General features: G+C 44.6%; 1 protein-coding gene across 8 annotated transcripts; it reads left to right on the top strand.

Moving 5' to 3' along the window:
* The first annotated feature begins 78588 nt into the window (after nucleotides 1-78588).
* Nucleotides 78589-124956, top strand: CEP43 (centrosomal protein 43). 8 transcript variants are annotated; one of them, XM_075596810.1, is made up of 21 exons: nucleotides 78625-78741; nucleotides 79726-79763; nucleotides 80966-81089; nucleotides 81933-81986; nucleotides 86529-86583; nucleotides 88710-88798; nucleotides 90990-91133; nucleotides 93456-93485; nucleotides 95411-95467; nucleotides 97609-97679; nucleotides 98331-98392; nucleotides 100253-100314; nucleotides 106187-106270; nucleotides 106563-106780; nucleotides 109723-109797; nucleotides 113336-113413; nucleotides 113615-113730; nucleotides 113866-113934; nucleotides 116384-116426; nucleotides 117737-117827; nucleotides 124402-124956. In XM_075596810.1, the coding sequence occupies exons 3-21, from the start codon at nucleotides 81006-81008 to the stop codon at nucleotides 124474-124476; spliced, it is 1557 nt and encodes a 518-aa protein (XP_075452925.1). In that variant the 5' UTR covers nucleotides 78625-78741; nucleotides 79726-79763; nucleotides 80966-81005; the 3' UTR covers nucleotides 124477-124956. The 8 variants fall into 8 exon arrangements, with proteins under 8 accessions (XP_075452927.1, XP_075452924.1, XP_075452928.1 ...); XM_075596812.1 differs by lacking the exon at nucleotides 79726-79763 and having other exon boundaries at nucleotides 78589-78741; nucleotides 109726-109797; XM_075596809.1 differs by lacking the exon at nucleotides 79726-79763 and having other exon boundaries at nucleotides 78589-78741.
* Nucleotides 124957-144179: the final 19223 nt, after the last annotated feature.

The following is a 144179-nucleotide window of genomic DNA, read 5'->3' as shown; positions in this document are numbered from 1 at the left end:
CCCCTTCTTCCTGTGTCATCATTTCCGGAGGAGCACGCTGACGCCAGCTACACCAGAGGAGGAAGCCGCTGCAGAATTCCCTGCACCAACAGGGACGGCTTTTTCGTGAGTACTCCTAACCTCCACGCGGTATTTCAGGGAGATTATTGAGGCAGTTAGTGCCGGGCTGTGATTTACTTGGGGGCGCCCCTTAGGGAGGTGTCCCCCTGTACCTCTATCCGGCTTACTATTACCCAACTCCCTGTTTTCAATACCGGAGGCTTATTGTTTCATTAATCATTGCTGGGTCTCTCTTCAATCAAGTTGCCATAAAGTGTGTGCACTACCTGTTAGCAGCCTCGGTATACTGGGTAATTCCATATTCTCTAGCAAGATATAAATGAAGGCCAGGGTATTGTATTGTATTGTATGTCTTTATTTATAGGGTCCGTCCAGCTTGTGGTTGGATGGCTCGGCCGGTTCAGACTGTCCTGTAGTGTACCCTGAACTGCCAAAAGAGGAGAGCGCACGTGCTGCTGACTGCATGCCGGCACAGGAAAGTATATGTTTCCTGCACCCCCACACTGTATCTGCGATTGGGGGGGGGGGAAACCCGTTATATATATATATATATATATATGTGTGTGTGTGTGTGTGTGTGTGTGTGTGTGTGTGTGTGTGTGTGTGTGTGTGTGTGTGTGTGTGTGTGTGTGTGTGTGTGTGTGTGTGTGTGTGTGTGTGTGTGTGTGTGTGTCTAAGAGAGAGTGAGTGAGTGTGTCTGAGAGAGAGTGAGTGAGTGTGTCTGAGAGAGAGTGAGTGAGTGTGTCTGAGAGAGAGTGTGTGTGTCTGAGAAAGTGAGTGTGTGTGTGTCTGAGAGAGAAAGAGAGAGAGTGTGTGTGTGCGTGTGTGTGTGCGTGCGTGTGTGCGTGCGTGTGTGTGTGTGTGTGTGTCTGAGAGCGAGTGAGTTAGTGTGTCTGAGAGAGAGTGAGTGAGTGTGTCTGAGAGAGAGTGAGTGAGTGTGTCTGAGAGAGTGTGTGTGTGTCAGAGAGAGAGAGAGTGTGTGTGTGTCTGAGAGAGACACACAGAGAATGAGAGAGACACACAGAGAATGAGAGAGTGCGACAGAGAGAGTGCAACAGAAAGAGTGCGACAGAGAGAGTGCAACAGAAAGAGTGCGACAGAGAGAGTGCGACAGAGAGAGTGCGACAGAGAGTGCGACAGAGAGAGTGCGACAGAGAGAGTGCGACAGAGAGAGTGCGACAGAGAGAGTGCGACACAGGGAGAGGACGACAGGGTGAGAGTGACACAGGGAGAGCGTGACACAGGGAGAGGAAGAGGGTAACAGGACAGGGTGAGAGTAACACAGGTAGAGGGAGAGGGTGACACAGGGTGAGGGTGACAGGGTGAGGGTGACAAAGGGAGAGAGTGACACAGGGAGAGAGTGACACAGGGAGAGAGTGACACAGGGAGAGAGTGACACAGGGAGAGAGTGACACAGGGAGAGAGTGACACAGGGAGAGAGTGACACAGGGAGAGAGTGACACAGGGAGAGAGTGACACAGGGAGAGAGTGACACAGGGAGAGGGTGACACAGGGAGAGGTTGACACACGGAGAGGGTGACACAGGTAGAGGGTGACACAGGGAGAGGGTGAGGGTGACACAGGGAGAGGGTGACACCGGGAGAGGATGAGGGTGACACAGGGAGAGGGTGACACACACACTCACTCACTCACAGACACACTCACACACCCTCTCTCTCACAAACACACACACACTCACTCTCACACACACTCACTCTCACTCTCACACTCACTCTCACACACTCACTCACACACACACACACACTCACTCACTCTCACACACTCTCACACACTCACTCTCACTCACTCACTCTCACACACACACTCTCTCACACACCCTCTCACACACCCTCTCACTCACACACACCCTCTCACTCACACACACTCACTCTCACACACACTCACTCTCACACACACTCACACACACTCACTCTCACACACTCATTGTCACACACTCTCACACACTCACTCTCATGCACATACACACTCACACACACACACACACACACACACACACACACACACACACACACACTCTCACACACCCTCTCACACACACCATCTCACTCACACACACCATCTCACTCACACACACCCTCTCACTCACACACCCTCTCTCACACACACACCCTCTCACTCACACACACCCTCTCACTCACACACACCCTCTCACTCACACACACCCTCTCACTCACACACACCCTCTCATTCACACACACCCTCTCTCACACACACACCCTCTCACTCACACACATCCTCTCACTCATAACCACCCTCTCACTCACACACACCCTCTCACTCACACACACCCTCTCACTCACACACCCTCTCACTCACACACACCCTCTCACTCACACACTACAAGAAACGGAGTCGGGAGTCCCACTCACCAGAGATATGTTGGTATCTGGGGCCTGCGGGCGACATCGAGGGCCTGTGGGCGAAATCGGGGGCCCGCGAGGGACATTGGGGCTATGTGGGGGCTGCGGGGGACATTGGGGCTATGTGGGGGACTTCGGGGGACATCGGGGGTATGTGGTGGCCTGCAGGGGATATCGGGGCTATGTGGGGGACTGCGGGGGAAATCGTGGGTATGTGAGGGATGGTGGGTATCTAGTGCATGCACTTAGCAATATCTATAAATGCAAGATATGACAATACAAAATATGCTAGTGCACCTTGGACTGTCACTGGAGCATTGTAACTAAGATCGTGATAATACACTCTAGCTACAATGTGAATAGGTAAGTAAATCAATGACCAAGGCAGTGTTATACAACCAGATATCCGTGTTAGTGTCGTCTTGGTTCCCCGTGCTGCAGTTCCACGCGAAACGGTCCGTCGGATTTTAGTGACGTCATCACGGCGTCGGCATATTTTGTATTGTCATATCTTGCATTTATAGATATTGCTAAGTGCATGCACTAGAGACTATATATAGGATATGATTGTTGCAGCAACTTACCTTTGATCCGATTTTGTGTGGTTGTTAAATAGAGTTGGTAATTTACCAATCTAAAATTGATACTCTTTCCAGCTCTATTCTATCCTGTGTCTTTACCAACAGGAGGGTGCAACATCTAGGGATGTAGCAAGAGGTTAAATTATACCTACTTGTTACTGTGTAACCTTGCCAGGATTGCTCCCCTAAGACACACTGGAGGAATATATACATTACAGTACAATGGAGAGTAAAGGCTGCTCACTTACCAGGGCATTCATTATCATAAAGTAGATTCTCAGTCCAATGGCTGTGTCAGGCTGCAATGTCGGAACACAGGTGGGCATGCTTATTTCATTACAACCCTCCCACTGTGTAGTAATACAGTATTTAAAGCAGAAATATAGATACAGATGTTGCAGGATCTCCCTCTGGGCTCCCCTTGTTGTGTTGCGTACCCAGGTTTCCCTTCATCCCCTTACCTGAACGCCACGGCTGCGACCCCTTTGCAGGGCACCGCCATCTTAGAAGCCATTGGGCATGCGCGAGATGCTGCGCATGCACAGGACAAGTACGCGGATGGCGGCCAATAGGAAGAGGCTCTGAGCTGGGACTACATATCCCAGGAGCCTCAGGGACCAGTCAGATGGTGTGTATCAGCCAAAAGGGCTGCAGCTTCCCCTGGAAGGGGAATAAATTATTTTTGCGCGCTGCAGCCACATTAGTCGGAGCTGGGAAAGCATAAGGATAGGGTGTGTATGTGCAGGGAGCCAGTGGCCCCTGCAGTAGACCCCAGCTAGGCCCCGACTCACCTCAATTTGTGGCTGCTATAAGGACAGGCCCTTAGATAGGGACACTGCCCCACTTAGCATCCATATTATCAGGGACACAGCAGAGGCTGCGCAGTAGTTGCGGCCTGTGGTATGGGACCAGACCATCACTCAAAGACACAGACTATCTTCATGGTGGGACCTTCCAACCGGATACCACCCCATGAGGAGGCGGACTCATCGTGGACGACGCCGTTGCTGGATCAGCGGATCCTGTCTATCTCTGTCGGCGCGCCCGGGTGCTGGAGCACCCGGTAGGTACCTCACCTTACACATGCACCAATTATACATCCACTATAGTGGCAGCGCTAACCACATATAAGGGTGAGGGGTTATAACCTTGTGGACATGAGTGGTTGGATACCCGAGGGCCCCGTCAGGAACTGTGGGGACTGTGAACAAGTGGGTGGGTGGTTATGGCTGTGTGAGGCTAGGCGGGTAGCTGTTCCCTATTAGTGTTCACTAGAAATGTTGATAATATAAGTGTGGTTCATGTATATGTCTGTTTTTGTGCTTATAGTAAAGTATTCTTGTTTCACCATATTATTGTGTATTGTTTGTATATGATCCTGCACAGGGTTTTCCCACATAGTTAGGAACCCAGCCAGGTGGAGGCGCTGTCAGCTATCGAATTAGGTACACCCGAGGCTCCCCACTACAGAGGTTCAGGCCTCCTGTGAGCCACAGGTAACGCACCACACACACCATAGTCACCTTATCTCCCAGGGGGTGGGGGAAGTGCGCTACACAGATATTCTCCATAAATCACAAAGCCGTTGTGTAAATAAATATATATATATATATATATACACACACACACACACAGTGATTTATGGAGAATTGGAGATGGAAGGAAAAAACATGCAAATGTAGACACGTATACAGTATACGACCTAGAGCACCGACTGTCAGATCAACCTCGATGGTCAAGTATCATACATAAGGGGCTGGCTACATAAGGGGCTGGCTTATGCATCAAACTATGTTGTATTAATTTGCACCTACATGCCATGTAGGAAAGTTGTTGTTTGTGTAATGGATTTTCTGGACCTTCCTGACCCACCCAATCTCACATTGGCCCCTGTGGTCTAACCAGTCCCCATTACATGGTCGTGTCTGATGGTGCACCTGTTGGCAACAGGACTCCTGAGTCTCCCGCATGATGGTGTATGGGGAATGTCAACCCAGACAGGCAGCTGAGGTAGTGTGCGTGAGTCCTACCTACATACAGTGCAGCGCCTCCACCTCATCAGGATCTCTGCGTCCGCAAGGAGATGGTTCTGATGAGGAACTCCTCTGTGGTGCCTTCCTCTGTGGAGTAACTTCACACTCACACATTGGGGTTCTTGTGAACAAGGGCATCTTTATTGGTGATATAGGCAGACTGTCCCTCGCAGCAAACAGCTTAGCCACTCATCTTCTTCAGTGCTCTCCTCTCAGAAGATCTGCCCTCCCAATGGAGTTGGATCACCTCTCCCCTCAGGGAGATCACCACCTGTGCCAGGTCCCTGGACACAGTGTAGGCCCTGCCAGCCTTACTGCTGCAGGTCTCACTACTTGCTGCAGAATCACTTAATTAACACACTTGACCTTGAACTTAAACATCAGCCATAACTGATCTACTAACTTTAGACAGTGCTGTGCCTTATATAAAACAGGTAATAGCTCCACCTCCTGTGTCACTAACAATGGACACAGGGTCTGTTACCACTCCCCTCAAGTACATATGACACCTCACCAGGGTGTGAGGGCAAACCTCCATGATTGATGCTGGCAAACCTGTATATTTACCAGGTTTACTGCCAGCATGAGAGAGAACTGTATACCATTTTTACTTCATGGCTACATTCTCACCCTGGGGAATCCCAACGCCCCATCTGGAACCTAAATTTGTCAGACCTTCTTCCAGGAAGCACTGCAAAACAAAACAACATTATATCTCACAAATTTACATCATACAGTTCTCATGATAACATATTAACAGCTACAATGCCTGCTGGCCAGCAGTTGGCACTGTTTCTGAAGCGGACCTATAACAGGGGACTTATCCCTGTTCACAAAGGTGCCTCTAATCCAGCAGTGTGGTGGTTAACTGCTGGTAGCAAATTAACTAGCACCACCTGCCTGATTACAGGTAGTAGAAAAAGCCTGCCTTTGAGACAGGAAGTACCTCCTCCCTAGCTCTGACTGAGAGCTGACCTTTGGAGAGACAGAGCAGAGGTTCTTGAGTCCCAGGAGAGACTGACCAAAAGAAACCCGATCTCTGGAGCTGACCGGTCTTGAGCTCTGCACAGCAGAGCTGAATTCAAGACACAGGGAAAACTACTACACCTGAAGCTGAACCAGGAAGTGAGATTTTCCCTCCAAGAAACAGATAAGACTTTTATTCTTAAGAGACTGCTTATATATGCTTATTTCATGTTATATGTTTTGGGGCTGCGAGAACTGCTTGACTAAGGGTGATGTGAATTATTGCATAGTGTTTCACTAGAAATACTCCCAAGTGAATGGAAGCTTTGTTCCCCACCCCTGTGTTTGGATAATTTTCCTGATGAAAAGGAACAGGCACAATAAAGCCTATTATAACTTCCCATTATAAAGCCTCCTAATTGTGTACCTCTGTGAACGTCCGTCCACATATGGTGTCCGAGGTGGGACAAGAGGTGTCCTTGTAGTTAAAAAGGACCGGAGAGTTTTATGTGAAATTTTTTGTTATGCTTTTTTGCCTACAAACAAGTCTGAGAAACTTAGAAAAAAAAAAAAAAAACCTCATGCAGCAGAGATCAGAATTAAAGGGACACACCACTGCACTGAAACTTGCACTGCATTGAAACTTACAAAAACACAGATGGACTCTTTACCCCAATCCCAAGAGGAGAGAGACTGCTGAAGCAGCTAAAACTTTATTTGCCTATCACAAAGCGTAATATGGTCATTGAAATAGGGGTTTTGCCTTCCAGCCATAGTCAGGGTTCAAGAAGTGAGTCAGCCCTTAAAAGGGATAGGTGTTTGTTGTTTTCAAAAGTTTCGCTGAAGCAGTGAATACAGATGGTGACCCACGAGTGGTACTGATTTTGCAGATAAAGGTTGCCACACCGCATAGGACTACCAGCTGTGAATGGAGTATATGCAGAAAAGTGTGAAAATTGATACAAGACTGTGCTGAAGCAGGGGAATTTTTAGCAAACAAATGCTGAGTATAAAATTGCCCTATAAAGGAAAAAGTTTTTTCAAAGCCAATTGCTGAGTGTTGAGTCACCCTGCCGGGAATGAAAGAAATAGTCCACTGCAAAGAATGCGTTTTTTTCTGCAAGTAAAAAAGTATGCCTATTATCTTGGGAGCAAAACAGACACCCAAAGAGAGAAGTGTGAATGCCATAACACCCAAAGATGAGACTGAAAATTAGTGAACTCAGGCAGAAAACCAAATTCTGTTGCTGAAGCGGAGGGATTGCACCCAGCAAGTAAATGGTGTATAGCAAATAGACTTTTTTTTACCTAGCCGCTGCACAACTTGTATACCTGATAAAAAAAATAAAAGAAAATGCATGCACAGTACTGCTGATATTGAAAAAAAAAAAAAATTATCCAAGAAAGAAAAGTCTACAGAGATGCCTGTGAGAGCGCCGACCTCTACAAGCAAAATATGCCCATCTGTAGGACTACCACAATTTGGGGTTCTAGCAAATACAGTGGCAACAGCTGCAATAGCGCCTCCTGAGGTCAGGAAGAAAATTACACCTGATAGCCTAAAAATGGAGGACAAGATGCAGCGTTCCTGTAATGAACCCTACCCCACGAAACAGTGGCCCTTCCAGTCCAATAAAGAGGAAGACATCTCTTACGGGGAACCCGAACCGAGTCACACCCACAAAACACCCCAAGAATGGTGGGGGTGCCTGAACTCGGCACGAACAGAAAAGACCGCTCCCTTTGATGACGAATATGGTCAGCAGGAGACAGAGCGGGAGCAGTGGATCACCGAATATTTCTGTCAGTTAAAGCAGCTGCAAGAAAAGCCTGGCGTATATAATGAAGCTGCTAAAACTTCAAATTAAGATGGAGACCCCAGTATCCCTGAAGAGACGGTGTCATCCAAATCAAAAAGGAAGAAAAAGAAAAAGAAAAGCAGTTCTTCACTTACCGTGGAAGGATCAGACACGTCCGCAGATCCTGTGAAACAAAAGGGGGACCGAGTTGCCCTGCAGCCTAGAGAAAATGGAGAATTCATCCCACGGTTAACCGAATATCCAGAGGGCCCAAGGCAGAAGTCGTGTACCCCAAAGAAGTGTCTGTCCGGTGCCAACAGTGAGGAACCCTCAACTAGTCATCCCAGGGAAGTGGAGCCGGAACCAGTGAGTGACGATCCCTTGACCAGCCCTGAAGACGCCCTGAAAATTGCCAGGCATGACTGTGATCTGCTATGTGAAGAATTAGGAAGAGAGAGAAAAAATAATGCTGAGCTACAGAAGAATGTGCTCGCAATGTACTCTACAGCCAGGACAGAATTGGACGATCTCAAGACTGAGCTAGATACTGCAAATGCTGTTATTTCCGCCATGGATGAAAAGCAGAGCCAATCTGATAAAATGGTGGCTACGCTAAAGCGGAAGTATGAGGAGGCATTGAAGCAGATGACAGTCTTCCAGCAAGAGGTTCACACTCTTCGCATAGAGCTGAATGCCTCACAACAGGAGGTCAACAGTGTCCAGATAGAGGTGGACGTAGCTCAGAAAGAGGTTCAGACACTCCACAGAGCACTGGATGCCTCACATCATGAGACCAAAAGCTGCCGCACAGACCTGGAAGTTTCCAGAAAGGAACTACACAGTCTCACGGATGAGCTGGACATTTCAAAGAAAACTATCCTACATCTTAACTTAGATCTCAAAGTCTCTCAGAAGGAGCTTCAGAACTAAAACCTGGAGATGGAAGTTTCACGCCAGGAGACAGCCCGCCTCCAAGCAGATGTGCAAAAATGGAAGGTGGACTGCAAGGAAGCCCTGAATAGTACAGAGACTGAAAAAAGAGAAAATTTAAGATGGAAAAAAGAAAATTCTGAGTTGACAGAATACGTCAAGGGAAAGAATGAAGAGCTGCAGGCTCTTAAAGAAATAAATAAACTTTTGAAAGAGGAAATGTTTGAAGCAGAGCACCGACTGCAGAACCAACTGCAAGGTCTGCGTACACACCTCCAGTATGCTGAGGAGAAGCAGCAAACGCTGCAGGAAGAAAAGCTGCAGGCTGCTAAAGAGGTACAAGTGCTGCAGGAACGTCTGAATACCCAGTACGTCCCCACAGAGCAGTATGAGGAGCTACAGGCCACGCTGCATGTCTTCAGAGCATCATTGGAGGCGGAGCTTCGATACCAGGTGACTCTGTATGAGAGGGAGCGTGAGAAGGCTCAGAAACTGGAGCAAGAGCTGGAGAGACAGAGAGACTGTTCCATTCCCTTGAGTCAGTACACCAAGGAGGAAACAGACGCAGCGGCAACCTTGACAACATAAATTATGGAGCTCCAGAATATGAAGGAGACTCTAATACAGCCACCTAAGAAAGCACTAGCCAAACCTACAGCTGCCCAACAGGCAACAAACAGAGGTAGGAGTGCAGAATCAAAGCCAGAAGAATCCTTAGCTGAGGAAGCTGAAAAAATAGGACGTTCTCTGGAAAAGGAGGTGGAGGTGCAACTCAGTCCCAAAGAAGCTGAACTGGCGACTCCGTGGTGTGGAGAAGAGCAGAAAACTCTAAGGGCTAGTCCTAACTGCTCTACAACTGTTGCCATACACTTTGTCTATAAAAAGAGGAGTGCCCGACACAACAGAAATCTCATGACCACGCACGCGATAAAAAGACTTTACGTGGAAAAAGTCCTCCTCGAGCGACTGAGGAGTGCTGATCTCAAGCACCTTCGGGAGGAGACAAAAATAAACTGAAGAAAGGGCTCCAATCCCAGCGGGACAGAGGGTTCTCTTCCTCCATCCACTCTCATTCAAGTCACAGAAAGATCTCGAATGAGATTGGAAGGATGGGCTTTGGCCGTGGTAAGCCCGAGCTTCCCACAAACAGGGGAGGTATGTAACAGGGGACTTATCCCTGTTCACAAAGGTGCCTCTAATCCAGCAGTGTGGTGGTTAACTGCTGGTAGCAAATTAACTAGCACCACCTGCCTGATTACAGGTAGTAGAAAAAGCCTGCCTTTGAGACAGGAAGTACCTCCTCCCTAGCTCTGACTGAGAGCTGACCTTTGGAGAGACAGAGCAGAGGTTCTTGAGTCCCAGGAGAGACTGACCAAAAGAAACCCGATCTCTGGAGCTGACCGGTCTTGAGCTCTGCACAGCAGAGCTGAATTCAAGACACAGGGAAAACTACTACACCTGAAGCTGAACCAGGAAGTGAGATTTTCCCTCCAAGAAACAGATAAGACTTTTATTCTTAAGAGACTGCTTTATCTGCTTATTTCATGTTACATGTTTTGGGGCTGTGAGAACTGCTTGACTAAGGGAGATGTGAATTATTGCATAATGTTTCACTAGAAATACTCCCAAGTGAATGGAAGCTTTGTTCCCCCCCCCTGTGTTTGGATAATTTTCCTGATGAAAAGGAAAAGGCACAATAAAGCCTATTATAATTTCACATTATAAAGCCTCCTAATTGTGTACCTCTGTGAACGTCCGTCCACAGGACCCCATAATCTTCTGTACCTAATAATAGTGCCTAGGGTCTGGAAAGAAAGGTGATGTAAATAAGCGCTAATAGGATATATGACACTGTACCCTACTATGAGGGTGAGCCCTAATGGTAGATAGGCAGCCTGGTGAATACTGATGGTACAATCAGATAAGACAGCATAAAAAAGAGAGAGGTACCGGCGCCTAATAAGTCCAAAAAATATATTGGAAACCTGGATGTCCAGTAGAAATAGTCCCAGTCCCAAGATGATCTAGAGTCACTAAATCTTTGGGTGCTCCGTTAGGACTTCATGCAGGGGAAGTGGAACATGAAACGAAAAAAGAGATATTTAGTGCAACACAGCTACACAAATTATACAGACATAGATTTGCTAACTGGCTGACACAAGGTGACAAGACAAACAGACACAACTAGACAAACAACACTAAAGCAAAGCTAATGATAAAAGTTAATTTATTATAACTAGAATGAGATAGTAGGACAAATAGCTGATGAGCCGCTCCGGTGGGTTAAAACCTAGATAACACTCACAGGACGGCAGATGTAGATTCGCATTAGAACAAGGTGAGCTGAAAATAATAAAATAATAAAATAATAATACCATTGGTATTAATCATATTATTTTATTATTTTCATCTGTTTTTATGTTATGTGTAATGTTGTGATAAGTTACTTATGTTTTATGTCAATGCAAAGCTGAATCAAATGACAGTGATTTACTATGCCAATTGGTATATCCGCATGATTGCCCTGATTGACAGACCAATCAGAGCCAAGTTGAGGATATTTATACCTGGCTTCACTGCCATCACTTGATTCCCCTGAGGAAGTGTGTTTAGACACACGAAACGCGTAGGGCTATTTTATTCTTATTTGGACATTTTGGCTGATTAGAAGTACAAGCAGTACAATCGCTGAGTGCCTTGGTTGAGCGACTTAGGGGCAAGGAGGTACGGATTGCCGTTTCCCTGCGGCTTCACTGGAGATTGCCAGTCCTTGACGTCACATCCGGCGACGTCCCTACCGGTTTCGGTACGACGGAGACGTCATTTCCGGTCATTGCAAGCAAGGAGAAACAGAAGGAGTGCACGGCATCCCGGGACACCCTGCGAACCCCCAACACGTGGCAACCAGCTCACCTTGGTCTAATGCGAATCTACATCTGCCGTCCTGTGAGTGTTATCTAGGTTTTAACCCACCGGAGCGGCTCATCAGCTATTTGTCCTACTATCTCATTCTAGTTATAATAAATTAACTTTTATCATTAGCTTTGCTTTCGTGTTGTTTGTCTAGTTGTGTCAGTTTGTCTTGTCACCTTGTGTCAGCCAGTTAGCAAATCTATGTCTGTATAATTTGTGTAGCTGTGTTGCACTAAATATCTCTTTTTTCGTTTCATGTTCCACTTCCCCTGCATGAAGTCCTAACGGAGCACCCAAAGATTTAGTGACTCTAGATCATCTTGGGACTGGGACTATTTCTACTGGACATCCAGGTTTCCAATATATTTTTTGGACTTATTAGGCGCCGGTACCTCTCTCTTTTTTTACAGTGCTTAGGGTCTGGCTTCTTTACCTCCCGCCCAGCATTATCCTTAACTGTCACGCTGTAGTCCCGGGGTAACCCATTCTCCGGACGGTACTCTACCTTATGCATGTATACATTGTGCCCAATGCTCCATACCTTCATTAGTTGAGAAATTCGCTCTTCCATCTTGTGAGCAGAGAATCCTCCACCCTTGGTCCGGATATACTCCTCTATGGTCTCCCTTAACCACCCATGCCTTTGGTCCTCTATCTCCTGCATTAGAGGTTCAGGGACAAAAGGGTACTCCAACCCGTGGGACTTCTTGTATCTTGTCACTATGGCCCTCTCAGCCCTGCTCGTCCTAATCAACCTGGCGTTGCCTGCTTTACCTGGCAGCACCCACGATAAGGGTTCAGAGGGTTCTACAGGGTCCCGTAACCTGCCTGATACCTTGGGGTCCACTACCCCCGAACTGATATCTTACCACCTCAGTCTCAATTCCTCCAGACGAGCCTCCTCCGTGAATTCCCCTGGTGCCCACCAGTAATCCACAACCCCTTCTCTCCTTAGGATAAACCTGGTGCGATCTAGCCATGCCTCATACCCTTCAACATTGGGTGCCCATCACCTGGTTTCCCTAACCTCCTCGGTTACCGCTACGGTGCCTTCACCTTCCTCTAACTCCCCGCCAGAGGATACCCCTAAGGTGCCAGATGACCTGGAATTGTACCCCAACTGGTAACCTTAACGCTGATAGAACTAGGGCAATCACTCGAACAGGACACCTGTCGCATATACCTTCCCCCACCCGACCCGTCTTCCCACGTAAAACATTCCCCATAGTCCAAGTTCTCCCCAGTCCTTTCATCTGAAGTGGCTTGGGACCCCCCAGACAACCCTTGGCTCGACGGGGACCCGTAGGAAAAAGTGTCAGGGGTCGGGGCTTTAACTATGGCCGGGGGTTGGGCATAGGAAAATACGGCAGGCATCCTCGGGGCTACGACCCGCATCTCTCCGCTACCTTGCCCGGTGCCATCAGACTGGCCCTCTGGTTATCCCGTTTTGCTGCTCCCAGGCTTCCGCAGGGCCTGCCAGCTCTTCCCGGATCCAGGCTACTCAGTCGCAAGGATGCCGCCATCTTCCATCCGGCTACGCTGTGCCCACCGTAAGTGATGTCATGGATCTCACGGGACTCGCCGCCGCCATCTTGCGTTGGGTTCCCAACCGGAACCTCTTCCTCCAGAACGACATCCGCCGCCGGAAGTGATGGTTCTGCTCTCCGCTCCGCTTGGGCCCGGACTAGGCCTTTCTCCGCCGTTGCCACCACCGGCGCCTGGGGAGGGCAAGGATGTCGCTTACCGCTCCGTCGGCGCGGGATGGTTCCTTCTCCGCCGTCCGCTCCGCCGGTCACCACGACCGTGGGACTCCGCCTCTCAGGTTGTTTCTGCACCGGTGACACGAGACTCCGCTCCGCCGCGACACAGGTAAGTGCCGGTTCTTTCGCAGCACCGCTGTAGTGGTCCGCCGGTAGGTGCGTCACCACCGGTGTCGGGGTCACTTGCTCCTCGTCCGAGGAGTCGAACTCCGACTCAGGGAGTGGCACTCCCATCGGGGACCGCTGATGAGGTTCTCGGTTTTCACCTCACTTACAGGCCCCTTTCTCCTCCGGCTCTGTCTTTATCATGAGGAGCGATCCCCATTCTCCGGGATCCACAGGTTCTCTCCCGGCCGCACGCAGGGCTTCAGCCGTCAGCATGGCTGTGTCCGCCCCGCCTCCACGGTCTGTTCGGGCACAAATGGTTGCACAGCCCATAAATAATGGATGCCGCATTGCGGGCATCTGGACGTGGTACTGACAGAACCACCGGGCAACCGACACTGCATGCACAAACATTTGACAGTCTCTTTCCCCCCAGCTCTGAGCACCAGAAGGCCTCCTGGAGCTGAATAGGGATGGGCAGAAATGTCCGAATCTTCTTCACTTTTGCAGGCCATGTTACTCACAGGAGACACTTTTTGCAGTGGTCTTCCGAGTAGATCAGTTCCTCGCAACTGAAGGGCAGGGGCTGGTTTGTTAACTCCTCCCTCCACCAGCTCCATCCTCATTTGACAAAGCTGGAAACCACTCCCCTGGTTGATATTAGAGGAGGGTCCCACAAGTTCACAGGGTGACCCAGCACTGGGGCTGAGCTTGTTACTGTCCATGAGGGCACGGCCACAGCTTTCGCGCTATACCTCCCATCAGGGTGGGGTTTTCCTTTTGGCGCCACTCCCGGCCAAGTTTCTGCAATCTTTTCATTTGTAGCATTTTCTGCATCCAGCCCACGCGGTCTCCCAGAGAAGCGGGAACCGCCATTTTGGTTTACATTGCCAATCACTTTAGCAACTGAGGTAGCTTTTTGTGTGTTGCTCGCCGTCTGGCAAGCAGATCCTTCATCTCCACCACACACCACTACAATGTCCTCCATACTGTCCTCCGGGGAAGTACCCCGCGGTCCTAGGCAGGACCAAAACGGCGTGGCCACCGCTTTCGCGCCACTCCACAGCAGGCTAGCCAAAGTCACTTCAGTAGCTTGCTCTTCCGTGGAACGCACACCACGTGCGCTCCCTCCATCGGTCTCCGTCCGCCATCTTGCACCTTCCGCGCCGCGCGGATCCTCCATTCTTGCAGTCGCCATTTGATTACTGTATTTGCTGTTATTGTACATGGAGGTCCTCTCTGCGGGGCAGCTGCCATACCGATACAATAAAGATTGCCCGATGCACCACCTAGTGTACCTAATGTAGGTCTGACTCGTGTTGCACTACCTCAGGCTAGGCTCACTCTCTCTGTGTATGCTGTGTCTCTCCTTTCTCTCCAGTATGTGCTGACTGTGGTAAGTGGTCTGGAATGGGCTAGAGTACTCTGGCTTCTCCATGCAGTACTAGGGCGTCTACCTACTGTTGGTCAGCCTAGCGCAGACCCTCTCCAGGATTTCTGACCTCGTTAACAGGCTATCCCTTCAGGCATCCTACCAACTAGCACTACCTCAAGGTGACTAGGACAGCTATAGCCCTGTCTCCAGACCCCTAACTCCTTCCAGGCTCCCAGGTCGTCCCTGCGGACTGACAACTCCATCAGTCCCCTGACTACCCCTAGGTTCCGTCCCAATACAGCACTGACTGGCAGCATGCACTCTCCTGTTTCCCAGTGTGCCTAGCAAAAAAAAAACAAAGAACACAGCGCACAACGCTCATAGTGCATTAAATGATATCTTTAGTAACCAAAATAAGGAGGTAAGTATTGTGCGTACATTTAAATAAAATTAAACAAGCATTTCAGGGTTATTGTTACCCAAACACCAACGGACGCCCGTGATGGTCTCGTGGCTCTCTCCTTCTCACTCCAACAACCTCGGTGTAGGGCCTGGACAATCTCCACTCCAATCGCCGGTATTTCAGCCTCTCGCCTTGGGGTAAGGCTAGTGCAGTCTCAGCAGTCCAGAATGACCTCCGCTTGTGTGCGCAATGCCCGTCACTGCATAGGTCTCGTTTGCAACGGAGCAGTGGAGCACACGCTGTTTGGCGTCCTGGTCGAGCACTTCCGGGTCTGTGACGTCATACAACCGCGAGAGTACGTCGCGAGTCTGCAGAACACCGGACCGGTTCTCTGGGAGTGCTGGGTTATAGAGGGTTCGCAAAGTTCTTAGTCCAACGCGTTTCGAAACCGCATGGGTCTCTTCATCAGGGAATAAAGACTAATCAGTCTATTGGCATTTAAATACCCCTCGTGCGTCACTAGTTGGTCCCTCCATTAAGGGTTTAAACCAATCGCAACGTAGCGGGGAGGAGTCAAAGAGCTCCATAGCAACTGAGAATGCATCCTAACAAAACAAACTAAAATCAACTTTATTTATACACATATTGACAAACAATTTATAAACGGTGGCTCTAAAATAAAGAAAAAAGAATTAGTACACACTTATATAAACAGATGCGTTTGAACATATGTGGTGATTTGAAAAACCACCAACCTAATGATATTTGAAAAGGAAGCACGAGCTAAAAAATCATTGGATAGCTTAAAACCATAAAATACAGTTAATAGAAAAATTTAAAAATTAAAATGAATATTTTGTAAAAAAAGCCAGCTCAAAATATGGATATTGTATGTAAATACATAACCTAGCTACATCACCCGTAAGAGATGGTCAGTAGAGGGACCATATATCTATATCCTCATTGAGGCTTCCCGGATATAATGTGCCCAATTTATATATCCAGAAAGTCTCTTGAAAGGATAAATCCTTAACCCTATCCCCGCCCCTTCTGCTCTTAGGGACATGTTTAATACCTTTAAAGCGCAGGGACATGGGGTCTTTATTATGGTGTAAGGCATAGTGCTTGGAGAGGCTATGGGTTAACAGACCATTCTTTATGTTTCGTATATGTTCTTGTATGCGTGTTTTTAATTGGCGCTTAGTGCGCCCTACATAGAACAAGCCACAGGGGCATTCAATTAAGTATACAATATGATCCGAATTACAATTGATAAAATCTGATATTTCATAAATTTCCTCAGTTTTAGGACAGGCAAAGGTTTTTCTATTAGAGTGTAAGTGTTTACACACTGAGCATTTTCCACATTTGAAGTTTCCACAAGGTTTTTTTAGTATTTAACCATCTATTTTCTCCCACAGGTACAGTTTTGATATTAATGTCACTGGGGGACAGAGCATTTTTTAGATTTTTTGCTCTTCTATATATGAACCTTGGGAACTTAGAAATGTGTGTCCCCAAAATTGGGTCATTTGACAGGATTGACCAGTGCTTTTTTACAATCTTCTCTATATATGAAGTCATCGAGTTAAAATTTGTAATAAAGGCAACATTACATTTTTCTTCACTTATAGTTTGTTTCTTTTGTTGTTTGATTTTTGGAACTAGCATTTGTTTTCTATCTATTTTTCTCACCCTATCAAGATCATCAGTAAGTTTTTTGAGGGGATAACCTCTTTCTAGGAATCTTGAGGTTAAGTCACCAGCCTGTTTTTCAAAGTCTGAGTCCAAACTACAGTTTTTTCTCAACCTGTAAAATTGGCCCCCAGGTATATTCTGAATCCAAGATTTTTTATGGTTACTTGAGGCCATCAGGAGGTTATTTGAATCCACATCCTTGAAATGGGTTTTACTTATAAGGTTCCCCTCATCAGACACCCTCAAGTTCAAATCCAAGAAGTTAATTTCCTTGACACTTTCCACATGGGTGAAGGTCAAGTTTCTATTGTTATTATTTATATACTTCAAAAAAAGACTTACAGATAATTGGTCCCCTTCCCACAGACATATAATGTCGTCTATAAAGCGACGCCAAATGATGATATTTCCTCTAAAGGGATTATTATTAAGGATGCAATTATGCTCCCATTCTCCCATGTACAGGTTTGCGAAACTGGGGGCAAATCTAGTGCCCATAGCAGTTCCGCAAACCTGTAGGAAAAATTCCTCCAGAAACATAAAATAATTATGCTTCAGAATGAAATGGATGGAATCCAGGATGAAGTTTTGGTCAAATCATGTAATTCAGCGTCGCCAGATAGAATTTTTTTTACGGATGCTAGGCCCTCTTGATGTGGTATATTAGTGTATAGGGCCTGCACGTCACATGTTAACCACCTGTACGAATCTTTCCACTCTATATTTTGTAGCAAGTTGAGCAATGACGTGGAATCCCTTAGATGGGAAGGGAGTTTTTCGACATAGGGCTGCAAAAAGTGGTCAACATACTGTGATAAGTTGGCTGTTAGACTATTTATTCCCGAAATTATCGGTCTGCCTGGGGGATTTGTTATTGATTTGTGGGTTTTGGGGAGGTGATAAAATATCGGGATTTTGGGGGAGCTGGTGAACAGAAATTCATACTCAGTCTTGGTGATAACACCAGAGTTTAATGCTTGATCTAATAAAGTTTTAAGTAAATTTAGAAAGTCCAAGGTTGGATCTTTTTTAAGCCTAGAGTATGAAGTGGTGTCATTCAGGAGTCGCAAAGCTTCTCCTTCATAGTCCTTTCGGTTCTGTAGAACGACACCACCTCCCTTATCCGCTTGTCTAATTATCAAATTATTATTCTCCTTTAAGAATTTTAATGCTAGCGTTTCTTTTTTAGTGAGTTTATGCTTTATGTCACTCGACTTCATGTTGTTACTCAATAGAGTGAAGTCATTATTCACCATGTTGAAAAAAGTCTCAACATGATGCCCTTTCGAGTGGGAGGGGTAAAATTTTGATTTCCCCTTAAAATGAGTGTGCCTCAAGCTTTGTATAGGTTCTATATTCTCACCTATAACAACCTCAGGTGGGACAATAGACACTCCTGTTTGATTTAGAACTTCATTACCTTCCATATCTAATTTAATAAAATGCCTTTTTAATGTGAGGTTTCGCATAAATTTTTGGAGGTCAGTGTATAATTGGAATGAGTTCGGTAAGCATGAGCGTGGAAAGGTCAAACCCCTGTCTAGAACCTTTTTTTTGATCAGTGGTTAAAATAACTGAGGATAAATTAAAAATTCCTAGAGAGGGAGATGTCACACATCTTTCTCGTAGCCTCTTTTCTTTAATTCTGGCCCCTCCTCTACTTCCTCTTCTGGTAGGGTTCTTTTCTTTTTCTCCCCTAACCGGGGTCTTTGGGAGGTTTCCACGCACTCCCCCTTCTTTTGTGGATCTAAAAGTCTTTTCCTGACTGAATCCAAAAAAGAAGACGGGGAGTGCTGGGCTGGTGATTGGGTTTTGGCACTAGGTGTGTAGGGCCTATTATCCCTGTGTGTATCAAATTCCCTCTGGCCATATCTAAAATTGGGAATATAATTCCTCCCTTTATAATTGGGATTCCTAAAATGCCCTTCATGTCTAGGCGGAGGGAAGTGTTCATCAAATCTAGGGGGACCTCTTCTCTCCCCATAGTATTGATTCTCCCATCCTCTATTGGCAGGGTGGAAATTGGGGTTTGGATATCTCTGTGTATTGTTTGCTCTATTCTGTAAATAGGAAGAATCCTTGCCTTCTCTATTTTGAGATTGAGTTTTGGAGGGTCTACCCCTCTCTATATCTTTCGCCCAATTTCTCTGTCTGTTATTGTCATAATCAGACTTATCCCTATAAAATTTTTCGTGCTTCTTCTTCAAAATTTCCCCCTCCGCATGCTCGAGCTTCATGCGGAGGTCATGCTCTAATTCTGAGCAATCATGTTCTATTACAAGTGGCTCAAGTAATTTAATCACATCTGTTACCTCTTTATCAATAATTTTTAATGACTTGGTTCTTTCATAGATAATTAGTTTCATGAGGGCCATGGAACAGTCATCCAAAATTCTGTTCCACTCCTTCATGAAATGTGCATCATCTTTACCGAAAGTGGGTAGTTTTTTAATACGTAGGCCTCTAGGGGCCCTATCACATTCTACATATTTTTGAATTGTTCTTTTTTCAAGATACAATTTATTTTCGGTCAAGAGTAATTGTTCTAAAACTTTAAAATGCTTCTCAACTGAACCCCTCGTTTCCTCAATCTCAGGGACCACTACATGGTTGTCAGAGAATAATAAATCAAAATTAACATCACGTTTCTGTCTGCAGTTTACCAAACTCCACACCATATTGGAGGAGAGGTGACAGGTAGAAATGAAAGTGTGCAGCACCAAGAGCAATAGAGTAGTGAAAAAGGTGAACAAAGTAAAAGTGCGCAACAACAATAAATAAGTGACGTGATAAATGTGATACAATGGAATAGGTGACCTTGTGTAAAATTGAAGTATATGGAGCGTCTGCAGCTGTGACACCAGGGAAGGCTCTAGTCCCCCCTATAAGCACACAAAAAAACAAAGAACACAGCGCACAACGCTCATAGTGCATTAAATGATATCTTTAGTAACCAAAATAAGGAGGTAAGTATTGTGCGTACACAGTGTCAAGGAAATTAACTTCTTGGATTTGAACTTGAGGGTGTCTGATGAGGGGAACCTTATAAGTAAAACCCATTTCAAGGATGTGGATTCAAATAACCTCCTGATGGCCTCAAGTAACCATAAAAAATCTTGGATTCAGAATATACCTGGGGGCCAATTTTACAGGTTGAGAAAAAACTGTAGTTTGGACTCAGACTTTGAAAAACAGGCTGGTGACTTAACCTCAAGATTCCTAGAAAGAGGTTATCCCCTCAAAAAACTTACTGATGATCTTGATAGGGTGAGAAAAATAGATAGAAAACAAATGCTAGTTCCAAAAATCAAACAACAAAAGAAACAAACTATAAGTGAAGAAAAATGTAATGTTGCCTTTATTACAAATTTTAACTCGATGACTTCATATATAGAGAAGATTGTAAAAAAGCACTGGTCAATCCTGTCAAATGACCCAATTTTGGGGACACACATTTCTAAGTTCCCAAGGTTCATATATAGAAGAGCAAAAAATCTAAAAAATGCTCTGTCCCCCAGTGACATTAATATCAAAACTGTACCTGTGGGAGAAAATAGATGGTTAAATACTAAAAAAACCTTGTGGAAACTTCAAATGTGGAAAATGCTCAGTGTGTAAACACTTACACTCTAATAGAAAAACCTTTGCCTGTCCTAAAACTGAGGAAATTTATGAAATATCAGATTTTATCAATTGTAATTCGGATCATATTGTATACTTAATTGAATGCCCCTGTGGCTTGTTCTATGTAGGGCGCACTAAGCGCCAATTAAAAACACGCATACAAGAACATATACGAAACATAAAGAATGGTCTGTTAACCCATAGCCTCTCCAAGCACTATGCCTTACACCATAATAAAGACCCCATGTCCCTGCGCTTTAAAGGTATTAAACATGTCCCTAAGAGCAGAAGGGGTGGGGATAGGGTTAAGGATTTATCCTTTCAAGAGACTTTCTGGATATATAAATTGGGCACATTATATCCGGGAGGCCTCAATGAGGATATAGATATATGGTCCCTCTACTGACCATCTCTTACGGGTGATGTAGCTAGGTTATGTATTTACATACAATATCCATATTTTGAGCTGGCTTTTTTTACAAAATATTCATTTTAATTTTTAAATTTTTCTATTAACTGTATTTTATGGTTTTAAGCTATCCAATGATTTTTTTAGCTCGTGCTTCCTTTTCAAATATCATTAGGTTGGTGGTTTTTCAAATCACCACATATGTTCAAACGCATCTGTTTATATAAGTGTGTACTAATTCTTTTTTCTTTATTTTAGAGCCACCGTTTATAAATTGTTTGTCAATATGTGTATAAATAAAGTTGATTTTAGTTTGTTTTGTTAGGATGCATTCTCAGTTGCTATGGAGCTCTTTGACTCCTCCCCGCTACGTTGCGATTGGTTTAAACCCTTAATGGAGGGACCAACTAGTGACGCACGAGGGGTATTTAAATGCCAATAGACTGATTAGTCTTTATTCCCTGATGAAGAGACCCATGCGGTTTCAAAACGCGTTGGACTAAGAACTTTGCGAACCCTCTATAACCCAGCACTCCCAGAGAACCGGTCCGGTGTTCTGCAGACTCGCGACGTACTCTCGCGGTTGTATGACGTCACAGACCCGGAAGTGCTCGACCAGGACGCCAAACAGCGTGTGCTCCGCTGCTCCATTGCAAACGAGACCTATGCAGTGACGGGCATTGCGCACACAAGCGGAGGTCATTCTGGACTGCTGAGACTGCACTAGCCTTACCCCAAGGCGAGAGGCTGAAATACCGGTGATTGGAGTGGAGATTGTCCAGGCCCTACACCGAGGTTGTTGGAGTGAGAAGGAGAGCGCCACGAGACCATCACGGGCGTCCGTTGGTGTTTGGGTAACAATAACCCTGAAATGCTTGTTTAATTTTATTTAAATGTACGCACAATACTTACCTCCTTATTTTGGTTACTAAAGATATCATTTAATGCACTATGAGCGTTGTGCGCTGTGTTCTTTGTTTTTTTGTGTGCTTATAGGGGGGACTAGAGCCTTCCCTGGTGTCACAGCTGCAGATGCTCCATATACTTCAATTTTACACAAGGTCACCTATTCCATTGTATCACATTTATCACGTCACTTATTTATTGTTGTTGCGCACTTTTACTTTGTGTGCCTAGCAAAAGCCTGTCCTGTTGACAGGTATCTCAGCAGCGCCTCCAAATGTAACGGATTTTCTGGACCTTCCTGACCCACCCAATCTCACATTGGCCCCTGTGGTCTAACCAGTCCCCATTACATGGTCGTATCTGATGGTGCACCTGTTGGCAACAGGACTCCTGAGTCTCCCGCATGATGGTGTATGGGGAATGTCAACCCAGACAGGCAGCTGAGGTAGTGTGCGTGAGTCCTACCTACATACAGTGCAGCGCCTCCACCTCATCAGGATCTCTGCGTCCGCAAGGAGATTGTTCTGATGAGGAACTCCTCTGTGGTGCCATCCTCTGTGGAGTAACTTCACACTCACACATTGGGGTTCTTGTGAACAAGGGCATCTTTATTGGTGGTATAGGCAGACTGCCCCTCGCAGCAAACAGCTTAGCCGCTCAATCTTCTTCAGTGCTCTCCTCTCAGAAGATCTGCCCTCCCAATGGAGTTGGATCACCTCTCCCCTCAGGGAGATCACCACCTGTGCCAGGTCCCTGGACACAGTGTAGGCCCTGCCAGCCTTACTGCTGCAGGTCTCACTACTTGCTGTAGAATCACTTAATTAACACACTTGACATTGAACTTAAACATCAGCCATAACTGATCTACTAACTTTAGACAGTGCTGTGTCTTATATAAAACAGGGAATAGCTCCACCTCCTGTGTCACTAACAATGGACACAGGGTCTGTTAACACTCCCCTCATGTACATATGACACCTCACCAGGGTGTGAGGGCAAACCTCCATGATTGATGCTGGCAACCCTGTATATTTACCAGGTTTACTGCCAGCATGAGAGAGAACTGTATACAGGCATACCCCGGTTTAAGGACACTCACTTTAAGTACACTCGCGAGTAAGTACATATCGCCCAATAGGCAAACGGCAGCTCACGCATGCATCTGTCAGCACGTCCTGAACAGCAATACCGGCTCCCTACCTGTACCGAAGCTGTGCGCAAGCGGGGAGACTATAGAGCATGTTACACATGTGTTATTTACATCAGTTATGCACGTATATGATGACTTACGTACAGTACATTTTCGCTTTACATACATGCTCCAGTCCCATTGCGTACGTTAATGCGAGGTATGCCTGTACCATTTTTACCACATGGCTACATTTGTTTTTCTATATTAAACCAAAATCATATAGGCACAGAGGTTAACACCACCCGACCATGTATATTATACAGCAGCCAGAAACTCCATTATGTCCCAACCTATAACAAATCCCCAAATTGCTCACTGTTGCAAGTGGTGGAAACTGGAAAGCAACACAAAGCACCTTTCTACACAGACACCAACAGAACATTAGTCATGTTTTAAATATATGAACTTAGCAGCAAAACAGCTCACAAAATGTGAGGTAGGATTTCTTAAATGCTTTTATTTTACCAGCAAGGCCAATTGCAAAGATCACATATTTTGGAAGCATCTGTACTAGGAGGGTATAAACTAAGAGTTATAGGTGTTTTAGGAATAGTATCAGTGTAATGCCTTCTAAACATGTTCTTGTGGATTTAGCCAGTGCCATTAAAGCAACCCCCAAACATTAAAAATTAAAGCCACCACAATGGACAGATTCCCATACAAAATGCCAACATATTACAGCCCCCAACAGTTTAGCTGTGCATGCCAACACATGAAAGGTATTATATGGCTAACTTTCTTGGGACATGACAGTCCTGACTTCATCCGCCTCTGAAATGTAAGCAGATAAGACTTTTGGAAAGCTGAACTGGAAACAGACAGGGGAGGGACTGGCGTGCATATCTATCCCAGCACATATCTCACTGCAGTGAAAGCGATTTGTCTTACAGTAGCAAGGCAGATGCAAGTAAGCCATGTTATTCTTGGCCTACATTAAAACTGCAGTTTACTGTGTGTGCGCGCGCTTGTGTGTGTGCGCGCGCTTGTGTGTGTGCGCGCGCTTGTGTATGTGCGCACGCTTGTGTGTGTGCGCACGCTTGTGTGTGTGTTTGATAAAGACTATGTAAGGATTAAAATCAATAAGACTGGAAATCACAAACTTTACTGGCCAGGATGGTAAAGCTCACAGCCTTAACGGCACAAAAGTAGGGGTTAAAGACAACTGGAAAATGTTAGGCTTTGCTGCAAACACGCTTTAAATATGGTTTCAGATGGTAGTACTCAGAGGGAGTTCAATTTATCACAACATTTACACACAGGATCAACTAGCTGCACTAGCAGATCAGTGAGGCTATGCGCAAGCGGACATAATACAGCAAGTATAAATGTGTCTGTGGTAGACAGCTTTCAGACTGCTATCTTAATGGTCTTTAGATATACAATGGGTTCTATACGTCTTTCTACTTTACCACCACCTCACATCAGGCTCTGAACCAGTCATCCAAATTAATGACTTAGCGCAAGAGTGTAAACTCAGACGCACAAATATATACATCTCTTGTTGAGAGAAAAAATATTTTTTAAAGTGCTCAGAGGGTTTGTATGTAGCCATGCTGTAAAATGGACTGCAGTTTTCTCTCCTGCTGGCAGTAAACCTGGTAAGTTACAGGGATGCCAGCAGTAATCATGGAGGTTTGCCCTCACACCCTGGTGAGGTGCCCTATGTGTGGATGGGAGTGGCTACATACTCTGAGTCCACCGTTAGTGACATCAGAGATGTGCCTGCCCCCTGAGGGATATAAGGCACAGCACTGCTCAAAGTTAGTGTGTTGGAGTAAGGAGCAAGTCTGCGTTGAGACTTGGGAATCAGTGGCACACTAGTGCTTTAACTAGTGGCCCTATGTTATGTTAAGTAACATCTAGCTGACCAAGCCATACTGTGTCCAGGGACCTGGCACAGGGGTGATCTCCCTGAGGGGAGAGAGGATCCCACTCTATTGGGAGGGCGTACTTTTGAAAGGATAACACAGCAAGATGTGTGGCTAGACAAACCACTGTAAGGGGCAGTTGGTCCGCACCGTAAGCTACAATAAAGACACCTTGATCAAAGACATTCTCATGTGTGAGTCTGGAGTTACAGACGATAGCACCACGGAGGAGTTCCTCATCAGAATCATCCCCATGCGGACGCAGGGATCCTGATGAGGTGGAGGCGCTGCACTGGATATAGGTAGGACTCACGCACACTACCTCAGCTGCCTGTCTAGATTGATAATCCCCAAACACCATCATGCGGGAGACTCAGGAGTCCTGTTGCCAACAGGTGCACCACCAGACACGACCATGTAATGGGGACTGGTTAGACCACAAGGCCCAATGTGAGATTGGGTGGGTCAGGCCAGGCCAGAAAATCCATTACATTTGGAGGCGCTGCTGAGATACCTGTCAACAGGACAGGATTTTGCTAAGCACACTGGGAAACAGGAGAGTGTATGCTGCCACTTTGTGCTGGTTGGGACAGACCTAGGGTTAGTCAGGGGTCTGATGGAGTATTGTCAGCTCGCAGGGACGACCTAGGGGCCTGAGAGGAGTTGGAGGTTTGGAGAGGGGCTATAGCTGTCCTAGTCACCTTGAAGTAGTGCTAGTGGTAGGATGCCTGAAGGGATAGCCTGTTAACGAGGTCAGGAATTCTGGAGAGGGTCTGCGCTAGGCTAGTCAACAGTAGGTAGACGCCCAAGTACTGCATGGAAGAGCCAGAGTACTCTAGTCCTTTCCAAACCACTTACCGAAGGGAGCACAGACTGGGAGGAAGGAGATACAGCAGACACGGAGAGAGTGAGCCTAGCCTGAGGTAGTGCAAACACGAGTCCAGCCTACATTAGGTACACAAGGTGGTGCATCAAGGTAATCTTTATTGTACCGGTGTGGCAGCTGCCCCACAGAGAGGAGCTCCACGTACAGTAACCGCAAATACAGCAACCAAATGGCGACCGCAAGAGTGGAGGATCCGCGCGGTGCGGAAGGTCCAAAACGGCGGACGGAGGCAGATGGAGGGAGCGCATGTGGTGTGCGTTCCGCTGAAGAGCAAGCTACTAATGTGACTTTGGCAAGCCTGTTGTGGAGTTGCGTGAAAGCTGTGGCCGCGCCGTTTTTCTCCTGTCTGGGACCTAGGGGTACTACCCCTGAGGACATTGAGGAGGACATTACAGTGATGTGTGGGGAACATGAGGAATTTGCATGTCAGTCGGCGTACAAACAGTCAAAAGCTACCTCAACCTTCAAAGAGACTGACAGTGCAAACCAAAATGGCGGCTCCCGCTTCCCTGGGAGACCGCGTGAATCAATTGCAGAAAATTCTGCAAATGCGGGACTTACAGAAAGTTGGCCAGGAGTGGCGGCATCAGGAAAACCCCATCCTGATGGGGGGTATGGTGCGAAAGCTGCAGCCGCGCCCTCATGGACAATGACTAACTCAACTTATCAACTTATGGGACCTCTCCCTAATTTCAACTAGGGCGAGTGGTTTCCAATTATGCCCAGTGGGAACGGATCCAGCTGAGCAAGGAGCTGGTGAACCGGCCGTACCCTTACTGAAAGTAGTTACTGTAATTAGTGCTGCCTGTGGAGAAAAAGACAAAGAGATTGAGAGAACTTGGCCGGGGATGGCGCCAAATAAGGAGTGGTGCTCCGGGGCTGGTGGCGCGAAACCAGAGGCCGCGCCCCCCAGGACTGTGAAAAGTTCAGCCCTCGTTCCAGGACATTCTATAAAATTGTGGGACCCTCCCCTAATCTCCACTAGTGGGGGTGGTTTCCAGCTTTGCCAGATGCGGGTGGAGTTAGCTAAGGGAGGAGTTGGCAACTCAGCCCCTGCTCATCAGTCACGCGGAGCTGTTACGCAGATCAGACCACTACTGCGAGTGCCTCCCACAGTGACAATGTCCTGTAAGCAGGAAGAAGGATCAATGGTGTCCACTCAACCTTACTCGGCACCAGGAGGCTTCTTGGTGATTCGAGTGGCGGGCACTGAGACGGTGGCATGTCTCTGCCTACAGTGCAGACTACCCGGTGGTGCCGTGGGTACAGCTGCACGCTGCCCGCAATGTGGCCTCCAATATATGTGGCCCATGCCCACCTTTGCGCCAGTCCAGGCCGTCGAGGTAGCGGGAGACGCGGCCATGCTATCAGCGGACCTCCCCGGCGTGCTCTGGAGGGATGCTGCGGATCCCAGAGAATGGGGATCGGGGCCGGTTGCCAAAACCGAGCCCGAGGAAAAAGACACTATCGGCCGTAGTACCGGCTGAGAGCTTAAGCGGAGGTCACCCAGTGGCGTGTTTCTAACCAAATCGGGATTGGATTCCTCTGATGAGGAACCCGTGGTGTCTTCTGCCGTGGTGACCCGGCAGCCAACGAACTCCTGTGGCGGTAACGGGAGGAAGGTACCACTTACCGGTGTCGTTCGTGAGAAGAGCCGAGTGTCACATGTGCCGCGGAAAACGAAGAGGCGGAGTCCTCCGGTCCCGGGGGCCGGCGGTTCCAGTGGCGAGGGCAGATCCACACCGACTCCATGGAGTGGTAAGAGCAGTCCTTGCTCCTACCAAGCTCCAAGGGTGGCATCGGCAGAGGAAGGGCGGTGCCAGGCCCAGGCGGTGCGACAGAGACAAGCTGAACTTCCGAATGTCGTGGTGGAGGAAGAGGTCCCGCTTGGGGGCCCAACCCAAGATGGCGGAGCATCCAGCACAGTCGAGGGCGTCACTTCCGGTGGCCGTGGCGGAGCAGATGGAGAGATGACCGCGCCTTGCCAATCGGGCAGTGCTTCCCGATCGCCCGGACCCAAGAAGAGCTGGCAGACCTTGAGGAAAGCTGAGAGCGGTGAGCCCCGAACAACGGAGAGCCCTTGCGGTGACTCCGGACAATGTAGCGGTGGAGAGCGGGTCGGAACCCCGTGGATACCGACTGTCCGCCCTTATGCCCAACCCCAGGCCCTAGTTAAAGCCCCAGCTCCGGTCACGTTTTCCCATGGGTCATCCTCAAGCTTGGAAATGTCAGGGGGGTCCCAAGGCACCTCCGAAGAACGGACTGGGGAGAGACTGGACTGTTTTACCTCCAATGATGGGTCAATGGGTGGGGGGTACTCTCGAGCAGTGTCCGTGTCCAGCGACTGCCCCAGCGTAGTCAGCGTTACCATTGCTACTAGGACCAAGAGGGTATGGTGGCCTAATTCCCGGTCTACCGGGACATCTGGGGTGTCCTCCTGGGGGGAACCGGAAGAAGGGGATTCAATAGAGTCCGCACAGGAAGAGATTAGGGAGACCCGGTGGTGGGCCCCCTTATTCGAGGGTTATGAGGCATGGCTAGACCGCACTAGGTTCCTGTTAGAAAGAGAGGGTGTAGTGGATTATTGGTGGGCTCGTGGGGAGTTCACTGAGGAGGAACGGGTGAAAGCGTTACAAGAACGGTGGTATCAGATCCGTCATGGGGTAATAGAACCCTTGGGTCCAACTAAGTTGGAGGATCCGGTGGAGCCGGATGAGCCCCTATCATGGGTGCTACCAGGGAAGGCAGGCAACACGAGGTTGATCCGGGCCAGTAGGGCGGAGAGGGCCATCATCACTAAATACAAAAACTCCCATGGGTTAGAATATCCCTATGTCCCTGAATCCCTCATGCAGGAGATAGAGGATAACAGGGATAGGTGGTTGCGGGAGACCATTGAACAGTATATGGTGAACCGAGGTGGCGCCATTATGGGGCGTAAAGCGGAGGAAAGGATTGCTCAACTCATGCGGGTGTGGAGCAAATTTATGAATTTGTGTATATTGGGCCAAGGGCCACCTGGTTACCACCTCGTGTAAATGGCAACTTTCATTGTCAAAGATGTAAGGCTTGCCAGTACATGACAGTTTCTAAAACATTCAGTAACCATGACAACAAGAAACACTTCAATATACGCAAATTCATAAATTGCAATACACCAGGAGTAATTTATATGGGAACATGTAAATGTGGAAAAAAGTACGTGGGCAAAACCCGCCGTCCACTAAAAATACGGATTCTGGAACATGTAGGATCTATCCGGAATAAATTGGATACCCCAGTGGCTAATCATGTAAATAAGTGTCAACCGGGAGACCTAAAAGCCATCACCTTTATGGGGATAGATCAATTCTCTCCAGGAATCAGACGTGGGGACTGGGACAATGAACTACTAAAGATCGAATCAAGGTGGATTTATACACTGGGAACATTGAGCCCATCTGGACTTAATGAGGGCTTTGTCTTCAGCCCCTTTATATAAACCCTATTATTCTTGAACTAGAAACGATCAGAACCCCCTGCCCACTAAGATCTATATTCATGGGTTTACTCCAATGTATTCGCTTCTGTACTATTTGCAGTATATAGATAGTCACATAGCAGCCTTCAACAACCTACATTCACAAAATCATAAAATCAAAAATCATTAAAAATGAACTACTAGCAAAAATGATACAAGGACAAAGTGTGCATTTCATTCATTTATTTATTATTCATGATTGATGGAATACAGTGTATCTGCAATAGGTATGGTCTATAATCATAGATATACCTCCATTACTAACAGTGACTAACCATCACTACCTACAATGAATATCAAATTCTACTACACTAAACCCCCAGCTAATGTGAGCAATTAAACAGCAATGCATTACATAGACAAACATTACTGTAGCCACAGTTATTCAGCCCATGATAGTTTTGCAACGAGTCTTACACTTTAGCAACAGTTTATGGGCATATTGAATCTGGCAACTAAGCGGTTACAAGTTGCAGACCACATACAGTGCACTCTTAGCAGTGGGATACTTTATCCGTCTTGCACCAGTAACGAAGGGGTTAAGTGTGAATACAGAAACTTTCACGTTGACTATATAAACCTACCTCCACACGCAGGGACCTCCCCCTACGTGCCCTGAAGAAGCGTTTTACACGTGAAATGCGCGCGTCGGCCACTCACCTCCTGCACACGCGGGAAGCTTTTTTATTCAAATGTAGCTGTACATGGATATTAATCCACGCTATTATACTAACAGCTTCCCTTGCTGTGTGTGTTGATTCTGGATCGCGCTTTACTATCCTATCGCGGGATCCTCCAGCCTTGAGGGGTCACTGAGTCACTCACTTCCTAGACAGGCATGTCCTCGAGCATATCAGCGCTGATATAACCAGGATCAGCGCTGATATAGGGGACTATGCGATTAGCAGTTAGACCGGCTCCATTCTATTTGGTAATTGATATATACCAGCTCTATACTGAGGGGGGGTGGGGTGTATATGGGCTTTATTGACCTAACCCCATTATTGACCTCCTTATACCCTACTCGTGTATCAGCTGTGATTACTGGCATTTCTTAATGTGCATCTATCTGTAACCTGCTGATCAGTTTCTCAGTGAGTCAAGCTGTTAATTACATATGAACAACAAGAAACAGAAAACACAAAAACATATACAATACAAACAATGATTCCCTGGCGCACTAACAGATATTGAACCTGACAGCAGAGTGAAGTCCCATGAATCAAGTAGATGATATTGGATGAGATCTACAGTCCACACTGTCCCATTCCTTTTAGATTGAAGACTTGTCTGGAAATAAAAACAAAACAACCATTGCGCAGTACCCTATGGTCAGTTCTCTACACCCCCACCGTTGCTATCTACTTACTTAAAAATAGATAGAAATGGGCCTCAAAAGGTTTCTTTGCTCTCCTCCCGGTTGGCTCCAACTTGTTGCTGCTGCTGGTGATGTGATCTTTACTTCCAGCGTCAGCACCGCCATACACCGTGTGGGAACAAGAATGGGCGCCAATAGTGTGATAACATAACATTTATTGATAAAAATAGCAGGGTAAAAAACATGCACTCACATGCTGTAATGCCCTATGTGCGTCCTACAACGTGCCGTCCGCTTACATGGGAGGATGCCGAGGGATTGCAGGAGGAGGCTGGATTCGGCGTGTGTCCCCGCTTCGTGGCCGCGACTCGGAGCGCCTATTCCCTCCTCAGATGACTTTCCCCGCCAATCAACCTCTTCTCCTCTCAATGGGTATGCACGCCGCAGCACGTCCTGGAGGCTCCACCCTATCAACCTCTTCTCCTCTCAATGGGTATGCACGCCGCAGCACGTCCTGGAGGCTCCACCCATCAACCTCTTCTCCTCTCAATGGGTATGCACGCCGCAGCACGTCCTGGAGGCTCCACCCTCCACATGTAAGCGGACGGCACGTTGTAGGACGCACATAGGGCATTACAGCATGTGAGTGCATGTTTTTTACCCTGCTATTTTTATCAATAAATGTTATGTTATCACACTATTGGCGCCCATTCTTGTTCCCACACGGTGTATGGCGGTGCTGACGCTGGAAGTAAAGATCACATCACCAGCAGCAGCAACAAGTTGGAGCCAACCGGGAGGAGAGCAAAGAAACCTTTTGAGGCCCATTTCTATCTATTTTTAAGTAAGTAGATAGCAACGGTGGGGGTGTAGAGAACTGACCATAGGGTACTGCGCAATGGTTGTTTTGTTTTTATTTCCAGACAAGTCTTCAATCTAAAAGGAATGGGACAGTGTGGACTGTAGATCTCATCCAATATCATCTACTTGATTCATGGGACTGCACTCTGCTGTCAGGTTCAATATCTGTTAGTGCGCCAGGGAATCATTGTTTGTATTGTATATGTTTTTGTGTTTTCTGTTTCTTGTTGTTCATGCTTTGTATACATGCCTTGTGGATAGGTTTGTTTATTCCTTAGGCAGCCATTCCCCATTCTACTAAAATAGCTTTTGAGGGATCACATACAGGGTTTCCCATATAGGGGATCTCTCTTTATTTGTAGAGCACCTATTTATTTCAATAGTATATAGGTTAGGGTTTATAGGTTTGAGCGCTGATTATATGTTTTTAGTTTAATTTTTTTCACCACATGTTAATTACATATAACAGCCTCGCTGGTCAGCGCTGACTTTAGCTGTGCCACTACCAACACTGTGGAGGTTGCTTCCATGCTACCCACCTTCTTTGCGCACTATACCACCTTGTTATTCTAAGGGTGAATTGCCTATGTGTGCAGGGTGTTTGTATTTGGCTCATAACACAGCGTTTTCCCGTTGGTTTCAGAATATAATGCACCGGCAGCTTTTGATTGACAGATACCACTGATACCATTACTGACAGAAAAAAAGGGTGTGCCTAAGTTGGTATTCACCACCTCTAGAACACTTCTGTATTAACACTGTTATATAAGGTGTTTCCACATTAAACATCGTTTGTAGTACAGGTGTTTTGGTGATTCTGTCCTATGCCTCAGTTATGCCAACAACCCTATATCTTACCTAGTATCTGCCTATTAGTCTGCACTTATTTCTAGTAGTGTGGGCTATACAGGTCTCCATTATAGACCTGGCCTTGACAGCACTGGTGAGTTTATGTAGCCACCAGTGCAACTTCAATCAGGGGCAGTTACCTCACAGGTCTTACCTATCGCACATTATGCCACAGTGTGCTTATGTATATACACTTAGTGTATCAATTTAGTGCGTATTATACGCCCTGATACACTCACATTGAGACTGTCCTTCAAGTGGGCTCTCATAGACTCCTTCCCTATACCTTTAGGTAGCTATAACCTATAGCGACTGATCCCGAGTATCTATTAGGGATCTGATTATTCAACATCTACCCACCTAACCATAGGTGGGTTATCAATGATACAGTCACGTGCTGTTGAATTATACCATTTAATCTTGTTTTAACACCCTATTTTTTATTCATAGTTATTAATAAAGTATTTTAAATTTACAATTATACATTTGTTGTGATTGAGTGCTGGAAGACTGGGTTCTTTTTTCTTTCATATGATACAAGCCATACTGTGTCCAGGGACCTGGCACAGGGGTGATCTCCCTGAGGGGAGAGGGGATCCCACTCTATTGGGAGGGCGTACCTTTGAAAGGATAACACAGCAAGATGTGTGGCTAGAGAAACCACTGTAAGGGGCAGTTGGTCCGCACCGTAAGCTACAATAAAGACACCTTGATCAAAGACATTCTCATGTGTGAGTCTGGAGTTACTCTACAGAGGATGGCACCACGGAGGAGTTCCTCATCAGAATCATCCCCATGCGGACACAGGGATCCTGATGAGGTGGAGGCGCTGCACTGGATATAGGTAGGACTCACGCACACTACCTCAGCTGCCTGTCTGGATTGACAATCCCCAAACACCATCATGCGGGAGACTCAGGAGTCCTGTTGCCAACAGGTGCACCACCAGACACGACCATGTAATGGGGACTGGTTAGACCACAAGGGCCAATGTGAGATTGGGTGGGTCAGGCCAGGCCAGAAAATCCGTTACATGTAAAAACAGATCAGTTCAACTCCAATCTCTGCTTAGTCACGGACCACAAAGCAAGCATGCTTCCCAGGTTATTAAAAACCCTAAAATTGCTGATAACCAAGCAAAATACATTTAACTACCGATGTAGCAGATGTTACCGCCTCAGTTAAAGCAACGCATTATTCAATAGTAGCATTATTAATAACCATGGATAGGGAGATGATGCCAGTGTTATTTAATGCATTATTTTGCGTTAAATGGAGTCATACCGTCTGCTACATCTGTATACCGTATGTTCAGTTGTACAGCTTAAACACCAATTATGTAATCTGTACATAAACGGTATACAAGAGATGTCAACAGAACATAACACAAAGGATGCAGAAATAACACATTTGGGATCTGTAATTTTCATGCCCGTACGACAGAAGGGACCTGGTGACTGCATATGCTGTAATGCAGGAGAGGGAATCTATGCGCATTTTCTTTTTGCACCCAGTAGACAATGCAGGTGTAATCCTACAATTCAGCATACCAGCACTGACTTTAGACTATGTTTTCCAAAAATGCATTGGGATAGCATCCTAGGACAACAAGGTGTCCTTGTAAAGATTCCTGCAATGACGTCCCTGAAAGCTATTCAAACTGGCAGCTGATATTTGATCTATTTTTAGATGTCGGTGCCATTCTTTCATAAAGAATTGGACCCAAAATGCTCCTTTATCCATGTGCTTTCTATTCGTACCAAATGTCAACAGCTGAATAAAATTATGATATCGGAAACAAGGAACTTTGGGCAATAAAAGCTGCATTCTCAGAGTGGAGACATTTACTTAAGGGGGTTAATCACCCATTTACTGCCTTTACGGATCATAGGAGATTAGAATTAATTCAATCTGCAAAGAGACTGTCTGCTCGAAAAGCCAGATGGGCTCTATTCTTCGCAATATCTCATACCTCCCCAGCTCAAAAAATGGGAAGGCTGATGCCTTGTTCTGGTTATTGCCTAATAGTTGTTCAGATAAAGAACAGGAAGAAACTATTCTGCCAAATAAAAATTTTCAGGGCATTACGTTTTCCACCGATCTTTTCACACAAATTAAGGGAGCCTACTCAAATCACTAATTTCTTAACAAACCTCCACCAGAAGTGGAATTATTTCTGTGTGATGGTCTAAGGAACTCTAAGGACCCTAAGGAAGTAAGATTAGAAGTGTTCCAATTAATGCAAGACTCCCGACCCGCTGGTCACCCAGGTGTCCTCAAGACACAGGAACTGTTGTCCCACTCTATTTGATGACCTAAATCTACACAAGATGTGAAAGACAGTGTCCTCTCCTGTGAGACCTGCTTTAGGACCAAGACTCCTCGAGCATCTCCTGTGGTTTTGCTACAGCCTCTTTCGATTCCTACTCATCCATGGGGGTCCATATCAATGGATTTTATTGTTGACCTACCCAGATAAGTGGACATAATACCATTCTTGTAGTAGTGAATCGACTTACATAAATGGCGTAATTCATTGCTGCATAGAATTCCCCTTCAACAGACCAGACAGCCAAGTTGATCTTGGAAGAGGTATTCCGGCTTCACGGGGCTCTAGATGAGATCATATCTTATAGAGGGGTGCAATTCACTTCAAGATTTTGGAGAACTTTCTGTTCTTTCTAGGAATCGTTTAAATGTATTGTCTGGCTATCATCCACAATCAAATGGTCAGTTCGAAAGGACCAACCAGACATTGAAACAATACTTACGCTGTTTTGTTTGCCATCTCCAGGATGACTGGATTGACTTTCTACCTCTAGCTGAGTTTTCGTATAACTCACATCATTCATTTTTTTATTTAATCTTACCTTTATTCCTCGTTTTCCATCTTCGGGTCACATTCCAGTAATTATGGAGAAACTTGAGATTCTGCGAGACGTCCAGGAGACCCTCAAAGAGACACTTCTTGAGGCTCAAATATGGTAGATAAAAGAAGCAGACCAACACTGTAGATGCTCCCCAGAGATTCATGTTGGGGATAAGGTCTGGCTTTCAACGAGAAGCTTACGATTTAAGATTCCAACCATTAAATTCAGACAGAGATACATTGGGCCATTACACATATCTGCACTGATAAATCCAGTGTCCTTTAGATTAGAACTCCCAGAGGCCATTAAAATACACCTGGTTTTTCACATTTCCCTGCTGAAGCTATTCCGGGAGAACCCATTTCCTGGAGGGAGCCTTCCTCCTCCTGACCCTGTCCTGGTGGATAATTGTAACACTCACGCTGCCCACAAACAAGACAAGACCCCGGCACTGAGGTGGGAAGGTACGTACAACACCACACACCCGCAGCAGCGGAGGCTTGCCTGGAAGGCGGATAGTCTAGCGTTGCCGGGTTTGGGTTGGAGAGTGTAGGAGATGCGGTATACTTGCCGGGTTCTTGGATTGGAGAGAGCAGGATAGTAGGGGTCCATAAGCCGTGGTTTGGGATTGTAGAGAGTAGAGTAGTCCGAGTCCGTATGCCATGTTCAAGGGTAGGAGAGATCGTCGTAGTCGAGGGTAAGCCAAAGTCCAAAATCCAGAAGGGTCCATTAACAAGCCGAGTCGGTACACAAGAGGTTAACTGCAAGACAAAACTTAGAGCAAAGTAAAACTGAAGTGAGCGTCACGAGGCTACATAGGATTATGCTGAGCAAAGAATGAGAGTAGTAACCAGGAAATACTTAAAGGAAGGACTAGCTAATGAAGACAGGGGGCGGAGCGTAGGATGCAGGGATAGGCTGCAGGAGACAAAGCAGGCATGAGAGTACTTGCCACGCAGCTGGGGATTGTTGCACTTCATCGTGTGTGCGTTTCACGCGAAAGAGATGCACGACGTGTGTGGGAGGCGAAGCCAGGTTCCGTGCGGCATCTAGAAGAGCTGCGGGTACGCGCGCGCTCTGTAAAGAGAGCGGGGGTGCGTGTATGGGCAAGAACAGTGGCCGCAGCGGCAGCAGCAGGTAAGGAGGGAACACGTCGCAAAGGACGTGTTCCCCTATTCCTTACAATAATGAAGAGGAATTTAGGAAAGAATGTTGAACTCCAGATTACACTGAGGGAGACTCCAGTACCGGGTCAACCGGGGGGTTGGGGGTATGGCCCAGAGTAGAGGTCCTGGGAATCAAAAAGTTTCATACATGCTCCACGACTGGTCAAGGATTTCCACCAGAGATTTCCGGACAAGCCTAGGAGAGATCGTCTGTAGAATGCTCATGAGGGGGGCGGGGAGTAATGTCAGGTTCTAGCCTGCAGTACCCATTAACATCCACCAGGACTGTTGCTGCTCTTGATTCTAGACTCTGAAACTTGACACCTTTGCACCTGTCCCATGTCTCCTGCCAGACCTATGTAAACCTTCCTTTCCTGTTCCTCCTTTGCCTGTTTATACAAGTTCCTCCAGCACCTGCTACTGCACCGACACACTTTATTCGAGCAAATACCCAGTATGTACCTGGCAGATACCTGGAATGCGCCGCTCCTCACCTCTGACAAGCCTCGTTGTGTTTGCCTTCCCAGCCTGGGTTCATGCCTGGCTGACGGGCGGCTGATCTGTTAAATGATAATGATTAGGATTTAATAGGCTGCAATGCTTCGCGTGTCTACCAGATGGCATAAATTCATGAATTGTAATGCAGTATATATATATAAACTGTGCAGTATTGCAGCCAGCGGGAATAAAATGCTTCAATCCCTGCTTGGAAAATACCTCAATGCACTCGGGCAGAAAACAGTCACAAACCTCAATACACCCGGGTATACCCGAATTCGTGGGACTAGCCGAGCTCGAATAAAGTGTGTCGCCAGTGTAGGTTCCTGGATTCACTGCTGCTGCTTTTGCTATTTACATTTCCCTGTTCCTCAGTCCCAGTCCTGTTGCTGTCTCCTCGCTGCTGACCTTTGCTTGTGACCCTGACCACGCTATCTGTCACCTGCCTCCAACCTCTGCTTGTGACACTGACCATGCTATCTGCCGCCTGCCTCCAACCTCTGCTTGTGACCCCGACCACGCTCCCTGCTGTTCCTGCGACTGGGATCCACTCCAGAAGTAGATCAACCCTTGTTATATATAGGTGTAAATATGAAATATTGAAAGTACCATGCGGAGGAGAAAGGTGAGTTGGGTAGAGTAGCTGTGTGTATTAACCCTGGTTGCATATTTAAGTCACGTGCCCACTTGTGTGCTGTTCATGACAGGTGGTATATGGGGATGGATTGAGGGGCGATATTTTTCATTTGAGGGACCTTTGTGAAGGTAAAAAGTGGGACAGCTTCAAGCTGTGTATTAACCCTTGTCCTGTATGCAAGTCACATGCTCACAGGTGTGCTGTACGTGGCAATCACTGTCTACCCATCTGTATCCAGTGTTACATGTACAAAGAAACAGTGAAATTATGAATTTCAACTAATTGGATTGGGACATGTGTATGCCGCATTGAGTAATTGGTACTCTCAGATTAAGATGTCGTACCATCATACAGCAGCGGCAGCTTTTATTCTTACAAATCACCGGCTTTTACCTGGCATGTTCCTGGAATGCCACGCTGTTCACCCAGAGCATGCCGCGCTCCCAGCCAGGCGCATACCCGGCAGACGCGTGGTTGATGTGTTAATTGATAATGGTTCAGGATTTACTAGGCTGCAATGCTTCGCGTGTCCGCCAGATGGCATAAATTCATGAATTGTAATGCAGTATATATATATATATATATACTGCATTACAATTCATGAATTTATGCCATCTGGCGGACACGCGAAGCATTGCAGCCTAGTAAATCCTGAACCATTATCAATTAACACATCAACCACGCGTCTGCCGGGTATGCGCCTGGCTGGGAGCGCGGCATGCTCTGGGTGAACAGCGTGGCATTCCAGGAACATGCCAGGTAAAAGCCGGTGATTTGTAAGAATAAAAGCTGCCGCTGCTGTATGATGGTACGACATCTTAATCTGAGAGTACCAATTACTCAATGCGGCATACACATGTCCCAATCCAATTAGTTGAAATTCATAATTTCACTGCATATATATATATACTGCACAACAACAACCCCTATAACCCCTAACATACAGTACTGTACACATACAGTACTGTATATGCACATCAATGATACTATAGGCCGGCGGGGGCGAGATGTGTTTGCAGCAGAGAGAGATCCGCTGCTCTCTGTTCGCAAACATCGGCACATTAAAAATTATTTAAAATACATTTTTATTCATAGTGTAGATGTGCAGGGGGTCTCTGGAGCTGAACCGCGTTGGTTTCAGGTCCGGGGACCCCCTGCTCCCCGAGATACAGCCCCCTTTATGAGGTGCCGGTATCCCTCTGCATTTAAAGGTCCCGATCACGTGACCGTGGCCTGTAAACCAAGCAGAGGGATACCGGCACCCCCTAAAGGGGCCTGTATCTCGGGAAGCAGGGGGTCCCCAGACCTAAAACCAAAACGTTTCTGCTCCGGAGACCCTCTGCACATGTACAGTATAAATAAAACACATATATAAATAAACACTCGTTCCTTACCTTAGCGGCTATGTGCTATGGTAACGAAGCAGCATTTCTGTATTTTAATAATATTGTACAGTGAGCAGGGGGTTCCCTGAGCCAGAAATTAATGCTCAGGGGACCCCCTGCTCCTGCACAATATTATTAAAAATACAGAAATGCTGCTTCATTACCATAGCTGATAACCGCTAAGGCAATGAAGGGGTTAACCCACCGTGCCCGCTTTATTGTGGGTAGCGGGGGTGGGTGAAGGGGGTATTTGGCCCTTGGTGTAAGTTTAGGACTTGCGGGGGGGTTGCAGGTGCACTTAACCCCTTCATGGCCGTAGCAGTTAATACCGCTACGGTCATGAAGGGGTTAACCCCTTCACCCACCCCCGCTACCCACAATAAAAAAAATTCACACACAGCAGCCGCCCAAAAAATAAATAAATAAATAAATCTAAATAAATAAATACATGAATATAAATAAATACATTTAAAATACATTTTTATTCATAGTGTAGATGTGCAGGGGGTCTCCGGAGCTGAACCGCGTTGGTTTCAGGTCCGGGGACACCCTGCTCCCCGAGATACAGCCCCCTTTATGAGGTGCCAGTATCCCTCTGCATTTAAAGGTCCCGATCACGTGACCGCGGCCTGTAAACCAAGCAGAGGGATACCGGCACCCCCTAAAGGGGCCTGTATCTCGGGGAGCAGGGGGTCCCCAGACATAAAACCAAAGCGGTTCAGCTCCGGAGACCCCCTGCACATCTACACTATGAATAAAAATGTATTTTAAATGTATTTATTTATATTCATGTATTTATTTATTTATTTAGATTTATTTATTAATTGTGCTGCTGCTGTGTGTGAATTTTTTTTATTGTGGGTAGTGGGGGTGGGTGAAGGGGGTATTAGCCCCAACGGTGGTTGTTTAGGGCTTGCGGGGGGTAGCGGGTGCACTTAACCCCTTCACGACCGTAGCGGTATTAACTGCTACGGTCGTGAAGGGGTTAAGTGCACCCGCAACCCCCCCGCAAGTCCTAAACTCACACCAAGTGCCAAACACCCCCTTCACCCACTCCCGCTACCCACAATAAAAAAAATCACGCACAGCAGCCCCACAATTAATAAATAAATCTAAATAAATAAATAAATACATGAATATAAATAAATATACACAGTATATATATAACAACAGTCCCTATACATATATATATATATATATATATGTATATGTATATGTATATATATATGTATATATATATATGTATGTATATATGTATATATATATATATATATACCACGACTATTAAGGTTATGGTGGGTAAAAAAAGTGACTAAAACCCTCCACAGTAAAGCATAAAGCAACTGTAAATATTCCTGTATATTCATTTGCATGTCTTAGACAGGTCTGCAACCCTGTCTTTCACCATTATCACCCAGCAAACAGCACTTCCACTGCAGCAAGGGATTCTGGGAAATGACATGCAAATGAGCACACAGTGCCACCTTTTATCTCATGCTAACATTACATGAGCAACCCTTAGTCAATGCATGCTGCTTTAAACACAGCTTTTAAGCAAGGACTTGGGAGATGCAAAGTCAGTTAACCCACTCACAGACATGTTTCAACCTTGATGGGTATCATCAGTGTGAGGTTGGCTTGCTGACATTTGTTCAAATGAGATAAGAGTAGGTAATCACCATGACTATTAAGGTTATGGTGGGTAAAAAAAGTGACTAAAACCCTCCACAGTAAAGCATAAAGCAACTGTAAATATTCCTGTATATTCATTTGCATGTCTTTCACCATTATCACCCAGCAAACAGCACTTCCACTGCAGCAAGGGATTCTGGGAAATGACATACAAATGAGCACACAGTGCCACCTTTTATCTCATGCTCACATTACATGAGCAACCCTTAGTCAATGCACTGTGTGCTCATTTGCATGTCATTTCCCAGAATCCCTTGCTGCAGTGGAAGTGCTGTTTGCTGGGTGATAATGGTGAAAGACAGGGTTGCAGACCTGTCTAGACATGCAAATGAATATACAGGAATATTTACAGTTGCTTTATATATATATATATACAGTATATACACACACATGATGAACCAATATACAAATAAATGTAGAAGGGTTATCAAAACCATACTGTCCTACAAATAACACTTCTCCATACAGACACACTACATTACAATGAATTTCCTTTAATAATCCTAACTGATCTTACAATCTAAATCATCAAATGCCAATGAAACACCTCACATTCCAATCAATACATTGCATTTACATTGTATAAATGATGCATAAAATCTATGCACCATATACATTCTGCAAATGAATGTGAACAATATCATTGCAAGCTAAATACAAATACTGTACTCCAAACAAGTCAACTATTTTAACCAATCAAGTAAACAAAAATCAATATATAAGTACCAACCAGAAAACAAAATTTAAAACCAAAGCTAACCCTTACAATACCAAGGATTACATCTATCTAATTGTAAAAAAACATTATACTGTACACACATTGAAGCATTGCAATAATCAACATACAGTACAGTACATCCCCTGTATCTCCCTGCCTTGAGTGTAATCTGTGTAAAGCCCCCCCCCCCTAATGTTTCTGTTAAATCTCCCTGCCTTGAGTGTAATCTGTTTAAAGCCCCCTCCCCCTAATGTTTCTGTTAAATCTCCCTGTGCTGAGTGTAATCTGTATAAAGCCCCCTCCCTCTATTGTGTCTGTTAAATCTCCCTGCGTGTGTTGCTGTGAGTGCAGTTTATGTAAATGTGGGGAGGGGGGGGGACCCGATGTGCATACTGTGAGGTCTAACCAACCTCACCCACTACCCACATACCGTTACCCCCCCCCCCATCCTGCCCATGGCCCCTCCGCTTGGGGGGGAAAAGGATGTGACGTCATTGAAAGCTTGTCACATGGTACTAGAGTCAATCAGAGCATGGGAACTCCATCCCTACTCTGATTGGCTGTAGTACGTCACATCCTTTTTCCCCCCAAGCCTCTGTCACATGGTATACTAGAGCAAATCAGAGTAGGGATGGAGTTCCCACGCTCTGATTGGCTACCATACCATGTGAGGGCGGCCATGTGTCTTTTCATGACGTCATCTTAAAGGCAATTGAAGCAAAGCCATTCTGATTGGCTGTGCTTTCATTGCCTTTAAGTGACGTCATCATTTTTATTTTTATCGGCCACAACTCATGGTTTTCACGGCCCAATCAGGGCCGTGGGAACCATATGACAAAAATGTGACGTCATAGGCCTTTAAAAGCATATGTTGTCTCAATTTGAAGCCAGACGCCACGGAGGAAGGACCTCCGGACAAGAAAGAAGACCAGGGCGTGGCCGAAGATGGAAAGCAGACCCCGCCCCGCCCGGAAGAAGATAGAAGAAAGAAGAATACAGATGAAGATAAAGATGGATTACAAATAGAAGACCCGTGGATTGATTTGAATTTTTAGTTTAATGTTTATTTTTTTGTATGGTTTATTATTTTATGGGTTCCTGTTCGTGGATTGGTTCATGAGTAAGCTGCGCAACGGGAGTCGGTGGGGGCAAGTAATGGTAAGTGAACTAAAGAAATATATTTTATTTAACTTGTTAATTTTTTAAAAGCTTTTTTAACATGTGTATTTTTTTTTTTGTGGTATATCATTTCTTGCCACTGTATGTATGTACAGTAGCGACATACTTTATTAAAGTAAATGCCGGCGGCATGCCGGGATCTACCCCAGCTGCCGCCAGTCAGAAACGCGCGCCGCCGCGTTTCCCCCACGCACCCCCCCTCCACATCGCGCGCAATTACCCCCCCAAAGACACCCCGAACCCGGCTTCTTCTCTGCCCCTCTGCTTCCCCGCACCCCCGCTTACCTAGATTTGAACTCCAGGGGTGTCGGGGAAGCCTGGGGAAGCCGGGGAAGACGGGGAAGCCGGGCGCGCTTGTGACCGTGACGTCACAGTGCGCCGCCACGCGCCGCGGCTACCCGCTTCCCAGCCTCATACAGCCAGCGGCATTTGCTCGAATAAGAGCTGCCGCTGCTGTATGTATATATGTCTAGAGAGATATATACATACAGGGTAAGAAATGATGTTAGCATATGGGGGAGAGAGGAAGGAACCCTATATGATGCACTCAACCCTACTAGATGAAAATAATAAACTTTTATTAATGTAATTGAAGGAAGCAAACAGAACAAATATATTTAAAACCTAAATCGTGTACTGTGCAGTTCTGGTGTGAAATCACTCTAGATGACCAGGTGATGTCTTAACTAGTTTGATACACTGTAGAATAGAGTTACTGTTAATTCTCACAATACTTGTATGGAAATAATTCAGTAGATGAACAGAAAATGTGACCCTGTCAGGGAAGTAATTGGTGTACAATCTACACAAGTATTGTGATACACAAGGACACTGGGAGCATTGGTAATGCAGCACTGTGTTACAAAGCTGCAGTAGGGCACATAGCACTGCTGCATACACAGATAACTGAATGCAAACCCAGGCTGGAAGGGACCCCCGTGGTAATAGATCAATGGGAGCGCTGCTGGGAGGTAGGTGCAAGTACGTAAAATGATGTTGTTTTAAAAGCTTGATTTGATGTGTTTTAAAATTAATTTGACTATGCAACTATGCTTAAATGTGTGTTTAAAGTATTTTAAAATTAGATAGATGTAATTGTTGATATTGTATTGTGTGTTTGAGGGAGGTCAGGGCTAGCCTTGGTTTTAAAGTTTGTATTCTGGTTGGTACTTACAGGTATATTTTTTCACATGCTAAATTGTTCTGCTCCAGGCGTGAATTAGTTAATTGTTTCATTTTTCAGGATGGACTGTCAATTGTTTAGGGATGTAAATAATGATTGCTAATTGATTTTTGTTTACTTGATTGGTTAAAGTAGTTGACTTGTTTGGAAGTGTTTGTATTTTGCTTGCAATGATATTGTTCACATTCATTTGCAGAATGTATATGGTGCATAGATTTTATGCATCATAAATACAACGTAAATGCAATGTGATGGTTGGAATGTGAGGTGTTTCATTGGCATTTGATGATTTAGATTGTAAGATCAGTTAGGTTTATTAAAGGAAATTCATTGTAATGTAGTGTGTCTGTATGGAGAAGTGTTATTTGTAGTACAGTATGGTTTTGATAACCCTTCTACATTTATTTGTATATTGGTTCATCATGTATATATATATATATATATATATATATATATATATATATATATATATATATATATATATATATATATATATATATGTATATATATATATATGTATATATATATATATATATAGTATAGGGATTGTTGTTATATATATACTGTATATATATATATATATATATATATATATATATATATACACACATATATATATATCTATTTATATTCATGTATTTATTTATTTATTTAGATTTATTTATTAATTGTGGGGCTGCTGTGCGTGAATTTTTTTTATTGTGGGTAGCGGGGGTGGGGGTTACTGGTGCACTTAACCCCTTCACGACCGTAGCAGTTAATACCGCTACGGTCGTGAAGGGGTTAAGTGCACCCGCAAGCCCTAAACAACCACAGTTGGGGCTAATACCCCCTTCACCCACCCCCACTACCCACAATAAAAACAATTCACACACAGCAGCAGCACAATTAATAAATAAATCTAAATATATAAATAAATACATGAATAGAAATAAATACATTTAAAATACATTTTTATTCATAGTGTAGATGTGCAGGGGGTCTCCGGAGCTGAACCGCTGTGGTTTTAGGTCCGGGGACCCCCTGCTTCCCGAGATACAGGCCCCTTTAGGGGGTGCCGGTATCCCTCTGCTTGGTTTACAGGCCGCGGTCACGTGATCGGGACCTTTAAATGCAGAGGGATACCGGCACTGAAGAAGTGACGTCAGAGTCACGAAACGCGCGTAGGGTGGAGCCTGTTGAACGTGCTGCAACGTGCAGACCCTGTGGAAGGAAAGGAGGTTGATTGACGGGGAACGTCATCGGAGGAGGGACTAGGCGCTCCGAGTCGCGGCCACGAAGCGGGGACCCACGCCGGCTCCAGCCTCCCCCTGCAATCCCTCGACATCCTCCCATGTGAAGCGGACGGCACGTTGTAGGACACGCATAGGGCATTCTCGCATGTGAGTGCATGTTTTTATGCTTGTCATTTTTTAACAATAAATGTTATAGTGCTATACTATTGGTGCCCCTTTCTGTTCCCAATCGGTATGGTGATGCTGATGCTGGAAGTGTAAAGCGTGATACCAGCAGCAGGAATCAGTCGGAGCCAATCGTGGGGGGACTTAAAGAAACCTTTTGAGGCCCATTCTTATCTATTTTTAAGTAAGTAGATAGCAACGGTGGGGTCTTGGAATACTGACCATAGGGTACTGCGCAATGGTTGTTTTATTTGTATTTTCAGACCAGCATTCTGTGTAAAAGAACGGGACATTGTGGACTGTGGATCTTCTTTATACCATCTTTTGATTCATGGGACTACTCCGATTCGTCAGGTTTATTATCTGATAGTGCGCCAGGGAATTATTGTCTGTGTTTTATCTGTGTCATTTGTTATCTCTCTGTTATTTATATATGTGTTTTATTTATACTGTACATGTGCAGAGGGTCTCCGGAGCAGAAACGTTTTGGTTTTAGGTCTGGGGACCCCCTGCTTCCCGAGATACAGGCCCCTTTAGGGGGTGCCGGTATCCCTCTGCTTGGTTTACAGGCCACGGTCACGTGATCGGGACCTTTAAATGCAGAGGGATACCGGCACCTCATAAAGGGGGCTGTATCTCGGGGAGCAGGGGGTCCCCGGACCTGAAACCAACGCGGTTCAGCTCCAGAGACCCCCTGCACATCTACACTATGAATAAAAATGTATTTTAAATAATTTTTAATGTGCCGATGTTTGCGCAGAGAGAGCAGCGGTTCTCTCTCTGCTGCAAACACATCTCGCCAGGGGACGGCCTATAGTTTCATTGCTGTGCATATAGAGTACTGTATGTGTATGTTAGGGGTTATAGGGGTTGTTGTTATACAGTATATACTGTATATATTCAGTATATACTGCATTACAATTCATGAATTTCTCGGCTTCAAAGACAACAGCTCGCAAACGCCCCCATGTGTTTTTACACGGCATTGCAGTATTGCAGCCAGCGGGAATAAAATGCTTAAATCACAGGCGCGAAATAACGCAATACACCCCGGGAGAAAACGACACTAAACCGCACATCACCGGGATATTCCGAAATTCGCAGAGCTAGCCAAGTAAGAATAAAGTTTGTCGGTACTGTATATATTACGTGTTATATCTTTTTCAACCAAAAACAACAAATAACTTATACAGATGCAGCGCTATGGTCGGTTGTGCGGCTGCGATGATGTGCTGGTCAACAGTGTGCAATGCTTTGACAGTCGACGGCGCACCGCATAGCAGTCGGTAATGGCTCATCAGGATTAAGACAGCGGACATCCCTGCATCTGAATGGGACTAACACTGTGTTAATCCTACCATATTGAACCTGTCTGTAATAGACACGCACTAAAGGGCTGATTCACAAAGCAGTGATAAAAACAGTGCTTTTGCGTGCGACTATGCATTTTTTTGCGCTGTAAGACATGAAGCCAAAAGCGGGATTCACTAAGAAGTGAAGGCCATTTCTTTAAGGCCGTTAAAAAAATGGACTTATCGTATGAGCCGTTTTTTATTATCAGCGCTGTCATCTATAAAGTCTATAGCACGATAGAAAAGAAGAAGCCTGTAAGAGCTGCATGGAGACGCTGCGTCTCCATGCACGGCTCTTACAGGCGATCATGCATGAAAAATATTGATTATGATATTAGTGTACATGAGCAGGGTCTGATCTGTACCGCATTGATTTCAGCCTCAGGGACCCCCTACTTCCCAAGATACAGGCCCCATTATGTGGTGCCGGTATCCCTTTTGGTTTGAAATCTCCTGCGTCAAGTGACCGGGGGATTGAAATCCTGCAGGGGGATACCGGCACCCCATAATGGGGCCTGTATCTCATGAAGTAGGGGTCCCCGAGGCTGAAACCAATGCGGTTCAACTCAGGAGACCCCTGCTCATGTACACTAGTATCAAAACACCAATAAAAATAGAAAATAATTATCGTAGCGGCTAGCCGCTATGGTAATGAAGCTGCTTTAATGTAATTTTTATTAATAGTGTGTGGGAGCAGGGGGTCTCCTTAGATGAACCACATTGAATTCAGCCTGGGGACCCCCTTTTCCCGAGTTACAGGCCCAGATATGGGGTGCAGGTATCTCCTTCATTATTTAAATCGCCCCGTCACGTGACGCGGACAATTTTAAAATGGTGGCGATACTGGCAACCGATGCCCCCATACTGGGTCCTGTAACTCGGAAAGCATGGGGTCCTTGAGCCAGAAATCAAAGTGGTTCAGCTCAGGAGACCTTCTCCCGCACAATATTAAAAAAATTACATTAAAGCAGCTTCATTACCTTAGCGGCTATCCACTAAGGCAATGAAGGGGTTAAGGCACAATAGCAGGTTTATTGGGGGCAATTCCCCCTAATAAACATTGCAATATGTACTACCCAACCAACCCCTGTGCCTCCAACAATCCCTATACCCCCCTAACATACATAAAAGCAATTTTTTGTTTTTATGCAGAGGAATGATACTAGAGGCAGACGTGGGCGCTGTGGTGGTCCCTGCAGGTGTCAGTGGGCTCTCGGGTGATCCCTGCGGTTGTCTGGGGGCCTCCAGGTGGTCACAGTGGGTGTCTGGGGGTCTTTGGGTGGTCCCAACAGGTGTCAGGGATCCCCAGGTTTTCCCAGTGGGTGCCTGGGGGTCCTTGGGTGCTCCCCCGGGTGTCCGGGGGCTCTCGGTGGTCCCCGCGGGTGTCCAGGGGTGTCCACTGGCCTGCGATACCAATCATGTGCCCAAAAATAAAATGTCCAATACTTGAAATAAATACACTCCCCCTCCTTCCCCTCTCCCCTAACACATACAATACAATAATAGGCAAAATTACTATTATCCAGATATGGATAATAGTGCATTTGCCAATTTAAAATAAAACATTAACAAGCAGAAATAAAGTAAATAAAACTTGCACTTACCCCTGCCAGCCTGTCACTGTCCATGTCCTCCATTGCCAGAAACAATACAATAAAAAAATACAATCTAATGGCCCCTAACCCCTTAATCACTTTAGCGGTTAGCGTCCTAGAACAGGATTGTTTATTTTCTGTGTACCTTTGCAGCTCTCAGGCTACCAGCTCTCCCTAGTTAAGTTACATGCTTTTCCCTGCTCTGAAGCAGCCAGTGCCTGTGTATATTGCAACATTATTGTTACAAATAATAATCCCCTTTACACAGCCATTAGCCAGTTGCCATGGTAACCTCCCAATGCTCATATTCGAGATTGGTTTAGTCCTCTCCCCCTTTATCTGCAGATTGTTATGCCCCTTAGCTTGTTCCTGTCTGACAGGAAAGTGTGCTTTCTCTTTTCCATGAGCAGACACAGTGAGTAAGACACTTTGTCACAGTAGACCAGGTCTTACCAAAAATTAATACCATTATTCTGGATTGAGTAGTACAAGGCGGGTAAAATAAATTGTCATTTATTTCCTTTTAAGACAAACACACAATACTAGACAATTACAGTCAATAAACACTTACTGGGATGGGGAAACGAAATAAAATGTCCACGGAATTAAACAAAGTCTCTGGGCACATTGCAAATGGGTGCGTGATGTTAGCCGTGTGACAGTCCTTGGCTAGGGGCGCAACTTGCCACCCCTATATCTCCGTCGAAAGGAAAGATTTAGAAATGTCCTTACAGGATTCGTTCAGGAATCCCCAGCTCAAACGAATTGTGGAAGAGGGGTGTAATTTTTAGTTACGGTGTAGTTAACCCCTCACACTCTGGAACCCCTGACGCTGGAACATGGACGTTTCTTGGTTGATCTTAGGTGAATCTGACTAGGAGGGAGCTGCAGGCATTCTTATAGGGTTAAGGGTCCTATTCCTAAAATGCACACCCAATCCTCTCATGGGAATAACCTTTCCCACCTATCCCCAACTTGCCAGGAGTTCATAGAACGGGCAGAAGTTGCTTCCCGGTCTGCTAAGAGCATGCGTTAACCTCACACTTGAGCTACTTAGCATACTGGGCCCAACCTCTTACCTGGCAACAGCAAGTCTGGGGTTTGGATACCAAGTGTGAAGCGGCCATACTTCACACCGGTATCTGGTACTTACAAATATCCCGGCTACCCTAACACCTTGGGTCTCTGAGGCTTTTCAACTCCGGACTTCTCTAGACACCAGGGCACCAATTTAGCTGGGTGCCCTTTGAAGTTCGGAGATGAAAAATCCCTCAGTTAATTCATCCATAACATATGGGCATGTTAATGGATTCATTGCCGGACCGGCAGAAAAAGGGTTTCCTGCCTTTGCATTTAAAACACCATTGGCATACAGTTTATTTATATACATATGTTCTGTAGGTTCAACAAATATAAAACTTATATGTATGGTCATGGTTTCTTTTTAACTAACTGCACTCCAAAAATTAGAGTGTTAGCTCTTTCCTAGCGCAAGTTATCCACTAAATTGAAGGGGCTCTGTGATGTGGGTTGCGGTTTGACCTATAATCAGTCTGGGTTACAAGCCGGCATACAAGGCATCCGTCCTGGCTTTGATCGGAAACCGCAGATGCGCGCCACAAATTCAGCTTAAGTGGATAACGAGATGGCAGGATACCATGTATCAAGAAGGCACTTCAGCTAAACCGCAGACCACTTGTTCAATTGACTTTGCGCTTTCGACGTCTGTGGTCTGGAAACTGATACCTATCTTTAAAGCAGCTACTTATTCACAGGCACGCTTCTTCAATTTAGCGCTTGGCACAGCACTAGAAGCTCCCCCTTGTGTTGCAAATACAGTTAGCACATAGCTCATTCATTCATTTAACTGCAGCTAGCTTCTGAGCTGCAAAACAGGGACAATAAAGGTAGTGTAGTGGAAAACATAGTATTATGGTGTCAATACATTTTAACCCCTTCTGTCCCAACACGGTTTAGCGTTAACCAGCCGGGCATAATACCTTTATTATTGACCTGGTTAACCCTTCCACCGCCACACACATCTTCCACTGCTCCCTTAGAAATGAAATCCTTTTCACCTTTCCCTCAGAGAAACACTTCCCTCCGTAGCAGAGCACCTTTATCTCACCAAGATAATTCTCCTGACAAGAGAAATTTGCCATTACAATCCACATACAAGAACTTTTATATTTCTGATAACTTCTCCCAATAAAGTTGAAGAAAATAGAAGAAGATTTGTGTGCTTTAAAAAGGGGACTAGTTAAGCTACATGGACTTTCTCACATGCTACATGTGAGCCTGGGTCCAGAATAGTGAAAAGGATACTTGTGCTTACGGATCCAGCACAGAAAAGCTTCAGTTTCTACAGCCATACTGCTGGGAAGCAAGCTGCATACTACAGCCTTTCTGGAAGATCAGATACTGCACTACAGCTTCAAACAGCTACACAAAGTAAACAGTTTTTTACAGCTGCACAGAGCAGCGGCTTTTAAACAGCTACACAGAGCAAACAGCTTTATACCGCTGAATACAATAACGATAAACAGCACTCAATAATAAACAACAAATATATAGTGCAAGGTGCCGTGGACTAAAGAGGACCCAATCCCTCTCAACACAATACACAATACTGAATGGTCCAGCACTCCCTATATAAAGAAATCAGATCATTGGTATAAAACCAAAAAAGTGTAATTTAATATATGCAAAAGTGAATCAATAAACATACAATACCACACATAGAACATTGTAATAACATATAGGTAGAACCACATAAGGGGTGTGTGGGTGAAAAAAGAGGGGGGTAGGTATAGGGGAGGGGCAGGTATAGGGGGGGGCAAGATAACAAAAAAGTGGGTAGAAGGGGGAGCACAGGGGGGCAACGTTCGTCAGGCCCGTTCCCATTAGCCCCTAAGGGACAGAAGGGTACTTCCCTAGCCCCACAACCCACATGGACACACCAAAGCCCCAAATAAAAACAAGCAAACCCTCCACTAATAATAGGTACTACAATGGGAAAATGTAATGCAGTATGCAGAAATAGAAAAATAGGATATCAATGAGGGTGCAGGACAAAGCGTCCAAAGATCATATGAAGTAGAAAACGTGATTCAAACCACACAGTCCTCAATGTAAACTGGCATAGTGTTAAATCATGCTCATATTATATGGACATGATGTACCCTCTGTGCAATTCAATAGTTTTATTGCCATTTGTTATGTACAGGCATACCCCGCATTAACGTACGCAATGGGACCGGAGCATGTATGTAAAGCGAAAATGTACTTCAAGTGAAGCACTCCCTTTTTTACACTTATCGATGCATTTAATGGACTTCAATCGTCATATACGTGCATAACTGATGTAAATAACGCATGTGTAACAGGCTCTATAGTCTCCCCGCTTGTGCACAGCTTCGGTACAGGTAGGGAGCCGGTATTGCTGTTCAGGACATGCTGACAGGCGCATGCGCGAGCTGCCGTTTGCCTACTGGGTGATATGTCCTTACTCGCGAGTGTACTTAAAGTGAGTGTCCTTAAACCGGGGTATGCCTGTATTCAGTTGGCTATGTTATGTGTTTTATTTGGCAATGTTATGTGTTTTATATGGTCCTGTTTTTTTTATTCCGTCCCCATTTCTTGCTATAGGGGTAAATCATGCCCATATTATATGAACATTATGTACCCACTGTACCAATGAATGGTTAAAGGGTGGGTATAGTGGGTACGGGGTGGGTGGTTAGGCCTCCCGGGTGGGTAGCGAGCCAAGGTGGAATAACCCTTAATTACTATAGCGGTTATTAACTGCTAAGGTGATTAACGGGCATGGGGCCATTAGATTGTATTTATTATGTATTCTTGCTGATATCGGAGGACATGGCCCTGCAGTAAACTGACGAGGACCCCTTCACATTGCCAGGGGTAAGTAGAACTGTTTTTATTTACTTTATTTATGCTGCATGGCTAATGTTGTGTTTAATAATGGGCAAAAAATCTTTTATCTATATCTGGATAATAGTTATTTTGCCCATTACAGTACTGCATGTGTTGGGGGGGGGGGGGAGATTGATTTAAAATACAGGATTGGTACCTCAGGCCAGTGGGGACCCACGGGAACCACCTGAGGACCCACGGACAACTGCAAAGAGGAACTGGGGACCCCTCTGGAACCAATCATGGTCCCCCAGACACCTGTGGGGATGATCCGGGGACCCCCAGACACCCACAGGGACCAACCGTGGACCCCATTGGGGACCACAGAAACCAGCAGGGACCACCTGGATGCCCACAGAGCCTAGCAGGAACCACTCGAAGGCCCCCAGTCACCCATGGGTACACCACAGAGTGGATACAAAAAAGAGACACAGCGCACAACGCTCATAGTGCATTACAAAATATTATTGACATGAATAATAAATGGTGAGTAATGTGCGTACATCAAATAAATTAATAACAAGCAGTTTCGGGATATTTTACCCAACGCCTCCGGAGACCAGGATATAAGTCTTTGCAGGGGTGATACTGCTGTCCTCGATGGTGCAGGGTCCTATTGAAATGTGTGCACAACCTCTGCTTGATCTTGCTCCCCTGAGCACAGGCAGGCTGGGAGCTGCTGATTCCTGCAGTGTTTCAGCAGGGCAGTTTTAGACATCAGCTGTGCGCCAACACTCTCCTCCGTGTGGATCACTTCCTGGATCGTGACGTCACCGCAGGGATTCGGCGCCGCTCAGCAACAGTCAAAATCGCGCAGTAGGGTGCCAGTATGGGGCTAGAGCACTAGTACAAGCTTGTCCTAAGCGTTTCGAAACGGAACGTTTCTTCTTCAGGGACTAATCCCTTTTCTATACACCACAGAGTGCACTGTGGGGCCTGCGGACACCCGTCGGGACCACCGGGGACCCCCGCTGGCCTGGGGTATTAATCGTGTGTGTAAAAAAATTAATATTGGTTTTACAGTATGTGGGGACACAAGGGGTGGGTTGTTTATTGGTGTTTATTAGATATTGTAATGGTTTATTGGGGGCCTAGGAGGTGGGTAGTAGGGCTGTTGTGTGTATATTTGTTTATCGTGGGTAGCATTGGTGGGTGAAGGGGTATTAGCCCCAAGGATGGGTGTTTAAGCCTACCGTGTGGGTAGCTGGAGGGGTTAACCCCTTCATTACCTTAGCGGTATTAACTGCTAAGGTAATGAAGTGATTAAGTCCACCCGCAACCCCCCGTAAGGCCTAAACACCCACCAAAGGCCAAATACCACCTTCACCCACCCCCGCTACCCACAATAAGCCTGGCACTGGTGTTTAACCCCTTCATTGCCTTAGCGGTTAGCCACTAAGGTAAAGTATTTGCCTGTAAATGCATTTTTCATGCATCTGATTCATGCCGGGGGTCTCCGGTGCTTGTATTAATGGGTATCAGCTCTGGAGTCTCCTGGCATCAATCCGATGAAGGAAACATGCATTTTATTTTCTAAGTGCCGTCTCGCCGCTCATCGGCAGCTTCTCCCCACCTACTTGCCAACTTTTTTTAGCGGGACGATTTTGAGAAGAAATCTCAATTCTAAAGTGGCGATCAGCTGCATTAAGCTGATCGGGGCTTATAGAATTGAGCGTGTTTGAAAAACTGGCGATCAGTGCCGAAAAGTGCCTTATCACCCTGCGTCTGCCGATTTTTTTATTTTTTTTATCTGGTCAAAAAAACTGCAATTTTTGCTTTTATCGCCAGCTTATCGGGGCTTATTGAATCGCTGTAGGCTTTTTTGGCGATAAACTGGCGATAAGTGGCTTATCGCTTCTTACTGCATGAGTGTGATAGTGAAGGGGTTAACCAGGCTCATCAACCAGGTCAAGCCCACTTGGTTAACCCTGACCCATTTGTTAGGGTCTAAGAGTGTCAGCTGTGGGACCCAGGTGTTGAAAATGTATTACTGCAACTGTATACTAATTTCGTGACAATAAAGAATTATGTGACTTTTGCCTTGGCAGGGGTGCTGGGATTGGGAGATTGCTAGGCTGTAAATTTCAGGGTGGGTTTCAGGCAGGTTTCATCAGGACAAAATTGTAAGGGGTAAGTGGCCCCAATTAACCAGTGCTACAGAGCATATGTGACCCACAGTAATTGTAAAGTAAGTGTTTTTAACTGCGTTTTAAACCGGATCACTTGGTGTGGTATTGCATGCTTGAGGCTATATGCATTAAACCCCTAGATGGCACAAGGTATAACAGAGGTATACAGAGTTGTAAGTAGGGAGTGTTTGGACCCCCCCTTGACCTCTGTAATTTCCCTGAATTGAATAATCTTGTATGCCTGGGGTGGCTCTCATTTAAGCAGCAGGTTTACTCACATGCGGTGTGAACGTCGGTTCTGTGTGCTCCATGGCTACAAGGGATGCAGAGAAAGTGTACCTGTTCCGGTTTGGAAGGGGTGTTTCAGCGGGCACCACAAGGCAGAAAAAACGTAGCAACTGCTGGACTGTGCTGTGAAGTGTCCTTTATTGAAGCATGGTTAAAAAGAGGGGGGGAAAAGGATGCCCCTGCACCTCTAACGCGTTTCACCCAAGCATGGGCTTTTTCAAACACCCCTTCCAAACCGGAACAGGTACAGGTTTCATCAGGAGTCTGCATTGGTGAAACGCGTAGAGTGTAATCCAGCATCGGTTAGCAGAGGGACACACTAGCTGAGACCGGTCTGCACTACTTTTCCTGACTCCACGCTGTTAGAAGGCACCTCCTGGATACGTGACGATTCGGAGCGACGTCAGAGGTGGGCGTTTCCAAAGACATCTGTCTGCCTACAGCTCGATCTCCAGCCAGCCTGAGGGATTCCCTTCCAGACACGTGAGAGCAGGCGTCACACGCCATACAGATTGTGGAAGCAGACTTCTGTTGGTGCGGATATTATATCCTAAATGCATGATTATATTTTGTAAAATGTGAGTGCATTTTTATACTTTGTTTTTTAAGAAGATAACATTTGAACAGTCTGCGCTATGTCCTGTATTTCTGTTCTATTTCGATAAGGTTCCAGTATATACATATATACAGTACATACATCTTGGTGAAAGCTGCTGATTCAGGATAAAAGAAACCTTTATGTACAGTACAAGTGTATATTGGAAAATTTGTAAGTACACATTTCTCTGGATTCTACTAAGAACTCATTGAATATCAAGCTTTTGAAAGACATATTTGCACTATTTTGCTTGTGTTTTTCTTTTCACATATATATCTGCGCTCCCCATAAACATCTTGGACCCCTGCAGTTGGGACCAACAGTTCCCGGGGTCTCTGAGGAGACCAGGCAGGTAAGCCCGAATGGGTCGCGATAATGTACTGACTTACCTTCACTTTTACCTGTTCCCTGTTTTCCTGACATAGAGACTAAGTAGGGGTGGCCAGAATTAGGGACACAGTTTAGGAATGCGGTGAAGTCTGATCCCAGCTTGGAGCGCATGAGGCTCCGGGTGTCCGAGTCTAACTCGGATAGTGGGTCAGAACGGTTCTCATGGCACCGTGGGCTCTTATATAGAGAGCAGACGGCTATGGGTCTAGATTGGGTCTGGACCGGTAGGAGACAGTTAGTCTTTCCCAGGAAGTATAGGCACCAGTTGTTACCGGTAGCCCACTCAATTCCTCTAGCTTGGCATCAGGGGGTCACTCGGATGAGAGCCCGGCTGTTACAGTGTTACTACTGGCCGGGGGCATCAGGGGCAGTGGCAGATTTCTGCCGCTCCTGTGATGCCTGCCATCAAGTAGGTAAAGTGGGTAATTGGGTGAGGGCCCCCCTGAACCCGATACCGGTAATTGGGGAACCTTTCCAGAGGGTAGCTATGAATATAGTGGATCCTTGTCATGGTAGACCAGAACTTTTAACACCAAAATACCCGGATCCTTTGATTGAGCAAAGCAAGAGATAAAATAATTTGTGATTTATTTACAGAATGAACATACACAGCTTAGTTAACAAAAAAACATTTGAAATACACTTACTGGGATGGGGTAAAAGAAAAACTTCTATTCCCAAAACGAAATCTTTAGAAATAGAGTCTCTAGGCATTTTCCAGGAGCGGGAGTTGGGCACAAACAGAGCCGAAAACAGTCTTTGGATAGTGGCGCCTCTCGCAACCACTGTTTCTCCTCCGAAGCTGCTTACTTCGTTCTACCATAGTAGAATATGACTCCCGGTCGGCTGCAGAGATTCATATGCAGTAAGAATCCCTATCTGTAACCTCTTCAGCCAATCTTTGCGTGGGAACAAATATTCCCACCTATCCCAGTGTTGCCCATACTTGACAAACCTGGCACAGGGGCTTCATAAAACATACAGAACACCTACAAGCTCATATTGAACCCCCAAAATAACCACAACATATATATAAGCATATAAGTTTCACAGAGGAGTGCTACTGAGCATGGCAATATATATATTTAAAACCAAAGACATAACATAAAACACAGACAAAGCTCAGTGCACATCCAGTAAAACTTATACACGGTACAGTGCCTAAATATACATGTATAGATAACTAATAAATAAAATGGTCTTTTAGTTTAAAATGTTGGCCAAATTGTTGTAAGCCCCTGAGCCAACTGCACGGCAGACCACGTTTCAAGGGTCCCTAACACTAATATAGATTCTTAATAACCTGTGCATTGCCAGGAAGAATGATTTATAATAAATCTGTCAAAATTAGTTGCAAAGTTCTAAGTCTGATTGAAGCTTTTAATAACCTGTACATTACCAGGAAAAGCACTCTGTAATAGATTTGTCACAATCACACTGTATGCAAGCAAGTTCCCCTGAGAGTGGGAGATGCCATGGAGTGAGCTTTTAACCATTTAAATGTGGGAGGGAGTGAGCTTCAATTAGGTAGGAGGTTGCCACCCTCCAATCAGCTAAGACTAGCTGAACAAGAATTATAAAACATACAGAACACCTACAAGCTCATATTGAACCCCCAAAATAACCACAACATATATATAAGCATATAAGTTTCACAGAGGAGTGCTACTGAGCATGGCAATATATATATTTAAAACCAAAGACATAACATAAAACACAGACAAAGCTCAGTGCACATCCAGTAAAACTTATACACGGTACAGTGCCTAAATATACATGTATAGATAACTAATAAATAAAATGGTCTTTTAGTTTAACATTTTGGCCAAATTGTTGTACATGGAAGATATGGTCTAAAAGCAAAAAGAAATATTCTCTAGCCTCTTCTCCATCTTTACTAACACCTACAGTATATTTGACAAACTGGAGTTCCCCGGATGTTCCCAAAAATACTACATGCAATTCAGGGAATTAAATATCAAAATAGCAGACGATCTGGTGGAAAAAGGGTCGATTTTCACTTACCAGGAATTACAAAACAAATTCCAAACACAGGATCTGGCACCTTTTAAGTTTTTACAGGTTAGACACTTCCTGCATACTATTTCAAAGAAAGCAAATTTCCCTAATGTAACAAAATTTGGAAAATTATGTAGAACAGACACCTACCAGAGGAATCTGATCTCGGGAATATATACGGGAATAGCAGCACCACCGGCGGCACAAAAGACATAACTATATGTTGAAATGGGCAGAAGATCTCAACATAGAAATTGACAGAGATGATTGGGAGGATATCTGGGAATCAGCAGCTAAAACTTCAATTTGTACGATAATAAAGGAAAATATATACAAAATTTTATTCCAATGGTACTTAACCCTGAGTAGGCTGATCCAGATCTTTCCAGGAACGCCCGATCTATATTGGAGAGGGTGTGGCTTTAGAGGAGTTACTGTATGGTACATATTTGGTGGACTTGTCCACAGATACAAAACTTCTGGACTATGATCCAAGATCTGATCCGGGAAGTTATGGATATGAGAGTTCCGATGGACCCGCAGACCTTCTTGCTGGCAAAGCCTATAGAGAATTCGCAGACCCCCTTGAAAAAGCTAGTCTCATTTGTTCTGACAGCGGCACGCTGCTCTATAGCTGCAGCCTGTAAGAAAATAAATGCCCTGTCCAGACATACTGTCATCCTCATGGATCATAAAAATCTGTTATATATCGAGGGTGCCCGTCGACTCGGTTCCCGTCAGGCTCGCTGGGCATTGTTCTTTTCCAGATTCAACTATATTATTTCCTACATTCCTGGGACTAAGAATCTAAAGGCTGATGCCCTATCCCATCAATTTGTCAGTGAAGACAGATCTGAAGACATTCCTGAGACAATTTTACCCACCAAATACAGTATGTCATCTCGGCAATCTCTTTTGATGTACTAGATAAGGTCTTGGAGATGCAGACGCGCATACCTGAGGGCATGGAAGTGCCATAGGGTTGTTTGTATGCTGCACCTCAATTTCAGCAGAAAATTCTTGAGTGGGGTCATTCCTCTAAGTCAGCCGGTCACCCGGGTACTAAAAGAACTTCCGATCTGATCAGACGCACCTTTTGGTGGCCTAATATGTCTAAGGATATCAAATAATTCATCAATTCATGTTCCACCTGTGCTCGAAATAAGTCCGCCCGCAATAAGCCGTCTGGTCTGCTCCGTCCTCTCTCCATTCCGAACCGACCGTGGACCCACCTCTCAATGGACTTTATTGTTGAGCTTCCTGTTTCTTGTGGGATGAATATGATTCTCGTCATTGTGGATAGATTTTCCAAGGAGGCTCATTTCATTCCTCTCAATGGTCTTCCTAATTCTTCCACCCCAGCAGATGTTTATATCAAAGAAATATTTCGTATTCATGGAGTTCCACTCTCTATAGTGTCCGATCAGGGTTTACAGTTCGTCTCGAAATTTTGGTGTGCCTTCGCCCAAAGGTTGGAGATCACTCTTCTTTTTTCTTCTGGGTATCATCCCCAAAACAATGGTCAAACCGAGAGAACGAATCAGTCATTAGAGCAATATCTGCGTTGCTTTATTTGCAACGCACAGGACAACTGGGTGGAGCTACTTCCATGGGCTGAATTCGCCCATAACTCACTCAGAAATGAGTCTACGCAAGAATCACCATTTTTCATAAATTATGGATACCATCCAGCTCGCCTTCCTATCTCCTCCAATCCTTCTGGGGTTCCAGCAGCAGATTCCAGAGTAAACTCACTCCAAAATTCTTGGAAAAAGATTCAAAAGACTCTACAGGAAGTACGCAGACAAAAGACACAGGCGGATCACATCTGAGTGGCACACGACCGGGTCACCAGCGTGATGCGCGGGTTACGCACACTATCTAGAGGTACAACCCCCACTCCAAATCGGCTGAACAATAGAACGTACCTGCACAATCCAGCAGCCTATCAGTGAGGGCTCCTTCTCTTCCTGGTTGCCTCCCATTGGAGGGAGTGTAGGCGGACGCTCACAGAGGTATGCAAGGGAGACTGGTTATGGTGAAATTAAATAAGGCTTTTATTGCGCCTGTTTCCTTAACATCAGGAAACCATTCAAACAAGGGGTAAACAAAGCTTCTATTCACTTGGGAGTATTTCTAGTGAAATACTATGCAATCCACCACTCCCTTTAGATAAGCATGTCTCCCAGCCCCAAACATATAGCATAAAATGAACAGATATAAAAAGTCTTATAAATGAAAGTCTTATCTGTTAGCTGGGCTGCTGTAGGGGAAGCTTCTCTGCTCTCTTGGAACCGCACCCTTGTGTGCACAGGAAATGTCAGGCTCCAGGTTAGAATCTTGTCCCCTTTGTCTTGTGGTCAGCTTGTCGCTCAAGACATCTGTCCTTCCTTGGTTCAGCCCAGTTGTGGACTAAAGAATCTCTGCTCTGTCTCCAAGTTCAGCTCAGGTGTGAGCTAAGGAGTCTCACTTCCTGTCTCAAAAGACAGGCTTTTCTAAGCAATCTAATCAGGCAGGTGGTGTTTGTTAATTGACTACCAGCAGTTAACCACCACACTGCTGGATTAGAGGCACATTACCTGAACAGGGATAACTCCCCTGTTAGGTCCTATATATACCTTGTCAGTACTCTCCTGCATTGCTCCAGTTTTGTGACACTGCATCTCACCGCATCCTGCCTTGTCTGCCTCTATCTTGATGCCTGACCCTGCCTTGGACTTTGACCTTGTGATACTCTCCTGCAGTGACACTGGCTTTGGCATTATGACGACAATGCTCTCTCCAATCCTGACCCCGGCTACATACCCCAACGATCCGCTACTCTTCACTCCTAGACCCGGCAAGTACCACATTTATGCTGTCTTCTAAAGCCCTGACCCGGCATGCAAGACTATCCTGCACTCTAGACGCGCCCTCGTGGTTGTGATCGGCGTTCTATACAAATCCCTACCTCAGCCCCGCGGTCGCACCTCGTTTGTGGTGAGCTACGCGTTACGCTATGAGAATCCCGGCAGTCTTCCATGTCTCATTGTGAAAACCGGTGGTTCAAAGTTCTCAATTTTCTGATGTCTCGCCTAAACCTCCACCTGTCATCGTACAGGGTCAAGAAGAATTCGAAATTCAATCCATAATCGATTCCAGATACTTCAGAGGAGGAGTTAAATTCCTCGTACACTGGAAAGGCTTCGGACCGGAGGAACGCTCTTGGGTACCGCTTCGTCAGATCCATGCTCCCGGCTTGTTAAGGTGGTTCCACGCCAGGTTCCCGCACAAGCTTTTTGGGAATCGTCCTGAGGCCGATCCTCAAGGGGGGTACTGTAAGGAATCGGGGAACACGTCCTCCGCGACGTGTTCCATCCTTACCTGTTGTCTCGCAGTCCTCTACTCTGGCACCAGCGCGTGCACGCACCCCAGCTCTGCTTACAGAGCGCACACGCAGCTCTTCTACGTGACATCGTGCATCGCTCCCCAGCTGCGTGGCAAGTACTTACAGCCCACTTGTCTCCTGCAGCCAATCCTTGCCCCACGGAGGCCGCGCCTCCGTTCCGCCTCCCTTGTGACTGGTTCCTGTGTGCTATAAATATTCTGCAGTTCCTGTCTTACCTCGCTGAGCATAACTAGTTGTAGCCTTGTGCTTCCACGTCTGTTGTGCCTTGCTCCCTGTTTTGTGCTTCTCTATACAGTTAACTCTTCCTGTACCGACCCGGCTTGTAATTAGAAAGTCCTGTGGATACTGACCCCAGCTTACCCTCGACTCTGCTGATTTCTCCAACCCCGACCACGGCTATATGGACTTTGACCATTCTAATCTCTCCAACCCAAGACCGTGGCAAGTATTTGGACTTACCCACTCTCTCCAACCAAGAGCTGGCTACGTTGACAATCCGCCTGCCAGGCACACTTCTGCGGTTGTGGTAACGTGGTTCAATACTTCCCCACCTCAGTACCGGGGTCCTGTCTTGTTCTAAGGCAGCGCAAGCGTTACATCTTTACAGGAACAAATACTCCATACGTTTGCAGATTGGAAAGCATAACACACAGGAGATGCTAATGACAATTATAGACTATGGGGACATAGTATACAGCACAGCACCCCAAACCTACCTTAGCAAACTTGACACCCTCTACAACTCAATATGCAGCTTTATTCTACAATGCAACTACAACACATCACTATGAAATGTTCAAAGAACTAAATTGGTCATCACTTGAGTCTAGGCACAAAGTTCATCTTTCCTGTCTTGCCTTCAAATAATTTCTTGGCAAGCTACCCATCTATCTGAACAAGCTCCTCACCCCTACCACATGCGGCACTTATCATCTGAGATCTGACTCCAAAAGACTGTTCATGGTCCCAAGGTGCAGCAAAGTATCCGGCTGCTCCTCCTTCTCTTACCATGCCCCCCAAAACTGGAACAATCTCACGGAGACTCTCAAAGCCTCCTACAGGCTAAGTTCTTTCAAAACCAAAGCTGTCTCACATTTTAACCTGGTCTGTAACTGCTACATATGTCTATAATATATATTATCTCTAACTGTGTGTAGCGCACTTTCCCGAACCCCTTGGAAGATGTGTGGCTATGGTATATGTGTATGGTGGTATACCTGTGGCGTACAGGAGAGCTGAGTCTCCGCTATTGGGAACCTGGGGTATGCCTGAGTGATCGTTCGGTAGCGCCTCCACCTTTAATGGGATTCTACTATGTGGAATGACACCGTTACAGGACAATAAAGAATGCGCACGTGTAAAACATAACAGTTTACTATACAAGTGTAACGGATCGGGGGACTCGCAGTTCCCAGCGTGTCCCCATCACCCCAGCTTCCACAGTGCCTCGTTCCTCCGCTCCCCTACGTCCCCAAACTCTACCTTCTTCGCTTAGCCATTCCTCCATGGCTCGATCCTCACACCCAGGCTTACACTCTGCGCACGCACGCGGTCCCCTCACCAAGTGCGCGCGTTCACGATCGTGGGTTCCCTATCGTGGCTCACGCGCTCCTCGGCGTGCCTCTGTCACCCCTGTCCATTCCTTACCTGCTTCCTCCGTTCCTCCTTCCCCTCTGTTCTCTCCCGTGCGCTTCCTCCGCTGTTCTCCCCCCATGCTCTGGTGCACGCGCATAGCAGGGTTACAGAGGGCGTGCGCACCCACTCTACTTACTTACCTCCCCCATGCTCTAGCTCCGCCCCCCGTCGGTTGCAGGCTATTACCTTAGATTACCTCCCAGTCTCCTCCCATGCTCTCACAGACCTATCTCTGCAATTACTCACTCAAACCTCTGCTCCTCCCCTCACCCCCATTGGTCCTTCTTCCCATATAACCCCACTCCTTCCTCTCAGTCCTTGCTCTGCATAGCTTTCCTGTAGCTCCTGTGTGTGCAGTGTCTATGCCTAGCTCCCATGTCTGTTTCAGCTCTGGTTCCTGTCCCTGACCCTGTTTGGATTCCTTAGGCTTGAACTTGAACTCTGCTTTGGACTTGACTACACTGCTCTCTCCTGCCCTTGAACCCTGTATTTCGGACATCACTACGCTGCTCTCTCCAACCCCTGAACTCTGGCACTTGGACATTACCCTTCGACCTCTGGCACCCCGGACTCAGCAAGTATTACGTTAACCCTTACTCACCAGGCCCGGCAACACTACTACCACACTCCGGGCACGCCCTCACTGCTGTGGGTGCATGTTATACCCTTACCCACCTCAGTACTGGGGACTGGCCAGGTCTGTGGGCATGCAGGCGTTACATTATGCAGAGACCAACAAATGCAGACCCCCCTGAGGTGGGCCAAGGTGTCTTCATGGAACATTGGCAATTCCTAAACGACCAACTCACCAATGTCACACAGAGACTTTCTAATTTGTCTCTCCGGGAAGCTCCTGTGGCACCATCGACCCCGGTCCCAGTGCCTATAAGTAATCCAGGGCCACGTATTCCACCCCCCAACCGGTACGACGGGTTGCCCTTGCTTGCCGAGGGTTCCTGAATCAGTGTGACGTGCAATTCGAAATGTCCCCATCCCACTTCCCTACTGGTCGTACAAAGGTGGCCTACGTCTATGCCCTACTCACTGGTGACGCTCTCGCTTGGGCTTCTCCCCTCTGGGAACACAGACCAGACATAACCCAGGATTACTCCAAATTCCGGCATGAGTTCCAACAGGTTTTTGACACACCTGCGCGTAGGGAGACTGCCGCTTTTTCCTTGTTTCATCTCTCTCAGGCTCGTAGGTCAGCTGCAAGATACGCGGTGGAGTTCCGCACCATCGCTGCAGAAACCCAGTGGAACGATGAAGCTCTCGCTGCGGCATACTGGCACGGTTTGTCCGAATCTCTCACAGATGACCTTGCAGCTCACGACCGGCCTTCATCCCTCGAGGAACTAATCGCCCTCAGTATCCGGATGGATCAGCGTACTCGGGAATGATGCCATGAGCACCACCGTTCTCGTTCACTCTCGTCCTTGCCTGTTTCTCCCAGGTCTCCTCCATTGGCCCTCCCGGCGTTGGACACCCCGGAACCGATGCAAATCGGTAGTCAACAGCTTCAGGCCTCTGAGAAAGCACGACGCCGTGAGGAGGGTCTCTGCTTCTACTGCGGTTCTCCAGATCACCAACTTCATCACTGCCGCTTGAAGCCGGGAAACGGGAATGCCCAGTAAAGGTAGAGGGGCTTCTACTGGGTACTATTTCTCCTTCCCCCTCTCTCCCTAAGGAACTACCAAAGAAGATATTCCTCCCCATACCTCTCATGGGTCCGGATCTTCAGGTAGAGGTTGAAGCTTTCATTGATTCCGGGTCTGGTGGCAACTTTCTTGATCATGCCTTCGCTTGCTGCAAACAAATACCGTTAGTCAAGAAAAAGTCACCCATCGGCCTGGAGGCTATTGACGGTCGACCGCTCCAACCAGCCTTCATCATTTGGGAGTCTATTCCACTTACCCTGACCACCGCGGATGGTCATACCGAGGTAATGATCTTCGATGTTTTTCACTCCCCTACTGTCCAGGTTATTCTGGGATTGCCGTGGCTTCAGCTGCATAACCTGCGTATCGATTGGACCAATGCCCTGCTGATCCAATGGACTGATACCGCAGAGAAGACGGTTTCACCTTCTGTTGCCGTGCTCACTGGCCTCGACACCACCTCATCTTCCCACTCTGCTTTGCCGAAGGTATACCACGAATACTTAGATGTCTTCAATAAAACCCAGGCTGAGGTGTTACCCCCTCATCGCTCTTACGACTGTCCCATTGATTTGATTCCTGGAACCATACTCCCCAAGTCCAAGTCTTATCCCTTGTCTGTGCCCGAGATGGAAGCGATGACGTCATATATCCAGGAGAATCTTTAGAAGGGGTTCCTCCGAAATTCCACCTCCCCCGCCGGGGCAGGCTTCTTCTTCGTGAAAAAGAAGGATGGCTCCTTAAGACCCTGTATCGACTTTCGTGGGCTTAACAAGATTACGGTAAAAAAACGTTACCCCCTTCCTTTGATTTCAGAACTCTTCGACCATCTACCAGGTGCCTCTATTTTCTACATATTCGATTTAAGAGGAGCCTACAATGTTATTCGTATAAGGGACGGGGACAAATAGAAAACCGCGTTCAATACGCGTTCGGGACATTATGAGTATTTAGTGATGCCGTTCGGCCTATGCAATGCCCCTGCTGTTTTCCAAGAGTTCATGAACGATATCTTCCGGGACATTTTGGGAACATTCATCATCGTATATTTGGACGACATCCTCATTTTCTCCAAAAGCTTGGATGAGCACATTCACCATACCAAACTGGTACTGTCTCGGCTTCGTGCTAATCGCCTCTACGCGAAAATGGAGAAATGTCTGTTCCATCAATCCTCCACAGCCTTCTTAGGCTATATAATATCTGACAAAGGCTTCACCATGGACCCTGAGAAATTGAAGTCTGTACTCGACTGGCCGTTGCCCAACTCCCTCAAAGCCGTGCAAGGCTTCCTTGGCTTCGCTAATTACTACCAGAAATTCATCCGTAATTTCTCCACTATTGCTCTACCTATCACTGCCTTGACCAAGAAAGGTGCTGATCCGACAGTTTGGTCCCCCGAGGCCATTGAAGCCTTCGACTTCTTCAAGAGAGCCTTCGTGTCTGCCCCCATCCTTCGGCATCCGGATACTTCCCTTCCTTTTACTCTAGAAGTAGACGCCTCAGATGTGGGAGCCGGCGCAGTGCTTTCTCGGAGATCTTCCCACAGGAAAAATTCTATCCTTGTGGATTCTTTTCTAGGAATTTCTCTTCGGGCGAGAGAAATTATGATGTCGGGAATCGTGAGCTTCTGGCCATCAAGTTGGCTCTCCAAGAATGGAGACATCTCCTCGAGGGTACCAAGGAGCCAGTAGCCATCCTCACCGAGCACAAAAACTTATTGTACATTGAGGGAGCTCGTCGGTTGGGATCTCGTCAAGCTCGTTGGGCTTTGTTCTTTTCACGGTTCAATTACACAATTTCTTATATTCCTAGCACCAAGAATATCAAAGCCGACGCCCTGTCTCGTCAGTTCTCCATGGAGAACGAATGTAATGAATCTTCGGAGACGATTCTTCCCGCTAAGTGTATTATTTCCGCCAACAACTTTGATGTCTTGGATGAAATCAATAAAGCCCAGGCTCATATTCCTAGGAGATTTAAGGTACCAGAAGGACGGTTGTACGCTGCCCCGCATTTTCGTCACAAAATACTTCTGTGGGGACCTTCGTCTAGATCTGCTGGTCATCCAGGCTTCAAGGGGACGGTAGATCTTATCAAATGGACCTTTTGGTGGCCTAAGATGAACAGGGACATTTTCGACTTCACCAGAGCTTGTCCAGTCTGTGCCCAGAGCAAATCCGCCCGACACAAACCTTCTGGTCTCCTCATGCCTCTTCCTATTCCGGAACAACCTTGGAAACACATCTCCATGGACTTTATTGTGGAACTTCCCAATTCTAAAGGGATGAATACGATCCTTGTTGTAGTAGACAGGTTTTCCAAGCATACACACTTTATACCCCTCAAGGGTCTCCCCAATTCAGCCACCTTGGCCGACGTTTTTTCTAAGGAAATTTTCAGACTACACGGTGCTCCTATTTCGATTGTTTCGGACAGAGGTTCTCAATTCATTTCTAAGTTTTGGCGAGCTTTTTCTCAAAGACTTGGCATTTCCCTTCTATTTTCCTCGGGTTATCAACCACAAACCAACAGGCAGACGGAGAGAATGAATCAGACACTGGAACAGTATATCAGATGCTTCGTGTCTGAATCGCAGGACAATTGGGTGGACCTGTTACCCTGGGATGAGTTTGCCATTAACTCATTAAGAAACGAATCCACGCAAGAGTCGCCTTTTTTCATTAACTATGGATTTCATCCCAGAAGTCTTCCCCCTCTCCTCCCTTCCCTCTGGTGTTCCCGCAGCGGATTCTAACATTTCCAGTCTTCAAAATTCTTGGAAGACAGAAAACGCAAGCTGATCGGCGACGTCAAGTGGGTCCAGTATTCAAACCTGGAGACAGAGTTTGGCTATCATCCAAGAATATCAAGCTCAAAACTCCTTCCCAGAAACTGGCCCCGAGATTCTTGGGTCCTTTCAAGGTCCTTGAAAGGATCAACCCGGTCGCATACCGACTTGCACTTCCCCCTTGTATGAAAATCCCTTCGGTTTTCCACGTGTCGCTCCTTAAACCCCTGATCCAAAATGCCCATTTTCAAGATCGCCCTCAGAGACCTAACCCGGCCATCATACAAGGACAACAAGAATTCGAAGTACATACTCGATTCTCGTTGGTCCAGGGGCAGACTTCAGTTTCTTGTACACTGGAAAGGATATGGCCCAGAGGAACGTTCTTGGATACCATCCCATCATGTCCATGCCCCAGCACTCCTCAGACAGTTCCAACGGAAGTTTCCTCATAGACCTTGGGAGGATCGTCCGGAGTCCGATCCTCAAAAGGGGGATACTGTAACGGATCGGGGGACTCGCAGTTCCCATCGTGTCCCCGTCACCCCAGCTTCCACAGTGCCTAGTTCCTCCGCTCCCCTATGTCCCCAAACTCTACCTTTTTCCCTCAGTCTTTCCTCCACGGCTCGTTCCTCATGCCCAGGCTTACACGCTGCGCACGCGCCCGGCCCCCTCACCAAGCGCGCGCGTTCACGATCGTGGGTTCCCTGGAACATGCATCCCCAGTGTAAACCACTGTGAGTATACAAAAGCCACAGCACCTAGCAGGTGTGAGGATCGTGGAAGTGAGAGATCCAGAAAATCATATCCAAGGGTGCACCCTATCCAATCCATCCTGGTCCCCAGACGCTCCTCTACGTTGGACTATTGTTCGTGTACACTTTATGTGTGAAATGCCTTTACTCACTGTCTGCTTGTGAGTATAATCTTTGCTGAATTTCATAGGAATATCATTTTTTGCTTTATAGTATTGTACTATTTCTGTGATCTCTTCTTTTTTACATGTGCATGGTGTCCCGCTCCCTTGTCACCTCCACCCATCACATCCCCAGGGTAAACGAAGACTTTCCCATCTTGTCTAGGTTGAGTGGGTATCCTTTGTTCACTTATTTTAGTTCTATTACTCATGTTATTTGTACTCATTTGGGTTAATTGATTGTAGTGAGCCCTGGTTACCAGAGGGTGTCACTATTTTACTGTTTTTCTCTTGATTTCATTTTGGCATTATCTCTTCTTGAGCGCCAGTCCTGGTTATTTTCTTGGCACTTAGTTGGGTACCTGTCGGGTGTGTCCACACCTGGGCGCGCTGATGCTGTACTGATGATGGGATCCACGGATCCGTTGCCATAACCCACGAAGCCTCCACCTCTACGTTGGGTGGTGTCCCGTCTGGACGGTGTCACCATGAAGTGTCTTTGCTGGAGACGGTGGTCAGGTCCCAGACCACTGGATGCCAGGATACAGCCACGTCCTGGCTGTGACCCTCACTATTACGCTACAGAGGCAGAGTCCCTATCTATGGGCCTGTCCCTGCAGCACCACAAGCTGAGGGGAGTCGGGGTCTAGCTGTGGCCTATTAGGGGGTATCTGGCCTAGTGCAGGTGCCACAGACACCTGCACACACAATCTACCCCTTCCTTGTCCTAGCTCTGACTGGCTAACGTGTCCCAACTTCAGGTATGTGGCACCGCCATGGGTACAAGGTTTGCGCCTAGCTATGCTAATATTTTTCTGGGAATGGGGGAACAAGATTTCCTTTTCCATAATAATCCATTTGGCGCAAACCTTGTCCTATGGCGGCGCTATATCGACGATATCATTTTAATTTGGAATGGCAGCGAAGACTCTTTCAAGTTCTTTTTACAATATATTAATACGAATGATTTTAACCTCTCTTTTACTTCGACCATTAGTAATCTAGAGATTTCATTTTTAGATTTGACTGTTTATATTAAAAACAACTGTATCCAGACTAAAATCTTTATTAAAGAAGTTGACAGTAATAACTTCATCTTGACAAGTAGCTGTCATCATAAGTCCTGGTTGAACAACATTCCTACAGGACAACTGAGACGTATTAAGAGAGACTGTTCAGAAATAGGGCTCTTTCACAAGCAAGCTACTATCTTGGAAAAAAGATTCACTGAAAAGAGGTATAATAATATTCTACTAAAAAATGCAAGAAAACAAGTGGACACAATGGACAGAAATAGTCTTTTATTAACGAAAGAGAAAAGGCAAATGAAAGATAATTGTATTCCATTCATAACAAAATATAATCGAGAATCCGAAAAAATTCAAAAAATAATTAAAAAACACTATCACATTCTAAAAGGAGATCCAAATCTGGGAGACTTTTTGGAAGAACGTCCACAGGTAGTTTTCAGCCGTGCGAAAAGCCTAAAAGATTATTTAGCACCAAGTGCCCTAAAGAAAACAAAGAAATCAAATGAAACAGATAAATGGCTACCATCCCCACCAAAACATTTTTATAAATGCACCACATGTAAAGCATGTAAAAATGGCAAAGAAAAAACAGACACCTTTAGTTCAAAACACACAGGAAAATGTTTTAAAATTAAATCCTTTATAAACTGTAGAAGCACATATGTCATATATATGCTAACTTGTCCATGTGGGCTACAATATATAGGAAGAACTACTCGCCCCCTTCGGACTAGGATACTCGAGCATTTGCGGAATATAAATTTAGGGATGGAAAATCATAGTGTCCCCCTACATTTAAAAAAAACACCATAATTCCAATTACACAGTGTAGGAGGGCGTGCGCAGAGGTATGCAATGGAGACTTTTTTAAGGTGAAATTAAATAAGGCTTTTATTGCGCCTGTTTCTTTAACATAAGAAAATCATCCAAACATATGCAAATGAGGGGTCAAACAAAGCTTCTGTTCCACTTGGGAGTATTTCTAGTGAAACCTATGCAGTCCACAGCTCCCTTTAGATTAGCATGTCTCCCAGCCCCAAACATATATCTTGATATGTGCAGATATACAAAAAGTCTTATAAAGGAAAGTCTTATCTGTTTCTTGTAGTTGTAGGGAAAGTCTTCTCTGTTCCTGGGTTGCTGCCTTTTCCTCAGGCTACATCAGCATTCAGGTTTAGAGGTGCTTTCCCCTGTGTCTTGCAGGCAGCGTGCTGTTTCTTCTGGCAGGCTCAAGACATCTGTTCCTATGTTCAGTCCCACAATTTGTGAGACTCAGGAAATCTCTCTGGCTTCCTGTCTCAAAGGCAGGCTTTTCTAACAAACCTAATCAGCCAGGTGGTGTTGGTTAATTGACTACCAGCAGTTAGCCACCACACTGCTGGATTAGAGGCACATTTCCTGAACAGGGATAAATCCCCTGTTACATACCTCCCCTGTTTGTGGGAAGCTCGGGCTTGCCACGGCCAAAGCCTATCCTTCCACTCTCATTCGAGATATCTCTGTGACTTAAATGAGAGTGGATGGAGGAAGAGAACCCTCAGTCCCGCTGGGATTGGAGCCCTTTTTCCAGTTTTTTCGTGTCTCCTCCCGAAGGTGCTTGAGATCAGCACTCCTCAGTCGCTCGAGGAGGACTTTTTCCAAGTATAGTCTTTTTACTGCGTGCGCGGTCATGAGATTTCCCTCACGCCGGGTGCTCGTCTTATTGTAGGCAGACTGTATAGCAACAGTTGCAGAGCGTTTAAAAACAGCCCTTTGAGTTTTCCGCTCTTGAAGCTGTCTCTCTGCACTTTTTCCACTCAATGTAGTTGCTAGTTCAGCTAAGGATTCTTCTGGTTTTGATTCAGCACGTGTACCTTTTTTTTGTTGCCTGTTGGGTGGCTGAAGGTTTTGCTAGTGCTTGTTTAGGTGGTTCAAATTTTGCAACCTTGTTTTTCAGACGAGCGGTATTCCCAGCTCTCACTGTACCCTTGTCTTCATGGGTTTTTGTGGCTGTGGGATACTGACGCTTGGTCAGGGTCAATACTTGTCCTTGTAGAACTGTAATCTCATCCGCGAGAGATCCCTGTTTTTTGAGTGCGTCTTGCAAGTCTCTTCTCAGGGAATTTATCTGCACACTTTGCTTTCTCTGAGCTTGCTTCCACATTTTCATTTTATTGTGAAGCACTGTGAATTTCTTTGCTCGGGCCACAGTTACTTGTCTCAGTTTCTGGACCTTCTTGTGCTCCCTTTTGTGCGGAGTCACCTGGGCTCTAAGCTTGGCCTCTAGCGATGCTTTGGTGATGCTCAGGGTAGCCTTCAGTTCCTCATGCTGCTTTGCGGGGACATACTGGGTAATCAGACGTTCCTGCAGCACTTGTACTTCTTTAGCAGTCTGCAGATTGTCTTCCTGCAGAGTTTGCTGCTTCTCCTGGGCTTTCTGGAGGTGCGTACGCAGACCTTGCAGTTGGTTCTGCAGTCGGTGCTCTGCTTCAAACATTTCCTCTTTCAAAAGTTTATTTATTTCTTTAAGCTCGTGCAGCTTTTCATTCTTTTCCTTGACGTCGTCTGTCAAATGAGAATTTTCTTCTTTCAGTTTTAAGTTTTCTCTTTTTAATCTTAAATGTTCTCCTTTTTCAGTCTCTGTACTATTCAGGGCCTCCTTGCAGTCCACCTTCCATTTTTGCACATCTGCTTGGAGGCGGGCTGTCTCCTAGCGTGAGACTTCCATCTCCAGTTTTAGGTTCTGAAGCCCCTTCTGAGAGACTTTGAGATCTCAGTTAAGATGGAGGATAGTTTTCTTTGAAATGTCCAGCTCCTCAGTGAGACTGTGAAGTTCCTTTCTGGAGACTTCCAGTTCTGTGCGGCAGCTGTTGGTCTCATGATGTGAGGCATCCAGTGCTCTGCGGAGTGTATGAACCTCTTTCTGAGATACGTCCACCTCTGTCCGGACACTGTTGAGCTCCTGTTTTGAGGCATTCAGCTCTACGCGAAGAGTGTGAACCTCTTGCTGAAAGTTTGTCATCTCCTTCAGTGCCTCCTCATACTTCCGCTTCAGCTTAGCCATCATTTTATCAGATTGGCTCTGCTTTTCATCCATGGCGGTAATAGTAGCATTTGCAGTATCTAGCTCAGTCTTGAGATCGTCCAATTCTGTCCTGGCCAAAGAGTACATTGCGAGCACATATTCCTGCAGCTTCACGTTATTTTTCAGTAACTCTGCGTAATCATCTTTCTTTTGTTTCAATTGTTCACGGAGTATATCACAGTCATGCCTGGCATTTTTCAGGGCATCTTCAGGGCTGGTCAAGGGATCGACACTCACTGGTTCCGGCTCCGCTTCCCTGGGATGGTTGGTTGAGGGTTCCTCACTGTTGGCACCGGACAGACACTTCTTTGGGGTACACGACTTCTGCCTTGGGCCCTCTGGATATTCGGTTATCCGCGGGACGAATTCTCCATTTTCTCTAGGCTGCAGGGCAACTCGGTCCCCCTTTTCCTCCACAGGATCTGCGGACGTGTCTGTTCCTTCCACGGTAAGTGAAGAACCGCTTTTCTTTTTCCGTCTTTTTGTTTTGGATGACTCCGTCCCATCAGGAATACTGGGGTCTCCTTCTTTATTTGACACTTCAGCGGCTTCATTGTATACGCCAGGCTTTTCTTGCAGTTGCGTTAGCTGACCGAAATATTTGGTGATCTGCTGCTCCCGCTCTTTCTCCTGCCGATCATAATTGTCATCATAGAGAGTGGTCTTTTCGGTTCGTGCCGAGTTCAGGCACCCCCACCATTCTTGTGGTGTTTTGTGGGTGTGACTCGGTTCAGGTTCCCCGTAAGAGATGTCTTCCTCTTTATTGGACTGGAAGGGCCACTCTTCCGTGGGGTAGGGTTCATTACAGGAACGCTGCATCTTGTCCTCCATTTTGGGGATATCAGGTGTAATTTTCTTCCTGACCTCAGGAGGTGCTATTGCAGCTGTTGCCACTGTATTTGCTAGAACCCCCAATTGTGGTAGTCCTACAGGTGAGCATATTTTGCTTGTAGAGGTCATAGCTCTGAGGCATCTCTGTAGATTTTTTTTTCTTTCCTTGGGTAAGTTTTACAATATCAGCAGTACTGTGCACGCATCCTCTCTCATTAGGTATACTGGATGTGTAGTTGCTAGGTAAAAACTTCTGTTTGCTTTACACCATTTACTTGCTAGGTGCAATCCCTCCGCTTCAGCCAAATAATGTGGTTTTCTGCTTGAGTTCAGTAATATTCAGTCTCAACTTTGGGTATTATGGCATTCATTCTTCACACATTGGGTGTCTCTTTTACTCCCAAGATACATAGACAGACTTTACTTGCAGAAAAAAAAAATATATATTCTTTGCAGTGGAATATTTCTTTCACTCCTGGCAGGGCGACTCAACACTCAGCAATTGGCTTTGGGATACCTTTTATACAGCTCAGCGATTCCTTTTTCCCCAGTAGGGCAATTTTACCCTTAGCACTTGTTTACTGAAAATTCCCCTGCTTCAGCACAGTCTTGCATCAATTTTCACACTTTTCTGCATATACTCCATTCACAGCTGGTAGTCCTATGCGGTGTGGCAGCCTTTACTTGAAGAATCAGTACCGCTCGTGGGTCACCATCTGTATTCACTGCTTCAGCGAAACATTTGAAAACAACAAACGCCTATCCCTTTTAAGGGCTAACTTACTTCTTGAACCCTGACTACGGTTGGAAGGCAAAACCCTTATTTCAATGACCATATTACACTTTATTGTGATAGGCAAGTAATGTTTACCTGATTCAGCAGTCTCTCTCTCTCTCCTCTTGGGATTGGGGAAAAGAGTCCGTCTGTGGTTTTGTGAGTTTCAGTGCAGTGTAGATTTCCTGCCTGGATGTGTATCCCTTTTAATTCTGGTCTCTGCTGCATGAGATCTTTGTTTATGTTGCTCAGGCTGTTTGTAGGCAAAAAGCACAAAAAAAAATCACAGGCAATCTCCGGGGCCCTTTTTAACTTAAAGGACCACCTCAATCCCACTTCTGACACCCTATGTAGGAGTACGTGCGCAGAGGTATGCAATGGAGACATTTTTAAGGTGAAATTAAATAAGGCTTTTATTGCTCCTGTTTCTTTAACATAAAAAATCATCCAAACATATGCAAATGAGGGGTCAAACAAAGCTTCTGTTCCACTTGGGAGTATTTCTAGTGAAACCTATGCAGTCCACAACTCTCTTTAGATTAGCATGTCTCCCAGCCCCAAACATATATCTTAATATGTGCAGATATACAAAAAGTCTTCTAAAGGAAAGTCTTATCTGTTTCTTGTAGTTGGAGGGAAAGTCTTCTCTGTTCGTGTGTTGCTGCCTTTTCCTCAGGCAACATCAGCATTCAGGTTTAGAGGTGCTTTCCCCTGTGTCTTGCAGGCAGCATGCTGTTTTTTCTGGCAGGCTCAAGACATCTGTTCCTATGGTCAGTCCCACAATTTGTGAGACTCAGGAAATCTCTCTGGCTTCCTGTCTCAAAGGCAGGCTTTTCTAACAAACCTAATCAGCCAGGTGGTGTTGGTTAATTGACTACCAGCAGTTAGCCACCACACTGCTGGATTAGAGGCACATTTCCTGAACAGGGATAAATCCCCTGTTACACACAGGTTTAAAATATATGGGAATAGAACATGTGCAAACACACTGGAGAGGAGGAGACAGAGTGAAGCAGCTGTCACAGAGAGAATCCTTTTGGATTTTTGAATTAAAAACACTACATCCAAAGGGACTAAATGCTGACTTTGATTTTAATGCATTTCTTACATAGTTTTAGATTGGTACTATGGGTCTTTTATAATAAATATTGCATATATATTGTTTTACTTATTTATTCTGTTAACTGTTTTATCATTAAGAATGATAGAACTGACTTATTTTGATATTTGTATAGTGTGTTATAATGATGTATGGATCTTATTTGTCTGTTGTTTACACTAATATACTAGAGCCACTGTAGAAATAAATTAATATATGGGTTTGGCTCTTTATAAATGCACTGCTATTATGGTTGTCAGTCAAGTGATGCTTACTGCAAACCTCCATAGTAAATGTGATGTCTGTATGGAATTTCATTAGCTAAGTGCTTATTGTGCCTCTTACTAAATAGTACCATTATTAGGTATACATAGGGAAGGCAGCACCGTGTCAGGATGCTGTATGTATCAATGTGACTCAACTTACCCCCTTATTGGACGTGTGTGGAACGCAGGCTGTTCACACAACATCTACTGCCTGGTCTTGAGATGACGTCATAAGCGCGACATCGCGCCACAGTTTGGAACGCACTAGCTGGCAATGGAACGCAGTGTGCAACCAATGGAAGCCGGATGAAGGGAATAAAGGCACGGATTTTAAATGTACTTATAGGGAAAGGACAGGACTTTTAGAAAACCCCTGGAAGTATTATTAGACGAAACGCGTTGGGACTTTTATTTCTCACTTGCTAGGACTGCACTGGACCCCTGGGAGCTGTCTGGAGCTCTGTAACCCCTCAATGTGATATTCCCTGGTGTATGGCCATCACTGGGGTTTATTGAGAGTGGGGATTCAGTTGATTCTGTGCAGCTTTTTTTGGTAATCTGGGTGCAGCTCTGCTTTTGTTTTTATCTTATATTTATTTCCTTTTTCCTGCATCCATTTTCTTTTCTGTACTGGAGGTATCCTGTGACTCCAGAACCACCCTTTGAAGTTGGTCACTCTAACAACCAAAAGCCAATGTTTATAACACAAAATGCGAGTGTATATTTCGTTTAGTATTCATCTAATACCTATATATACAGTATCACACTATTTGTGTTTTATTTGTTCTATTGAGAATATCCTGCTATCGGTGAGCCTGTACAACACTGCGAGTCCTGCTGCTGGAGACGGTGTACACCATCGGAGGTGTCCTGATAACGGAGAGTCTGCAACATCAGTGTGGTTAAACTTAGTAGCCGAAATGCCTGTTTGATTTCACTAAATATATTTCCAATTCTGATGAGACTGTGCGCATTGGAATCCTCCCCTTCTTGTATATAATGTATACCCTGTTTACTTATGTAACTTTATTTGTAACCATGTATTATTTGTCATCTTAACTCTGTGCCCAGGACATACTTGAAAACGAGAGGTAACTCAATGTATTCTTCCTGGTAAAACATTTTATAAATAAAATAAATCCTTTCAATTATTATTATTACTTATTTATAATCCAACATGTGTGCAGTACAATGACAGTAACATTTTACAATGTAAGATATACAATTAGTACAATGTTAATGATACGAAAGATGAAGAAGAGTCAGGAGAATGTTTTTGTTTTTTGGATATTAGCTTAGCAGCCCACTCTTCTCCTTGCATCAAGTAATACTAGGTGTCAAGTTTCCCTGAAATAAGTATTATTATTTTTTTTCCTTCTATTTAGGGTGTGAGGTTATGTTGAAGGGTAAGAGACATTGGCCATGGGAGAAATGGCAGAGAATGAGATGTGGTATGAGATTTAGGAGGGGATAGTGTCATGGAGAATTTGGTTTGTAAGAACTACTTATGAAGGACTTCTGCAGCCAGTGTAGGGACGTGCTAAGGGTAGTAGTAAAATAAAAAAGCAGATGTGGCAAAAGTAATCGTTACAGAACACCTACAAGCTCAAATTGAACCCCCAAAATACCCACAACATATATATAAGCATATAAGTTTCACAGAGGAGTGCTACTGAGCATGGCAATATATATTTAAAACGAGAGACATAACATAAAACACAGACAAAGCTCAGTGCACATCCAGAAAAACTTATATACGGTACAGTGCCTAAATATACATGTATAAGTAACTAATAAATAAAATGGTCTTTTAGTTTAACATTTTGGCCAAATTGTTGTAAGCCCTTGAGCCAAACTTCACGGCAGACCACGTTTCAAGGGTCCCTACACTAATATAAATTCTTAATAACTTGTGCATTGCCAGGAAGAATGATTTATAATAAATCTGTCAATATAAGTTGCAAAACTAATTTGGCCAAAATGTTAAACTAAAAGACCATTTTATTTATTAGTTACTTATACATGTATATTTAGGCACTGTACCGTATATAAGTTTTTCTGGATGTGCACTGAGCTTTGTCTGTGTTTTATGTTATGTCTCTGGTTTTAAATATATATTGCCATGCTCAGTAGCACTCCTCTGTGAAACTTATATGCTTATATATATGTTGTGGGTATTTTGGGGGTTCAATTTGAGCTTGTAGGTGTTCTGTATGTTTTATAATTCTTGTGCAGCTAGTCTTGGCTGTTTTGGAGGGTGGCAACCTCCTATCCAATTGAAGCTCACTCCCTCCCACATTTAAATGGTTAAAAGCTCACTCCATGGCATCTCCAACTATCAGGGGAACTTGCCTGCATGCAGTGTGATTGTGACAAATCTATTACAGAGTGCTTTTCCTGGTAATGTACAGGTTAATAAAAGCTTCAATCAGACTTAGAACTTTTGCAACTTATATTGACAAATTTATTATAAATCATTCTTCCTGGCAATGCACAGGTTATTAAGAATTTATATTAGTGTAGGGACCCTTGAAACGTTGTCTGCCGTGAAGTTTGGCTCAAGGGCTTACAACAATTTGGCCAAAATGTTAAACTAAAAGACCATTTTATTTATTAGTTACTTATACATGTATATTTAGGCACTGTACCGTATATAAGTTTTTCTGGATGTGCATTGAGCTTTGTCTGTGTTTTATGTTATGTCTCTGGTTTTAAAAGTAATCGTTTACAGCACTGGGAGAACATGCAGTCACACGACAATGGCTGCCCCAGTGCCGGAGGATAAAAGCTGTGAGAGCTCCGATGTCGAAGCTGTCTCGACAGCAGTGGCTTTTTGCTTTTTAACCCGTAGCTCTGGAGACCGTAAGTCTTGCTAGAACTGTAAATGAGCCGTGCAGTAGAATATTGTATGCGGAGGGGTGGAAGGAAGTGGAAAAGGGAAAGTGTTTGGTTTAGTTTGGAGTAGGTTGCAAGACTCAAGACAAGGGAGAGTGGATTACATTTTGGTTGATTCCTCTTGGTTGCGGACTCGTCAGGCAGAAAATGGGTTAATAGTCACTGGAAACTCTTCTTTATGGTGAGACTGGAGAGTGAGGAAATGAGTCACTGTTAATATTACATGACAAACATAACCATGAATCTGGATTATGGGTGCAGAGTGTCAAGGAGATTGTCTAACGCTATGAAATAATAGATTTTGAAACAAAACAATTGGATCAAAAGTTACCTATTATCTTGGCCATTGTGTTAGTTTACAATAGTAAAATATTAACATGTAATGAGGTATATGACTAGAATATATATTTCTATTTCATAGGCGTCATTAACTTCTTTTAATTCAAAATAAACTTGCAAAGCAGGTACAAGTTGTTTATTTACTTTGAAGTACTGCTTTTTTTTGAGGGTCCTCTACCCAAACAACATGTAACTAGGTAACCAAACAGGAATGGTTTTGTCAAACATTATTATAGCTGAGTGACCACCCTGTCAGCTCTCTTTTAAGATATATTCAAAAATCTCCATAGAAACAGGACACCCCGCCACTTAAAACAATCCGTGCCAACTGCCAAGTAAGTGTAACCACTTCCGCGTTTCAACAGCTGAGCCTCGCCTCTGTTGGCGCTAGGCAACCGAGAGAGCTAAGGAAGAGGTTGGCGGTGGATTTGACGTCACTTCCCGTGTTCTCTGTGTTGCAGTGAAGCTTCTCGGTGCGCATGCGCTGTTGGGTGTTGGGAAGCCGGTATGGTGGCTGCAAAGAGTACAGTCGCATAGAGTGCGAAGCATCGTGTGGACTTCAGCAGCGGTTTATGTATTTACAGGTAAATCACATCGGGCTTTCAGTTGGTAGAGTAAGCCTCCTCCAGTAACCAGTGCAATGTTTATCTTTAATGTGTTTAAGATGAAGTACCTTTCATATTGCTGGAAGTGTCGCTCTATATTGCACAATTGTTATATATACACACACACACATTAATAAAATAACGTGTTATGCACACAGCCTGGCCGTGGTACCTGGCACGTTTAAACTGTCGGCTACGCAGTTTTTGTACAATACATGGAAAAATACACAAGGGGAAAAAAGTCAGTCTTCCAAAAAAAACCTGGGGGCTAATGTTTTTTTGCTGGGTGACTGAAACTTGTGGACATTGATGGATTTATTTGTTAAGCTGCGCTAATACCGATCCCAATGGGATAATGCCATCAGCATTATTGTGTGTGTGTGTGTGTGTGTGTGTGTGTGTGTATATGTATGTGTGTGTGTGTATATGTATGTGTGTGTGTGTATATGTATGTGTGTGTGTGTGTATATATATGTATGTATGTATGGATATCGGGGCTTGATTCAGCAATAACTGGCATTGATTTGCAGTGGTTGACAAATCACCAAAAAATCTACTCGCCACACAAAAAAATCTACTCGCCACCTAGTACCAAACGTGTGCTGCTTGGGCCAATATTTACTCGCCCGGGGGTTAAATCCACTCGCCCGGGGCGAGCAAATGTATAGGTTTGTCGAACACTGTTGATTTGTATGTCTGTTAACACTGGGATGCGCTCCAAAAGCCCTAATCGGGGAGTAGTACATCTCCTTGTATGTAACTAATATAAATTGAAAAAGTAGGGCCGGAAAGTTTTCTAGTAGGCTCTTATCTTTGCAGAGCTACAATAAGGTTATGGTGGGTGAAAGAAAGTGCCGAACACACTTCATCATACAATGTATATAGTAGTAAAGTGCAGATCGGCATGTCTTCCACCGGTGCCCCAATTTGGCTTAATTTACCTCATTGTCACGTGCCATACAGTTGTTACAAGGATTCTGGCTAAAGATGCAATCGTCGAGGTAAATATTCTCATTTTGCATGTTATTGTCTAGAGATTGATCACCTGACCTGTTAGGCTGCGCTTATAGTCCTTGCTATGGCGGTGTGACGTAATCCGTGCGGTTTTTGCTTAGTGTTTGAGATGAGATGGTGACCGGGGGGTGTGGCCATGAGCGGTTTGCCCTCATTGGCTGAACCTCTAACGTAGCCACTGACGTCATGCTGCGGTCAATTGTTTTGACACGACGTCGCATCGCCGGGACTATACGCACGGCCTTATAATGGGGTGAGTGAAGCATGGTTCAGCGACCTATAAATAAAGATTGCATGTATACTCTTGAGTTTTCCTGTGATACACAGACCCATAAAAATTAGCTGTGTGTAAGCACCACTTGGTCTGCCCATTTTCATGCAATGCTGTCTTAGGCCCCATTTGCTCCCTGGCTTTTTCCATATGTAGGATACCCTCCTGCCCATTCTAAGCAGCTTTGAATTCCTGTACTAAATTTGTGTCTGCCACCTCTGCTGTTGGGCTGTTCCATGAATTCCCTGCTCTTTAAGAAGAAAGTGCATGTCTCCTTCAATGGAATGCTCAACAGAGCTTTGAAATACTGAACCTGTCACCAGTTTGTTCCTCAAACCCCCCCCCCCCCCCCCCCAGCATTGGTAACAGGAGGGTCCTTTGAAGCTAAATCGCATTATTTTATGACAACTGAAGGAACACATAAGGCTGATTATACTACCTGCGCCCGCGACGGACCATTGGCTGAACCGCGGACGTCACACGGCCACGCTTGAAAAGAATTTTTTTGTCTCTTCAAAACGCGGTCGTGCGTGCACTAGGGGCGGCCTCATAGGCATTATGCAATTTGTGCTTGTCGCGCGTGCTAGCACAATCGCGCTGACTATAAGCTCAACCTAAGGCCAGGTCCATAGTAGGCGCGCGCTTGTGACTGAGCACGTGACGTCACGTGCGCCTGTACTTGAAGCGATCTGTGGCCTGAAGTATTGCGCAATGGGGGCGTGTCAGGGGCATGCCGATAATATCACCTGAGCCATTAGCTCTCATTAGCTGAACCATGCACGATCTATGGACATAAGCATTATCCTTCCTGCCTTTTCAGCGCTTGCACTGTAGCTCTTACTATGGCCGCAGCCCAAGACACCAAATAAGATGTTAATAATGTTGGTCCCATCGCTTCTAATTTATTGCTTGTATCAGATCGTGCAGCATAATACAGCAGCTACGTTAGCAAGAAACAATGTCTGCAGCTGAAGAGGACACAGAGTTGAGGGATCTCCTGATTCAGACCTTGGAAAACAGTGGCGTCCTCAACAAAATCAAGGTAAGGTTATTAGAAATTAGACACAATTTCTTACAATTACTTCCCCACTTCACCCCCTCAAAAAGGACATTGCATTGCAAAAGCTGGCATTGCATATCTATATAAACCACATATCTCATACAGAACTTAATTAAAGCAGAACTCCTGGGGACCCTTTATTGTTTTGTTTTTTTTATTAATAGATTTGAAGTAAGGGATTTCCGGCGCTTAACGCGTTGATTTCAGCTCCGCGACCCCGTGCTTCCTGAGATACTTAACAGGGGGAGCCGGTATTTTTCTATTTAAATGTCCTGTGTCATGTGGACCAAAAAGAAGCGGCTGTAAGAGATGATGTCACGGCTTCCTATTGGCACGCAGGATGTGGGACATTTAAGCCGCCATTATGCTGGCCCAAACTAGCCTTGCCGTAGCTGCTACTGGCATACCTTTCTTAAGAAGTATTTTTGGAAGTAGGGGGTCGCCGGAGCTGAAATCAATCCAGTTCAGCTCCGGAGACACCATGCTTCAAACCTTTTAATACAAACAAAAATGTTCCCAGGAGTGCTGCTTTGTCTGTCTTTCCTAAAATATTTTCAGAAAAACGCAGGAATGGCAAGGTATTATGTTTTAAAAATCAAAATGTCTAGGAATAATAATGGTGGTAAAACTCTATTTTTCTGTAGACCAAAATGACAGCTATTTTCTACAGTATTACCCAAAAAAGCTAAAATGTACAGATATCATCTGTGAACTACTGTCACAAAACAAAGGCAAAAATCCCTCTACTGAGAGTAAAAAGGTTAATTAAAAGTTGATGCTGATTAAATGCTGTGTATTACTTCTGCCTTTCTGTTTAATCCTTAGGCAGAACTGCGGGCATCTGTTTTTCTGGCACTGGAAGAACAAGAGAAAGTAGAGGTAATGATTCAAGGGTGTTATTGTGAAGCAAGCAGATGTGGATAATGGCACAAATTTACTAAGCATCTGCCTTAAGGCCGCGTTCACACGGGGCTCCGTGACGCATGCGTGCGTCCGCGTGAACGTGCCTCCGTCTGCTGGGCGATGTGTGATCATCCCCAGCAGATGGAATGATCCGACACATGGCAACATCCTGTGTCCTGTGCACGTCACATCCTTTTCATACAGGAGGTAAACATAGACACGGACAGAAAGGCAAATGGAGGTTCCGATGGCAGTAAAGCTGGCATTGTTGTGTTGCATGGACAATGTGTACTTAAAATGTGCACTTTTGTCCAGGAGAAAGATGAAGCGCCATACCATTAATAGAAAACGCGCAAAAATGGGAGAATTTGCGTCATATGTGAAATTGCGTCAACATGAACGCAATTTTTTTTTAATATATGCGGCTGACACCAGCAACATTTGATTATATATTGTCAAAAATAAAGGACCAAATTAACCCTATCCAGACGAATTTTGAAAAATCAATTCTCGCTGAAGAAAGGCTCATGTTAACATTGAGGTTGGTTGTGATTATTATATGTTTCTAAATGTATTATATATGCATATATTTTCTATGTAAAGGGTAGTATTAATTTTGAACAGATGTTATTGTCATGTATAACAATGCGTTGCGCAATATATCTACTATATATTTCTCAAAGTGTCCTATGTGTCGTTGCCTGTCTGTCTGTATGTGTCTCCCTGTGTCCTTCCCTGTGTCCCTAGCGGCAATCAGATTGGACCTTGGGCCAGGCCAATGAGATTGCTCCCTTGGCCCGCCCGCCCCCGCACACCTCACATTGGCCTGAGGCGGAGTGACGACACACACACACACCGCGGCGCTCATCGGGACCTGCGCGCACCTCCTCCTCTCCCCGGGTCTCCCGCTTTCCCGCGCTTTTTCCTCCCCCCGGCGCCGCTACAGTCAGCGGGGGAGCGGAGCGAGCGCCCGGGACACAGCGAGGGACTCTCACCCCCCCATTGGCTACTCCCTCACCCGGCACTCACCCCCCCCCCCTGCTCACCGCCCCCCGCTCACCGCCCCCCCCCCCGCACACACCCCCCACACATACACAGAGCACGCGGCTCTCCCCTCACACAGGCGCAGCACCTCCTCACCGGAGCGTCTCAGCCTCGCCGCTGAGGAACCCGAGGTTGAGGAGGAGGGCGGCCGGTAGCCGCGCGGCCGTGTGCAAGGTGAGGAAGTGCAGGGGAATGGGTTATTTAACGCGTCCCTGACTCCCCCTGCCCTTTGCCCCCCCTGCCCTCCCTCCCCCTGCCCTTTGCCCCCCCTGCCCTCCCTCCCCCTGCCCATTGCCCCCCCTGCCCTTTGCCCCCCCTGCCCTCCCTCCCAATGCCCTGTGCCCCCTGCCCTCCCTCCCCCTGCCCATTGCCCCCCCTGCCCATTGCCCCCCCTGCCCTTTGCCCCCCCCTGCCCTCCCTCCCAATGCCCTTTGCCCCCTGCCCTCCCTCCCAATGCCCTTTGCCCCCTGCCCTCCCTCCCAATTCCCTTTGCCCCCCTGCCCTCCCTCCTAATGCCCTTTGCCCCCCCTGCCCTTTGCCCCCTGCCCTCCCTTCCCTGCCCTTTGCCCCCTGCCCTCCCTCCCAATGCCCTTTGCCCCCCCTGCCCTCCCTCCTAATGCCCTTTGCCCCCTCCCCTGCCCTTTGCCCCCTGCCCTCCCTCCCAATGCCCTTTGCCCCCCCTGCCCTTTGCCCCCCTGCCCTCCCTCCCAATGCCCTTTGCCCCCTGCCCTCCCTCCTAATGCCCTTTGCCCCCTGCCCTCCCTCCTAATGCCCTTTGCCCCCCTGCCCTCCCTCCTAATGCCCTTTGCCTCCCCCTGCCCTTTGACCCCTGCCCTCTTGCCCCCTGCCCTCCCTCCCCCTGCCCTTTGACCCCTGCCCTTTGCCCCCTGCCCTCCCTCCCCCTGCCCTTTGGCCTCCCCGCCCCTCCCTGCCCTTTGGCCTCTTGCCCCCCTCCCTCCCTGCCCTCTTGCCCCCCTCCCTGCCCTCTTGCCCCTCCTGCCCTTTGCCCCACTCCCTCCCTGCCCTCTTGCCCCCCCTGCCCTTTGCCCCCTCCCTCCCTGCCCCCCTCCCTCCCTGCCCCCCTCCCTCCCTGCCCCCCTCCCTCCCTGCCCCCCTCCCTCCCTACCCTCCTGCCCTCCCTGCCCTTAGCCACCCGCCCCTCCCTGCCCTTACACCCCCCACCCCTCCCTGCCCTTTGGCCCCCCGCCCCTCCCTGCCCTTTGGCCCCCCGCCCCTCCCTGCCCTTTGGCCCCCCACCCCTCCCTGCCCTTTGGCCCCCCTGCCCCTCCCTGCCCTTTGTCCCCCCTGCCCTCCCTCCCAATGCCCTTTGCCCCCCTGTCCTCCCTCCTAATGCCCTTATCCCCCTGCCCTCCCTCCTAATGCCCTTTGCCCCCTGCCCTCCCTCCTAATGTCCTTTGCCCCCCTGCCCTCCCTCCTAATGCCCTTTGCCCCCCTGCCCTCCCTCCTAATGCCCTTTGCCCTTTGACCCCTGCCCTTTGCCCCCTGCCCTCCCCCTGTCCTTTGGCCTCCCCGCCCCTCCCTGCCCTTTGGCCTCTTGCCCCCCGCCCTCTTGCCCCCCTCCCTCCCTGCCCTCTTGCCCCCCTCCCTCCCTGCCCTCTTGCCCCCCTCCCTCCCTGCCCTCTTGCCCCCTCCCTCCCTGCCCTCTTGCCCCCCCTGCCCTCTTGCCCCCCCTGCCCTCTTGCCCCCCCTGCCCTTTGCCCCCCTCCCTCCCTGCCCCCCTCCCTCCCTCCCTCCCTCCCTCATTGCCCCCCTCCCTCCCTGCCCCCCTCTCTGCCCCCCTCCCTCCCTGCCCTCCCTGCCCTTAGCCCCCCCGCCCCTCCCTGCCCTTAGCCCCCCCGCCCCTCCCTGCCCTTACACCCCCGCCCCTCCCTGCCCTCTTGCCCCCCCTGCCCTTTGCCCCCCTCCCTCCCTGCCCCCCTCCCTCCCTGCCCTCCCTGCCCTTAGCCCCCCCGCCCCTCCCTGCCCTTACACCCCCGCCCCTCCCTGCCCTCTTGCCCCCCCTGCCCTTTGCCCCCCTCCCTCCCTGCCCCCCTCCCTCCCTGCCCTCCCTGCCCTTACACCCCCCCCGCCCCTCCCTGCCCTTACACCCCCCCGCCCCTCCCTGCCCTTACACCCCCCCGCCCCTCCCTGCCCTTACACCCCCCCCCCCCTCCCTGCCCTTTGGCCCCCCACCCCTCCCTGCCCTTTGGCCCCTCCGTGCCCTTTGGCCCCCGGCCCTTTGCCCTCCCCGCCCTTCCACGCCCCTTGGCCCCCCCCCCACCCTTCCACTCCATGCCCCCTGCCCTTCCACGCCCGGGCAACGCCGGGTATATCAGCTAGTGGTGAATATAAAAGGCGCTAACACCCTAAACAGTGCTTACTCAGCTTAATAAAATAGTGACAATAATGCAAATAATAACAAGTGCAAACCAGGTGCAATACAGCCATACCCCGCATTAACGTACGCAATGGGACCGGAGCATGTATGTAAAGCGAAAATGTACTTAAAGTGAAGCACTACCTTTTGTATTGTATTGTATTTCTTTATTTATATAGCGCCATTAATGTACATAGCGCGTACATCCTTTCCCCCACTTATCGATGCATGTACTGTACTGCAATCGTCATATACGTGCATAACTGATGTAAATAACGCATTTGTAACAGGCTCTATAGTCTCCATGCTTGCGCACAGCTTTGGTACAGGTAGGGAGCCGGTATTGCTGTTCAGGACGTGCTGACTGGCGCATGCGCGAGCTGCCGTTTACCTATTGAGCGAGATGTACTTACTCGCGAGTGTACTTAAAGTGAGTGTACTTAAACCGGGGTATGCCTGTAACAATATGAAGGTGTTACCCCCCTGCGTCTACCCTTCGGTGGGGTTGTCTTCACTCTTCCTCAAAATGTAGAAATGTGTTCTCACAATCCAGGGGGAGCATGGGGGATAAAAACACGAGAAAACACAATCTAAGTGCAGATGTAACAAATATATATGGGAAATCCCTGGTGAATCTTGGCCCCTAAGTACAGCCTACTCACAAGAAGGTAAAGATAATCAAGCAGAGGTAACGAAGGGTAGACTGTGGACATCAATAGTGCAGAGCAGCTCCTTCACTTGGGGAATGCGACCTCAGCAAGAAGGAAATGTATGCACATAGCACAGATCATATGGTTCAAAAAATTTATAAAAAAACTCTTAAAAATGCACACTTAGTGTTGCCAATGTAAAAAAGCATGTAAGCTATAATAAGCTTAAAAGTGACCACCGCTGTAACCGCTGCGCCCCCCACTTTGCGCACCTCTGTTTTATCTCATCTTGTAACTGAGATGTCCAGCAAAGCATTGTAGAACATTCTCACAGTGATGAAATGGAAGTGTCTGGCATATCTGTAAAAATATGAGCCCTAAAAGCCATGAATGAATCCTTGAAAGACAGACAAACAATATTGTAATTGTTTCCTTTTTTCTTAACAGAACAAAATACCTCTTGTTAACGAAAGTTTGAAGAAGTTCCTAAATGCAAGAGACGGTAAAACATTTTCAGAGTGATTTTGTACTGACTCTATACTTCATGTCATATAATTTAATTAGTGTATATTAAGCATATCTTCATATTCAACATATCTAATCGTATGTATTAAAATCAAATGTTATTTAGCTGAAAAGGTATTTTTTTTTGCTGCAAATACAACCATCTTTTGTATTGATTATTTAATTTGCATCTTTGTCAAATTTAAGCCTCGAGTTCTTATGGTTCACTGTTTACTTGTGCTCGACTTCATGTATAGATTAACACTAGTCGGAATCATTAATTAGAATAGAATATTGCTATCTCCCTATTCTGAGTAGTACTTAATTATCCATGGGTTCTGCAACTCTCGAAGAGCAACCAATAAAGAAATAAGAACATTCAAAATAAATGCAGCCTCTTGACAGTTAACAGATGGGAGGAAAAAAGTTAATACTTTTTGTTCTATAAAGCAGCTGTCATGGTTCTCAAATATATTTATTTTTCTCTATATCCTGTACCGGGGGGGAGGCGAGGCAGTTACATTTTTGTCAACCAGGCAAGAATACTTGTCTTGTGTACACAAAATGGTTGTTGGTTTAGGCTCACCACAGTTGCCAATAGAGAGTTTGCAACATCGATATATATATATTCAACTTTTTTTTGTAGTTTGTAAAAAAACAAACAAAAAAAAACTACCAAGTCAGTTTTGCTTTTAAGGTGTGTGTGTTTATACTGTACATACATACATACATACATACTGTACATACAGGGGCGGGGGGACAAGCGGGGCAGCCTATTATGGGGTGTAGAAATTCCTCTTCCCCCTCCCCGGGCACCTGTGCTGCTGCAGTGACTAACCTATCAGTCACCCTGATCAGCAACAGAACGCCTGACCCTGCTTCATTACCGTGAGATCAAAGCAGGATTGGGAGCGCTGTGACCTGCGGTAACTGAAGACACAGCTCAATCAATGACAAGTATGGACTGCTTGCATCTTTTAAACTTTAACCTCAAGTGCTGTGCACTCGTTGAGACTTTGATGATACTCCCTTGCATTAGAAGGGAACTCCCAGACCAAGCGGCAGCACTGCAGAGGGACAAGTGTGTGCATGCTGTGTCTTCTGTGAGGATGGAGGTGGGGGGGGGGGAAGAGGAGTGTCGTTTTTTGCAAACGCACAAATACGGGTTAGTAGATGAATAATTTATTACATAGTATACTGAATGATCATACAGGAGGGTCAACAAGTGACTCTGCAAGGGTAGGGCCCAAGCAGGCTTTTATACACATTTCATTTTCTTTGTCTAACATAAGTTGCTAGGTAGAATATAATGTCTCCTCCCTATTCTAAACCAATCGTTATAAAGGTCACTAAATAAGTACAAATTGTGTTAAAACATCTTAATACAATGAACAAGGTCTGTTAGGATACATTCTTATCTAAGTCTGTATAACTGCAGAATACGTGTTTCTCACTATATTTCTGGGCATTGAGCCATAGACCGCTTGGCCTTGAGTCTTCTGGTAGCCAAACCGATACTCGCAACATACACATTATTTCTCACGGGAATGATTTTAGGAACACAGCATGAGACACAAGTCAGAGACATGATAATACAGACAAAATTGATTCTGCATGCAGCTAATAATTTAATCTCCAGAGACCACCACGACTGCTCCCCCCCCCCCCTGTTCATTTCATCAGTTCATTTCATCAATATGTCATCAATTTCGACAATATGTTCATTTCAACAATACTAGATCAACAGGAGGATGGAAGAAGAGTTGGAAATTGGGGAAGAAGAGAGGGGGGCGGGTTACAGAAAGGAGAACTCACAGGGCCGTCTTCACCTGGGGTCTGGTGTTTCCTTTTTTTCTATAAATGGGGAGGGGGGGGGTTTGGGTGGAGGCATTTGGTGGAACTTGCCCTGGGCACAAAAATACCTAGTTTGTCCTCTGAATGAGTCTTTACTATACAAAATATATCAAAGCTCATCCAAACATACAGTGCACCCTCTAATAGCAAAGTTAAACATAATGCATCACAGGTACATAACAGTTAAAGTGACATGGATTGCTTTTCTCTCCCACTTCTAGTGGCTGTTTTTACATGTGTAATGTTGTTCGTGGTTTGTTTAAATTCTAGGTCGTTTAATAGCCAGCCTGTTTTCAGAATTCCTTCAGTTTTTCAATCTCGACTTCACATTGGCAGTATTTCAACCTGAAGCATGCCTGGTAAGTAAAATGCAGTATACAGTGTTTTTGTTTTCCATTGAAACTAGCATTTCACTAATTATTATGTTGCCACTTGTGGGATGCCGTTATTAAGTTTTAGACTTTTTTTTTATTAAGCACGCTAGCTCTCCTAAAACAAAGCAACATAACATACATTTTGTTAATAAAAAAACATTGTTTAGTCCAATGTTTCCCAACTCCAGTCCTCAGGGAACCCCAACAGGTCAGGTCTTATGGATATCCCTGCTCCAGCACAGGTGGGTCAATCAGTCAAAATGACTGAGCTGCTGACTGAGCCACCTGTGCTGGAGCAGGGATATCCTTAAGACCTGACCTGTTGGGGTTCCCTGAGGACTGGAGTTGGGAAACACTGGTTCAGTCTATATACATTTTTGGCCATTTTTTAAAATAGGGTGATGAGCAACCTAACTGAATTAGATGGATAACAGATGTCCTTTTAAAGCAGCAATCGTTTTTAGTTGTTGGGGAAAAAAATTACCTTTTTGTGCTGTTGGCCCATCTGTTGTCTTTAGTTTTGCAAACCATTTTAAATTCTGTAGTGGCACTCTGGAAATATAATTTTATAAAAAGGAAATGCTATTGTAGTTTATTTCGTTATTTTTTTTTTTTAAAGCGATTTTCTCTTTTTTAATAAATATGTTAATCTCTCTTTTTAATTTAATTTAATTTTTAATTTTTTGTTGTAAATTTTTTAAACCGTAGGAGTTAAATCTAACGAAGAGAAGATGCACTGTATTTTTAAGTTCTCCTAAGTTTGTATTAAAATGTCACACGCTTAAACGTCTGTGCCAGGGGGTTTCAACCTTTTTAACTCTTGGGGCACCTTTGGGCTACGCTTATAGTGCCTGTGACGTCAGGCTGCGGTCGCTGGAAAATTCAAATAAAGATGACTTCCAGCGATCGTGACCAAGCCATCACGCTTACTATAAGCGCAGGCGGCGGCAATGCATTTGTTTTGACATTGCATCGCTGTCGCCGGCACAACAAGCGCAGCCTAAACCACAGTGCTCAGTGGTTCAGGCACTCCCACAACAGGACAAGGTCACAGAAAACACAGGCAGAAAGACTGTTACGAGAGTCAGTCGCAGGATTCAGAGGGAGCAGGGAGCCGCCACACACACACACACACGGCAGAACAAATACACACGCGACCGACACAATACCTCACCTCTACTGCTCATGCTGCTTCATCTGCTGCTTGGCCACACCCTGCAGGCTCCTGATACCTCCTCTTGATTGTCTGCTTCAGGGTAATGCAGACAATCAGGATAGAATAAACTGCCCTGCTCTGGGAGATCGGGGAAATCTTGTGGCACCCTTTTGATCCTCTCACGGAAGCCCAGGGTGCCGCTGAACCCCGGTTGGGAAACATTGCTTTATGCCTCTGAGAAATGTTGTTTTTTTTCCCCGTTGTATTCATCTAGAGCTGTTTTATTTTCAGTCTTGAAGCAAGCAATCTTTATATTGTGAGTTAGAGGATGAGTAACAAAATACTAAACTTTGGTTAATTACAAAAATACAAAGTGGAGGTTCTTAGAGGTAGTCTCCCCCCCACCCCCACTTAATTTTAGTAGTACTATCCCACTATAGCTTGTTTGATTGTGTAAGTGAATACTCAAAGATTGGATGCAAAGCCAAAATTAGAGGTATCCAGATAGAGGTACTTAGGGCTTTGAGTTTACACTAGGTTTCACTAGGCTTTTATAGGGATTATCGCACAGCCTAATTATGTGTAATTTACTTGAATGGTAGTTAATGTAGTATCGCAGTGCAATACATCGTATCAGAGATTAGTGAATTTCTGCATTCCTTTCTAAATGTTAATTATTACAATGCAAATATTGAGTGGGGATAGAAAGCCTAAACAATTATGGGCTATTTTTCCTAAGCTGTGCTACAGTGCAAGATGCTTTCCACTTCGGCTTAGTAAATATGGTCCAATAGGGTAAGTAACAAAACAAACAAAAAAGGGGGAAAATAAACCAAAAAAAAAAAGCTGTATAAAGTGTTGTTAGAAAAATGTTGAAATACGGGCGTGTTGGTGGTTGCTTCTAATGTTTGGACTTGGAGTCCTTCGTGATTTATATACTGTATGTATTTATTTTTTTATGAGGAGTACAGTACCTGCATGGAATATTGTTGTTTTTACATAAGCTGTTATATCATTTAGTTCCAGGAGAATGGACCTGATGATCGAAGCCCTCTAGCAAGAGACCTTGGGATCATAGAATCAGAAGGTGCTAAAAGTTGCCCATTGATATTGGAGCTGGTAAAAAGGTGGCGTCAAAAAGACAAGATCATTAGCGGAGGCGAAGTAAGAATCAAACTAATTCTTTATACCAGTTTTTAACTCATTTTACCAAAAACTGCTATCAAATTAGCAATCATTTTAGAAAATAACAGGAAATTAAACAGCTCTTAATGTTTTTTTTTTTTAAGTTTTTGAATATCCTAAAATAAGGCCTCTTTCCTGTTTGAGTGGAATTTGCAGATGTTTTAAAACTGGTATAAAGCATACAGATTTACAAATCGTATACAGAAAAAAGTAGGGGGATACAGTCCGTGCATATTGAGATGGGCAGGGTGGAATAGTGGACAATAAATCCTACCCTTCAAAAGTGTATGATTTAATTATGAATCCGTAGGCACTGAGGAATTAAGTTATAATTTGCCCTAGGTTAGGTAATCCCTTAAATTAACATCTCTTTTGTAGTGTACCATAAGCATTAATTTATATTCAGTCCATGAAAAAAAATGACAATATCCCCGAACAATATTCTGCGGAGATACTTCCCTGTGCATTCAAATACATGGGACTACAATTTTCTTTAGCACAGGGAAGCTGCTTCATCGCATGTGTCCTAGGACCTAAGGATCTGTAAGATAATTTTTCCATTTTTAAGGTGATGGGGTGAAATTATATTTTTGACCAAATAACAGGGACTTGCATTATAGCATGTACTTTAAGACATTTGATGCCATATTTACATAGATTCTAAGCCGGGCATTATATATTTCCAAACGGACCCCTTAGGTCAGGCCACCTTACTGTTTTGGCTTACAGCAGCTTTTTTGATCTCCTATGTTTCTAATAATGTCCAGCTATCAATTATTTTATTTGCTTATTGAAGCAAGTTCCAAACTAAAATTATAATGAAACAAGCTGTGTTGTCTCTTCTCCCCCATCCCCCCAGCTGGTATCACCCAAAACACCTCAGTTCCACCTCATAAGAATTGAAGAGGCACTTTTCTGCAAAGGTGTCTAAGGCTGCAGAATGGGTAACAGTGCTGCTGAATCAAACATGAACTTCACCTCTAGACAGTTTCTGCAGGACGTAACTGGACTTGACAACTTAGCCTGCAAATGGCCGTCATTGGCAGAGGGCAGACTATTTTGTGCTCTGTAAGCCATAGGGCACCGTGGCCCATATTTACTAAAAGTTGCTATGCCATTTTATAGATATAATCACCATATTACAGCATAGTTGTACAGCTATAACCGCAATCTTCCCAACCAAGTGGATCTTTTGTATGTCTCCATATCTATCTCTCAAAACCCAGTTCCACAGAATTATATTTTTTTATATATTTAAATGTGCCAACTGGAGTTGTACTGAGAAACTGACCTCAAATATAGACTAGCAAATGTAGAAGCCCCAATGCGCACCTCCAATATGAGAAATGATTTGAATAATTTCTGTGTGTTTTTACTTCTCATAAGTATGCATCATTTACTTCAGTCTTTTGGCCAAAACATGTTAAGCCTGGAACCATGTCAAGGTTGATCCTTTCAGCAGCTACCTACACTACCAATTTTATACTATCCTTTCGTATTTCCTCCAATGCATAGAGAAAAGCAGTAAAAAAACCATGGGATGCGAAGCCTAAGGGGTTAAAATTTAGGCGCACTTATATGTGCTGTGTGTGAACTACAGTGCAGTTAAAACTGGTTTAAAAAAAATTAAATTAAACAGGAATGCCCTCAAAATTGGTGAACACGATCTAAAACAAGCGACAGGGGGAACAAAATCACACACTTCCCAAGATTATTGCTGCAGCAAAGATTACAGTATAACCACCATTCTCTGGGGGAGAAAGGAAGGAGAAAAGCAGTGATTACTACAACTTACTGTGTACACTTGCTGATTAAATAAGTGTGGGATGGGTGAGCTTAAACTAATCAGCAGGTCCAAGTACACATGTGTATAAAATTGGTAGTGTAGGTAGCTGCTAAAAGGGTCTACCTTGACATGGTTGCAGGCTTGCAACATGTTTTGGCCATGGTATTGAACTAAATGACCCATACAAAACACACAGCAATGGATCTTGTTTAGGAAAGGATTTCTTTTTTTTGCCGTTTTCTCATTGCTGTTGGAACTTGATATTGATGATGAGCCGCTGATTTAATTGATAATCTCTGTTCCACTCACTGAAAGGCGACACCTTTTGTGTACTGAGACTTTCCCTATGAATATCAAGCTGATTCACAGTGCCAAGGAATTATAAATTCTGCTCAATTGGGATTGTTGCTGCTTTAAATGCTGTAAAATAAATATAATGTTGTATTAGTCTTCATATTTCTATTGTTTTCAGTTTTTATTTGAATGTTTAATTTTCTTTTGATTTCTTCCTGTAGCAGAGTGATAAACCTGTCTCTATTCCTAAGGTACATGGGTCTATTCTGCATTTTCTTAATTTCTTTTGTTTACTTCTCTTTGCTATTTAATAACCGGAGATCTTTTAGTGGGGTATGCAACACATTCTGTCTGATTTTTTTTTTTTTTTTTTAATATTAGTTTCAATGTAATGTGGAATGTGCTCCAAGCCTATGCAAAAGGTTATACGGAGCAATACAATGCATGGACATTATCTTTGCATGACTTTTTGAACCACTCAGGAGCCTAAATTAGCACAAAGGGGTAGTCGCTGTGACTTAAATCTCATATGAGAAGCAGGTACCACACTCCAGGATTCCAGGCAGTGAGAAATGCGTTGAGAAGTGGTGTATTTGAGCACAGGTTGTTTGAACTCCCACTATGCACTTATCCCTTCGTCAATTGTTTTATTGCAGGGGTGCGCAAACTTCTTGCGCTGCACCCCCCTGCTTGCTCTCCCCCTGTCGCGCCACCCCTTTAGGCTGAGTCCCCGCTGGCGCTGACCACACTATGCGCTTGACGCGGTTACCTCAGTTATTCTCACGCGTGCACTAATGCGCGGGCGCGCACGCTCTCCCAAGCTTGGGGAGACGGGAGTTTGACTTTCGAGCTCAGAGCAGGGTCACATGACCCTGCTCTAACCAATGGGGAGTGAGAGGCAGGATATGCTGAGCGGAGAGAGGTGGTGGTAGTAGAGGGGGTTGGGGGGGGGGTGTCGGTGTGTGATCTGATCTGATCTCCCAAGTTATTGCTTTACTAGGAGAGAGGTGGAAAGGGGTATGTGGAGCACAAAGAGGGGTGCAGGGTGGAGAGAATGGAGAGGGGAGCAAGGGAGGGGGAAGAGGAGCAGGGGCGGAGAGAGGGGAAGGGTGGAAGGAGAGAAGGGAGAGAGCAACGGGGGGGGGGTAGGGAGAGAATGGAGGGAAGGGGAGGAGAGAATGGAGGGAAGGGGAGGAGAGAATGGAGGGAAGGGGAGGAGAGAATGGAGGGAAGGGGAGGAGAGAATGGAAGGGGGGTAGGGAGAGAGTGGAGGCAAAGAGGTAGGGAGAGAATGGAGGCAAGGGGGGAGGTAGGGAGAGAATGGAGGCAAGGGGGGGAGGTAGGGAGAGAATGGAGGCAAGGGGGGGAGGTAGGGAGAGAATGGAGGCAGGGGGGGAGGTAGGGAGAGAATGGAGGCAGGGGGGGAGGTAGGGAGAGAATGGAGGCAGGGGGGGAGGTGGGGGGAGGTAGGGAGAGAATGGATGGAAGGGGGGTAGAGAGAGAATGGATGGAAGGGGGGTAGGGAGAGAATGGAGGGAAGGGGGGTAGGGAGAGAATGGAGGGAAGGGGGGTAGGGAGAGAATGGAGGGACATTGTATGTACATACCGGGCAAAAAAAAAAATCACTAAAGAGGTTACTGCGCAAATTGCAAAATATTCACACATCTCTCCATTAGTGTAAATTTACAGATGTAGTTGCAGAGCAGACCTTTTTGTCAAAATGTTATCGTTGCAGTATCCCCAATATAACATTTGCTAATTTCTGGCTCATGGGTGTCTGAACTTCTACACTAGCCCTTATGCCAAGGCTTGTGTCCTCTATCTCCATTCTTCTAGTCTCACTCCTAAGTTAATTCTATGGCCCTTCTTCTTTTTCATTGTCTCCTTTCCATCGTTTTGTTACTAACCAGCCTATATATCTTGGTCTGTGTGTGTTTTATCTTTTGGTTTCTGTGTATATATTGTATGTCTTCTGAATATTGGTTATATAGAACGTGTACAATTGTAGCCAAAGTTAGGGCATCGTGTGACGTATTCAAAGCAACGGTCGCTTGTCCATCTGGCAAGTTGTGTATGTCCTGCTATTGTTTGCCACAGGTTGCAATAACGTTGGCTATATCTTTATACCAACATGCGAGCAGTGATTAACCCCAATAAACTTCTGGTTTTATCTTAGGAGTTATCACCAAAACAAATAGCAGAAGCACAGAAAAAGTTTGAAATATACGATAAGGTGGGTTGTATATACAATAGAAAGTTGCATCTATGTATGTCTACACATGAATCAGTGACTAAACTCCATTTGTGGAGATTTTTTTTCTTTAAAAATTCACATTTTTGTTCTACATGATCTCATGATGCGCTGCTCCATCCAATTGCTCAAATGGGCTGGTTACTGTAAATTTTTACTGTTATTGTAAATCAAAGTTTTGTAGTTGTGACATCAGGGGTTGCGCTACAACTGTATATTGCATATTACTTGACCTAATATTAGTCGGATACTCCCTTTTTATTTTTTCCCTTCTACTAATAAGCTTTTGTTTTAAACCACAAAGTAATGCACTATTTTGTAACTTTCGGCAACCAGGTGTTATATAAAAACACACCAACACTGCTAGAGATTTTTATTGATTTTGAGTAGATATAACCAGATATATAATAGCTGTGTACTATTACAAAGATAAGGATACTTCAAATGGCTTCAGTTAACATCTATATCTATAAGTCTCAAATAATGTTTGTGTGTGTATGTCGGCTGTACAGCTCATTGGCCTGCGGGCCAGGCAGGGAGGAGCCAGGCAGGGAGGAGAGACACACACGCACACTCTCCTCACACCGTGACTACGTGCGCCTCTGACCAACACCACACACACACACACTCCCCCCTCCCGGTGCCCGTCACTCTCCCCCGTCAGCCGGACCACAACTCAACTTCCACACACACACACACACACCCCCTCCCTCTCCCGGTGCCCGTCATAATTCGGCACGGTGGGTCCCTTACCCGGAGTCCCGTTGTCCGGTTGGGCCTGCGTGGTTTATGCCGGCACTTGGGGCGATCACCGTGCGCTTGCTGGTTGCGAGCCGCCCCCGTCCTCATCCAAGTGGGAGAGTGTGATCACTAGGAGCCCTTGGTGCGGCTGCTGTCGGCGGGCGGTTGATCCCCTCCCACTCGACGAATGGGGGGGGCGCGCGTTGCCCGTGCAGTGCCGCCTCCATCACAGCAGGTGGTCGTGGTGGTTTGGCGCCAGGGAGAGTGTGCTCGGCCGGGAGCGCGTGTCTCCAGCGCGGCGGTGCTGCCTTCGCCCCCAGTGGTCCGGCTACGGTTGGCGAGCGGGTGGGGGCTCCGGCCGTTAACGGGGGGCGGGTGCGCAGGTTCCCCGTGCGGTGCCGCCTCTAGCACAGCAGGAGGGCTGTGGTGGTGTGTTTGGGGTTTGTGGCGCCGGGGGAGAGTATGCTCGCGCTGGGGCGGTCGCGTGTCTCCTGCGCAGCGCCATTTCTCGCCCCTGCAAAAATTTGTGAGCCATGAAGTGTGTGAGCGGGGGAGATTGACCGGCCCAGCCTGCCACTCTTGCCCCCCTGCCAACTTCCCGAAACCACCTCCTGCCCCAGCCAGATGCCACGGGGATATCAGTGCCAGGAGGGGAACCGTCTGCCGCCAGGAACCACCACCCGGTCAAGGTAAGTCACCCACCGTCTCCCACCCACGCACTGTCACCCAGTTACCCACTGTCACCCAGTTACCCACTGTCACCCAGTTACCCACTGTCACCCAGTTACCCACTGTCACCCAGTTACCCACTCTGTCACCCAGTTACCCACTCTGTCACCCAGTTACCCACTCTGTCACCCAGTTACCCACTCTGTCACCCAGTTACCCACTCTGTCACCCAGTTACCCACTCTGTCACCCAGTTACCCACTCTGTCACCCAGTTACCCACTCTGTCACCCAGTTACCCACTCTGTCACCCAGTTACCCACCCACTCTGTCACCCAGTTACCCACCCACTCTGTCACCCAGTTACCCACCCACTCTGTCACCCAGTTACCCACCCACTCTGTCACCCAGTTACCCACCCACTCTGTCACCCAGTTACCCACCCACTCTGTCACCCAGTTACCCACCCACTCTGTCACCCAGTTACCCATCCATCCACACACCCACTCTGTCAACTCAGTCACCCACCTAGCTGTCAAGGGGGGGGGGGGAAGCCCAACCCTGTCGCCCGCGCCCCAAGATTACATCCCGGGCCACGCCGGGTATATCAGCTAGTATATTATATACCTATTATAAACATGATAAAATACTGTAAATGTTGAAAAAATTAGACATGTCTAAAAAAAAATATATATATATTTTTCCCCCCCTGCAGGATAGAAATGGTGAAATCAGTAAAGATGAACTAAGGGTCCTTTTTGTTGATCTTTTCCCTCATTTCCATAGGTAAGAGCCTGAACAATTGGCCTTTAACCTTTTTGTTTGCATAAAATTCCATTCAAGTTTTCTACAATTTCTTTATTTTTCTTTTTTGTTTATCCATTGCTCAAGATTTAACAGAAACATATTAACTCTATTAAAACAGCAGAACATTTGACTTTTTTTTTTTATGGGATTGAAGCATGGGTCTCCGGAACTGCACCGGGTTAATTTTGGCTCTGGAGACGCCCTGCTTCCCAAGATACATAACTCCGTAGGGGGTGCCGGTAGCAGCCTCACAGGTTTAAAGGTCCCGGGCAAATAGGAAGCAGCAAGGGATGTCAGGGCTTTCTATTGGCCTGCGAGACGCAAAAGCTTTAAATCGGCCATTATGTTTTAGCTCAACTATTCTGAAAACAATTCACTATGGCTGCTGCGTTTACTAATGTCCTGATGTTACAGCTTTTTATTGGTCATTCAAATGACTATGGTCCAGGCATTTTTTTAAAATTTAATATTTCAGGAATGGGCATCTTGGCGGTTGGGGTAAGTAGGTTGCCGATTCATGTTGTTCATGAGGATCCCAGCTTCTCCATGTGCGGAAAAAGATCAGGACAGCAGCTAATGACTACAAAAGTGTTGGTGCCAACAGTTGTGTGTTTATTTTTTATGTTGCAGAAACATGCTGGAGAGATATGTAAACGACGAGTTCAAAGCAGCAGATAAAGACTTAAATAATGGTATGGCTATAGAGGATATTGTTGGTTCATATGGGGGGGGAGAGGGGGGGAAAGCACAGGGATGTTTTCACTTCTGCCCCCTACTTTTTCATCTGTCAATGTGGTCAGTTGACTTGCAATGGTTGTATATAGCTGCTTCCAGAAGGTCAATGCCATCAACAAACAGTACAAAACAGGTTCCCTGTTTGTCACATGCGTGAGCCCATCTTCAGATAGCTGTTGAACTATTAGGCCTGGGACATAGTAGGGTGAGCCGCGCTGAGCAGGTGCACTTACCCCCTGCATCTGTCATCAGCGCGGCTTTTGCAGCCGCTTCCGCATGCGTGCGGAGGCTCAGGTATTTGAGAGAGACAGGCAAATTTAAAATTTGCCGCTCAGGGAAGCGGAGGAGCGGTCACGTGACCGCTAACATCCAACGGGAGCGAGGGTCTAGCCCTGCCTCCCACCCGACTCCCGACACGCCTCGGCCCTGCCTATGCACCGCCCCCAAAGCGCGCTCACTGCCTCGCCTGCCAGGACACAAAAAAGTTCCAGTTTGAGCAGGCGAGGCAGAGCAGGAGCGCTGATCAGCACGGCCCGAGGCACCATGCCCGAGGCCTAAGATGGGTTCTTAAGACAGATGTAACAGTTATTGCTTCTTCTGGTAACACAACAGCTTTTTTTTTTTTAACACAGGATATCAGTTTCCCAAAAAATTAAATGGGAGTGATCATGCAGAATATCACAACATATTCTGCCGTGACTCATCAGGCAGAGCAATAATGACTGCTACAGTGCATCTGTATAGCCGTCATTGATCAAAATGTTGCATTGGTCATTGTGTGACTCCTGCATTATCTGTAATAATTGTAATTGTTTATTTATTTTTTTAGTCGGTTAAATATAAAGTTGAAACTATAACTGGCGCTTGTGTGGAAAAATATATTGTGTTTTAATAAGTACTAATTCGAAATATAGCAATTAGTGTTATTGGGTATCAAAGTAACAAGTGGTGAAAGCTCAAAAACGTGTGTGTGTCTCTCTCTCTCTCTTTCTTTCTCTCTCTCTCTCTCTCTCTTTCTTTCTTTCTTTCTCTCTTTCTTTCTCTCTTTCTTTCTTTCTCTCTTTCTCTCTCTCTTTCTCTCTCTCTCTCTCCACTCAGACCAAAGCTGAAAGGGGATTAGCTGTAATTGGTTGCAGCCATCTGACTTACAGTTATGTGAAAAATAAAGTACACCCTCTTTGAATTCCATGGTTTTACATATGAGTTCATAATAACAATCATCTGTTCCTTAGCAGGTCTTAAAATTAGGTAAATACAACCTCAAATGAACAACACGTGACATATTAAATCCTGTCATGATTTATTTAACAAAAATAAAGCCAAAATGGAGAAGCCATGTGTGAAAAACTAAGTACTCACTTACTGCTTCCATAGGAATTAAGATGCTAAGTAGCAGACAGGTGCTGCTAATCAAATGCCCTTGATTGATTGATCAACAAGTGTGACCACCTCTATAAAACAGATGATTATGTCCTGATATGTAAAACCATAGAATTCAAAGAGGGTGTACTTTCTTTTTCACACCACTGTATTTGTAAATTCATATGAAAATACAATTATCCAGATTAAATAACCACTATTATTACATATACAAAAATGTAACTATGATATAGGATCAAACTTATAATAGTAATTTTGTTTACTTTTTACTTGCTCACTGTATTCAGTGGCAGACTATAGAATTATTATAAATATTTGTTAAATGCTTTGTTACAGCATTTTTGGAACTACTTTAACTGATGCTATCAATGTAAAAATGGACTATTTCTGCCTTCATTTAGAAATCATTCCTTTTTTATTTTTGTTTCTATCAAAAGGAATTGACTTTCATGAATTCATTGGGATGTACAAGCGCTTCTTTATTCATTGCAGAAGTGTTGTAAGTATGGTCCCTGATTTGTGTGTGTGTGTGTTTGTGTGTGTGTGTGTGTGTTGGGGTACATACAAGATAAAAGGGGGGGGGAATAACATCTGTAACATAATTTTTTGATACATTAAGAATACACATTCCTAAGCATAGTACAATTGTATTTAGCATGGATTTCAAATTTAACTTCCACTTTAGGCCAACCTGTACCCTTCCCTTGTCTCGTTTCTCCTAGGTTTTTTGGCTATCTTCTCTTACTTATATCTCCTACCCTTTTGTATCCCATGGTTCCCACACCCTGTACAACTTCCTTGTAGTATGGTTTAGGCCTGGTCCCCGCTGGCAGCTGCAGGGACAAGAGCTGCCCCTCAACAGGGCCGGGACCACTGCAAGGGGTGGCCGCCACGCTGCGCTGTCAGTTTTTCTGGCAGACTGGAAAATTGTGCACACGACGATTGTAGCGACGGAGCGATAGGCTACGCCCCCCGGCGGTTCAGCCAATGAGGGCGAACCTGCCGGGTGACGGCATGGCCGCGTCCCCTGTCACACCCCCCCTGTGTTCCCCCCTGCAGCTCACTGCAGACTGGGGAACTCTATTGCACGCGCCGCCAGCATGGCAGGCGCACGTGCAGCGCAGACAGCGGGGCCGTAGCCTTAGGAATGAGGTAAGCTTCTCCAACAGTCGAACCTCCTCTATTCTCCTGATAACATCCCTTCTGGCGGGTGGAAGCGTTTTTCCATGCTGCTGCTACTGCACACCTATCTGCCATTAGAATATGCGAGATTAATTTAAGCGTATGGTGGTTAACTTCTTCCATTGGTTTGGCCAGGATTATTAGAATTGAGTTTTACGGGATTGAATACCTACCACATCCTTTATTAGTTTCAACTGCTGGGCAGTACCACCAAATATGTGCCAAATCTCCTATCTGTCCACATCCCCTCCTACATCTGTCCAATGCTTCTGGATACATTTTGTTTCAATCTCTTGTGTGTAGTACCAGTTTAGCATAATTTTGTATATATTTTCCTTTGTTACTGCACATATGGATATCCTGCCTGCATTATCCCGTATGTCTTCCCAGTCCTCTCTTGTATTCTCCACTTGAAAGTCCCTGACCCACTGTTCCATATATTGATGGATTGGAGCCTCCCTCATTGGGGATACACCCTGGTATAGGGATTATATTGGCCCTATTTGGTACTTTCTTATTTTATACAAATCTTCAAATATAATGGGCTTTGGGAATTCTTCTCCCTGGACATTTTTGTTTTGCGAAATGTCTAACTTTCATATATTTAAAAAGCTCAGACTGAGGGAAGTTATATTTTTTTCTCAGTTCTTCAAACTGAATAAGCCTATCCCTCCCTAATAAGTCTCCCACCTCCAGATTCCCCCTAGCCCTCCAACGATCATACCCTTTACCATGCATGGTGCAAGAAAAGGTATGCGCAAACCCACTAATATATCACAAATAAATAAATGACAAAAAATGATATCACCAAGAGGAGATCCTGCCGGTGTGAGGAATTTCTCAATCCCTCAATAGGCAACAGGAGGAGTACACAGAGCGCAAGAACTCCTCTCGTGGGTGAATGGTAGTTCACAGGAATCAGATCAACATGTGTTAAAAGAAAAGAGAAAAAATCATGGTACAATACAGTTTAATAAACAAAAAATCCTTAGAGCAGTGAGCTCCAGTACACTCACATGCTCCACGATCATAAAAGGCAGTGTAACCAACTCGGGGTTAGGAGCGACGCTGATAATACAGCAGACACAGCTACATACGAATCCTCTGGGTAGGATCAGTCTCATCCGCATCCGAACAGCGTTTGACGTCACGGGACTTTCTCGGCTCTCCTCCAAATGGTAAGGGAGGTGGCAGGCTACGGAGTCAGCGTCAGCGCTAAGGTCTTTACAGCGGGAGAACAGCTGGTTCACAGAAAACGGCAAGAGGCTCCTTACAGCTCACGAATCACTGCGCAATTGCAAATAACCCTACGTGTTTCATCCGGGTATTCGGACTTCTTCAGGGGTGTAGGCGTCGCTCCTAACCCTGAGTTGGTTACACTGCCTTTTATGATAGTGGAGCATGTGAGTGTACTGGAGCTCACTGCTCTAAGGATTTTTTGTTTATTAAACTGTATTGTACCATGATTTTTTCTCTTTTCTGTTAACACATGTTGATCTGATTCCTGTGAACTACCATTCACCCACGAGAGGAGTTCTTGCGCTCTGTGTACTCCTCCCGTTACCATGCATAAATGGCAAAAAAAAACCTGGGTTGCCAAACAGAGGAGTCAGTCTAGAAGGGGTTGAAATCGCCATATATTTTTTCCTTGCCTCTGCCAGATTTTCAGTGTAAACCCAATCACTGTTGGTTCTGCTTGCCTCCCCTTCTTGGATCCAATTCCTGACCATAACAGAGATGGCAACCCAATCGTTTTTTTTATTTTACTTTCCAGATCCACCCAACTATATAGATCCCTCAAAGTGCCAGTAGATCTGCTACATTTGCGAAGCCATGTTGTATTTAAAAATATTTGGTACCACCATACCCCCATCCCTAGAATCCAGCATAATTGACATAGCTATTCTGGGCTGTTTATTCCCCCAGGTAAACTGCATAATCCGATTCTGAATTTACTTTCTCTTTATGCGGGATGGGGATAGGGAGCATCTAAATATGATACAGTAGGCTGGGGAGAATGTTCATTTTGACTGCTGTTATATGCCTTACCCACGATATAAGTTGGGGATTCCAGGATTGCAGATCTTAATTTTGGTAAACAATTCCTTGTAGTTGAATTTATATAGTGAGGAATAATCTCCTGTAAGGTATATTAGTAGATATTTTAGATATTTTGTCTATAGTTATAATTTAGCTTGAGGATCTCCACCTCCTTATCTGATGGTTAGGTTTAAAGCTTCTGATTTCCCTGTTCTTATCTTATAACCTGATAGACCCCCAAATTTCGCTAACCGTTTTGCAGATTTGGAAGGGCTATCAGTGTGTTTGTTAACGCAAGAATAATTTTGTCTGGAAACAATGATAATTTATAGCACTCATCTGCTGTCTTGACCCTTTGTATGTTGGGAGAGCCTCTAATGGTTGCTGCCAAGGGTTCGATTGTTAATGCAAACAATGGCGATAAGGGGCACCCCTGCCTTGTCCCATTCTTAATTAATATTTGGTTCCTGTCCCAACCTGGTAGTTTCAACGTGGCTGTCGGGGTCTGATAGATGCCTGGACTCCCCGCAGAAACCTCCCATAGAACCCAAATGCTTCCAATGTCCTATTCAAAAAATCCCATCTTATCCTGTCGAATGCCTTTTCCGTATTCAGGCTTAATAACATGGCTTTTCGGTCTCACATGGTTCACATGGTCAATAATATTAATAATTTTTTTAGTGTTGTCCGTCGCCTGGCGTTCACTCATAAACCCTACCTGATCATAATGAATTAATTTGGGAAGTATTGGCTTTAATCTGCCTTATATCCCTTTTCGTAGTAGGTCTGCTTTGACCATTTCAACCCCTTCTCTACATCCTCTAGTTGCACCCGCTTAAGTTCCTCTCGTGCTTGATTTTGAGCTTATAAACCCTCCTTGATGGATTCACTTTTTGTTTTTCTAACGTTCGTTTGATCTCACCTATTTCTGTGCTAATCTCCTTGTTTAGCAGCGAGTCATTCATTCTCCAATGGTATAACCGTATTTTGGGAAAGGGATGTTGAACAATATTCAAACCGGAGCATATCCGACCATGTAATGGAACCTATATCCGAGTGAACCAATACTTCCAAAATATAATTAATTCTTGAATACGAATCGTGTGGGAGTGAATAAAATGAGTAAGCGTAGCCCCCCCCCCCCCAAAAAAAAGGCATAAATACAACCATACGTTGGATCATGACCGGTCCTGGACATATATACTAGATCATGGAGTGGCTCAGTGAGTAAAGACACTGACTGGCACTGAGTTTGACGCAGGGGATCCTGGTTCAATTCACAGTGTCGGCTCCTTGTGACCTTGGGCAAGTCACTTTATCTCCCTGTACCTCAGGCACCAAAAAATAGATTGTAAGCTCCACAGGGCAGGGACCTGTGCCTGAAAAATGTCTCTGTAAAGCGCTATGTAAAACCAGCAGCGCTATACAAGAACATTATTATTATAATTATTATTATTATTAATAATTTTATCCATCTCCCGCCACCACCCAGATGCCCCTTTCTGTTATTTCCTGAGCTCCACACTGGGGCTTCGCCCATTTTAATACCATTATTCCAGTCTCAATGGGCGTAGGCCCACTCACCCATCACCTTGCCCTGGTTCTTCAAATAGTTCCTTTCTGCCTCCCGTGGATCTTCCTCAATACCGATCTCCAGTAGCCCCTCACCTCTCTTACCAGGCTACCGCCGTCACCCACCCGAGATACAATAGTCATTGGGTAGATGGGGGCCCCTAACCTGCATCCTCAATGAGGCAGGGGTGAGTAAGAAGAAAACCTTGCCAAAGATGGGCTACTCAGACAGCCAAACCAGGCAATCTCTCCAGATACAGGCCCTGCGAAGGGACCAGGGATTTCACTTCAGGGGTTTGTGATCGATGAAAAATCCCTGCTGGATTTTCTCAGGAGCTCGACTGGGCTCGAACCTTCCCTCTTTTGGTTGTTTCCTTGGCCCCTGACTTCATCTCTTACGGTCCATCGACTCTTCTCAGACTTTGTTGCCCTAATCGGCTTTAGGGTCCGACCCAACACCGAAAGGAACGCTCTTGCTTCTTCCGAGTAGCAGAGCAAGGCTTGTTTCCCCCTGCCGCCAGCTATCAAACGAAACGGGAAAGCCCATCTGTAGCGTATCCCTTTTTTCTGCAGGAACACTGTCACTGGTCTTAACCCTCTCCTTCTTTCAATAGTAAATCTCGATAGGTCCTGAAATATCTGAATGGGGGAGCTTTTGAATTCAATTGATCTCCTGTTTCTACATTTCTTTAGTCATATAATGGTACAAACTCAACACGTCTCTAATCCTTTTAGGGTCCTTGGATCTTGGACCCAGTGCCTGATGAGCTCTGTCCATCTGTAGGTCACCTTCTTGCAATAGTGGGTCAATCGTCTGAAATGGCCTTTGAAGATATGGCTGCAGTGCCTCTGCGGATACTGCTTCTGGAATATTCTGAATCCGCAAGTTCTGCCTCCGCTCTCTATTTTCCGTATCGTCCATACTATCTCTCACGGTTCTTGCCTCCTCATTGAGCCTCATTACCTCATCTGTATTCGCTTGATTTTGCAGGGTGGTGTCCATTTTGTTTTCCAACTCCATGGTCCTTTTTTGCCAACGTGGAGATTTCAGCTTTAAACTCCACCACTGCCTTATCCAGTGTTGTCTGAAATGCATCTTGCATGTCCTTAAACATACCTTTTTTTAAGGTCTTTTTTGGTCGGTGTTGTCTCTCTTCTTCCTGCTCCGATTCTGAGTATACGCGCTCCCATTGGCGCGCCCTTGTCTTCCTTTCCCTCCAGCATCGCGATCTTCTTGTTGCTGAAACGGCAGTGATCGGGTACAGAGCTTTTCCTCTCCTTCCTCAGCGGCATGGCGGAGGCTTCCCCCACAGGCTGCGGTGCACTGAGACTTTTGGGCTCTTTTTGGAGGTTTATTTTTCAAATTATATGCAGCGATATGCACAGAGCCTGCTCCGCAAGTGTGCATGCGCTGTAAAGTCACGCGTGCCCATCTTATTAAAACCTACTATTTTTGTCTGCAGGAAAAAGCTGTACCAAACTTTTAACCTTGGTGTTTTGTAATATACAACTTTTGAGCAGTCACTGATCATGTCCTCTGTGGCCCTAATCAAATATTATATGCCTATTCTGTGCAGGTTACACATGATGTATCCGATATTATACACTCACCACGGAGAATACCAGAGGGAAAGACAAGCGCACATGGCACATACAGCAAGGTAAAAACATATAGTATTAAACAATGTAAAAAAGGAAATATATACTAACTGTGTGCGTGTATATTTGTGTACATCTGAACATCCTTTTCATCACTAATTTCTACAGCATGTTAATTTTTTGAGGTTTAAGCTGTGTGTGTCCTTAACCTTTTCTGTAAAAAGGCTTCTCTAGTTTATATAATAGAATCTTTAATGTTAACGGATTTGCTGAGCTGAAATATTAATTACTCCACATCCTGGTCCTGCAAAAGATCCAGAATTATGTTTTTTTTTGGCATGTTTGTTTGGTCAGGTTACTGAAAGCAGCAGTGAAAGTAGCCTCTTATCAAGAGAGTCCAAAAAGAAAAGTGAAAGCCACACTCCGATCAATACCATAAAGCCAGATTCCATTCTCAACAACTTGATCTTGGATTCTGTGGAAAGAAATGATCTAGAGCTGGATGAGGATGATCTGGAAGGAGACTCTTTCTTTGATGACCCAATACCTAAACATGAGAAAACGTATTGCTGGTGAGTAGGACGCTTTCTTTTTTTTTTTTTTCTCTCTTTGGCTTTTAAGAAACCTTTTATTTTGTGTGGAAATGGGAGTGAGGTTTTGGTATTTTATATTTGTAGAAGAATACATAAGATTAAAAAGTGTGTTTATTGTATTTTGCTGGCAATGCAAAAAAGAGCAGCACAGATTTTTTTTTTTTTACATTTTTATTTTTTATTTTTTAAAGCAGGGACACTTCTCTAGGTCTCACTTTGATAAAGAAACATGATACAAGAACCAAGACTTTGGTCAGATGAGTAAATAAAACACTGCTAAAGAATCTCTTGTGTGCATTTTTCTATATTGTGAGTTATCTGTGCCTAATCAGGATCGGTGAGTAGTCACCCACTTGGATGGATGATACTTTTTTTGTGGGCGGGGGGGGGGGGTGATTGCCTTTACTATAAATATGTATATTGTGCTTTTCTAGGCACAGATCCTAATCAAAAGATAAATGTAAAAATAAGAAAAAAGCACTACCTGTTCATGAAAGTAGAAAAAAATAAAACATAATCTTTATTTAATACGTATAAATCAAAAGCAGGAACAGCTGCAGAGGATCATGCACCATATAAAAACAGAGCCCAGCACCTCGGGCCAAAAACGGCCTTTCTAAAGGTCTAAGGAACAAGCTTGATGATGTCAGTAGCATGAGCGGCCAAATCCGCATTGAACGGTCTATGCTCTGGATGAAGGTACGCCCCTAGCTCATGATGTTTGCAGAGGTTGCCTAGCACCTGGTTGCCACCAGTCTGAGAAACCCAAAAGCAACAAGACCTACCAAGCAACCAAATAGCATGCAAGAAGTCGTTACTCCTGATGAAGCCATCTCGACGGTGACGAAACACGCAATGACACGTCATTATGTGATCACGCTTGACTGCCACATTCTCAGTGTATTCTCAGACTGACTGCAACTGCCACACTGAGAGCATAAATTGCAATCTGCAGAGACTGGGTTGTGAGTCCTTGGACTGGCGAGCTATTCTTTTTATGATCTGAATCCTGGTTGAAACCCTTTCCGCTCAGAAATTTGATGATTTCCATAGGACTCTCATTTCAACTTTAGTTCCCGCATATTGCTGAGAACTGGGATCGCCATACATGAGACATGTGTCTGGTTATCTTCTGCCAGTTCTATATACTATGCAAGTTTTTATCATACTGTAGATCAGGGGTGTGCAATCCTTCTTCCTTTTTTTTTTTTTCCCCCTGCTCCCCCCTGCCAACTGTCCCGCTTCTCCCTCTCCCCCCCCTTCTTACCTTGGCTCCGGTGTCATGTGACCCCGTGGCATCATTTGCCACGGCAACGCTTCTCCAGAAGCAGTCTGAGCCAAGGTAAGTGAAGTTTACAGAGGCCTTCAACGCTCCTCTGGCATTTAATTTAAATGCCTTCGGGAAGCACACGGGCCTCTAATCACCGCTCTCCCCCGTAGAGAAACTCGTGCCGCCCAGTTTGGGCACCCCTGCTGTAGATAGTGTGTGCATTTGTCTTAACGAATTCTTGCAAAGGAATTTTGAAATTAAATATGAGTTTCCAGCACGTTGCTGGTTTAAAAAAAAAAAAAATACAAATTACAAACAGCAACGGTTGTATGTTTCAAAATGTTAGGGGGCTCTGTAGACTTAAGTGACATTTGTTGCCACTTTTTTCTGATTTTTGTGCGTTTTTCTTTTATGCTTTAGTCAGGACCTGAGTTGATTTATTATAGGACTGAATTACAAAGCAGTTTGAGGAAAGAAAAAAAGCCCACACGTTTTCGCTCCGTCAGTAAATGGAAGGAATACTTGAAATTAACATTGTATTGTATGTCTTTATTTATATAGCGCCATAAATGTACATAGCGCTTCACAGTAGTAATACATGTGGTAATCAAATAAATAACAGATAATATAAATAACAGATCATGGGAATAAGTGCTTTAGACATAAAAGTAACATTAAGGAAGAGGAGTCCCTGCCCCGAGGAGCTTACAGTCTAATTGGTAGGTAGGGAGAACGTACAGAGGCAGTAGGAGGGAGTTCTGGTAAGTGCGTCTGCAGGGGGCCAAGCTTTATGTATCATGTGTTCAGAATATCCACAGTGCTATTCATATGCTTCTTTAAGCAAGTGTGTCTTAAGTTGGGTCTTAAAGGTGGATAGAGAGGGTGCTAGTCGGGTACTGAGGGGAAGGGCATTCCAGAGGTGTGGGGCAGTCAGTGAAAAAGGTTTAAGGCGGGAGAGGGCTTTAGATAGAAAGGGGATAGAAAGAAGACATCCTTGAGAAGAACGCAAGAGTCTGGATGGTGCATAACGAGAAATTAGGGCTGAGATGTAAGGAGGGGCAGAAGAGTGTAAAGCTTTAAAAGTGAGGAGAAGAATGGAGTGTGAGATGCGGTATTTGATCGGAAGCCAGGAGAGGGATTTCATGAGGGGGAATGCTGAGACAGATCTAGGAAAGAGTAGCGTGGAAACAGAAAGCTTCTAGATAATTTTTGTCAAAAATGTGATTCTGGTAGACCATGAGAAATACAGTATAAGGAAATTAGCTATGTAGAACAACTTCTACAGATGCACCACAACTGAAAATGTGGTAATGGTTTGAACAGAGCAAATGCAAAGTAACACTGTTTACCTACCTAGACTATTTGAATGAGAAGTGAAGGTGTTTAGTGGTGTTATTCAAGTACTACTTTAGTAACATTTTCTTTGTGCATTATTAAGAATCAGAATGAGGTGCGTACGTAGATTGCAGTTTTTTTTTTTTTTTAAGCCAATGTTATTGCTTGTGTTTTTTGCACTATGAATAATCATATATTCATGTCCCTATGTCGTGGTTAACATGGCATGATGGCATGACACTATTCTATCATTATACACAGAAATCCCCGCTTTCTATTTAACTGTTGGATTTCTCCTTTGTTTCCTGTGGGTCAGCAGCCAGTCGAGCAGTGATGCAAATAATTCAGGGGAATTTATATCAGAAATTGGAGGGAGCACCTCTCAAAAATTGTAAGCACATTAGCTCTTTGCATACAGTAAATGTATTAAGGCACAAACACTGCTTACTTTCCTGTGGTATGTTTTTATTTTTTAATTATTATTATTATAAATGTGTAGGTGAATAAACTGCTCTCGAGACACCAGTACTAGAACTAAGTTTTGTGAGCAGGTGTAACTACTGTGTAAAAAACACAGCGCACAACGCTCATAGTGCATTAAAAGAAATATAATTCAATCAAACAGTGCAGGTAAGTATTATGCGTACATCAAGGGAGAGAAAAACCAGCATGTCAGGGGTTAATGTTACCCATGCGCCAACCGGATCTCCAAACAGGATAACGTCTGTTGTTTAAGCAGCTTCCAGCCTATGGGCTTTCGATCCATACACTAAGTCAGTAGAGCCTCTGTGGTTGAGTTGGTCTCTCACGGTGGCTTGGTGCACACTCGCAGCCCTCTGATACTCCGCTTCCGGATCTCTGACGTCACTCCGTGGCGACACCGCAACTTGCGTCGCGATTTCCTCACCAGTTGAGGAGATATACCAGCAGTGGTAGGATGAAGTGTCCAAACTGAATATCGCATAAAAGTCCTTTCCAACGCGTTTCGAAACCAAAGGTTTCTTCATCAGGGATAACAAATAATGATTCATAAGGCATTGGAATACCCCACGCTCAAACCTCATTGGCCCGCAGCTCGGGTCCTCCAGCCAATACAGTGGGAGCGGGGAGGAGTCAATGACCCGTGACCTAACTCATTGTACCAATTGGGCAACAATGACAACATGCAATCTTTATTCAAACAAAAGACATTGAAGTAAAAAACTTTTACATATGCTAAGCGAAATAACGCTAGAATGGAAAAGAGAAAAGGAGGTTAAAACATAAAATGTAAAACACAAAGACAAACTATATAGAAAAACACTTTTAAATTCAATAATTTTAGTTCATTTTAGTGTTCCGCGCTTCTTTTTGAAGAATTAATATTTCCTATTTTTTATGTATTTTATTTTAAAGTGTTTTTCTATATAGTTTGTCTTTGTGTTTTACATTTTATGCTTTAACCTCCTTTTCTCTTTTCCATTGTTTTCCATTCTAGCGTTATTTTGCTTAGCATATGTAAAAGTTTTTTACTTCAATGTCTTTTGTTTGAATAAAGATTGCATGTTGTCATTGTTGCCCAATTGGTACAATGAGTTAGGTCATGGGGTCATTGACTCCTCCCCGCTCCCACTGTATTGGCTGGAGGACCCGAGCCACGGGCCAATGAGGTTTGAGCGTGGGGTATTTCAATGCCTTATGAATCATTATTTATTATCCCTGATGAAGAAACCTTTGGTTTCGAAACGCGTTGGAAAGGACTTTTATGCGATATTCAGTTTGGACACTTCATCCTACCACTGCTGGTATATCTCCCCAACTGGTGAGGAAATCGCGACGCAAGTTGCGGTGTCGCCACGGAGTGACGTCAGAGATCCGGAAGCGGAGTATCAGAGGGCTGCGAGTGCACCAAGCCACCGTGAGAGACCAAGTCAACAACAGAGGCTCTACTGACTTAGTGTATGGATCGAAAGCCCCATAGGCTGGAAGCTGCTTAAACAACAGACGTTATCCTGTTTGGAGATCCGGTTGGCGCATGGGTAACATTAACCCCTGACATGCTGGTTTTTCTCTCCCTTGATGTACACATACTTACCTGTACTGTTTGATTGGAGTAATATTTATTTTAATGCACTATGAGCGTTGTGCGCTGTGTTTTTTATCTAGCTATAGGGGGTGTTTTGAGCCACCCCTGGTTCCACGGCTGCAGACGCTCCCCTATCAGTGTCCACCAGGTCACGTATTAATTTTCATCACTTTATTATCACCCCACCCACGTGGTTGATTGTAGCTGCGCACTTTATCCACTTTGTTTCACGTAACTACTGTGTTAATGCAGAATAGATGTATTTGTTAGTTGGACAAATGCATTTATTTATTCTAAAACATTGTAAGTTGATTTATATATATTTTTAAAAAACCAGACGCTACTGTATTCAAACTGATCAACCTTGGAGACTACATGACTTTCAAGTAGCATACAGTATTGGTTGTAAAATAAACAGCAACTTGGAAGTCAAAAAGATCGCCAGGTCAACAAAATATAAACTCTGATTTACATAACTTTAAGCATTTGCAGTAGTTTAACATTTCACAAACGTGATAACAGATTAGTATGGAAAGTTAAAGCAGAAATGCCCTCCAGATGCTTTTTGTTTAAATTATGTTTTTCATAATTTCTAGTCAAGTGTCTGAGATTACCATGGTAAGCGCAGACAGTCCTGGAGCCCAGTACAAAGGGCTACATTTTGAAGCTCTTATTTAAAATGCTAATATATCTCCTGAATGTAGCCACAGATTTTCTGGAGTTGAAAGTAAAAACTAAAAAAGAAAATAAAAAAAGTCAGACTGCTGCTTTAAACAAAATGTTTCTACAGTCATTTTATCTAAAGAAAATGTTTGAACTTTTGTTGGAATTTCATAGAGCATAGCAATTTTAAGGAGGAAGTTATATGAAGAATTCTGGTTTCTAGTTTCTAGCTAGAGAACATCTCCATGTTCAGAGGATTTACACTTTTGTGGCCGGGAGGTAACCTATTACAAATTGCGGCATTACATTTCTGTGGCTCTCATCCAACTTAATAGAACACATACATGGACCTGTTCATTTAAGAGCAAACACAAAGATAAAGTTTAATTTTTGTCAAAACGCATCCCTTTAATTCTGGCTATCCCTTGTCAGATCCATGCTGCAGGTTATAAGAGTATCATAGATCTGTATCTTTACCTGAAAAAAAACATCTTTGCAAGAATTGCACACATTTCTGTATAGCAACACATCAATGTTTTTCTAATGCTTGTGCTCACACAGGTGAACAGCCGGTTGACCTTCTGACCCCTAGGACATCTCAGTTCTGTTTTGCGCTGATGAAAAAAAAAATGTTGTGTCCTTTGAAACACAACTGTTTGAATAGAACCTTGTAATAGATAAAGCTCTGTCCTGTGGATTTTCACAAGCTTATTTCTTATCCAGTTCTACAAACATTGAATTTGTTTGCTGCTATTATGATGAGGGTAAATATTTTTGGACACAGCTCAGTTTTTTTCTTCAGTCTCCTGCTGTTTTAATTCCATTCGGCATCCTGTCATCTAGCACTCCAAATCAAGAAAAAAATATTTAAAATATTAACTTACAGGCACAATGCCCAGTAGAGCTTGCAATCTAATTATTGGTGCATAGAAACACAGCTTGACTTGGAGGACTGGAAATTAGATTTGAACTGGATTCCCCTGTATGATTGGCAATGTTATTACCACTAAGCTACTTGCAGCCCTTGCTTATGTGTGTAATATTGAAATGGCTAACTTGTAGGGACACTAGCACAGCTAAACTTCTCAAAATTGTGATAGTGTTTTTGATAGTTTTTATGCTCAAGATTCAATTGGTGAAAGTTTTGATCTATTGATTTTTCCCCTCTAATTCTGCATCCCTGATGTTTGGAATAATTAAGAGCTTCTGATAAAAATAGTTACACCGAAGATGTTGATGATTGCTTCTTAGAGAAGCACAGGCAGAACTCTCCAGAAAGGTGAGATAGAGATTCGGCTTTTCTTAAGTCTATTGGTGTGACATTTTCTCTGTTGCCATGGGGCTTTATAGAACATTAATAAACCGTGTGGCGATTGCTTCTGTAGATTTTGTAACTCCTATCTCCTTTTTAGTTGCATAATTGTTGACTTGAGAGATTTCTATTCTTTGTATTAACCAATGTGGATGTTTTCTGCCTCAGGAGAAATGAGCCAAGCAAACTTGGTGGAGGACTTGCTTCTCTCTCAGCTGCACCACCATTGAACACAGGACTACGATCACACCAGTCTGGAGCGCCGCGTCTCAAAGATCCTGACAGTAAGTTGCTGTTTTCTGACAACCACCTGAGGTGGAAATGTGAAAATTATATGAAATTAGCTGATCGGCATAATTGTTTCTCTAACCATCACCATTGCATTGCTACCTCAGCAGTAATTATTTCAATTTTTACAGAAGAGACCCAGCTTGCATCCTTGAAGGACCTTAAAGCAGCGACTGGCAAAATAGCATCTCTTGAATTAGGCAAGTAATGCCCCTCTAATCTGTATTGGGAGAGATGTATTTGCCTTTTGTTTAGTCCTTCAATTTATGTGATTTGTCTCATCTCTCATAACATAGTTACTTAGTAGATTATTGTACTTTGTAAAAAGACACAAGATAAGCCCATCGAGTTTAACCTTTTTGTTAAATTTCTAATTAGGTGAGTCTGCTACAGTATATTTAAAGTTACTATGTATTTGTCCAAGCAGTGTTATCTGTGTGCGTATTATAACAAAATGTATTACTCCTTTTTTTTTTTTGTGTGTGTGTTTTTTACAAGATTAATATTTTCTGTGATGCAATCAATTTTCTTTACGATCGTTTGAGGACTATAATTTAGAAAAATACTTGGTGATTATTTTTACTGTTTACAGAAGAAAGTATTGGTACAGATGTTAAAGATTTGAAGACCGTAACTAGTAAAACTGCTTCTCTTGAAAAAGTCCAGCAAAGACTTTATCTCTTGTACATATGATCGACCATCATGCTACAGAAATCATAAGCAGAATTTGTGATTAAGCGTATATTGAATACTGTCCGCTACAAATTAGTGAAAAGACCTTTGCATTTTTATATTCAATTACTTAAAAGTAGTTATTGGAAAAAAGGCAAAGAAGGAGGTCTAGCAAGATGTAATATTTTATTGGGGGAGAGAGTGCCAGCAAAAGCTTTTTGTAATGAATTATTCATATGATCTTGTTTAGAGTTCTGTTTTCTAATCCTGAAGGTCAATGCACCAAGACTGCAAAAGCAGGGGGGTATGATCTAAAGAAGACCTAGTAAAATTGAGCAGGGTTTTATTTATTGGCTTCATTGAGGCTGATATACACTGGAGGGAAATGTGGGTTATGTTAATACCTTTTTTTTTTTTTTTTTTTAAATAATGTACTGACAGCTCACAATTGTAATACCATGGAGCTCTGTGTACATGTGAATGTAAGCTAAATGGAACAAAACCTACTTGGACAAATTAAATAACCACAATAGATTGCATCACTCTTACAAAAACGATGTCTTCTGTTACAGCTTGCCATCCCATCCCATAAAAGTTAAATAATGACATTCTAATGATTGGGTTTCGTATGTAAACTTAACCATAAAGTACCATACTAAGGAGAAGGGGGAACCTTACCATTGCACGCGCTTATTACTAAGATCTCTTTGGTTTCTGTCATATTTTGAATGTTTTTTAATTAATTAGGTTAAAGTTTTTGTACACCTGATGAGATTTCATCCTCTATTTTACAAGAGAATATTTTTCTCTAATTATAGAAGAAAGCAGAAGCATATCTTTAAGAGACCTAAAAAGAGTAACTGGCAAAATAGCATTTCTTGAACTTGGCATGTTGTTTTTCATTACCTGTGTTTACATACATTATGGCTTATTATACATATTTATATTTTGTATGTATATAAAATATCTAAACCACTGGTAAATAGTAATAAAGCAGGGTGAGGTGGACTGTGACTGTCCACAGTTTTGACTGACAGGTCAAGTAACTGCCTGGAGGAGGGAGGAGGAATGAAGGGAAAGCTCCAGGTCTGTGACTGCTCTGAATGAGGGGAAAAGCTCCAGGACTGTGCCTGCTCTGAACGAGGTCCGTGTCAGGGGGAGGAGATATTGTGCTGCTGTGTCTATTCTGTCACACACACACAGACTGACATAGTCGCCATGGGTTTGCCAGAACTGCTGCCCCCCACCCCTATCACTCAGTTTGGCTCTTAAAAATTCTAGCTGGCTTCTAAGTTTTTTTTTTTTTTTTTAAATATTTGTCTTTTACATACATACATACATACATACACACACACATACACACATACATATACATATACACACATACATACATATATGGCACAGGAAAAGGAGTGGATAGAAGGATCAATCGGCAAGGAGCTTGGTCACCAACATATCGGAGTAAACAAAAACGGGTCCAACATGAACAGCCAGTCAGAATTAAGGTGTTTTAACAATATGACTAGATTTATTTCTACTTTGAAGCATAACCTGGAACATCAGGTTAAGCTTTTTGCCACTACAGATGGAAGCTTGCATGGAGACTGTGATGGCAGATACGATAGATTTGTTCAAAAAAAGGTTGGACATCTTTTTACAAAGGAAAGATATACAGGGATATACCAAATAAGTAAACATGGGAAGGATGTTGAACCAGGGATTCATTCGATTGCCAGTTCTTGGAGTCAGGAAGGAATTTATTTTCCCCCTTAGTGGGGTTTTTTGTTTGCCTTCCTCTGGATCAATAAGTATAGATATAGGATAAAGTATCTGTTGTCTAAATTTAGTATAGGTTGAACTCGATGGACGTACGTCTTTTTTCAACCTTATCTACTATGTAACTATGTAATAGCGTTTTTAATTTGAGTAATTTCAAATGTAAGAATACACATTCTAATGTATGCGTTTCTTTCAAAGGAGCTGGTGATGAAGACGATGACTATGTTGATGACTTCAACAGGTAAAATATATACATTTATATATTGATACTTTTGGGTGGTGTCATTCTCGATGCTCCAATAACTGGTATCGACGATCGATCGTTCACTGCCATAAAGTTGGAGCTTTGTGAATCCCCTTTTTTACAGTAAGATGTTGGTATCGTTAAACTTGGTTTCTTGGGCCAAATACCACTATTAAACGTTGATGTACTAGATGAACAAAACCGGAGCACTTCATCTGCCTTGTCATTGGTCTTATGTTGGGATCTACAATATTTGTGATTTGGTTAGTATTTCATGTATGTAGGCATTCCCTGTTTTATGTACAAGAAGTAAAGCGTGACATACTGTACCTTTACATTACCCAGAATCCCTGGCTGTAGTGGAAGCATTGTATGCGAAGAGATAATGGGGAAAAGCAAGGTTGCAGCCTGAGACATGCGCCTGCTCATATGTGGCATATTTTATTTGCGGTTCTATTCTCAAATACTGTTAAATGTTTCAACATAGTTATGATTTCAGCATTGATGGGTGTACAGTAAATTACATCTCAAATGATTGTTACCAAGTTAAGTGAGAAATGTGGCACCCTAGGTTGCTCTGCAATGTTAAATAAGGGCTATCAGAAAAATCGCTTCATGCACACCTCACGGATTGCACTTAAAAATTTATTGTAGTACAGCTCAACCCCGTTATAACGCGATACGTTACGAGAATCCGCTTATAACGCAATGCAAACGTGGCTCCCAATTTTTGTATTTAGGAATACTTTACAACATGATTATTGGTATCTTAAATACTTTACTGTTCAATGCATACAATTGTATATTATTTCGAACGCGATCCGCTTATAGCACGATGTGATTCTTTGGACCTCAAGCACAGCATTATAGGGGGTTGAGCTGTAATTGCGAAATCTAAGCTTCTTGACAAGCAACAGAGCGGTTTCAATTTCCTTGGGAAAGTCAGGTGTGTCACACATTGCATCATGCTGATGAGTGGTCACATTTCTGACCTGAAATGTTCCTAATGATGGACTACAACTGAACTGTCATTCACTAATGGAGTAATTGTCTTAATGGTTATAACTGCCCTGCGTCAATATAATATATTATGCTGAATACTTTGAGAAAGAAAAAAAAATCACTTATTTTACTTGTTTGATGCTCTTAGAGCCATTGACTGGAATTACTACAATAAATTGGGATTTTTAAGTGTGATCATTAAGGTGTGCATGAGATGATTCTTGTGATTTTGCTAGTATTAGATGGCTTCTTTTGATGTGCGACACTATTTAGAAAATATATCTTTGCCTATTTATCTTTGGTAGCACCAGTCATCGGTCGGATAAAAGTGAAGTTAGTATTGGAGAAGAAATAGAAGAGGAAATATCTGTTGATGACTTCAATGGTAGTGATAAGGTAATTTCTATAATAACCAACTATCTTAGTGTGTTGCTTTGCAAGAGAAGAGGATCTAAACATTTTAAGGTATCTGCAGCAATGTTTTGTTTCCTGGTAAGCTCTAGCCCGTTAATTAGCCCCCTTTCCTGTAGTCCCCATGGCAGTGGTCACCAATAGGTTAAGTTCCACCCTACTGCTGAACAAGGACAGAAAAAGTTCCACCTGTGGGACGCAATATAAATAGCCACACCTTTCCTCCCTGGGTAGTAATTTTCTGTCGTATGTTAGCTGAGGTAGTGTTTGTTGTGTTTTTAGTTTAAAAATTGGTCTTTCTTAACTGCCTTGGGTAGTCGATCCAGGGGTGTTCTAGCCTCTTTGTCCGTGGAGCCGACCACCTGCCTCCACGAAGTACCACTAAGGTAAGAAGCTGTAGTCTGTTTGGAGACACCTGTTGAAGCACCTGCGCACAGGGCCATCCTGTCGGCTTAGGCGGATGCCACCACGAGGAGGAGCTGAGACATGAAATACGTCAGGCAGAAGGTGCGCGCCCCTTTAAAAAGATCATTGGCCGGTGAACACCACTGCCTGCTGCAAAAAAACGCTGGCAAACACTCAAAAGAGGTTGCACAAGCAGGAGAAAATTACCCAGACAATTGGAAGAACTGCTGAACTGTAAAGCTTGCAGAGTTTGAAAAGTCTTCCAAAAAAAAGTTGCTAGTTTAATCAACTTGCTTGAAAGGGATGCTGGTGCCATCCCTAAGAATACAAGGCAAGTCCAAAGGGGTTAGTCAGTGTTTGCTGGGTTTTTTTGCTCTGGTTTTTTTTCTTTTCTAAAAGAGATGGCTACAATTCACCTATATGTCTCCAGTGCTGCAGCCAGAGGAAGGTGGAGTTAAAATGGCTTTTGAGTCTACCATTAAGAAGACTATAAGGAAAACGAAATATTGCTCTGCCTTTCAAAAAACGGCTTTGGAGAACAAGCAACTGTGAGGACTGCCTCAAAGAAGCAGCAAAGGAACCTGTGGAGCCAATGGCTGATTTCATGTTTTGAATAAAGAATGCAGTACCTCTGGAAATTGAGGTGGCATCCTCCAAGTCTGCAAACAAAGGTCAAAACCACACAAGGTCCCATACCGGTTTAGAGAGACTACAGAACTCCTCTGAGGAGTCAAAAGAAGAAAAATTTTGCAGCATGAAGGCAGGTTTTGAATCATCAGATAATGACTATTCCACATACTAATTGTCACCGTTTGATTTGGAGCTTATTGAGCCCTTTAACGCAGTGAGTGAGTTTCTGCACTTAGAAAATGAGCCCGCCCCTACAAAACCAAAGGTTTGTATTTTTAGAGGTCTCCATAGAAGGCCTAGAACCTTTTTTGTGCATGACATGGTGAAGGAAATAATCAAGAATGAGCCAGACAAGAGTGGCCATGTCCAGAAAATTCACCAGAATGTATCCATTTGGGAAAGAGGATGTGGAAGCCGTGGATTCCGCAATATCTAGATTCGCAAGGCATACGCCGCTTCCAGTGTATGATTCAGCCTCCTTTCGGGACCCTATGGATAGGCGCACGGAAGGGGTGTTGAATCTTTTACGGCTGAAGAAGTATCATGTAAGCCGGGAGTAGCCATAACTTCAGTCTCTAGAGCACTGAAACTGTGAATAGCAAACAAAGAAGAGAACACTGGAGAAAGGAGTTGAGTTAAGTTATCAGATCATCAAAGCGCGCTCTCCGCTGATATTAGTGACAGAGTTCATATCTGAAGCATCGTTGGACATGGTGAAACTGGCAGCAATATCGATGGCTTTGTCGGTTGCAGCTAGGATAGCACTCTGGCTGCGACCTTGGCAGGCGGATTCCGCATCTAAAAACAATATATGTATGATTCACTTCGAAACTCAACTTTTTGGGAAAGGATTGGTCACTAATAGTGCTTCAGGAGGAAAGTGTATTTTCCTACCACAGGAAAGGCGGCGATTTGGAAAATCAATGAGTGAGAGAACCAACACCCGAATCATGGGTCATATAAGCCTGGAAGGAGGGTATTCACAGGGACCCACATGGCGGGGTGATCAAAATTCGCATGAAACTAGATCAGCTCAGGCAACCCATTTCTGAGGAAGGCTCCATCAATTTTGGGAGGTCTGGGCCTGAACCATTTCGGATGCTTGGCTGTAAAGTATAGTTCCTAAAGGTTATTGTATCTAATTCCGAAAAACACCAGGGAGACACTTTCAGAACTCTGTGAGTGAGCAGTCTGTAAAGGCGACGGTAATATAATTGGATGCAAAGACAGTCACTTTGTCTAATCCAAAAGAGGTAAATCTTTCTAATTGAAGATCACAATAATAGTAAAACCCGCGGCTCACAACTCCACGTCAATACTTAGAAATGAACATAATCATAACGGCCATAAAAAGGTTACTCGCTCCATTCCCAGACACCAAGGGGTAGTGGATGTGCTCCTGCTAAAAATATCACATGAAAGAAGCAGGTTTGTCAAAGCGCCAATGTCTGCGCGAAATGTGTTAGAGGGGCTCTCTTCACGGTGTTTGTGACAATAAAGTTTGTGCAATGGCAGTCCAGGTCTGTTTTTCATCCGGCAGTGCGCTACCATTACCTGCTTCTTTCATGGAATGGGATATAAACCTAGAAAGAAGTTGTTCCCTACAAGAACAGGTGTGGCTTGTGCTCACAACCGATGCAAGTGGCACAGTTTGGGTTGCACAACTAGACACCAATGTAGCCCATGGAAAGTGGCCTACCAGGTGGCACAATGTAACAGCAAATGTTTTGGAATTGAGAACGATAATGCTGGCAATAAATCACTTATTTGAAATAGAAGGAAGAAGCCTCAATTCGCTCAGATAATGCTATTAATAGAACCATCTCGAACAGCAGCAACGTATATAAGGAAACAAGAGGGGAGGAGAAGTTCAGTTCTTCTACAAGTATTCCCCATTATTACCTGGGCAGGTTTGGGAAGAAGGCATGATGAGGTGGAAGTAGTTGCAGTGGTTCCAAACTGGTCATGCAGAGCCTGGTTTCCACAATTGATCAACATGGGCACACCATGTGTTCCCAAGTCTCCTGTCCCAGGGCCCAGTTCAGCATCCCAATCTTGTATTTGACAGCCTGGAGGCTGAACAAATTTTGCTCAATACCAGGGGTGTGTCACACAGTCATATAGACCTTGATGGCAGCAAGGAGGAACTCTACATCTTCGTTGTATTATAGAATTGGGCAACAATTCTTTTCACTGGTGTGAATGCCAGAATATAAACATTTTGGCGCCACCTGTTCCGGCAATCCTAGAATTTTTACAGCAGGGCTCAGTGCTGGTTTCTGACGGTACAAATGTCGGCATCATCAGCATTACTGGGAAGACCAGCCTTAAATAAAATGAAACCCCAATTTAAGGATCTAATTCCCTTGGTTCTGCATTCATTGACAAGAGCTCCTTTGGAACCACTTGAACAGAGTTCAGACATGGATTTAACACTTAAGATGGTTCTATTAATAGCATTAACATTAGCAGGCAGAATTAGTGAGTTGCAAGCACTATCCATAAAAGAGCCATTCCTGATATTTCACAAGGACAAGGTTGTCGTAAGACTAGTCCAGCAATTCTTACCAAAGGTGGTTTCGGCTTTCCACCTTAATTAAGAAATGATTTTACCTTCATTTTGTCAGAATCCTTTGAACGATAAGGAACGGGTATTGCATACACTGAATTTCAGGAAATCAGACAGATTATTGCTACGCTCAATGGGAGGAAGTAAAGGACAAGCCACCTCAAAAGCAACAATAAACCATTGGATTATAATGGCCATCAAAAAAAGCATACAACATCCAGATGAAACCAGCTCCAAAGCTGGTCAAGGCACATTCTACAAGGGCAATGACTGCATCTTGGGCTGCAAAGGCAGAAGCTTCTCCTGCAGAGTTATGCTGGGCAGCTGTTTGGACTTCTAATCACAATTTTATACTATTGTGTGGATGTGCATGCCTCGGCAGACGAATGTTTTGGCAGAAAATTCCTTCAATCCATTTTTTCTGCTTAACAGTAAATCAAAGTTTCTTTAAGTACGGGCACTGTTTTGGCAATTCCCTTTGGTGACCACTGCCATCGAGACTACCAGGAAAAGAGAAAATTGTTTACCGTAATATTTATTTTCTTGGAAGGTCCTTCCATGGCAGTCCTGTGTGTGTGTGCCTGTGTGTGTGCCTGTGTGTGCGCGTGTGCGCGTGTGTGCGTGTGTGCGTGTGTGTTTTGTATCGTATCATAAGACTACTTGTGTAAGGTGTGGCTATTTTTATAGGGCCTCACACAGGTAGAACTTTTTATGTCCTATCTCAGCAGTAGGGTGGAACTTAACCCATTGTTGAACACTGCCATGGAAGGAACTTTCAGGGAAATAAAATTCTGGTAAGATCTAAAAGAATCTCTTCATTGGGAAATGGGGTACTTGTACTTAAAAATACAGTGATCTGGAGAAAGAGATTCAGCAAAATCATTGCCATACCAGCAAGAGGCAAAGGAAGGTTACCTTGCTCTGAAGCTGAGAGGTTGTCTTTTTTTTGTCATTCTTAGGAAGAAGCAAGCACCAAATAGTGGTCTCTTCACCCTCTGGACTGGCGCATTAGGCTGCGCTTATAGTGCCTTGCGACCGCGACGTCGCTCCAAAACAAATGCATTGTCGCCGTTGCAAGCGCTTATAGTAAGCATGACGGAGCGACGTCGTGACCAAAAATTTAGTAGCCGTCAAATTTTATTTCAGAGGCTGTCGCTAGCAACGTCGCTGCAAAGCGAAATTCAACTTTCGCGGGTGGTGACGGGTGACGTCATCCGTCACGTCGCGGGCACTATACGCGCGGCCTTAGTATATTCTAACAGCATTGGTTTCTCTTTTTGTTTATGAGGTATATTGTCGGTGGGCAGACAGCAGCTCAAATCATTGACCAATAATGTTTCTTGGATATGTGTTGTCTTAAAGCAGAAATTGTACTGGGATGTCCTCCATAGATGAACTACACTACTTTTAAATCTGGTGACCTCTAGGTACTCAAGATGTTTAAAAATTATTCAGAAGTTCAGGGGGGCGCCAGCGTTCACGTCACTGTCATGAAAGAAAATAAAGATAACATGGTGTAATACAATTACAACCCGGATGGATACTCTATAGGTGAAAGATAATCCACTCACACTTTCCCCTTTTCATAAAGGCAGTACAGAGACACTCCCCTTTCTCTCCGTGGATGGTATACCCAGGAAATAATGAAAAATACTAATTGCGTAGTATATCTCAAAGTGTATTATCAAAACATTAAAAGCATATAGATGTGCACTCACATTCAGTACAAAATAGCCGTTCGTGGTACTAAATCCCGACTGGTATTCCCCCCGATCGCTGGTACACACAGCGTGAGGCTCACTTCCGCGTCTCGGCTCACATACACATCTCTTCCGGCTGAGTGAAGTTGAGGGCGGAAGGGCTGTGTAGAACGGTCACCGGCTGCCAGGACTCCGCGTCACGAACATGCAATGGATGGACCAGGATTCAACGTGTTTCGTCGGTACGACTTCTTCAGGAATCTAACTTTCTCTACCCCCTCTCTGTATATTTATTGGCATGATGGTACTGATTACCTTAATTGATTTAATCACCTGATTACAATTACAATGTAGTTATATAATAAAAAATGGATTATACCCCCCGCTCATTACATAGCGGTGGTCCAAAACATAGAATACAAACACAATTGGTTTATTAATGTACAACAATATGCATTAAGATAATGGATTAATTTTAAAAAAATTAATAAAATAGCAGATTATAACAGTTGAGAGATTTATCTAATTATCCAATCATATAAATCATATAAATCCAAAATAGCACATAATGCATGGTCCTTAGTGGAGACAGAAAAAAGGCATATCAATAAATGACAAAAAAGAAGACCTTAACAAATGCATTTAGACTTTCTTAGTGAAAAAATGATCCTCACAAAAAGGCTCCGATATCTATACAAACATTTAACCCTTGTGCGTTACCTTTTTAACCCTTGTGGGTTACCTTTTTTATATGCTGCCCATTTGGGGGGAAAATGGCCGCCAAACCAGTCTCTGTCCTGTTGGCCAATAGGAAGCCACAACATCATTGACGGATAATGTGGTAGTTTCCTATTGCCTGACACTGTGCCCATTTTTATTTTTTATTTTATTTTACATGAAGAATATATAGTTTTTAAAAAAAAATGTATGTATGTATTTAGGGAACGGAGGGGTCACCAGAGCTAAAAATAGCGGGATTTAGCTTCCCTGGGTTCATATTCTATAAGAACAATACATTTCAATAGTGAAAATAGAGACCGGGGAGGTGCTACTTTAATATATGAAGCAGGGATACTAGAAGTATAAAGTCTTCTAGTGCTCTCCTTCCTTGACACAAACATTTCCGTTTGTAAATGAGACTGGGGAATTGTAAATCATCTGTGACCCATTGAAAATAGAAATATGATTTTCATTTTAGCTTCCTCTATTAACATGAATTATTCTGTAAAACCAATTTGTAACTTTCCTTTTGTAGCTTGAAGACCTCACACTGGATCATACCATATCCAACTATAGCGATATGGCCGATTACTTGGAAGATGTTTCATAGGCATCGTATGTCAAGGATGTTTGGTAACAGACTTTAAGTTTCTCATTAACCCCCAGAGATTTGGTTATAGATCTGCCCTTCTGCTGATGGTATAACGATGCGACCTGCGTCATTGACTATTGTAGCGTAAACGTGATACGACTTATGCAATACCAGCATGACCGCCACCTCATATGGAATTTGCATTGCTCTTGTTTTTGTTATAACCAATGTGGCTAGTGGCATCTCTCATCTGGGATTTACAAATTGGCAGGAACAATACCTGTGCATCAGAGGAAGTACTTGATGGTACTGTAAGTGGGTATGGTGTTAAAATATAATTATTTTCTTACTGGTACTATTATTGAAACAATTAATAACTTTATTGAACGCTGGGGAGCAGTTTCAATAATTTCATGCAGGATCGCTAGTTCTGAAGTACTAAAAAAATGAACTGTTTAAAATGTGAACTAGTAATATCAGTGTAGATCAAAAAGATTGATCTGAAAGATTTCCCCTTTTAGTCAGCACTCAATGTCATAATTAGATCTGTTAGTGGACACAATAGCCCTGCAGAAAATTGCTGCAAACCAGGTCTGTGACCTTGAATCACCAAGGAAATCAAAAATAATAAAATTTTATTACTTCTATATAGATAATTAAAAACACAGATGCATTATTAAAAATCCCCATACTAATGTGGCTAAGAGGAGTGAGAATATATATAGAGTTAGTATATATATATATATATATATATATATATATATATATATATATATATATATATATAATATCTTAATAGCTATTATCCGCATATACTCCTATTAATCATCCAATATATCGCAAAAGTAATATTTGGCAACAGTTCACTAAATATCCTAATAAATTCAACTTCCAAGTATTTGTTATATGGAAAGAACTTGTGTAGCAGTAATAATTTTATTATTTTTGATTTCCTTGGTGATTCAAGGTCACAGACCTGGTTTGCAGCAATTTTCTGCAGGGCTATTGTGTCCACTAACAGATCTAATTATGACATTGAGTGCTGACTAAAAGGGGAAATCTTTCAGATCAATCTTTTTGATCTACACTGATATTACTATATCTACGTCCTCTAGAAGCACCTGCCATTTACTGTTTATTTATCTAATATGGTGATTGCGGTTGCTTTCACATATTCAAATTAAAATGTGAACTACTCAGATTCCATGTAAAATAAAAAAAATATATATAAATATAGTTTCGGCATTGAGACTTATTAGAATAATTATGTAGTTCCCAACACAACAAGGTATAATTGATGGTCTGCAAATATTTAGATTGGTGATTCCTAGTTCTATTGCAGGATGATACTGCACCGACACACTTTATTCGAGCAAATACCTAGTATGTACCTGGCAGATACCTGGAATGCGCCGCTCCTCACCTCTGACAAGCCCCGTTGCGTTTGCCTTTCCAGCCTGGGTTCATGCCTGGCTGACGGGCGGCTAATCTGTTAAATGATAATGATTAGGATTTAATAGGCTGCAATGCTTCGCGTGTCTACCAGATGGCATAAATTCATGAATTGTAATGCAGTATATATATATATACTGTGCAGTATTGCAGCCAGCGGGAATAAAATGCTTCAATCCCTGCTTGAAAAATACCTCAATGCACTCGGGCAGAAAACAGTCACAAACCTCAATACACCCGGTTATACCCGAATTCGTGGGACTAGCCGAGCTCGAATAAAGTGTGTCGCCAGTGTATATTTCATTAGACCAAGTTAGACGTTCTTAATATATGTTGTTGCACATGGCTTCACAGCCGTCTTCAAAAAAATCCCAGGGTCATCAGCTAATATAGGCAAGATTGGTACAAAAACTAATTCCTTGCAGAGTCTAAATGTTGCCCACAATGTGACCTTAATTTGAGCTTTTGGGACCTTTGAGACAATTGTTTCATTGCCATGTTCCCTTTGTTCACTATTTGTCCCGAATGAGGGACCGAGGGCATCAAAAATTATATAAAAGAGAAACGGAAAAAAATAGACCATAAAACAGTGTTGTTGTTAGATTGAAGAATTTCTATTTTTGATATTCAAAGGTCGCGTGTTCCTCTCCTCTCTAACTCTATGCATTTTCGTTGGGGCACAAGCTTCGTCGGGAGTCTTATAGGAGAGGAACACTATTGAGAGGAACTCTGCCCAAGGTTGTAGAGGTTTCCGGGCGGCCGTAACCGGAAGCAGCACCAGCCGGCACTCAACAGCTTTCCCAATGGGTGTCGCGGAAGTGGTGAGGCTGCCGCTTCCCAACACATTTGTATTATATTCATACTGCCATCTCAAATGTGGCACATTGTAAGTGTGCATTTGAGAGGCGTGCTTTTAAATATTCTTATAAAAAAAGTGATGCATATAATTGCGCAATGGTGTTCTCCTCTTTATCCGAGATCCACATCACCACACAACTTATTGGAGTTTGCCACAGACTGTGATATGATCATTGATACTCCCATGTGAGTATAACCTTTTGCAGTTCTATTTTTGATATTTAATCTAACATCAACAATACTGGTTTATGGTCTATTTTTTTTTGTTTTCTCTTTTATATAATTTTTGATGCCCCTCCGCTCCCTCATTCCTTTGGATTCCACACATGCCAGAAACTGGAGGACTGTTTCTTTTTTTTGAAGGTTGAGTGGAGGACATAGATTATTTTCAAGTAGTTTTTCATTTGGATATTCACATTGTACATACCCTATTTGGGAGTCACTTCCATTATCCACCACTGTGTGGGAGTAGAGGTTGTTTAACTACCGTATGCACTTATGTGTTTATATTCATATTTAAGATTGTTTTTACTATTTCACTGAATTTGGTTATACGGAGGGGGAGCGCCACTCCTGTCACTTGCACGCATCACTATTTGTCCCGGGCAGATTTGCAGTACTGATGGCTCATTCAGGTTTAAACTCTTAACGGAAAATATTTTTTTTTTTACTGGATTATTGGGAGCAACTATGTTTTTAAATCTGGTTTAAATTGCACACTTTTCATATACCAAAAGAAACGTCTTTATACTTTCAGTAGAGCCATCTTATCTATTCTTAAAAAAATTATGTGCTATGTAATAGTGTTTTAACTCCTGGTTTTTGTATCAAATGTGTCAATATTTGGGTATTTTTAGCTGCAGAAAACTTATATTGATCTGTAACAGCTTGTTTTTTTTATTATTATTATTATTATTATTATTATTCTATCTTACTCTGACTTTTACATTTGCTTCAGCCTATAATATGTTACTCAACCAGGTGAATAGGTATAGAAAATGTGGTACAATGTAATAAGCCACTCATGAGGCTATATTACTCAAACAGAAAACCATTTATTTTTGTATTTATGTATACATCTTAAACTCCAATGTCCTTGATTTGCTGCTGACCTTAGCTTTTACTTGCTGAACTGCAACTACTGTAACAATTGAAACTACGAGCCTGCTTGTTCCAAACGTGTATTGTAGATTGAAGGCCATATTTATTAAGCCGTCTTCTATAAGACGCCTTGTGATGCTGGAAAACATTTCCAGCTCATTTAAGTCAATGGACTGGGAAGTATCTTCCAGCGCCAGGTGTCTTATGGCACAAGACTTGTTGACAAAATATGAATGCACCATGATTTTACCAAGGTCAAACTCCACTTTATTCTACCTTTCCTTGCCTTTCACACTTTTCTTGTCGCTTCCAAAAAGTGATTTGTACAGGAAATAAATTGGAAAAGTTCAAATAAAAGCATTTATTTCAAGTTACTCTCTCATAGTGCATCATCCCTGTCTTTCAAAGTATTTGTATAGCCTTTGTTCTGTATTTTCTGTTAATCAAGAATGTAACAAGTGAATGTGTAGAATATGGGGGCTGAGAGAGGCTTTCACAAATAATTTACACGTAAGACTTTCAAAAGAAAATATATTGATGCAGTTCCAGAAATATATAAAAAGATCGATCAACAGATTTAAGTGGAGTACATCAATAACTCTGCCCGTATATTCATTTTTTTCATGAGTGCATGCACCTTCTAGAATAAATAACTAAAACTTTTCCAAACACTGCTTAGTTGAGACTTCCCTTTGGAGACCTGCTGGTAAAATAGAATTCTGTCAGGAATGTTTATATTTGACATATTAGTGTATAAACTATAACTGTATGGAAATGATATAAGAAATCTGAATAGGCATTTATATTTTTGGGTTATATATTGCAATGTTGAGATATATACTGTATGTAACATTCAATTAAGTCAAATCTAGCTTTAAAGCAGTACTTTTATTTCAGTTCTGAGGGATCACCGATCAATTTATTGGGTCTACATAGCACAGTTGAGCTTTTCTAGACTTTTATTCATCATTATATGCTTCAGTCTTAACGCTGCCAGACCGCATTTCTGTACCCGTGCAGAGACAGTGTTGTCTCCATTCCGTGATCTGTGCTGTGACGCGGATTACGTCACTGTGTGGCGCCGCCCACTGACATACGGATGTCCTTCCCTGTGCTGTGACGGCCGGAGGTAAAGAGCTGCTGGAAGGAGCGGGTCCCGATCGGCATTCCTCCATCTATCTAGCTGGCCCTGACTGCTCCGATTCCTGGAGGGATAGGAAGGTGGTGGCGAACCACTGCAACGCCTGCAGCCATGAATCAGCCCCAAGAGAGAGGACCTGGCACCCACTGTGGATTTTGGGCGACAGACAGAGAAGCATACTGTTCTCTTCTGGTTTTTATACCTACATGCTCATTTAATTTTCTATTCTGTACGTGCATATTTACCTTTTTTACATAAACATATTTTTTTATACTACACTAAGGGTTTTGTGCTTCTTTTTTTTATTTATATTTTGGGGTTATATATTGCAATGTTGAGATATATACTGTATGTAACATTCAATTAAGTCATCTAGCTTTAAAGCAGTACTTGTATTTCAGTTCTGAGGGATCACCTGTGGTCTTAATCCAGTGACTCACAAATGGTAGGTAGAAATTATTGTGAAGTTACTAGATAAAGGTGATTTTAATAGTGATGAAATATATAATGATTGTAATACTAGTTAATTTCTTATCTGGGTGATCGACGAAATTTCAGGACCTCTGGTGGGAATTTGTTTCCAATTTCCTTTAACGTACGTACACACTCGTGATGACAGCCACCAGAAAAGATTGTCATGATGTGGCACCATTGAAAAGAAAGTAATGCTTCTATGGAAAACAGCAGTTACTTTTGACCTCCAGCAGCAGCCGCCTTGTACAAAAAGAATACAACAGAAAGGCAGGACAAGGTGGAGAAAGGTTGTGCAGAAAAAAAATGACATGTTGACAAAATTAGAAGTGGGTTATGGAGAGTAGCCTGACATACCAAACTAAGCAAATGTAAATACTAATGTGCGGAAGAAGGAAAATGCTGAGTATGTAATGTATTCCATACCTGTAAGCACATGACTTGTGTATGTTAGAGTTAATGCTTCTACCTATCCTGCTGATTCATTAACCTCCCTCCGTGCCCTCAAAATGAGCAATAGCTCCCCAGAAACCTTCACGGTATGCCTCTATTACACTGCCACTACCATGGATAATTGAAAGTTTTACCTCTAGGAGTCCCCAATCCCCTGTTAACTGGCTTTTTGTGCTAATTACATATTTTTCCAATCTAACAAAAGGTCAGAAAATGCAGTTAATCTTTGGGCTCTGAATCTTTTGGTCTTCCATAAGGTGTCTTTGGGCTAAGATTGAATTTATTACATTTTAGATTTAATATATGAAAAGTGGTACAGTGCTTGTTTACAGAAAAGAAAATGACAAAGAACATACAATCTAGCAATGCAGACAGTTTCAGAAAATAACAGGATATAAAACAGAAAATGTAAAGACGTTACCACATACCACTATCAGATCCTGCAATGAGGACTTGAAGTAGAAAAAAAGGAAACAAGTGTTTATTGACATAAAACACCCCTCAGTTGAATTCACATTTGATATCCAAAATGTCTAGTTTTTATCTAAACTTTGCAATGGGACCATAATAAGCCCACCCTCCTGGGCATGTCCTATTTTTCCGCTCTTCCAAATCCGGTGACATTTATGGCTTGGGGGAGAGAATTGATCTGTAAGTATGAAACATCCCATAACCACCAGAGTAATGCCACCTGCATCAATGTGTTTGCCTGATTCCCCCAATGGTGTAGATACAGTGTTTGCCTGTACAAGTTGTACTTTTTTATGAGTAAATGGGTTTCTGAGATATATAAAACAGGACAGGATTGTTATGTGCATATCAATCTGAACTCGCTCTTCAGAAATATTATTTCATATTCTTGTGAGGGACATCATCTCCCAAATATCTGATATTTTGTAAATCTGTAAGGAGAATAATGTTGAACTTTTTATCCCCTCACAATCAGCCCTTGCGGATTTGTGTTGGCTGACTTTGATAGAATACAGAGTGTAAAGCCAGGGTTGTTGTTTTATGGTGGTCCTCCAGACACACAGTATGCACAAACAGATTTGATGTGCAGGGAGTGCAGAAGGGGTTACGAAGCATGTGCACTGCAGGAGAGACTCCAGAATTAACTTGGAAGTAGGGGGAAGCTGGCTTGGCAGCAGGGTGAGAAGGTAATCACGGAGGAGGCATCTGACAGGCCCCAAAAGGGTGAAGAAGTAATTGGGAAGAGGCAATCTGGTTGGGCCTAGCAGGGTGAGGAGGTATATGCAGGAGGGATTAGAAGTTATGTTTGCCATGTATTATTAAATCTAGTTCTACGTACAATGCTAATTTACTCTGGTACCGCAGCGCACCACATTAAGCTCCTCTGGTTGTCCCTAGAAAACGTTTTGTAATGTTGGTAACTGCAGACGTTTGGCACTGTTTCCCCTACCTCCCACACACATAAACCCGGGAGCCACGGTAAAAATATCTACCCTGGGCCCCATGTAGGGTGTCGGCGACCCTGGCCTCACACGTGAGTATGATTGTTATTTTATGGTATGTGTTTAATGAATCTTTTAATGCACTATTGGAGGCTGCTTTGCACTCTTACAGATTCATTGTTACTTTTTGTGATTGGATCACTTGAACAAACCGCAGCAACCTCCTGAGAGAGAATCTATTTAATTTGGACACTCGCTAACTAGTATGTTGTCAGATGGTATCTGATCTGCATAGTAGGTTGAGAGATCAAGAACTCCCCAAAGTCATACAATAAAAGAGAAAATATATAGTACAGAACAGTTTTTATGAATATAAACAAGGTGAGTAGTGAGCCCATACAAACTCGCATGCTCCATGATAAAAAATTAGTGTTTTTACCGTGGTCCATCATGTCAGTGTCCTGCTATCACACAGCAGGTGGATGGTCTCGGTCTTGCGGAGTGTCACACATGGGTTTCCCTGGCCGATGATGTCATGGCTTCGACAGCCAATAGGAGCCTTCAATTCGGTTAAAGCTTATGTAATGCAAAGTGCAGCAGGCACTGCACTCACAATGCTCGTAGTATCACAGGACCAACCAGTGTGTTTCTTTCCACTGCGGGAACTTCCTCAGGGGTACACTGATCTGTACTATATATTTTCTCTTTTATTGTATGACTGGAGATTTCCTGATCTCTCAACCTACTACGCAGATCAAATACAATCTGACAACATTTCTAAAATTCAAAACCTTTGAATTTCTCCGCCACCACGTGAGTGGAAATGTAAGAATTTTATGCACTTGCTTAATGCTATGTATTTCCTGCATATGAGGAGAGTTTGCGCTTTAGAAGTTCTTGCTATGATTCTGATTAAGGGTGTTGAGAAACGCCCTTCTACCAGCTGCACCTCTCCATATAGTGATTTATCACTAACACTTTGATAATAGTGAACACTATAATATAATCACCCACCTAAGTGTTTAGGTTTGCGCTTTCTTTCTTGCTGTTATTATTAAAAGGTTGGTTCTACTTTATCAGCTCAATCTTGTTTTTGCTATTTTTAACTTAAGAATAGCTGACTAAGTGCTACTAACATTTACATATTTTCTAAGACTGAGTTCACAGCGATTTGTTTGCAGCAAATATTTACTTATTGAGTCTGCTATCAAAATCCCCTTTAATATAACTAGGACTAGGTTTGTAATATCAACTGGTCAATGAGAATAATCTGCACAGTGATTACAAGCTCTGATCCACCTCTAAGGGAAGAGTTGATAGCTAAAACCTATTCTGATAGATCTTTACTGCTGTGGATAGACAGATGTCTGTAGGGAGATACTATCCCACATACAACCCATTATAGCATATAATACTTGTCCTGTTTCTCTCCCCAATTTGGAGAACAAAGCAGACATAACAAATTAAGTGTTATAGCAATGCACTATTGGTTCGGTTTTGATCAATTCAATTCATTATTGGTTAAACCTTGCCCTGTTTCTCCCATCTATCTGGAGAAAGAGTGTGGCTTATCTGAGAATGGGGGTGACCTTGAAGCTATCCCAGTCTTGCCTTTGATACTAAACTGTTCAGCGATTTTTAAGGACTATCCCTTGTGCATCAATTTACACACCCATCACTTACCATTTAAGGGGTGAGGTACAGGGAAAATTACTTTTTGTGACACAGTTAACTTATTTTAGAGTAGAGTACAGTATATTGTGTTATCGAAACGTCATTGCTTGTCATTTATTTTCCTAATAAAGGCATTGTATTAAAAGTTACGTTTTAATTACGTTACCTTTTCACTATATTTTATTTGAGTGCTATTCAAAAGAAGCTCTTCCTTGGCTCTTGCAAGGATTTGTTTTCTATGTTCATTATGCCCCTTATAACACATTATATATTACTAGCTGAGAGACCCGGCGCTGCCCGGGACCAAAACCTCCTGCTCCCTCCTCTCTGCACGTCCCTCTGCGCCTCCCCCCCCCCCTGGCGCAGCTCCAGTCCTCCCCCCCCCTGCGCAGCTTCAGTCCTCCCCCCCCCCCCCCTGTGCAGCGCCGGCCATTCCTCCCCACCCCCCTTGCGCAGCTCTGGCCGTGACCCCCCTGCGCCGCTCCGGTCACCGTTTCCCCCCCGAGCAGCACACAGTGAGACACGAACACACACAGCGAGACACACACACGCGCGCGCGCGCGCGCACACACACAGAGACACATACACGCACAGTGAGAGTGACACGCGCACACATACTGACGCGCGCACACATACTGACGCGCGCACACATACTGACGCGCGCGCACACATACTGACGCGCGCGCACACATACTGACGCGCGCGCACACATACTGACGCGCGCGCACACATACTGACGCGCGCGCACACATACTGACGCGCGCGCACACATACTGACGCGCGCGCACACATACTGACGCGCGCGCACACATACTGACGCGCGCGCACACATACTGACGCGCGCGCACACTGACACGCACACACACATACTGTGACACGCACACACATATACTGTGACGCACACACACATATACTGTGACGCACACACATACTGACGCGCGCGCACACTTACTGACGCGCGCGCACACATACTGACGCGCGCGCACACATACTGACGCGCGCGCACACATACTGACGCGCGCGCACACATACTGACGCGCGCGCACACATACTGACGCGCGCGCACTGTGACACGCACACACACATATACTGTGACGCGCACACACATATACTGTGACGCGCACACACATATACTGTGACGCACACACACATATACTGTGACGCACACACACACATACTGTGACGCACACACACACATACTGTGACACACACACACACATATACTGTGACACACACACTGTGACACACACACACACTGTGACACACACACACACTGTGACACATGTCATCGGGCACCAAAAACAACTGCAGTGAGGATGCCACAGCCTTGTCCCCCCCACCGGGGGACACCAGTCCCCTCCGTCCATTCTCCGAGCTCCCACCGGTCCAGATGGCGCCTCTCTCCAATCCGGGCGCTCCGCCCGGTCAGTCCCGGGCGTGGGGGGCAGCGCAGGCCGCCATGCGACCCGGAGCGTGCGCGAGACGGCGTCGGGAGGACGGTGAGCTGCCCGAGGAGTGGGAGCAGCCGTAGTTCGGGCGTGGGGGGCAGAGCATGCAGCGCAGTCCGCCGGGCGCATGGCGCCCCAGAGCTTGCGCTAGCCGGCGTCGGGAGGACAGTGAGCCGCCCGAGGAGCGGGAGCAGCCGCAGCGTGCGTGCACCGCCAGGCCGCTGGACGGCTCGGAGCACACGTGCAACACGCAGGTGACGGGGGCACCGGGGAAATGGAGGGGGGACCGACACGGGGCAGTTGGGGGGAGTGACACCCGGGTGCAGGGAGGGCAATACCCGGTGGGGGTGATACCCGGGTGCAGGGGGACTCAGCGGGAGACAGAACAGGAGGGAGAGGGAGAAGAAGAGAGTGGCCGGGCGGTGGTGCGAGGAGGAGGAAGGACGGTCGAGGCCACAGAAGCAAGCCAATTAGAGGGGGGCGGCCACGGAGCAATCTTACTGGCCAGAGGCCGAGTGACAGACCAATCAGATTGCCCCTAAACACGGACATACAACGGTTTCAAAAATATAGATATAGATTAGATTGTAGCAAAAGCCTCCTTCCCTTCCCCATCCCTCTGTTCCCTGTTCTGCTTACTACTATTAGAGGCAGATATTTGTAGACTGTTATTGAGAATCCCTGTATCATACGCTTAACTTTTATTAACATATAATTAAAATAATCTTGGTTGTCATGTATTGGTACATATTTTACATTTGAAAACAAGGGGAGACACAACTGAACTGGAATCTTTTTCTTATATATTTGTTCCCTTCAGTATTATTCCAGCCAAGCACTACCCCTGCCCACTATTTTACAGGCACAGCGAGGATATCCTTTTAGTAGTTTGCATATCATTATGATAATATCTATTGTTAGTCCAAATGTAAAAAAAATTTAAAATATCCCCTAATACTAAAGTACTCATTTATTCTGCACAATCGCAACTGGACTAACACGGCTATTTCTATTTAATTCATAAAGTAGAAATGCAACTGAGCAGAAAATTATGGCCAGGACATGAAGGTCATAAGTGACATTAGAATGGAAGGGCCTAAGTTGCGCTGTTGCCATTTGCCTAGTGTAGTCATCAATCATTGGTCAAAATACTGCCTTTTAGTGAGCTAGGCAGTTAACAGCAATGTGAGGTCATTGTACACAGGTACAGTACACTGAATGTTGGTGAGGTATAAATGCTGAAGATGGCCAGGAGGAGTTATCATTCATCATCAGCATGTAGTAAAGGAGGAGCAGAGTTTCATTATAACAACATCAATAACATCCTGATGACCAATGGAAACACAGAGATGTTAATCAAGATGATTCTAACAAGGGCCAATTGGGACAAGTGATGCATGTCCACGCTGAATATGAGATTAGTTGTTGAAGTGGCTGAATATTATCCCTTAAACCAACAATCACCCCAACAAACGGTTTTGTTTTTGGAGTCCACCCTTCTTCCTCCACACACAGTTAAGCCCCCCCCCTTCACATACCCCTCAAACAGTCCCCATTTTAACACTACTTCTCCCCATCCATCTCACACAGACGGGAAGCCAATCGGGATGCAGCCCAACCACACCTCTCTGGGAGTAGGGCACCTGCCCTCTCCCTGTCAGTCCTGATGATTCTTATGACCCAGGGCCTGAGAGCACCCAGCTGAAAACAACCTGTTTATCAGAAATGCGCCTGAATGGTGTCACAGCCCCTAAAAAGAGTGTGGATTAAACCGGAACTTCTGGTAGCCCTAATCTAGTGCTTCAAAAAGCTTGCAAGAAAGCATCTGATCCATATGAGCCAGGTGTGGAATGAATAGCTGCCAGAACAGGCAGGATCTATAGAGCAGAAGCTTTGTCAAGAAGAGTTGGAAGGTGCAATTGTGACTGTGAGGGGGTAACCAGGCTTTATAATAAAGGTTACGCCCACTTGGTTGCACCTGAACTGTGTTTTGGGATCCTAGAGTGTCGGCTCTTGGACCCATGTATTGTGCATGCATTACTGTACCATGTAATAAAAAATTGCAGTTGTTGCATATTTTGTTTAACCCTTTCCAGAATTGCTAGCAAGTGGAGACCACCATTCTGTGAGTTTCAGGGTAGGTTTGATGGAGAAACTTCTTTCAGATTGCGTCTATTTAGCGGGGTCCCAAAATTACTGGAGACCCCAAAAATGTACTTGGGATTCAGGTTAGATTCCAGGCTACATTGAAGTGCAGTGCTTCGATCAAAACCCTTCCATGAAAGCATTGTTGCAGCTCACCGCTAGTCTGCCTGCTTCAGCACAGACCAGAGGGTAAGATGGGACACTAGGAGGTAAGGTATCCCTAGAACTGTACATGGGTCCCCCGTGTAATGAGGGGGTGCCCAGTGTTTGCCCAGACCCCCGAAACCTAGTATAAAGGTTTGGGGGTTACTCTAGCCAGAGATAAGGCTATGAGAGTTTTAAAAGTAAAGTTAAAATGTTTAAAAGTCTAGTTTGTTGTGTGTAAGGGATACAGGCTAGTGTAAAGGGGACAGTTTAGTTTTACATTATTTCATACACCCAAGGACTGTAACACATTTTAGCAGCAGAATGTATAAAACTATAATTTATTAAGCAGCAGTTTTTTTAAATATGTTTTACTTTATACATTAAACCAGGCAGGGTCTTTCATCCTACGGACAGAGGGGCTCCTGTCAATCTGGGTTTTGGTGCCATTGAGTCTAATCCCAGGTCTGCAGATCAAAGTGACACTAGCTGCCAGGGGTGTGAAAACTATTCAGGTTAAATGGCTAACTCAAGTACCTGCGTCCTGGACTGATAGCTGACCAGCCTGGCCAGTTGTCACTGGCATTGAGCCTGCTGGGGGCTTTGAATAGTAAGTGGGAAAGATGGCGGTTTGTGCACATGCCCTCTCACATTTCAGAAGCCATAATACAAGCTTTCACAAACCTGGCAAAGTGTGGGAGTGGCTAGACATGAAGTGCCCTTGCTTGTGGGTTGGCACTAAGGCTGTGGGACTGACTTTGCAAAAGTTCTAAAAAAAAAAAAAGTTAGTAGCTAGCCCAGAGAGCAGATTTCTGAGGTTCCAGATTGTCGTCTTGTACTTGTAGCTCTTGACAGTGCACTCTTTTGTCATAACGGCTTTTGTTTCCACGATTATTCAGATCAGCCACAATAGTAGCCAGCCTATATACTGCTTGTAACTGTTCCTTGAGTTTCTGTGCATATTGCATTTACAGTTGTATGAAAAAGAAAGTACACCCTCTTTGAATTCTATAATTTTACATATCAGGACATAATAACAATCATCTTTTCCTTAGCAGGTCTTAAAATTAGGTAAATACAACCTCAGATGAACAACAACACATGGCATATTACACAGTGTCATGATTTATTTAACAAAAATAAAGCCAAAATGGAGAAGCCATGTGTGAAAAACTAAGTACAGGCATACCCCGGTTTAAGGACACTCATTTTAAGTACACTCGCGAGTAAGGACATATCGTCCAATAGGCAAACGGCAGCCCGCGCATGCGCCTGTCAGCACGTCCTGAACAGCGATACCGGCTCCTTACCTGTACCAAAGCTGTGCGCTAGCGGGGAGACTATAGAGCATGTTACACATGCGTTATTTACATTAGTTATGCACGTATATGATGATTGCAGGACAGTACACTGGCGACACACTTTATTCGAGCTCGGCTAGTCCCACGAATTCGGGTATACCCGGGTGTATTGAGGTTTGTGACTGTTTTCTGCCCGATTGCATTGAGGTATTTTCCAGGCAGGGATTGAAGCATTTTATTCCCGCTGGCTGCAATACTGCACAGTATATATATATATATATATATATATATATATACTGCATTACAATTCATGAATTTATGCCATCTGGTAGACACGCGAAGCATTGCAGCCTATTAAATCCTAATCATTATCATTTAACAGATCAGCCGCCCATCAGCCAGGCATGAACCCAGGCTGGGAAGGCAAACGCAACGGGGCTTGTCAGAGGTGAGGAGCGGCGCATTCCAGGTATCTGCCAGGTACATACTGGGTATTTGCTCGAATAAAGTGTGTCGGTGCAGTACATGCAGGAAAAAAGTTAGTGCTTCACTTTAAGTACATTTTCGCTTTACATTCATGCTCTGGACCCATTGCGTACGTTAATGCGGGGTATGCCTGTATAACTTATGATTCAATAGCTTGTAGAACCACCTTTAGCAGCAATAACTTGAAGTGATTGTTTTCGGTATGACTATCAGTCTCACATCGTTGTGGAGGAATTTTGGCCCACACTTCTTTACAACGTTGCTTCAGTTCATTGAGGTTTGTGGGCATTTGTTTATGCACAGCTCTCTTAAGGTCCAGCCACAGCATTTCAATCGGGTTGAGGTCTGGTCTTTGACTGGGCCATTGCAACACCTTGATTCTTTTCTTTCTCCGCCATTCTGTTGTAGATTTCCTGGTGTGCTTGGGATCATTGTCCTGTTGCATCACCCAATTTCGGCCAAGCTTTTGCTGTCGGACAGATGGCCTCACATTTGACTCTAGAATACTTTGGTATATAGAGGAGTTCATGGTTACATCAATGACTGGAAGGTTCCCAGCTCCTGTGGCTACAAAACAAGCCCAAATCATCACCCCTCCACCACCGTGCTTGACCGTTGGTATGAGGCGTTTGTGTTGATATGCTGTGTTTGGTTTTCACCAAACGTGGCGCTGTGCATTATGGCCAAACATCTCCACTTGGGTCTCGTCTGTCTAAAGGACATTGTTCCTGAAGTCTTGTGGTTTGTTCAGATGCAACTTTGCAAACCTAAGCCGTGCTGCCATGTTCTTTTTAGAGAGAAGAGGCTTTCTCCTGGGAACCCTTCCAAACAAACCATACTTGTTCAGTCTTTTTCTAATTGTACTGTCATGAACTTTAACATTTAACATGCTAACTGAGGCCTGTAGAGTCTGAGATGTAACTCTTGTTTTTTTTGCAATTTCTCTGAGCATTGCGTGGTCTGACCTTGGGGTGAATTTGCTGGGACGTCCACTCCTGGGAAGATTGGCAACTGTCTTGAATGCTTTCCACTTTTGAATAATCTCTCTCACTGTAGAATGATGGACTTTAAATTGTTTGGAAATGGCCTTATAACCCTTCCCAGATTGATGAGCAGCAACAATTGCTTCTCTAAGATTATTGCTGATGTCTTTCCTCCTTGGCATTGTGTTAGCACACACCTGAATGCTCCAGACCAGCAAACTGCTAAAACGTCGGCTTTTATAGAGGTGGTCACACTTGCTGATGATCAATTAATCAAGGGCATTTGATTAGCAGCACCTGTCTGCTACTTAGCATCTTAATTCCTATGGAAGCAGTAAGGGTATACTTAGTTTTTCACACATAGCTTCTCCATTTTGGCTTTATTTTTGTTAAATAAATCATGGCACAGTGTAATATGTCATGTGTTGTTGTTCATCTCAGGTTGTATTTACCTAATTTTAAGACCTGCTAAGGAACAGATGATTGTTATTATGTCCTGATAAGAACAACCATCGAATTCAAAGAGGGTGTACTTTATTTTTCACACAACTGTATGTGGTTGGGATGTGCCATCAGCCGCTACTCTAAAACACAGATCAATGGGTAATCGGGCATCTGACCCAACATTAGGTAATAGGGTGAATACCCGGTGGAGTAATTTTTGGTTCATGTCACGAGAGACCAGGACTTTTAACAAATTTATACCGAGATCATTCACTAGGCAAAACACAGAAGTGGAATAAAATGAGGTTTATCCGGGTAAACCCACGTACACACAGTGAAATTCAAAGATTCAGGCAAAATTCACACTTGCTGGGGGTGAAATCTGGGCTAAAATAGGTGCAGGCGTCTGCTTCGGAAGGCTTACCCTGACTGGGAAATCCACCCAGCACTCCTGGTCCTCTTTTTGGCTAAAATTCTTAGCTGCGACCGCTACGTTCTAAAACATGAACTTGGACCTCGCGTCTGACTTAGCCTCAGTTAGGCAGGCTTTCTTAGCTCCAAACATTAAGCCAGTTTCTCTACTATTCGCAACAGAGCAACTTTGAAAAGTCCTCCTTTGCATCACTGGCGCAAGTCACAGGTTCGTCTGGTTCTCTGACCGGGGCGTCTCCCTACATACCTTCCGCTGTTCTATGTTCAGCATGGAAGTAGGAGGAGTGACCAATCAGAGCGTGGGAATTCCTCCCTGCCAGCCAATAGGAATAGGGGATCGTGCTTTGGCTGATGTCAGAGGGGGTGTGCCAAGCCAGCTCGGGATGCCCTGTGAGTGGGACATATGAATAGACCAATGGGAAATGCGCTGATTTTCTGTCGCTTCCCCCAGCCAACCCATTGCCACCTACTGGGCAGGCTCCGGTGAGTCTGGCAGACGAGAGGCTCCTCCCTGCACGGGATCTCTGTTCTCCGGACCCAGTACTCCTCCCTGAATCTGACAACTTGGCACCCTGACACCTCTCAACATCCCATCTCCTCTTTGAACTACGATGTCTATCCAGATCCCCCGGCACCTATATGGATGCCTGGGCTGACTGAATAGACATTTATAGTAAAAGCACAAAAGCACAAAAAACATTATAAAATATATTTTAATAAAGTATGGACCTTGGAGAACCTTATACTTATAAGGGAAATGGATCTGGGATATCTGGGCTCGAAAACCAGGAGTCTGAGAAACACTGGGCAGCCCCGGTGTAATTCAACCCGCCTACCGGCAAATTGTGCCTGCACGCTGGGGAGAATTAAGGGACTGCTGGTATCTTTGGCCCCCGAACTGCTGTCAACAAGATAATTGCATTTCGACCCAAATACCCCACATAAAACTTACTCGCAAGAAGTTTCACGTTCTAGGGCAAAGGGAACAGGAAAAGCAGGGGTCACTTTATTTTTTACATGTACAGTATAATCCCTGGCCCCTGGCTTATTGTGCAAGGTAGCTGCCAGGGACCCCACTGTCTCAGGGGTACCTAGATGGGCTTAACCTTTTTGTATAACCTGGTTACCCCCTCCCGTCACAGTGCAGTTATATGCATGGACTAGGTGGTGCACATGTTAACTCCATCGTTCCTTCCCTTTATTATTTAGGGTGCCTGTAAAAGGGACTTATCACTGTTGGAGCGAAACTGCCTCTAAATCCAGCAGTGAGCTGGTTATTTGCACACAGGCAATGAACCAGACTCCATCTGGCTGATTAAGACTCTGAGAAAAGCAGAGAGAAGCAGGAGAGAGATTCCTTAGCTCACATTTGGGCTGACAGAAGGAGAGCAGAGAAGCCTGCACACAGACACGTCTGGAGCCTCATGCTCGCTGTCTTTCTTCTGTTGGATGGAAAAGTCAAATTCTTGCAGGGCAAGACTTCAACAAAGCAGTTTGCCATTTTACCTGGACACCCTTTGTAGCCAACTCAGAGGATTGTGACCGGTGATTACTGTAAATGTCCGGCCATACAAATAGGGCTGAAGTTTGCGTAAAGCCCACACAATAGCCAAACATTCATTTTCAATGGTGGCATCAGCCACTTCCCTGGGCAGCAGTTTCCTGCTCTGGTACACCACAGGATGCTCCCCTCCCTCCTCCCCCACTTGAATACAGCACTGATACCATAGTCAGAGGCATCAGTCTGTACCAAAAACTTTTTGGGAGTAATCTGGAGCTGCCAGGATTGCAGCACTAGCCAGTGCTGTCTTCAGTGCCTGAAATGCTGTTTCAAGTCAGTCAGGGGTTTAGCCAGGCACTATACTGGGCAACGAATTTCCTATAAAAGCCTGCAGTGCCTAAAAAGCCATGACCTGCTTCTTGGTCCTAGGTACCGGCCACTGAATTTTACATTCCACCTTTGCTGGTTCTAGTTTGATGTGCCCTCCACCCACCCTGTGCCCTAAATACAGCACTTCGGCCATACCCACACTTGGTAGGTTTCAGTGTCAGCCCTTCCCTGATTTTGTTCAGCACCGCAGCTACATGCATTAAAAGTGAGTCCCACGAATTTCTGAACACAGCAATGTCATCCAGATATGCCCTTGCAAATTTTGCATCCCCTCCAGTAACCTATGGACCAGGCGTTGGAAGGTAGCCGGGGCAATCTTCATCCCGAATGGCATCACCAAACATCCATAGAGGCCACTTGGAGTAATACATGTCGACTTGTCCCTAGCTTCCAGGGTTCAGAGGGATCTGCCAATACCCTTTGGACAGATCCATGGTAGTCAGATTTGCCCCCACGAGTTCATCTAAGAGCTAATCCATGTGGGGCATGGGATTAGCATCTGACACTGTTCCCGCATTGATCTTCCGGTAGTCCACACAGAACCGAGTGGTCCTGTCCTTCTTAGGCACTAGGACTACCGGCAAGCCCAAGGGCTCTGGGACAGTACATTTACCCCTAGGGCCAGCATCTCTTCTACCTTCTTCTCTTTGATACCCTTTACCTCTGCTGATTACAGAGGTCTCAGATCACCGGTGAGCACTGGGTGATCTGTGATATGTGTCCTGCCCAGCTTGTCCGTGATCAGAACCCTATGCTGCTCTAGCATAGCCTTTGCCTGTACCTTTTGCTGTACACTGAGCTGAGACCCTATCTCAATCTGCTCTACTGTGCCCCCCTGCTCGCCGGGACTCCCCTTCAGTGGGCTACAAATAGCCAGCACTGATGCCACACTCTGTTTGAAATACTCCTTAAGCATACAGTATTAACATAAGTCCTATCTCTACCTATCTCTCCATCTAGCTGTACAACGTAGTTGCACTCATTCATCTTCCTGAGAACCGTGTACGGTCCAGACCAGGCAGCCATTAATTTGTTCTGCCGAGTGGGCTTCAGAACAAGTACTTGCTGTCCTGGGATGAATGATCTGCTATGGGAATTCTGGTCATACCAAGTCTTCTGCTTCGTCTGAGCTTCCCTGACATTAGCCTGTGCCAACCCCATAAGATTTTCTAACCGGTCCCGGAGATCTACCACATACTGAAGCACAAAAGCATCAGTATTGGTACTCTCCCCTTCCCATCCCTCACGGAATAAGTCAAGCAGTCCCTGGATTCTGCGGTCATATAGGAGCTCGAAGGGAGAGAACCAGTTGATTCTTGTGGTACCTCTCATTACGCAAATAGCAAGTGCTGCAAATGAATCTCCCAATCTTTTCATTCAGCTTCTGTAAATGCTCGAAGCATCTGCTTCAGGGTCCCATTGAACCGCTCACATAACCCGTTGGTCTGGGGGTGGTAAGGGGTCTTGCGCTGGGGCTTCACCCTGCACACAACCCAGAGACACTGTAACAATTCACTCATGAATTGTGACCCTTGATCAGTTAGAATCTCACTAGGGAAACATACTCTAGTGACTATAACTAAAAATGCCTCAGCTACTGCCCTAGCGTCGATGGTGGTGAGTGCTGCAGCCTCAGGGTACCGGGTGGCAAAGTCCACCTCTGTGAGTATTTAACGCTTGCCAGATCAGCTGGGGATCATGAGGGGTCCCACTATGTCCATAACTAACCTTTGGAAGGGTTCCCGAATTACCAGTAATGGGTTCAAGAGTGCCTTCACATGATCACCCGCCTTACCCACTCGCTGGCTGGCATCAGAGGTGTGGCAGAACTCTGCCACTGCCCCCAGTGCCCCTGGCCAGTAGAAACACTGCAACAACCAGAATC

The sequence above is a fragment of the Ascaphus truei genome, chromosome 4, assembly GCF_040206685.1.
Source record: "Ascaphus truei isolate aAscTru1 chromosome 4, aAscTru1.hap1, whole genome shotgun sequence".
NCBI lineage: Eukaryota > Metazoa > Chordata > Amphibia > Anura > Ascaphidae > Ascaphus > Ascaphus truei.
Note: the sequence above shows the minus strand (reverse complement) of the source record. Positions and strands in the feature narration are given on the sequence as shown.

Coding starts and splice junctions, on each gene's coding strand:
- CEP43 (XM_075596809.1), top strand. CDS start 81,006: ATGTCTGCAGCTGAAGAGGACACAGAGTTGAGGGATCTCCTGATTCAG. Junction 93,486..95,410: donor AACCTGTCTCTATTCCTAAG/GTACATGGGTCT, acceptor GTTTTATCTTAG/GAGTTATCACCAAAACAAAT. Junction 113,935..116,383: donor AATAGCATCTCTTGAATTAG/GCAAGTAATGCC, acceptor TTTCTTTCAAAG/GAGCTGGTGATGAAGACGAT.